Source organism: Pinus tabuliformis, chromosome 9, assembly GCF_031772625.1.
Source record: "Pinus tabuliformis cultivar Carrire ecotype Pingquan chromosome 9, CPIR1, whole genome shotgun sequence".
Lineage (NCBI taxonomy): Eukaryota > Viridiplantae > Streptophyta > Pinopsida > Pinales > Pinaceae > Pinus > Pinus tabuliformis.
In genome coordinates, this window is record NC_142307.1 from 1,582,481,299 (window position 1) to 1,582,625,477 (window position 144,179).

The 144,179-nt window shown below is 38.0% G+C and overlaps 1 protein-coding gene across 2 annotated transcripts; it reads left to right on the plus strand.

Moving 5' to 3' along the window:
* The first annotated feature begins 23,372 nt into the window (after window positions 1–23,372).
* Window positions 23,373–64,749, plus strand: LOC149154747 (uncharacterized). Of its 2 annotated transcripts, none has more exons than XR_016262917.1 (9): window positions 23,373–23,870; window positions 55,540–55,691; window positions 56,126–56,221; window positions 57,347–57,409; window positions 57,547–57,615; window positions 57,864–57,966; window positions 63,898–63,969; window positions 64,106–64,199; window positions 64,285–64,399. XR_016262917.1 is itself a non-coding variant. In XM_089440850.1 (9 exons), the coding sequence occupies exons 1-9, from the start codon at window positions 23,546–23,548 to the stop codon at window positions 64,441–64,443; spliced, it is 1,128 nt and encodes a 375-aa protein (XP_089296976.1). In that variant the 5' UTR covers window positions 23,374–23,545; the 3' UTR covers window positions 64,444–64,749. The 2 variants fall into 2 exon arrangements, 1 of the variants encoding a protein (XP_089296976.1); XM_089440850.1 differs by having other exon boundaries at window positions 23,374–23,870; window positions 64,111–64,199; window positions 64,285–64,749.
* Window positions 64,750–144,179: the final 79,430 nt, after the last annotated feature.

Consider the following 144,179-nt stretch of genomic DNA (forward strand, 5'->3'; position numbering starts at 1 on the left):
TTCTTAAAACCAAAGTGAAGGAATGGAAAATTCAGAAAAAACGATCAAATTGTGTTGAACTGAAGAAGATAGAAAAAGAACTAGCTGATATAGCAGATGCTATGACTTCCCATTCCATTCCATGGAGCACTTGAGCACGGATATGGGAACTTGGAAATAAGAAACAAAGTATTCTAAAGATTGAGGAGATCTCATGGCGGCTTAAAAGCCGAGCAACTTGGCTGATGGAGGGTGATAAGAACACAAAGTTCTTTCACCGATTTGCAAGCAAAAGAAGAGCTTCAAATTCTATTTGGCAAATCAAAAATGAAGAAGGAGATCTGCTATTCTCCCAAGAAGACATATCCAAAGAAGCTGTAAATCATTTTAAAAAAGCTTATAAACGAGAGACTAACAGGGAGATAAATGATATCTTATGGGGCATAGATCATTTTACAAGAATGTTCAATGATGAAGATAATGAAAGAATATTTGTTGTTGTAACGGAGGAGGAATTACTCTCTGTAATGAGATCATTCAAGAAGGACAAATGTCCCGGTCCAGATGGCTGGACCAAAGACATCTTCATCCATGTCTCTGATATTATGAAAAAAGACATCTTGGGGATGGTGGAAGAGACCAGAATCCAAGGGAGAATAAATCAAAATATTTCTTCCACCTATATAGCATTGATTCCGAAAATAAAGGACTCCTTTTCTTTTGCAGACTACAGGTCGATTTCTTTATGCAATGTCATCTATAAAATCATTTCTAAAATTATAGCTGAGAGAATCCAAGGCAGTTTATCAGTACATATCACAAAAGAACAGCATGGTTTCCTAAGTGGCAGAAACATTCTAGATGTTGTGGCCATAGCTCAGGAAGCTTTGAATTCTATGCAAACAAAAAATATTGGGGCTACTATTCTCAAAATTGATTTAAAATAAGCCTTCGATAGCCTAGACTGGAGCTACCTCAGATGTTTATTTATCAAAATTGGGTTGAATGACCTATGCACAAAATGGATCGTGGCGTGCGTGGAAGGAATCAATTACGCAATTCTCATTAATGGATTTCCTACAACTTTTTTTCGGGCTGAAAAGGGTCTCCGTCAAGGGTGCTCATTATCTCCAATTTTATTCATCTTGGCCATGGATATCCCCAGTCTTCACATCAAAAGAGCGGTTGCTGCCGAAAAAATTGGCCCCCTTTCCATCTCCAGAGGTAACTTTCTTACGCATAACTTCTTTGTGAATGACGTTCTTCTATTTGCTAGGCTTTGCAGACATACTTGGCAGATAATGCAAGAGATAATAAATTTATTTCAAAAGGCGACTGGCCTATACGTCAACGAAGGTAAATCCACTTTCCATTTTGGTAAGGTTAAAGAAGAGGAGATGGAATATATCACACAGCTATTTAACATTTAGGTTGTTTCCATAAAATAGGGGCTAAAATTTTTGGGGTATCATCTTAAACCCACGGGATATAATATTTTGGACTGGTCATGGATAACTGACAGATTTTATAAGAGAATATCAGGGTGGGAATTTAAATGCTTATCGCTTGCTGGCAGAATGATCTTAACACAATCGGTTCTTTCTCAAATCAGTGTATATTGGGCACATCTGTTTTACATTCCATCAGCTATAGTTAATAAATTGAACAACTTAATGGCAACCTTCATCTGGGGTGGAAACAAGGAAAAGAGAAAATTCCATCTTACTAAATTGGAAAACATCTCCCTCCAAAAGAAGATGGGAGGCTGGGGCATCATGAATCTGTGCCTCTTTGGCAGGGCTCTACTATGCAAATCATTGTGGCGGGCGGTTTTTGGAAAAAGCTTATGGAGTCAAGCTATTAAAATGAAATACCTTGGGAATAATGATATTTACTATTGGTACAGGAACAGTTTTAAATGGCCCTCTCAAGGTTCGGTGATCTGGAGAAGTTTTCAAAAGATTCTTCCTTTTTTCTGCAGGAACTTCATATGGAAATTTCAAACTGGTAACAACATCCTTATAGGTGTTGATGCCATCAAGGGAGTTGAAATGGAACCAATAATCACCCCATAGCTTTGTTATAGACATTTTTGTGCCTTGCATCATTGAGCATGAAATGTCAATAATCAAGGGATCTAAAGTCCCTAAACATGTTGTTCCTACCCCTAGAGGAACAAGGCCAGCAAACCACAGCAATTCACAAAAGTTCTCCACCTGAAAACACTCAAAAACAAGGCAATTCTGGATCATGTCAACTGCTCCACTGAGCATCTGCGCTGAATGTCAACTGCTCCACTGTCTACCTGCGTTGAATGTCAACTGCAAAGAAGGCTACCTGCGCTGAGCATAACTGGACAAGTGGCAGGCTCATTTCTTAAGGTGTCAATGCCCAGGAAGCTTCCAAAATGACACTTGGATCAAGGAATTCGACTGGTGATGAGTAAGAGGTTCCAAATCTCCAAGTGGAAGCAAGAACCTCCAAGTGGACTCAAGAACTGAAGTGGGAGAGGACACCAGTCAGATCTCAAGCTGACTCATCCTCTCTCCAAACATCTATATATGGATCTCTCCTCCATGAGATCCAGGGGGGCTGGAATTTGGTATTTGCAAAGAATTGCTGTTGGTTTTTGGCTAGAAACATTGGGTGTGTTATGCTTTGAAGGGAATTGAAGAAGGAATTCCATTCTGCTGGGAAGGAGATGCTGGGTTGGAGCCCTATGGGTTGTATCTCTTCCTGAATCCTGTTACTTTCAATAAAGCTATCTTGATTCTTCCCTATATGCTGGTGTATTTTGTATGATTGCATTAGTATATTTAATTTACTTCTAATCCTGAATCATTTATGAATATGTATATTTGCCTTTGTATTGTGTTCTTCTCTTGTTGCAAGTAGTTGTTCTCTTGTCACAGGTAGCTGTTCTCTTGTGATCTCGTGGGATTCAAGTAGCTGTTCTCTTGATCAAGCAAGGAGGCAAGTAGCTGTGGACACACAAAGAGAAGAGGATCTAGATCGAGGGACAACCGGAAGACAACGGTAAGTCTACCAATCTCTCCTCTTTCACATTTCATAAAGGAAGGAATCATAATAGCTGTATTCGTTTGTTGCTAAGGCGCTGTCACACCTTAGGTGGATAGGATCGTCCTAAATAGGCATTTTTCCCCACAACAAATTGGTGACTCCGCTGGGGAAGAACTTGTTTATTCATTTCATTTGTGTTTCCGTCATTTGTTTACTTCATAGACTTGACAGCAATTCTTGAACTGCATCTTTCCCGGATGCAAAGTAAAAGTTGCTGCTTTGATCCAGTATGTTGGACTTGTCTATGATCTAAACTAGATCCACAAATGATTTGATTGATCCTTGTGATAGTATTTAGTACCCTATCAAAGCATCCCTCTATTTATACATTGCTTGTGTTTCTGATTTGGCCTGAAACAGTTGATTTTTGAGCATTTTGTGACCCAGAAACCAAGAGAAACGAGAGTTTCTCCCTTTAGCGCAGGCACTGTGAAGGCAGTCTGCATTTCAATGCAGGTCCCGAAGGGGCTACCTGCACTGAATGTCAAACTGACAGTGTTGGACCTGCGCTGAACCAGTGTGGCCTTGAGCAGCTGGGGTTCTTTGTCCTTTGTTGCCCTGTTTTGATCTCTGTTTTTTGCAGCCTTTAACCAGCATAGGTACTAGCCTGATAAACCTTTTCTTTGCCTGAATTCCGCCCCATTTTTGTACAAAAAGATTGTGAATGTTTTTATGTGTTTGTGGCATCATTTACAGTCTTCCTTTGCATGAGTAAAGTAGTCTTTCTGTAGCCTCTCATTCAGATCTGATTGATCTTAGAAGAGAGTTCATTGGCTGTTTGTTCAGATTGATCATAGTTTTACTTTTGCTTATTGGTTTGAGTTTGTTCTTTTCAAAGTATCAAAAATGAGTCTTTATTTCGAAAATCGCAAAGTGATTGTAATCTCTTCTACCCTTGTTGATTTCGAAGAAAGAGAACTTGTTTATTTTGATCATTGTAAAAGCAAATTCAAAGTTGTGCAAAAAGCTTTCTTTGTAGGCATTTATACTAAGAAAGTTGAAAACAAACACCTGCATTGTGCATTTTGCATTTGATAAGTTTGCGTGTTGGATTTAGGGAAAGTGCATTAGAGTGTGCTGATTGCTCTTTGAGAAAAGATAGTCGCTCTCTTTTCCCTTAGTAGCTAGGATTTTCAAAGTTGAAAGATTGTAAAGCTTGCTTATCATCTTAGACTGCATTTAGGAATTTGCATCATACATCTCGTGGTGAACCTTGAAAGGCAAACTTTAAAAAGATCAACCTAAAATAAACTGAATGAACCTAACAACGCTTTGTAACATAACGCACAACATAGAGGTCTAGGCTAGAGACGTGTTCCGGCATCGTTAAACATAGTGACTGTCGATCTCGAAGAAGTTGGGTGATTCCTCTTGAGAGTCGGTGGCGCTAATACGGATTGTGCTCCCACGTACCGTCGCGTATATATTGGGAGATCCCTATAGGCATATATCTTTTATCCTTAGGAAGCCGTGTCGGCCGCCCTGCTGATCGCAATGCAGTGAACACAGCATTCACGAAGATCGACCACCCGTACCGTAAAACGTATTATGTGGTTTTGCGAAAAGTTTGGCACACCCTCTGCCTAGATCTCCAGAGCAGTTTCTTTTGGCCTTTTTCAGACTCTATAACAGAAAAAGTCCATCCGAGCATTTGTCACTTCGGGCTCGTTAAAACATCGAAGGAGACTAGAGTCATCTTTAGCTTTTTCTCGACTCTTTAAAACTGAAAAAGCAAGTTGTGTCTAAAAGCGTCGTTAACAATTTATTTTAAATGGAACAATCACCCTTTAATCCTGCGTTGATCTTTAGGTTGAAAAGATGGAGCACACCAACCAAGGAGTTCCCTTGGGTGGAAATCCTAGTCCCTTCTCCTCTTGGGGAGATGTTGGTGCGCCCCACATGGCCACATTGTCGTTTCTAGGACTGACAATTGGCCTACCAGTTTGGCTCTTTTCGACCAATGTCGTTCAGAATACCACCACTCCTAAACAGTCGAGTCAGCAGTTGGATCAGACAAGAGTTGCCTCCCAGCCTTCCACTTCATCTTCCTCCCCTCCTTCCTCTTCGCTTGACGGAACTGGTCGATCAAAAAATCGGGTTCCTAAGGAGAAGAAGGAGAAGAAGAAGAAAGAAAAGAAGAAGAAGGAGCCTAAGGCGACTGGGGGCAAACAAGTGTCATCTAACAAAAATCCACACACCGCACTCGTAAGGCCTAAATCGCCATGCGTCATATGCAGGGGAGACCACTTCCATAGAGATTGTCCCTATATCCCACGGATACTAAGAGACTGGTCCCCCCATTTGCACAATTCAGGAGCATCGACCTCTGATAGCCATGTCGACTGCTCACCGTCAACTAGTGGGAGTGAAGCTCCAGGACAGAATGGGAGAGTTAAATTGCCCTGCAGACTGTGTGAAGGCGATCACGCCATCCACCGTTGTCCCTTCTTAGACGAGGCAAAAAGAGTTATGGAAGATCGCCCGATTTTACGAGCGAATCTTCCTCCTGGATATCAAAGACTCCTGCCAAGTCCCTCACTAGTTGAGAATCCGACTGAGCCACTTAGATGGTCAGCCGAAGCACCTGTCATTGAAGAAGAACCGTCTGGATCCATGCCTGACGAAAGTCAAAAGGTTGATACGGCAGTTGACCCGGTTTTGCCTTCAGAGGCTCCATCTTCGAATGACACCATCACAGAGGAGAATACAGATGACACCGTCCAGGTTCTCTTCATCAGCACTGACTCTGATGATCAACGGGGAAATGCCACCATTCCTTTGTCGCAGGAAGGAAGTTCATCAGAGCGCTATCCGGCCGTATATTCGGTCCCACCACCAAGCAACCTGGTTGTATCCTTTGATTGGAACCAACTAGGCAGACCCCGGTTGCCAGCCAGTGTGCCATTCAGAATTATTTGTCAAATATACAGAATGGTAATGGCTGGCACTATCATTGATGAGGGGGCATCTGTGAGTATCCTTTCCTCTATTGCTTGGAAATCGCTTGGTTCGCCGGCGCTTTTACCTGAGATGAGAAATCTATCAGGTTTTGATAAAGGAACCAGTCGACCTTTAGGGATCCTCCCCAATGTGCCTATAACATTGAAAGGGAAGACCGTTCAAATGAACGTGATGGTCGTTCAAGGACCCTTGGATTATAACCTACTCCTTGGACGAGACTATATATATTGAATGGGAGTTGTAGTCTCCTCACTCTTTAGAGTAATGTGTTTTCCGCATGAAGGAAGAATGGTCAAGCTCGTGGACCAACTTTCGTTTCCCGGATCACACATCGCAAATAGTCATGTGCCATCCCTAAATGGTCTATTCATGCAAGAAGTGTCTCAACCCACGGTCCGTCCTCCTGATGAGCGCGAGTAATCCGGGAGGATATGACTGGAACCCAGGGGGCATGCATCCTGGCCTGCTTCGGCAGGGAAACTTTGGGTATAGGGTAGGTTTCCGCGGGAGAATATGACTAGTCCGTACCCCGTCCGTGGATGGAAGAGGGGTTGTTCTAGCATAAGATTCTTTTGTCAAAGTTACGTGTTTGGCACCAGTCATTCACCCTTGTCTATTTCGGTAGACATTGCCGAGGAACAGTTTTGTTTGAAAGATTAACGAGACAATCTTTGGGTGACCTGAAAGAGGTAAGCCTCTCTCGATTAAAACAAATGTTTTGGCGGAGGGTAAGTAGAGGTAACCTTGAAACTCTGTTTTATACCTGGGGTCATGCAAACCTTTTGGAGTGCAAGCAATGGGCGACTATTTATTTTTTAAATTTTTAGGTCCTCCCTTTAAACCTGTAGGTCTAACCCTTTAAACTCATAGGATTAGCCGTTTCCGAACTTGCATAAAGAAAGGAGAGTGAGCATAGCTTTGGTAAGGCGCAAGCTCTATAAAAAATGGGATCTTTCATGAGACACTCTTATCAAAAGACTGGGTAATCGAGCAGTTTTAGCATAAAGTTCATGCTCGTTAAAAAATAAACGCAAGATCCGAGTAGTTTTAAAGCGGTCTTCATGCTCGTTAAAAAATAAATATAAGCAGTGAGCAATGTTTCCTCCAGAGTTTAAGCTCATTTTTATCTAAAAAATGAACCTATTCCAGTAAATAACCATTGTGACCGTAAATTCATCAACCATAAAAACCTTGGTCGTGTTTGCACCTGCCACCTCCATCTTTCATTTGGCCGATCGTTCACCCCCATATGATTGTTTACCCATTTTGAGGAACAGCTGCGAAGAGTGATTTCACCTAGCCATCCTTGTGACATTGCCGTGATTGGAAAATTCCAACCTATACCTGGAATCAGTTGCTATCCCTTTTTATCACTCATTCCTCAAAAGACGAGTCTTCTTTAAGCTCTTTTCAACTGACTCGTAAAATATGAAAAGATTGTCGAGTTTTGGCCTTCCAGCTCGTTAAAAGGACAGGAAGAGCTATCCCTCCTCTAGATTTTAATCTTTTTGGACATGAGGGATTATTGCACAAAAAGGTCGAGCGCTTGTTTTATTCGGCTCGTTAAAGTTATCGAAAACTCATCCCTTCTGTATTGTTTTATACTTTTTCGGACTTAAGGGATTAGATGACGAAAAATGAATTTTGGAGTTAACTTTATGTGCCTTTTCAGACTCTCTAAAAATGAAAAGGACCGAGTTATCCTTGTCGTTAGACTCGTTAAAATTATTAAATAGCGACAAACTTGTCTTTAGACGAGAACGAGTTTCACTATCGCTAGGCTCGTTAGAACATAGCGATAGGCTTGCCCGAAGGGCAAGTTATAGAACAAGCATATGTTATCCTCCTCAAGCTTGACAAAAATAAAGAGGTACTAGTCAGCAATGACTGGGGAAAAATTGGGAAAAAATCAAGAAAACTTTGATGGTAGCAGGTCGCTCTTGAACATGACACTTTTCCTCCGTATCACATTCGGGTTGGGTTGTTTCATTCACCGGTCACATCACCATGGTCTTGCCATACCATCCATATTTGGGGTAATGCTACCAATCCATCGCATCAGTGTCGCCATATGTTCAAGAGAAGTCATCTAGAAAGAGTCAACCGGGTTCCATCCACTGCCATACATTATCCTTCATCCATTCATGACCGCCACCCTGAATCATATGTCACAGATTGTTTTCACCTCCATTAAAATCATTAGCTCCGTTCCGTGTCACTGATGTGGGATTCATTAAGGCCCTCCTTTGACGGATCTCTCCTTGTCGACATCAGCTCATTATCCAAGGAGTTGATCTAGGGACAACCCCTTTCAGTACTTTGAAGCTTGCATGCCTCAATGGCAAGTTTCTCACTTCCGGCGACAGGTATACATCAATGACCTTCGACCAGAAGATTTTGTGTGGTGTTCGACGGCAAGTCCTTTATTCACACCACGTGAATTGTACTGCAGTACCTTGAGGGTCATTATCATTATCGGTGATTCCTCTCGCGCTTGTTAACAGTTTACATCATCGACCGGTAATCAAGCGATGTCTTTCCATGTTCGACTTCAGCGCAATTCTCACATGGATCGACTTGTACTTAGAGTGAAGATCGAACGAGTTTGAAGACCCCGGATCTAGTTTCATCCATCCGGGCTGCGATATATATTCAGGAAAAATAAAGACATTTGACATGTACATCATTGCAGCAGATGATCATCCTATTCAAAGGATGATAATTTCACTAAAATTATCAGTCTACCATCAGACGATCGTCTGTTCTATGTACAAAAATGAATTTATAAAGCTGAGCATGGGAATGCCCGCCTCAGCTAGATCATGAAAGCAGTGTGAATCATAATGTATTGTATTGTATTTTATTACAGGTCTCCTCCCAGCAGATGGATGAACTTCGGACCCTCCTGGATAAAGCATTTCAGCCGATAAACGACCTCATACTTTAGGGGGCAACTGTTATAGACATTTTTGTGCCTTGCATCACTGAGCATGAAATGTCAATAATCAAGGGATCTAAAGTCCCTAAACATGTTGTTCCTACCCCTAGAGGAACAAGGCCAGCAAACCACAACAATTCACAAAAGTTCTCCACCTGAAAACACTAAAAAACAAGGCAATTATGGATCATGTCAACTGCTCCACTTGGCATCTGCGCTGAATGTCAACTGCTCCACTGTCTACCTGCGTTGAATGTCAACTGCAAAGAAGGCTACCTGCGCTGAGCGTAACTGGACAAGTGGCAGGCTCATTTCTCAAGGTGTCAATGCCCAGGAAGCTTCCAAAATGACACTTGGATCAAGGAATTCGACTGGTGATGAGTAAGAGGTTCCAAATCTCCAAGTGGAAGCAAGAACCTCCAAGTGGACTCAAGAACTGAAGTGGGAGAGGACACTAGTCAGATCTCAAGCTGACTCATCCTCTCTCCAAACATCTATATATGGATCTCTCCTCCATGAGATCCAGGGGGGCTGGAATTTGGTATTTGCAAAGAATTGCTGTTGGTTTGTGGCTAGAAACATTGGGTGTGTTATGCTTTGAAGGGAATTGAAGAAGGAATTCCATTCTGCTGGGAAGGAGATGCTGGGTTGGAGCCCTATGGGTTGTATCTCTTCCTGAATCCTGTTACTTTCAATAAAGCTATCTTGATTCTTCCCTATATGCTGGTGTATTTTGTATGATTGCATTAGTATATTTGATTTACTTCTAATCCTGAATCATTTATGAATATGTATATTTGCCTTTGTATTGTGTTCTTCTCTTGTTGCAAGTAGTTGTTCTCTTGTCACAGGTAGCTGTTCTCTTGTGATCTCGTGGGATTCAAGTAGCTGTTCTCTTGATCAAGCGAGGAGGCAAGTAGTTGTGGACACACAAAGAGAAGAGGATCTAGATCGAGGGACAACCGGAAGACAACGGTAAGTCTACCAATCTCTCCTCTTTCACATTTCATAAAGGAAGGAATCATAATAGTTGTATTCGTTTGTTGCTAAGGCGCTGTCACACCTTAGGTGGATAGGATCGTCCTAAATAGGCATTTTTCCCCACAACAAGCTTCTTTCGCTCCTCCACCGGAAAGGTCTTTTCTACTGGGCATAGGTAATAGAAGGATGGAAGAATGCCATTCCACAATGGAAAACATTCAGAGAACTGGGCCTAGAAGGAGAAATGGCTGCTCAATGGAATAGAATTATGTGCAATATGAGGAATGCAGGTTTTTACAAAACTGAGGACATAGACTGCATTGAATGGCAGGCTAAGAAAGGCAGGTCCCTTATATTAGTAAGAGACATATATCTCTCATTGATAGAACTGCAAAGAGGAACCTCCCGGAAAATCTTTCCACCCTCTCTATGGAAGGTAAGCTGCCCGCTAAAAATCATTATGTTTTCGTGGCTAGTATTTCATAATAAAAATCTCACTTGGACAAATTTACAGAAAAGGTGCTGGCAGGGACCAGCCATATGCATGATCTGTCTTGCCAACTTTGAAGATAACTTGCACATTTTTTTAAATTGCCCTCAATCTCAGTCTTTGTGGATGCAATTAGCTTCATATTTTGGCTTTCCTGGAATTTCACATCCTTCCATAACAAAAGCATATGAATGGTGGGGTTCACAAAAATCTATCTGGTGTCCCATTCCATTAATCGTTATCTGGTTCATATGGAAGTGGAGAAACAAAAGAATCTTCCAAAACAGCAAGGAGTCTTTTGGTCGTATTATGGATAAGGTTATTCCTTATTACTTCTCCATTCTACAAATCATGCCCCAACAGAAAAATCATCAGATGGCTGCCTCTGACGACCAGCAACTCTTCTTCCCAAGGGCTCACTTTGACGGTGCGGCAAAAGATGGCATTTGCGCTTGTGGTGTTTTCATTGGTATTTCAAATGATCTCCAATACTTCATATACTGGAATGGTGGCAAAGGGTCAAATAACAAGGCAGAGGCCATGGCCCTGCATGGTTTGCTTTTATTATGTACTTTCATGGATATTGGACCTATAAATGTATATGGTGACTCGAAAATAATCATAGAACATGTGAAAGGCAAACATGAAATTCAAAATGACAGCCTTACAGGTTGGCTAGACAAGATTGCATCTCTATGGAAGCCTATGACTTTCCCTATCTCACATATAAAGCACAATTAGAATGAGCAAGCAGATGTACTGTCAAAGAAAGGAATGTATTCTCCATTCGGTAAGTGGCACATGTGCATCACTATTGACCCCTGTACATATGTCATACAATCCTTCTCTATGCCCGACATATAAAGTCAACAATATCAGGTATGTTATAAGAGCCATATCTTTTGGAAATATCTCAGATCTACAGGTATTCTACATATACCGGATAGTTTTTTAAAATAGCTATGATGATATGAATATATGATATCCAAAAATTTTGTATATGTATAAATGAAAGATGAACTGTTGAAATGCGTAGAAAAGGATGCTATTTCCGGGACAAAAGCCCGCCATTTTTTGTAATCCAAAACTGTTTTTGAACATTATATAAATACTATACTGCTTTTTCTTCTGAAAAAAAAAAAAATAAAAAAAAAAATAAATAAATAAATAAAATTTGTTTTGATATGTAAAAACTCTTCTCCCACCCAATGAGCATTCCAAAAAAAACATGTCTCTATTACGAATGATTGAGCTAACTGCCAAATTCAAAAATAATGGTGTGCCCATATCCATAATGCTCGTCTACATTTCTTATTTAAAATAATAATTTTTTTGTGAAATAAATATTGAAATAAAAATGGTGAAGTTACTAGTGGTTTTTGAACTCCATGTTTATGAGAATCTATGGTATTTATGGGTCATATCAGTTCAACAATATGATTGAAATTTTACGATTGGTTTTGAAGTGATAAGAATAAATATTATTGTGCAAATTAATGTATATAGATGGTTAATTTATTTAACAAACTCTTACAATATCACTGATTTATAAATACGTATACTAATTTTAAAGTAAATTTTACGAGTTATATATCTAGTCCTAAAAAAAATAAAAAATAAAGATAAAGAAATAAATAATGCTTTAAGTAAAATATAATATTAACTCTTAAACAAGATAACTTGTCTATATATTAATTATAGAGTTTTAACTTATCCTTTAATATTTCATGATTTTAACTTTGAATTATATTTATATATTTATAAAATCTTGTAGTCGCAAAGAGGAGTTACATATTCTCCAATTATTACTTTTATGATTTGCTAATATATGTGATATATTTATAATAATTGTAATATTTTTTTTTATTATATGACCTTGTTTATATAACTCTTTTATTTACATTGAATTAAATAAATTTAATTGAAAAATACATACACATTTAGAGATTTAAAATAAATAAATAAATAAATAAATATATATATTGCCAAGGAAAAATAATAATTTTCTATTATAAAGAGAAAATTACATGTCGTAGATGCCTGTGCGGCATATGCCATATGTTGGGTCGTAGCCATAAAAAAGGAGTCTATACAAAATTTACCCAAACGGGGTATGTTGTGACTGTTCCTGTAGATGTTATATACAAATAAATATATACCATAGACTCAGGGAAAGAGCAAAAATATACTACAAAATAAGGGCCTATTGGCCTGCTGGTAGTGTTGATCTATGTACGACCAGTAGTATTGGAAATTCTCTTCACCCTGTTGTTCCTTTATGAGCCAAATCCCCCTGGGCTGGTCCGTGGCCGCCTTGGATAGCAGGTCGACAACCTAATTGCGCTCCCTGTAAATATGTTGACAAGAGATATATTCAAATTGATATATATATATATATATATATATATATATATATATATATATATATATATATATATATATATATCCACGAACTAGCCTAGGGGGATTTGGCTCATAAACGAACAATAGGGTGAAGAGCATTTCCAATACTATCAATGGTCGTGTGTATATATATATATATATATATATATATATATATATATATATATATATATTTATATTTGGAGATAATAAAATATGTCAAAGCATATTCATTTATGTTTGAATTACAAATAGTATCCATGATTTAAGTGTTTTAATATAATGATATGAATGTTACAAAAATTAAATAAAAGTGAAAAGAGATGATAGACATATTCAATTATGACCTAAATTTATGATGGCGTGAGAAAATCATTTGTAAAATCAATATTGCAATAGACATAAAAGTGTTTCTAGTCATATATCGTCTAGAGGAATTTAGTAACTTTCATATTATTTCAATGTATTATATATTCTTTTATGTTATCATCACTTAAGAATGATTGAGATTTGAAAGGGTGAGTGAGTTATGGTAGTGTAATTTGAAATAACCACTTGGTGTTGATCTATGACGTCAATTGATGGATAAAAATCAATACATTCAAGGTTATTTGTTAAACCCTGCTTCAATGACCAATTGTTTTTATGTCCTCTACGAAATCCTAAGATTCATAAAATGGACATAAATGATTTTAAAACATAGTATAAAGGCTGGGAAGGAGCAAATAATGCCCATAGAAGGGAGACATGACTAAAAAGGTATTATTTACATTAGTATTTAATTTAATTATTCGAATATATTAAACCAATTTATTAATTAACTTTAATATTAAATAAAATAAATAATTATAGTTACTAAAGAAAGTAATTCAGTGTTAATAAAGCATCAGAGCGTGACTGATAGGTACATTGCATTAGTAACCTAGCTAGTATCAAGAGAAAATTTGTAGGTTATGTAGAGCTCACACATGAAAGGACTTGGTAGGTACTTGGGGATCTGCTTAGTATTAATAATGCTCGTATACGAACATAGTAAAAGAAAAACTTATGCCTATCATTTTATATGTGTGTGAGTCGACTAAGAGTGGACAAGTCCTAAGTTGCATTAATAAGTCTCACGTGTCATACAAATAATTGAACAATTCAAAATGGTGAAGACGTAGAGAAATCGAGGTCGAGGAATATCATCACAAGGACCTCCTACAAATAACCCATTTCCATCGCCACAACTGGCTCTCATCTTGCGTTCCCTAGAAGCAATTAAAGAGACTTTAAGAGGGTGCCAAACAATTGAAGTGGAAGTGGAGTACCCTCCATCAGGGTTGGGCAATCTCGAGGGATTAGGAGACTCTGATAGAGGACCTCCAATCGAGGACATTACTAGGGAGCTCCAAAATATTAAGCTCCCAGAGTTTGTTGGAGGTCGTGCCAGCGAACGAGCAGAAGCCTGGTTAGAAGGAATGAGAAGGTGCTTCGCACTAAGAGATTATACTTCCAATTCAAAAGCTAAAATAACATATTCCAACTCAGAGATAGTGCTCTAAATTGGTGGGGTAACTTAGAGCGTCAACTACACCTCACTCTAGACACAGTTACCTGGGAGTTATTTGAGGAGAGATTCAGGAAAAAGTACCTACCAGTATATTATGAAGAACAACAGGTAGGAGCCTTCCATGCTTTGGTGCATGGAAATCGCACGGTAGAGGAATATGAGATTAGATTCATGGAATTGGTCAAGTATGTCTCCTACATGGACATTGATCAACGTCAAGCAGATCATTTCATTTATGGATTGAACCCTAAAATTAGGGCAATGGTGCAGATGTGGAAACCATCCTCAGTTGCAGAAGTTGTTGAACATGCCTGTTATGTTGAAGAGAAATTAGACTTAAAAGGTGGAAGCAAAACCATTTTTCCACAACAACCAAGGTTTATGGGGAAGGCCCCTCGTAACTTCTCTAGGGGAGGAAGTTTAAGGCCACCGCCACATGAAAATAGGGTTGTACCCAGAGCACCTAAAAGGGGGGATTTCAATGGTTACTAGCGTAGCTTCACTCGCAGCTTCAAGGACTCGTGCAAATCAAGGTCATACGTGAGGAGAAAAAAGTAGGGGTAGGGGTCCCAAGGGAAGGAACTCTTTCCAAAGAACTCCACAACATTCTGTTCAAAGTCTACCACACATCACTTGTTGGGGATGCGGGGGACCTCATTACCAACGCGACTGTCCTGAGTTACAAACTGGTAACAACCGTAGAGAAGGAAAATCACCAATGGGGAGAGCAAGTAGCCACCATCGAATCTATGCAGTAGTTGATAACCAACAAGTTGAAAACCAATATGTCGTGGTAGAAACCTCCGGTATGATAAACAAAGTAAAAGTTAAATTTTTGTTTGATTCTTGTGCTACATATAGTTTCATTTCACTAGTTACATTAGAAAAATGTGGGTTGGAAGCATATGAGCACAACGACTTTAAGCAAGTTGAGATGGCTTCTGGGAAAATCAAGCAGTAGGACCTAGTGTTAACTCATGTCAGGTGCACCTCAGGGTGTGTATAACTAAGTTGAAGGCATATGTCACAACATTGGGGACATACGATGTAATTATTGGAATGGACTGGCTAGAAGGTCATCGAGCTTTAATAGAATGTTTCAAAAAGAAGGTGATTTGTTTAGATGATGAAGGTAGGTCAATTAAGATTTTTGGTATCAAGAGAGGAGTGTCCCTATGATTCATATCCATGATGAAGGTAAAGCATTGTCTCCGACAAGGTTGCAAACTATATGTGGTTGAGGTTGTAAGTGACCAGAAAGGACCCTCCCTAGATCAACACCCAATTTTGTCAAAATTCAAGGATGTTTTTCCTAAGGAATTGTCTGTATGACCTCCTGTAAGGGAGATTGATTTCACAAATGACCTAAAACCTAGTGCAAAACCAATATCTAAGGCACCCTCTAGGATGAAAACTCCATAAATTTGTGAGTTGCAGATGCAGTTAAAAGAGATTTTAGACTTGGGATTTATCAAACCTAATATTTCACCTTGGGGTGCACCAGTGATTTTTGTCAAGAAGAAGGATGGTTCCTTAAGGATATGCATAGATCATAGGTACTTGAATAGAGCCGCAATAAAGAATAAGCACACGATACCTAGAACAGATGACCTATTTAATCAAATGAAGGGAGCAACGATTTTCTCAAAGATCGATCTACGATCTGGATACCAGCAATTGAGGATTAAGGAAGGCGACATCTCAAAAACCACATTTTGAACTCGGTTTGGGCACTAAGAGTTCACAGTTGTTCCATTTGGTTTGACCAATGCACCAACAATATTCATGAGCCTCGTGAATGGTGTGTTTAGGAAGTATTTGGACCAATTTGTGCAAGTATTTTTGGACAACATTCTTGTGTATTCCAAGAATGAAAAGGAGCATGAAGAGCACCTAAGGGTTGTATTAACTTGCTTAAGGGAAAATCAATTGTATGGAAAATTGTCAAAATGTTCCTTCTTTCAGAAGAAAATTCATTATCTTGGGCACATCATTTCAGGAGAAGGGATTTCAGTTGACCTGGAAAAGGTAAAGGCCATAATGGATTGGCCAGTACCGAAAAATGCTCATGAGGTGCATAGTTTTATGGGGCTAGCAAGTTATTATCGCAGGTTTGTGGAAGGGTTTTTGAGGATTGCAAAACCCATCACCACATTACAACGAAAATGGGTCAGGTATGAACGAACATATGAATGTGACACTGCATTCACTGAACTAAAGAGGTTACTAACTAGTGCACCGATCCTTCGAGTACCAGACATGGAAAAATACTTCACTATCTGCACCGATGCTTCGAAGCAAGGATTGGGAGCAGTATTGATGCAAGAAGGCGGAGTAATAGCTTACGCAACTAAAAAATTGAAGAAACATGAAGAGTTGTATGCTACCCATGACTTCGAGTTAGTAGCAGTGATGTTAGCTTTGAAAATGTGGACACTACCTTGTTGGGAGAAGCTTTGAGTTAAGAACAAATCATCAAATCCTAAAGCACCTCTTCACTCAAAGGGATTTGAAGGCTAGACAGAGGTGAATTCATGAGTAAGTATGATTTTGGGATCTCATACATTAAGGGAAAGGAGAATGTGGTGGCTGATGCACTAAGCAGGAGGCCACGAACCTTCTCCCTAGTACCCTTGAGGGTCAATTTGAGGGAACGTGTGTTGGAGAAAATCTTTGAAGATAGTTGGTATCTAAAGGTTATATCAACACTCTAGAGTGGGAAGCAGATAGAACCAAATTTTGAGGGATATGTCCTTGAACCAGATGGACTATTGAGATTTCAAGGGAGAATGTACATACCTAAGGAAGGAGGTATAAGAAGAACCATCCTCGAAGAGTCACATAGAACACTCTATTGTGCACATCTTGGAGTGAAGAAGATGTATGCAGACATGAAGAAACTCTTCTTTTGGGTAGGCATGAAGCATGACATAGTCCAGTTTGTCGCCAAATGTCTTGAATGTCAATGAGTGAAGGCTGATCATCGCCATCCGGTAGGACTCCTACAACCACATCACATCCCTGTGTCTAAATGGGAGGTAATTTCTACGGATTTTGTTGTGGATTTGCCACTCACTTTACAAAGGCACAATGTTATATTGGTTGTAGTTGATAAATTGACCAAAAGTGCCCATTTCATCCTAGTGAGAGACACTTACGATGTTACTGATGTGGCACGAGTTTTTATAAGTGAAGTTATTCGACTACATGGGTTACCCACAAAGATCATTTCTGATAGAGACTCTCGATTTACATCTAGGTTTTAGACAAGTTACAGTCAACACTAGGGACTCAATTGAACCTAAGCAGTGCATATCATCCAAAAACAAATGGGCAGACTGAAAGAGTAAATTAGGTTACAGAAGACATGCTTAGAATGTGCATCATGGATAATCAGACTCAGTGGGAAAGATACTTACCATTGGTAGAGTTTGCCTATAATAACAGTTACCATGGTTCAATCAGGATGGCTCCTTATCAAGCTTTATATGGGAGGCCATGTAGGACGCCATTGAGTTGGGAGAAGTTGGAGGACCGAGTAATAGTTGGGCCGGATTTAGTTTAAGAAATGGAGGAACAGGTAAGACAGATTTGAAAAAGGTTAAAGGAAGCACAAGATAGACAGAAGAGTTATGCCAATTCACATAGGACTAATCGAAATTATGAAGTAGGAGACGAAGTTTTAATTCGTATCCGACCCAAAAAAGCACCATTCGGTTTGGGAAAGGGACGAAGTTGTCACCTTGGTTTATAAGACCTTTTAGGATCAAGGAGAAGATTAAACCAGTTGCCTATCGTCTTGTACTGCCACCACATTTGCATAAAACTCATGATGTTTTTCATGTATCTATTTTACGACATTATGTTTCTGATGAATCTCACAAACTAGATTGAAGTGAATTGCATGGTCTTGAACGTGGGAACCATAATGGTCAAACCATTACGTATTGTATCGTAGAGTTCGACAGCTTAAACGTCGCATGGTGGACCAGGTTAAAGTTGAGTGGGACAAGTATAGCCTATAATCTGCTACTGGGAGGATGCAGAGACTATACACCGTGACTACCCCTCACTTTTTGAGCATCTGTGATGCCCATTTTGACTTAGATAGCTACATATGCTAAGGCTCTATTTGTAGTTCCATGTTATTTGTTTATGAATGTTATGCAATATTGATGCATTTAGTTGGATAACTGAAACTACTTATACAAATCATTAGATGGATTAGGTATTGTTGATTGAAATATTTGATGTATGACCTAATGTACAACTTACTTGGTTACGATTTATCTAGTGTATGACTTATCAGAGTTATTGTTGCTTCATGTATGGCTTAAGTGGATATGATTTATCTAATGAATGACTTAGCAAATTATGATTTATCTAATGTAAGATTTATTTCCGGTATGAAGTACAAAATTGACATGTGGATACTAGACTTAATAACACGATGTTTAAGGTCACTTATCTATATATATTTTGCCATTATATATCTGCATGAATGAGAACTAACCTGCAGATTGGAAAGAACTATATGATAACCAAGATCTACTCTTCCGATGGGCAATGTTGAGACATCCAATGAGGAATGGTACGATGTAGATTGTTCTATTACATTTTGTATCTACTTGATATGCACTCTTATGACATGGGTAAAATGTAAATGGCAGGTTACAAGACTACTTGACTAGATTATTCGATGACAAGTATCCAACCAACGTTGTAGTGTGGTCCATATTAGGGTGTTGACCCTAGTTGTGAGGAGGGGTGGAGGCATTTCCCACCGTGTAAACCTCCAAACCTAGAATCGTGGGAGAGTAGTGATGGACACGTTCCCCTGGACTTGTGATGACGATTGTCAGTTCCCTGTTGGGGAAGTTAGGTCGATATAGTCGGTGCTTATGCCATACTGTTTTTATCAGTGGTTAGATCGGTATAGCCTATGCCATAGTATATAGCAGCAAATGATGGATAGGGTGGGAGTGGAAGTATGTTAGGAAGGATAGGAGGATATAGATTAGTTGGAGACTCTTGATGAGAAGTGGTATCATTGCTTGACTTACTTAATTTGACTACTATAACTCTCTCTATTTTGTTATGCCTCATTGTCAAACTTCTTTCAAACTCCTTGTATCTTTTTCACTTGAACTTTTGGACGAAGTTTTCTGAAGGAGTGGTGTATGTAATGCCCTACTTGATCCTATCATGATAGTTTTTATTAATGTTTAATTAACCTGAAAATATTGACTTATAATTATTAAGAAATATTGGTATATACCTACATTTGTGAAACCGTAATTTTATTTTACTAATATGACTTTTATTACCGTTATTATTCATTTCCCAAGTTGTCTTCTCAAATTTATTTTGAATAAGATATGGTAAGAAAAGTCAAGGATACTGAAATGAAAGGAGAAGGGGTAGTCATGACATTAATGATAGGTGGTTGAGGTGGATGGGAAGAAGAGACATAAAAGGGGAAGGATGATGAGAGGAGAGGGGGGAGATCCTTGGTCTTGGTTTTGGTTTTGGAGGATTTTGTTTTGGGGGAGGAAAGTGGAGAAAGAGAAGGGAGAGACCAGAGAGATAAACGAGAGAATCCAAATTTGGATTTATTGAAGAGTGCTGGTTTAACTTGGACACACTGCCACTGGTTGGACTTGGGCTCGGAGGGCTAGGGAACCTGTGGAGGTTCCCTGGGCTAGAAAATCGTTCCTAGTTGGTTGGGAGGTAAATTTAGTCAGATAACCGAGAGGAGCATCCCAACATAGTCAACAGTATCTCAACTAAGCTATTGGAACATGTATTCTTCCATCTATTGATTACTTATGTAAATTGTTGCAATGAAATTCTTACTTGTTTAATATGTTGTAAATAAATTTTAATTGTATATTATCATCAAATAAATGTTGAGTTATAAATAAGCCATTTCCCTTCTTATTGTGTTTAAATTAGATAAATTTAGTTTTAGTTAGAGGTCCCTAGGTTGGATCCTCACTGATCTTGAGCAATAATTACACACTGTTGCAATCATATGCTGAGGAGCACAAAGCAGTGTTGATAGCAGTGCAAGAGGCAAAATGTAGAATCAACAAGAATGTAGTTTTCTCAGTAGACAGTGCAGAGACTAGTAGCAGTCAAATGCTCAGGAGACAATTGCAGCTCAGAGACAATTGATTCAGTATTTTGGATGCTTCTCAATTGCAGTTGTTGTAGTAGAAACAACAACAATGGGAGAAAGTATTGTTATAGCACATTCCTACAGGGGTTGGATTGGGGTTGTGCAAAACCCTTTTCTTGCTAAGAGGGAGTGTTGAAATTGTAGCAAGAAAAATACTCAATTTTGACTTATGCCTTAGTCAAATTGAGTAAATCGAATTTCCACATCAGCAGGACAACTTGGAGGCAGTTAACTTGTGTGACATGGCCTTGTCTACTAGTTTACTCAGTAAATTCGAGTTATAGGCTAGAAGTAGAGTTGTGCATGTAGTGATTGCTAAGATTTAGCAATCTAGTTGAGTTATTGTTAGTTGAATTTAGTTAATTGAGCTCTAGTTATTAGTTGAGTCAGTTGAAGGTCAGATGAGTAGTTATGACTATTGTTAACTCACCGATCTCTCAGTTAACTAGTCCATCAATTAAAAATAGACACAATCATGCATGGAATTCGAATTGCCTAGTTGAAGTGGAGGAAAATGCATGTTTGTATTTATATTTATATACAGTTGAGTGTACAATCTTTTGCATTGAACAGGGGATTAATTCCTCAAACTATTGCACAAGGAAATAGGGAATTCTCATATTTTTTAGGGCCTAATTCCTCCACGATTGCACAAGGAAATAGAAGGTTGGTTGAGGCTTGAATTGACTAAGTGTTGACCAGAGCACTTCAAGAAGCAGGAGAACAAGATTGCAGTGCAGGGTGTGCTTCTAAGTTGAAGCAAGACAATGTAATTGTTTCTCTTTTCATCTGAATTAATGCAAAGCAGTAGAGGGGTTTTTCCCAATTGGGTTCCCTTGTAAAATCATTGTGTTCTTGTGGTTTTGATGGTTGCATGTCATTACATGTGTTTCTAAATTGTGATTTTCATTTCATAGAACAGTAGAGGAAATTTGTAATCTCTTATTTTCAGTTTGAGTACATCGGTAGCAACAAATTTCTATTAATTTCTACATCTTTTACCACATGTTTCTATACCACATTATCCCCTCCTACTACAAAATATCAAATATAGAAAAAAATACCAGATGGTATAGAAATTGCTAGAAAGAGAAATTGGTCTCCATAAACTCAATCTCATTCCCATCATCAAATTCATACATCCTTATAAAGCCCATTAAGAGGGCGAGGGCGAGGGCTTCCTTGAGGAGGCGGTCAACTTTCATACGTAACTCACTCACAAAGAGAAATTAGAAATAAAGAAACCTGATCTAAAAGAGCCTTAGTAGATCAAATGTTGTGAGAAAATTAGTTGTCACTTATGTCTTGTAGTTAGCCTGATTAATAACCACTCTTGAATCCATGAAATCATATAACCTTGATATTTTTTTTTTTTTGGCCAATTTCAAAATTCTAAACACATTAGTATAATTATTATTAAAAATATTTTGTTCATAAAATATAAATTATTATCATTAATTAAAAATAATTAATATATTTTAAAAAAAAAATGTTTTTTGTTTTTTTAACAACGTGATGAATCGGTAACTCCCAGACCTAATCTAAGGGAGACCCATGATCAACCCTCATAGCTGCCACTATAACACCAAGAGTACATTCAACAATCTAAGGGAGACCCTGGATCAACCCTCGTAGTTGCCACTATAACACCAAGAGTACATCCAAGAATCTAAGGGAGAACCAGGATCAACCCTCGTAGCTGTCACTATAACACCAAGAGATTGTGGCAAGAGCCGAGACTCACGGATAATGGGAGTCTACTTCTTATGATTTTGGTAAGAGTCGAGACTCATGGATAAGAGGAGTCTACTCCTTGAACCGGTAACTCCCAAACCTAATCTAAGGGAGACCCAGGATCAATCCTCGTAGCTGCCACTATAACACCAAGAGTACATCCAACAATCTAAAGGAGACCCAGGATCAAACCTAATCTAAGGGAGGCCCATGATCAACCCTCATGGCTGCCACTATAACACCAAGAGTACATCCAACAATCTAAGGGAGATCCTGGATCAACCCTCGTAGTTGCCACTATAACACCAAGAGTACATCCAAGAATCTAAGGGAGACCCAGGATCAACCCTCGTAGCTGCCACTATAACACCAAGAGATTGTGGCGAGAGCCGAGACTCACGGATAAGGGGAGTCTACTTCTTATGATTTTGGTAAGAGCCAAAACTCACGGATAAGGGGAGTCTACTCCTTGAACTGGTAACTCCCAGACCTAATCTAAGGGAGACCCAGGATCAATCCTTGTCACTGCGACTATAACACCAAGAGTACATCCAAGAATCTAAGGGAGACCCAAGATCAACCCTCATAGTTGCCACTATAACACCAAGAGATTCTAAGGGAAACCCAGGATCAACCCTCATAGCTGCGACTATAACACCAAAAGTACATCCAACAATCTAAAGGAGACCCAAGATCAACCTTGCCAAGAGGCGAGACTCACAGATAAGGGGAGTCTACTCCTTGAACTGCACAACATAGCAAAGCACTATACTCAATGAGATTTGAACAATAACTTCACAAGTTTCACCCAACGAACCCAGTCATCAAACCACACACATCACTGTGTTTAAAAAAAAAAATGTTATCCAAAATTAAATTAAAATTCGGAAAGCCATGTGTGAAAATAGAGGAGTCTCTGCGTCTTAAAATATCAACGATATTCCCCTGGTATGAAAGTGGAAACAGCACAAGACTCCAAACCTGCACGCTGTTTTGGCATTCATTATCCGAGGTATTGACACATGTCGCCCACGGAGTGGGAGGACAGATTACGTAATACGGTCACCCTAATATCTTATCCCGTCCCAACCATTGAGAATACTGGATTAAATTCCCTACCTCTCAGTGACAACCACAAATTCCGGAGAGAGACAACGCCCGGCGGATCTGGTCGATCGGGACTCTCCGAATATGGATTTCCGACAGATGTACCGTCGCCGCTATGGTGATTACTAACCTGGAACAATCATTTTGCTCTGCAAACAGATGGCACTCGTGTTGTGTTCGAGCTTCTTCCCCAGAATTCGATCCCCTGACGTCACTCTGAGATGCCTGCGGGAATCAGTCCACGGAGTCAGTGGGAAACCCATTTCGGTTGCAAGCAAAAGCGGGAGAGGAAAATCAGTGAAATGGTTGATCAGAGCTTCGGTGCAAAGCGGGGCGGAGGAGGAGCAGAAGAGGCAGAATAGGACAGGTTTCAATGGTCAGGCAGCCATGGAGGTATCCACCTTCAATTCGGCGGACTACAATGAGTCGGGAGTTCAATTCTGGGAACACATGGGCGCCCTCGTTCGTCTAGGTTACGGAATAGGTAACCGTGCTTGAGTTTTTTATTTTCATATATATATATATATATATTATGGAATAGGTAACAGTGCTTGAGTTTTTATTTCATATATATACAGTCGTGGTTTATCTGTTATATGATTTTGGAGTTTTTTAACGAACTTGGGCAGAATTGGTTAGGTTGGGTTTTTATTTTCATATATATACAGTCGTGGTTTATCTGTTATATGATTTTAGAGTTTTTTAACGAACTTGGGCAGAATTGGTTAGGTTGGTAGGAATAAGTTGGAATTGAATTTTTCATAATCTCAGTTTTTTAAGGATTTTTCATAGTGTTGAATCCATATATTAAATTAAAAAAAAAAAATCCTGTTTAAATGTTCTAACCCAACTATAATTTTTTGAATCTGCTACACACTCACTCCTAACCAGATAGACCGGTAAAACTGTTTTTTTAAAAGGGAGATGCTCTAGACATTTGCAGAGAGGTCTTCTCCCTCATCTCAATCGGTCCAGAAAATAAAGACATGCCTATTTCTAATATATCTACTGCACATATATCCTGAATATTGGATCTACAGAAAATGTCAGAGTAAAAAATAGTCTGTTAAAATTGGCACCTGAGGCAATATGTTGTGCATTAGTGTCCGATTAAAGCTCCTATAACTCTTGCATCTCCCTTTCCAAAGCCTCGATGGAGTTATCCAAATGCTTCATTATTTTCACAAATGCGTCCTTGTATTCTTCCATCTTTTACCTCCCTTTGAGTAAGTATGGTTGAGGCTATCGGGCAGGTCCGGTAGCCAGTTGAAAAACAAATTTTGTACATTACTCTTATTTTTGACAATCTATTGAGGACGCCGTGATTCTCTTGTTCAGCTGCCTTATATACGTCTTTCATCTTTTGTCATCTTTCAAAGATTCATCAAACCATTTTATTTGGTATTATTTTTTTTTGACATTTTTCATTGATTGATTATATTTGTATGTACACTTTTGTAAATTTTAGCAGTGAAATCACTGTGTAGAGACAAGTCCCTTGTTTCACAAACAAGGAAGTCTCATACACCAATTTGGTGTCTAGCTTGATCATAGCCTTAAAATTAAATTATTATTATTATATAATTGAAGAATATCCATAACCCATAAGGAGATATAGGGAATGCCTAGAAAATATGAAAAATAAATATAATAATATGAGTTCTTTCAATAAACATGCATAACATCATACATATTACATTGTCACATTCATACAATAACTTGTCTATATATCATACATCATAAATCATGATTAAAATTTCGTTTAAGCCTGTGGGAGTTTTCCATAGTCTAACATTATGAAATATGATTTTTTGTTATTAAATGCATCGATTATTTAATACTGAACTCATTTATTATGATCCATCTCCTATGAGTAAAGTGTGATTGAGAAAATGAATCATAGAGTGTCACCCCCTTAGGACTTGCACTTGATAATCAATTTTTCTTATACTCAAGTTATTCACAATGACCATCTCCCATGAGCGAAGTGGGACTGAAACTAGTGAAATGAATTGCATAGCATCAATCATCACTTCTAAGACTTGCTCTTAGTAACCAGGTTTTCCCAAGGAGGCCACCCATCTCAATGTAGCTCTAACTCAAACATCATTAACCATGGAGTTTTTTCCATAATCACGCCTATTTAGCTTGCTACCTTATTTGCAAAGCAGTAGCAAATATTGTGCTTTCTGAATCATTCGTTTGGACCTCCCTTTTCTTTATTTAAGCATAAGCATGTTAGGGGTTTTCATAATCCAATGGCATGAAATACCATTATTCAAGATTAATTGTGTGAAGTGTTTAATATCAAGTCACTCACTATGACCCATCTCCCATGATTCCCATTTTCTCATTTGGTAACTAGGAACTCTTAGGAAGGTCACCCATCCTATCACAATGACCCATGCATTCCTAATGACTCCCTAGGAAGATCATAATACTCTAGGTAGTGTACACGACTCCCAAGGCAATCATGGATCCTAATATGGTTAGAGATCACCTATAAAGGTACATAGGTCCCAATGCAAGTACATAAATCTTAGGTCACAATGCAAGTACATAAATCTTAAGGCAAAACAAATCCCAATGTAACATAAATGATGAGTCATGTCCAAGTACAAGTGCCATTAGGTGGAGAAACATCAAGTGTCATCTTCTAACTTCACAATAACTCATAAAATTTATACCATTTGCCAAGTTTAACCATGATGGGGACAACATCAACCTCTACTACATGTGACAACTCCTAAGACAAGAAGTAGTCCTATATGTAAGGAGTAGGTGTTCTTGTGGACGAAGTTACCCCAAGGCAAGTAACTTCATGAGTCAACTTGCATAGCCACAGAAGGTTTGTTAAAGATATTCATTCACATGAGTGCTTTTAAAGATAAGGGAGCACTTCTAGCATATAGTTACCATTCCTCAACACTATTTTTTGTTGAAAATGTAACCAGTGCCGGTCTTCATAATGTAATAAAATGTAGTTTTTATCATTAATATATTTATTATTAATATTTTTATTTTTTGTCAAAACTTGTTTTTCATGCTTCTAGAGTTAATTGAGTAAAAAAAAAATATAACGAGTCAAAAGAAATGTATTTGAGTCAAGTCCCATTTGGAATTTTTGTAAGAAAAGGAAAAGGACTTTTTTATTTTGAGTTAAAGAGTCAACACAAGACCAAGTCGGCCCTCCTTGGACAAGTCGGCCTAAAAGGCAACTATTCGACCCTCCTGGACATGTATATATATGAGTCAACTCGACCTCTTGGAGACACATTCACTTATCAACACATCGCATCAATTTATGTGCAAAAGACAAGAAGATAAGACGACCGAAGTCAAAGGACATAGAAAAATTAAGTTTTCTATCATAATTCTGTTCACACCTGCAGGATTTCTGCGATTTTCTGAGGTTACTACCAAGCCGAAATTCGGCCTCCACTGCAGATTCAAATTTTGTGATTTTGACCAGATTTCAAAGAATTTGACCAGTGTTGACTTTTGTTGACTTTGACTTGATGGAGGTGACTTGGAGGAGGGCTGACTTGGGATTTTTGTGGTAGTCTTGGTCTTGGATATATCATTTTGATCTATTCTATAAGAGAAGGATTTTTGGGTTTTCCCCCTTGTGGGGTTTTGCCCTAGCGTGGTGCCTAATCTCTGGTGTTCTTGATCTCTTTGTGATATTTATGCTTTGAATTTTTGTATAATTGCTTGATGAAGAGAACATAAATTAATAAGAAGACAACTAACATTCACAAGTAATTATCAAAAAAGAGGAATCAAGCTTTAATCTATCCAAGACTTGGTTTCTCAACATGGTATCAGAGCTAAGGTGAGGAAGGAAGCTTGAAGATCACAATTTGTAGGAACTCTTGATTGAAGACATCTTTGTAGCAGCTATATCTTCTCTCTCTTTTTCAATGGAAAGGTACATGAAGGAAGGTATCAAGGCACTAAGGAGTCTCTTTGAATCCATCAAAGGATACATCACCAAATTCATCTCTAATCTATCTAAAGAAATCAAGGATGGAAGTCTTTACTCTGCACTTACAGGTTCATTTGAAGATGAAAGCACATGGCTAATCGATAGTGGAGCTTCAAGGCATATGATAGGTGAACATGGACATCTCAATACTCTATCTAAAGGAAGCTCTTCTCACAAAGTCGAACTTGGAGACAAAAATAGCTATTCAGTCAAAGGGATTGGATCTACCTGCATAGAGTTGGAATCCGGTTGGAACATTCATCTCAACAATACCCTCTATGTTTCAAGTTTGAAAAAGGATTTGCTTTCTATTTCTTGTTTAGAAGATAAAGGAGTCAGGGTAGCATTTATTGATGGCAAAGTAATTGTTTGGGCAAAGGGATCTAGTATAGAAAATGCAAGGACTATTGGGATTTGTGATGGGAGGTTGTATAGACTTCTAACTCCTCCTCAAGCTTTAGTACATTTGGACATCAATCCTTGTGAGTTGTGGCACATAAAGTATGGTCATCTCCATTACAAAATATTGCCATCCTTGAGTCAAATGGTTATTGGTATGCCTCAATTAAAGGAAGAACATGAAGGAGTTTGTAAAGGGTGTGCCCTTGGCAAAAATGTGAAGAAGCTCTTTCCTAGTAGTGACTCAAGATCCAAGGAAATTTTGGACCTAACCCACTTTGATGTTTGCGGACCAATGTTAGAAAAATCACTTGGTGGTCATCAATACTATGTAACATTTATTGATGATCATTCCAAAAAGACTTGGATATATTTCTTGAAGTCTAAAGATGAAGTATTCAAAAAATTTCAAGAGTTCAAGGTAGAAGTGGAGAATATGACAGAAAAGAAGATCAATACCTAAAGATTAGACAATGGAGGAGAATATACATCTAAAGGACTTGTGGCCTTTTGCAAGAAAGCTAGGATTAAGAGGAAGTTAATAGTCCCTTACAATCCTCAACAGAATGGTGGAGTCGAAAGGAAGAATCGACCCATTGAAGAATGTGTAAGAGCCATGCTATATGACCAAGACCTTCCCAAGTTCCTTTGGGGAGAAGCCTCTATGACAATAATGTACATTCAAAATAGAAGTCCTCACAAAATTCTAGACAACATGACCTCGAAAGAAGCATTTATTGGAAAGAAGCCTAATGTTGATCACCTTAGAATTTTTGGATGTCCTGTCTACATTCATATTCCCAAGGACAAAAGGAAGAAATTAGACCCTGCAAGTTTGAAAGGAATCTTCATTGGTTATATCACCTCATCCAAAGCATATAGAATCTACATCAAGGAAGAAACGACATATTGAAGTAAGTAAAGATGTCACATTTGATGAAAGTGTTGCATACAAGATGTCCAAGGATATCCCCATTGACTCCGATGAAGAAGAAGGACTCATCTCTCCCAATGAAGAGAATCTAGAGCAAGACAATCCTCCAGAACCTACAATTGATCATCATGAAGAACTAGAAGGACCAAGCGAACCTGTACATCCTGTCATCATTCTAGAAACTCGGAAAAGACCTGCTTGGTTAAGATCAACTCTACAAGAAGCCGAAGGACATGTAACAACAAAAGGAACATTCAGAGAAAGCAAGAGACCCAAGAGATATCCAGATTACGCAACATATATGACAAAACTCATTGAAGCAGAACCTACCACTTACAAAAAGGCAACTGAACATCAAGTATGGAAGAATGCAACGTTAGAAGAATACCAATCAGTAATGAAGAATGATGTTTGGGGAATTGTTCCTAGACTTAAGGACAAATCAGTTGTGACTTCCAAGTGGGTGTACAAAATCAAGCATGCAACTGATGGGAGTATTGAAAAATATAAGGAAAGATTTGTGGCTAGTGTTGGGTGTGTGTTATATTTTTTCCATGATTCGTTGCGTTGGGCGCAGCAAGGAGGTCACAGGGGGGGGTTGCGCCCTGAGAATTATTTTTTGGACCCTATATTAGGTGGGCAGACCTACCTATGGTTTTGTGCATGGGTTTTGCACATGGTTTTGGGCATGATGGTTTTCTGCCCATGGTATTTTGTAGATCCAGTCAAGGGAACTACGGTTATGTTCTAATCCAGGGTTAATGGATTGGGTTTTATGAATGCTTCGACATGTATATATATGCATTGTAACATTGAAAGGAGCATAATGAAAAAATCAATCTGGTAGTCCAAGTTTTGGAATCTAGGGGAAAATCTCTGTGTATATCTGTTTTATGTTTTATGTTCTCGCCATTGTTTATTTTCTGTTTTAGAAGTCGTATGCAGTAATTTCTGTACAGGGTTAAAACCTACAACTAGAGGATTCTCTCAACAAGAAGGAATTGATTATGAGGAAACTTTTGCTCCTAGAGCCAGGTATACAACTCTTACATCTCTCATCTCTATTGTAGCTACTATGGGATGGAACATACATCAAATGGACGTAAAGACAACTTTTCTGAATGGCACAATTGATGAAGAAGTTTACATTGAGCAACCTCAAGGATTTGAAGTGCATAGAAAAGAAACTCATGTTTGCAGGTTAAAGAAGGTTCTATATGGCTTAGAACAAGCCCCTGGAGCATGGTATGCCAGAATGGATGCTTATCTATTAAGACTTGGCTTCGTCAAATATATTGCAGATCCAAATCTCTATATCAAGGTGGTAAAGAATGAGCCTGTGATCATATTACTTTATGTGGATGACTTACTGATAACATGTATGGAGCATCGTATTCCTTAATGCAAGAAGGAACTAGTAGCTGAATTTGATATTAAAGGTCTTGGACTAATGCACTATTACCTGAGACTTGAAGGTTGGCAGAATCCTGGTGAGATTTATCTTGGTCAAGGAAAGTATGTGATCAAGATCCTACAAAAATTTGGAATGATGGATAGTAAACCTATGACAACACCTATGACCACCAATTTGAAGAAGCTGAGGAGTTCAAACTCAAGTTTTGTTGATCCAACATCTTATTGACAACTTATTGACTCTCTGATGTACCTCGTGAACACCTAGCTAGATATATGTTTTGCGGTTAATACTCTTAACCAGTTTCAAATGAAGCCTAGACATGATCATTGGATAACAACTAAACACATCTTAAGATATCTCTGTGGGACCATACATCATTGCTTGAGATACGTTGCAGGTAATGAGATTCAGTTATTGGGCTACACATATTTGGATTGGGCAGACAATGATGTAGATGGAAAAAGTAATACAAGTGGCTGTTTTTGTTTGGGATCCGCTATGCTTTCATGGATGAGCAGAAAACAAGACTCAGTTGCATTGAGTATTGTTGAAGTTGAATATATAGAAGCCAATGAAGTTAGTTGAGAAGCAGTTTGGCTCTGTAAGTTGCTTACAAATTTATTTGAAGGACCTTTGGACTCTACCATCATATGTTGTGACAACCAGAGCTGCATAAAGTTGACAGAGGACCCGATTTTCCATGCAAGGATGAAGCACATTAATATCAAATATCACTACATTCGAAGCATGGTGCAGGATGGGGTCGTGAAGCTACAATACATCTCCATTGACAAACAGGTAGAAAATATATTGACGAAGTCTCTTCCTAACAGGAAGCTTGAGTATTTGCAAGACAAGCTTGGGCTTGTGGATATCTCCTCCCTGGTTGAGAGGGAGTGAGGGTGGACACCGTATTCTCCATGTGTCATGTACTATGGCCAATACTAACAGCCGTAAGCCTAGTAAAGACACTGGTAGGGAGAATGGTGGATTGGATAAGCATTTGGGACTGATATTCTTTGAGGATTTGTACTTTGACCAGGACTAACCGCTGTAAGTCAAGTACATTAATCCAAGATAAGAATAGTCTTGAGGACCGACATTTCTTGGTGTCAAGTATTGTGACAGTGGATTAGGAAATGGTCCTGTGAGGACATACCTGGTGAACACCCAGGTGGGGTATGTGCCTAGAGAGGCGGTGGTGTCCAAATTTATGCCTCCCAACATTGTGCTCTGATCTAGTGGAGAGATAGAGCTTGTTAGTCAAGGCCTTGCTATTTTGACAATGCTGGCTATGATGATGTAAATCATCATTGATGCTTATCAATCCGGATCCTTTCTTATATGAATATTTCAACTTGAGAGTATTTATTGTGTCATTATGAATACCTCCCTAGTTAAAAGGGAGTGTTGAAAATGTATCTAGTGTCAGTCCTCATAATGTGATAAAATGTAATTTTTATCATTGATATTTATCATATTCATTATTATTATTTTTACTTTTGGTCAAAAGCATGTTCTTCATGATTCTAGAGACAATTGAGTAAAAAAATAATTATTATGATTCAAAAGAAATGTATTTGAGCCAAGTCCCATTTGGAATTTTTGTAAGAAAAATAAAAGGATTTTTATTTTGAGTGAAAGAGTCAACATAAGACCAACCTGGCCCTCCTTGGACAAGTCGGCCTAAAAGGAAACTATTCGACCCTCTTGTACATGTATATATATGAGTCAACTCGACCTCTTGGAGACACATTAACTTATCAACACATTTATGTGCAAAAGACAAGAAGATAAGACAATTGAAGTCAAAGGAGACAGAGCGAATTCAAAGGAGATAGAAAAATTAATTTTTCTACCCTAATTCTGTTCACATGTACGAGATTTCTGCGATTTTTTGAGGCTACTACAAGGCAGAAATTTGGCCTCCACTAAGATTAGAATTTCTGAGATTTTGATCATATTTCAAAGAATTTGACCAATGTTGACTTTTGTTGATTTCGACTTGTTGGAGGTGGCTTGGAGGAGGGTTGACTTGGGATTTTTGTGGTAGTATTGGTCTTGCTCTCGGGTCTTGGATATCTCATTTGATATGATTCTATAAGAGAAGGATATTTGGGTTTTCCCCCTTGTGGGGTTTCACCTTGGTTTGGAGCTTAATTTATGGTGTTCTTTCTCTGTTTCTGATCTTTATGCTTTGAAGTTTTGTATGACTGCTTGATGAAGAGAACATAAATTAATAAGAAGACAACTAACATTCACAAGTAATTATCAAGAAAGAGGAATCAAACTTTAATCTATCTAGCACTTGGTTTCTCAACATTTTTTACTACTACTTTTCTTGTCTTTTTCTTTATTTATTTGATTAGTGCCATCTTCTTTAGATATGCATTGTTAGGCATGGGACTTGGGGCATTGGCCTCATAGTGAAGTGGCATAGCTCAAGCTCGCTTGTTTGGCCTTTTAGTTTTTTTTGGCCTGTATCAACCTCAAGCATATAACTCTTAAGATGAGGCTGTCCTCATGGGATTATTAACTATGAATCTTTCTATGATGTATGACAAGACCACCATGAGCAAGAAAATGGATTCTGTGCAAGGAATAATGAGGAAGATGAAAATATTAAGTGTGATTAGGGCTATGTACACGCTACACCTTCCTAGGCCTATAGTAGTACAACTCAATACAAGAGTGAGAACATTTAACTAAAGAATGACTATAATCCACCATCGTACAACAAGGAAAATAATAACAATTTTGGGTGTTATGATACATTATTAGACTTAACCAATGTTCATCACAGTCATGGAAAATATATGGAACATTATCACTATACATGAGCAAGAGAAAATATATGATGGTGTTTCATACATCATGCCTCATAATCAAATTGTACAATATCATCATCATCGTGCCAAATCAACTAAATCATTCTATCGTCATCAAGAATTCATTAAAGGTGGGCATATCCAATGTCCAAAGAAGATCATCATAATTAGGGGTATTTTGACATCTACATTGGGCCTCCTAAGAAAAATAACAAAATAATAGTTAAAATAATAAAATAAGAGTTATGAATTTTTAAAGGAAAAGGAAGAAAACTACTTTTTTTATTCTATCTTTGCCCTATCTCCTTAGAGGCTTACTCAAATGTCAAGTGTATGCATCCATTGTTGACAATAGTAGCGAGAAAGATTCCTTGATTTGTGCCTTAATCAAAGGGACCTCAATGAGTTCTTCCTTAGCATGCTCAAATTCCTATTAGTTAGGAGCTAATTCCTATAAGATAGGAATCAATTCCTATAAGATAGGAATCAATTCCTACTAGTTAGGAGCTAATTCCTATAAGTTAGGACGAGTTCCTAATAATGAGGACGAGTTCCTAAAAATCAGGATGAGTTCGTGAATTTGTTTTACTCATGCGAATAGTTGGAGGCTTAGTTACGAGTTAGCTTTGGAAAAGGACAATTGACCAGTCTCAAAGGTTATTTGTGGCTAGGACGAGTTGCATGAGTCAGTTAGACTTAGCTAACTAGTCAATCACATGTTGGAGTTCCAAAAATAAACTTGACAAATTTAGATGGGTCTAAAAACTTATAAGGAGGATGGAGGCACATAATTGATCATTGTTTTGTGAGCATGAGTTGGTGAGACAAGGTAATAGAGAGCACGAGTTTGTGTGCAAAAGCTTGTGTGTGGGAAGGGCATACTAAGGAGAAACCTGTGTGTAGTTGATAGAGGAGAATTCCCTTGGGGTTTTTGCAAGGAAATAGGGAAGTAGGATCAGGGTTATGGCAAGGTGTTTCAGCTTAGGACAAGCTAGGAGAACAAGACTGTTTTTCTATTGAAACAAAGTTGTATTGTAAGAGATCCATTGCTCAAAATTCTATCAATAAAATTCTCAAACAAGCAGAGGGTTTTCCCAGTTGGGTTCCCTAAAAAATTGTTTTTTTCGATATTGCGTGAATGTGTTATTTTTGTTTCTATTTTGCTACAAAATAAGTAGGGAAATTTTGTGTCTTTATGAATAGTAACTAGTTTTCAGAATGATTCATTAAGCAGTTGCAGAATTTCAAGGAAATTCTACATGGTATCAGAGCAGAGATCAATATAAAGACCATCACCATCTATCAAGTGCATTCGATCAAGAGTAGGAGGGAAAGTTTGAGGTGCCACAACCCTAAGGAGCCAAGCCAAAGTGCGAAGAAGAGGACGAGGTTAGTTTTGTTTCCCTAGTTTTAGTCTACCTGTGTAGGAGCAAATGTTGGCTGAGCTTTTTTGTAAGTTTTGGGCATATTTCCTCTGTGTAGCAGGACACATAAGTTCTGTTTTTAAGAAGATGAACAAAGACCCTTGTGAGCAATGTATTGAAGGGCCATAAGGCCTAGTTTCTTGCAGGAAAGTGGGCCGCATACTCTAGTGGACCAACACAGGAGATGAGGGTCTGTATGAGGGGAATAACGTAGGTTTTGAGGACTATTTTGGAGGTCAAAAGTAGGCCATTCCTATAGCTGTTCACGAACCCCAAGGGGAGGGTCGAATCCTCAGAAAAGAGTGGTCAAAATTTGAGTTCTTTCAAGACAAAAGAATATGTCTTGAAGAGGTAAGGGATTGTCTTTCCAAGTTGATCGTTGCAAACTAATGGAGGGCTATCAATTAGGGAAATTGACAACAATTTATCTTATCCTAGTTCAGTCATCTAAACACTGTTAGAAGAATTGATATGTCAGAAATCTTTGATGCCCTAGTTGAGACTTATCTCCTATGCAAGAACAAATCCATAAGTCAGTCCCTATGTGGTCTAGATTAGAGAAGAAAAGAGGTTGAGACCTAGTTCAGATTGTGGAAAGAACAGTGGGTGTTGGCACTGTAGGTTGGGATGTCTTGAAGTGGAGGTTAGTGGGCATAATCAAGCAAACAATGGAGGTTTGTTCATAGGTGATGAACAGTAGTGCTTGACAACCCTTGATTAGTCAAGGTGTTGAGTATGTGTGGGCAGTTATGGAGGCTTGAGAAGAGTGAAAAAGGAGCTGATGTGTCAATTGAAAAGGCAGGTTTGCAAGCCCTAGGATTGTCATTCTTGGAGCAACTAAGAGACAATAAGAGGGCAATTTGGTGAAGCCCTAGTTCACTGAGTGCGGGGAGGCATCTCATTAGTAAGAGGGTAGTTTGAAAAAGACCCTAAGAACATGATCCTTTGGAGAAACAAAGGACATTGTTAGTGGGAAACTTGGAAGTCCCTAAGAGATGACGGATCTTGAAGGAGCAGGAGAGCAACTAGTGGGCAATTTGAGTAGCCTATGTTTAGTCTTCTCGGAGCAGCCAAGAGAGATTGACAATGGCAGATTCGATGGCTGGAGATGTAAACATTCTGAAGTAGCAGAAGTTGCAGTGATCAACAAAAGAGGAGGAAAAGATGTGTTCAGGAGCATCATTCCACATGACCTGGAACAAGAAGAGTTTCAACGACTTGAAGGAGAAGGACATGTAGTTTTAGATTGATCTAGGAGATGATGGTTAGTATGCAGCTAGAGGATTTGGTACTGTCAGTTTTCAGAGGGAGTCAGGTAATCCTCCTCATCTCAGAGATGTTCTCTATGTTTCAGGATTGAGGCAGAATCTTGTTTCGGTAGTTACCCTTGAGGAAAAGGGATATGATGTCATCTTCACTAGAGGTAAGACTTACCTCCAACACTTAGCTTTTAGATGTAAGAAGCAGATAGGTGTGAGAGTGAAGAATCTTTACAAGTTGTAGGTAGAGATAGGTGCAACCTTAAGCAACAAGGTAGGGAGAGCTCAGAGTAGAGAAGTGGTTGTTGAGCAAGAGCGGGATAAAGCTCTCAGGTTGGAGCCTCAGTCGGTATCTCAGTTTGAGTCTAAGCTAGTTGGTAGTTGGGCTGCCAGCAAGATGATGAGGAGCATAGTCCAAGGCGAGTGGAGGCACCCACTCAGTTAGAGACTCCGAGTATAGGGAGAGTTCGAGCCAAGTGGGCAGAGGATTTGGTTAAGTGGGATCAAAAGAGTTGAATCTTCCTGTATGACTTCTAGCTAGAGGAAGTAGTCGCAAAGGTACATAGGGTACATGGCACTTATGACTGAAGTGATGGACTCGCAAAACATGGTGGGAAAGATGTCTTCAGAGTAGGTTTCGTAGAAGAGAGCATGGAAGTCTTCTAGTTCAGACTCCAGAGGGAGTCGTTGCAGTAGCAGAGAACATGGTAGTGTTGGAGACAGATTTAGGTGGATGAGGTTCTTCTAGAAGCACCTTCCTCGCTAAGAGGGAGTGTTGAAAATAGTAGCAAGAAAGGTTCCTTGATTTTTGCCTTAATCAAAGGGACATTAACGAGTTCTTTCTTAGCATGCTCGAATTCCTATAAGTTAGGAATCAATTCCTATAAGTTAGGAGCCAATTCCTAAAAGTTAGGCCGAGTTCCTAAAAATCAAGACGTGTTCATGAAGCAGTTTTACTCATGCGAATAGATGGAGGCTCGGCTATTTGTCTCCTACTGCGAGTTAGCTTTGGAAAAGGACAAGTGACCAGTCTCAAAGGTTATTTGTGGCTAGGATGAGTTGCATGAGTCAATTAGACTCAGTTAACTAGTCAATCACATGTTGGAGTTCCAAAAATGAACTTACCAAATGTAGATGGGTCGAAAAGCTTATAAGGAGGATGAAGGCACATAATTGATCATTGTTTTGTGAGCACGAGTTGGTGGAGACAAGGCGATAGAGAGCACGAACTTGTGTGCAAAAGTTTGTGTGTGGGAAGGGTATACTAAGGAGAAACCTGTGCGTAGTTGATAGAGGAGAATTTCCTTGGGGGTTTGCGCAAGGAAATATGGAAGCAGGATCAAGGTTCTTGCAAGGTGTTTTAGCTTAGGACAAGTTGGGAGAACAAGGTTGTTTTTCTATTGAAACAAAGTTGTATTGTAAGAGATCTATTGCTCAAAATTCTATCAATAAAGTTCTCAAACAAGTAGAGGGTTTTCCCAGTTGGGTTCCCTTGAAAATTTGTGTTTCATGATATTGTGTGACTGTGTTATTTCTGTTCCTATTCTGCTGCAAAATAAATAGGGAAATTTTGTGTCTTTATGAATAGAAACTAGTTTTCAGAATTATTCATTAAGCAGTTGCAGAATTTCAAGGAAATTCTACATCCATTGGATGCAGAATTAAATTTCACACCCAAAGAGTACCCACTCTACATTCTTTTGAGTAGACCCACACCGAATTTCCCAAATTGAAAAAAAATTGACTTTTTAAGTGTGGGTCAACAAAGTATGTAGAGTGTTTTTTCATGTATTTTCAATTTTTTTTGGTGTGGTTCTACTTGAAAGTATGGAGATTGAGTACCCATGTATTTTCGATTTTTTTGATGTGGGTCTACCCAAAATTATGTAGAGTGGGTACTCTTTGGGTGTAGAATTCAGTTCCACATCCAATGGGTGCCTACACTTGATATTTGAGTAAACCTATAAGGAAAATTTTCTTTTCCTTATAAATCTTATTGGTTCTTTTAAAGTTTATTTTATTGGTACATTTTGTATTATGAAGCCCATTTTTTACCTCAAAATTCCCTTAATGGTAGCAAGATCTTTGACATATGAGTTATGGAAGGACCAATCTGAAGTACTCATGATCAAATGTGAAGTAGAACATCATGCAATCAGGAGAATGGTACCCATGCAAAAATCTTAGCATGCGATGAGAATCACATGGTTACCTCATACAATATGAGGGGTAACAATTGGCTCCAACTCAGGGACATGTGCTCTATGGATAAGAGTACGTGAAAACTCCAAAGTTTTAGTCATACTTGCGATCTACATCCACCCTTAAACTTGACATATGATCATCAGTAAAAATAAGTGATATGGCAATACAATCACCCTAGTCCACCCCAAAATAAAGATGAAACAAAATATGAACTAAAATGTTAATGCAAAGCAAGGAAAGAAAACACACATTGTAAGCTACTACTCAAAGGATCTTATTCATTCATATTCCTAAAAACTAATGTGGCACCAATTGCCACGACCAAAGTAGTACAACTTTAGAATTTGCTTATTCATGGGCAAAGGTAGCATTTCATCATCTAGGTGACTAGGATAGAAATAATTAGCACCTAGTACATTCTCAATCAGATAAGGTCCAAGCCACAAAGAATCAAACATTCCACGATTTCTTTGTTTTTCTCTTTTTCGATCCCACATGAGGACTAAATCTCCTTTCTTCAGTTCCCCCCTTGTGAACCTTCTATCAAAAATGCCCTTGACTTTACCTTGGCATTGGAAAAGCTAATAAAAGGCTTTCCTTTAGTTTTATCCAATTCCTCAAATTGTTGGTTCTTGCTTGCACTGCCACTCTTTCAGTCATGAAATGCTCTAACAACTAGTATATTGGGATTTTAAGTGAATTGGCAATGTAACTTCCATCCTGTATGCTAACTCAAATGGGCTTTTCCCTCTGGATTATTTCTTCGTAATATGACATGCCTATAAAGCATATTTTATTTTGCTATCCCAACTTTTCTTGTTATCTCCCACAATCTTCTTGATAATCACCATCAAGTTTTTGTTATTTGATTTTGCAAGGCCATTTCCATGTGGGTAATAGTTGGATGAGTGATATAATACAATGCCATAGTCAAGACAAAATGATGATAACTTTGTTGAACTAAAGGCTTTGGCATTTTCCATTGTGATCTTAATTGTGATACCAAATTTCATGATAATCCTATCCTCAAGGAACTCATTTACCTCACCATCAATTGCTCTCTTCGTGGGAATGAATTCAACCCACCTGATGAAGTAATCGATTGCTTTGAGAGATTTGAATCTATTATTTGAATTTTCTTTGAATTATCCAATGAAATTGAGACCCCATTGTTGGAAGGGTACCTGTTTGGTCTTTACTTACTAAGGTAAGTTAAGCTCTTAATTCCTTTATCGACCCAGGAAAGTACACTTAGAGGTGCTCACCTAAAATATATAGATCTAGAAGGATCTAAGGTTCTAATGACAGCCTAGTGAAATGAAATTAACAATGCTCTCTTATAAGAGGTCTTTCATTGTCTTTTCAATCGCTCAAGCATTAATCTAGATAAAACAAATCTTATGAAATTCTAATTGCCTAAATAACAAAAACAAAGTATTAATGACTGGTTAAAATCCTATCATTCCCTTACAAGAATATTGCTCAATAGAACTTTTCCCAATCATAATAATCCAAAGTAATTTCAATAACTAACTAAATCAAATAGTGAATAAGATGAGTAATGTTGCAAACCAATAACAGCTGAATCTTTTTACAAGAATCACTTATCAAACTGAAAATTGAATTCAACAATTACAATCTGAATCACTTGGAAATCAAACAAAAACTATCTTCAAAGTCAAAGCCAATAAGCAAATATGGAAATTGTATGACAACGTGTATATTTTTAAATTTTCAAGATCAGAATTGGTTGAATCCTTTTACAAGGTTCTTTTCACAACGAATGCAAGTCCTTTTCAATTGATAACTTTAATAACATGACCTTTACTACAGCACATAAAATAACTTCTAAGTTTCAAATTCGAATATGCAACTAGTAAAGAAACTTGAAACAAAGTGTATAGGCGTAGTGATGAGGGCCCTTCAACACTTCACAAGCACACTGAAAAACGATTCAGGAGAGTATAACTATTGGATCTGGAAGCATAAACTTGATAATGAAGTTTGTATTAAATCTGGAGATTAAAAATGCACAAACTGTACTTTCATATGTTCACAATCTAGCTCTAAAACATAGTCTTCTTCCATAGGTTATTTATCATGAATCCTATAACAAAAGAAGCTATTCCTCCTCCATATTATCCTAACAGAATTCTATTAATTACATCCAAGAAGGTCGAAATTGAATCAGTTCCTTCATTTATGCAAAAATTCTCAAAATAGAAATTATTCTCTTCACAAAATCTAGAAATCTTGCTGAAGTGGCTGGGTTTGACCAGCGTTGACCAGACACTTGTTTCCTTCAAAACCGAAAGTGGATAGGTGATCCACCATCCGTGTACATTTTACTTCATGCCCACAATCTTCAAATTCGCTCACCTGCTGTGCAACATGTCAAACAATGGAGCATTTACAGGAAGTCACAACTTCTTGTAATTTTATGAAAAATGTCATTTTTAACATAATAATTTCAAAAATTAATTTCAAGCTAAAAATAATGATAATGACATCATATCATTTAGTTTCTAAGGATTATAGTTGGAATATGAAGGTTAAATGGTAAAAAATGATAATCAAAAGAGGATTTTAAGTGGAATGGACAGTCATAATTTGATACCAACATTCCCCCAAACTCAGGATTTTGCATGCCCTCATGCAAATAAATTCTAACCTGTCAAATTCTGACTTCTGCCTCTGCCTCTGCTGCTTGAAGTAAAGCATTGATGTTCATTTGGGCTTCATACTCTGTCTTCAAGATTTGATACTTGGTTTTAATTACTTTCTTTTGCTTGTAAAGTTTGTAGGCCTTCCTACAAATTTGCATTTTATAGGTTGTGAGTTTCTTAACCTTCTTTTTCAATTTTTCATTTTCAAATTGAAACTTCTTGCTTTGTATTTTGAGTGTCTCATTTTCTCTTTTCACTACTCTTTCCAAAACCTCTGATTCCATAAGCTGCGGTTGTAACTTCTCAACTTTCCTTTCCAGTTTTCTTTTCTTTTTACCTGAGAATTTCTGTTCTTGTTGTTCTTTTTCCTTGTCTTTACTTTCCAATCATTGTATGTAGTCATACTGTGCCTGTTGTAGAATATCATCCTCCTCCACCGTTTTCCCTTTCTGATCTAACTTAGTCTTTCTAGACTTTCTTGTGTAAGTGGAGAAAATTTTATCCTGTTCAGCCCTTTCAGCCTCCTCCCTTACCATCCTTCTTGTTCTGATACATCTGCTGGATGGCGCAGAGTTATTTAGTCTGTACTCTGAAAAGTCTTCCTCTATAGCATCTACATCAATCAACAGTTATGCATGTTACTGCCCTTCCTTTAAATTCTGTTGTTCCTCTTGTGGATTCTATTTTTTTTCTTGCTCCTCATCTGCCATAAACTCATTAGTCACCATGAATTTCTTCCATGCCACACTTATTTTTTGTAGTTCAAATTCAACCAAGATTTTTACCAAACCAAAATGGTATAGGCTCCTATCTTGATTTTTTCTTTGTTTTTGTATGGTCTTAGACATTTTAGTCAAGCTTTGCAAAAGAAAATATGGTAAGCTTACCATCCTTCTTGTTCTGATACATCTGCTGGATGGCGCAGAGTTATTTAGTCTGTACTCTGAAAAGTCTTCCTCTATAGCATCTACATCAATCAACAGTTATGCATGTTACTGCCCTTCCTTTAAATTCTGTTGTTCCTCTTGTGGATTCTATTTTTTTTCTTGCTCCTCATCTGCCATAAACTCATTAGTCACCATGAATTTCTTCCATGTCACACTTATTTTTTGTAGTTCAAATTCAACCAAGATTTTTACCAAACCAAAATGGTATAGGCTCCTATCTTGATTTTTTCTTTGTTTTTGTATGGTCTTAGACATTTTAGTCAAGCTTTGCAAAAGAAAATATGGTAAGCTTATGATGCAGTCTCCTCTTAGATGCATTAACAATTTGATATGATAAAGAAATACAATGTTGTATCTTCCCTCACAGGTTATAAATTTTTGAATAACATAAACTATTTCATCCCATGGATGAATGAGCCAACTCCTTGGTATCCCTGATTTCCAGTCAACTGATGATACCCTTGTCCTGGATATGAAATGTGTCCATGTTTTCTCTTTGAACTGCTTGGTTTTAAAATACTTTTCTCCTTCTGGGCTTATACCTATTGCTTGAGCAATTGTGTCTTCTGAGACCCTAAAAGACAAGTTTCCTACAATAGCCCTCTCTCCATTGAATGAGGAGGCAAACTCCCTTGCTACTAGCTCATTATGCCCATTAAATTTTTCTAAGAATGTCAGCCATTGTTTTGCCCTAAAAATGTCTATGCAGTCCTTATGGTATTTGATAGGGTCAAATTGTTGTGGCTCTGTTCGGTTTTCCATGAGAGAAATGTTTTTATCTCTTGTTACCCTGTGTGTAAGAAGAATTTACAGTTGTAAAAAGAATTCTACCATAGTTTGTAGAAAATTACTGTATTTCTCTTATGCTGTAAAAACAAATTTCACCATAGTTACGATAAGAAACTACTTGAGCCTGAGTAAAATGCGTATCTCTTGTTTAATGGAGGACGCTGCCAATTTAATCGAAATATCCTTCAACCGGTTCTGTAGAGTCTCCCTTGTGCCGTGGCCCTTTTACTCGTATGTTGACATTGTTATTGTCAACATACTCGTAATGCTATACCCTTATGTATCTCAGTGAGGATTGCCCTTCAGAATGGTAAACAACCCTAATTCACAACATTTTCTACAGGTTTGAACTTCTACCTATACTCCGTGATGAATATAATACTTACTTCCTTTTTAACACGGTGGTTTCATTCTTACGACCTTCATTCATTACTTGCTTATGCAACGAATTCTCAGTCTCTTCACACAACATATACTTTACTGATAATTCTTTCAATGCCTTACACAAGGATTTTTAATGATGACGTACGGAGTCTTGGCAGCGGTCTTTGAATGATGAAATCGGGTATGGTGCAAGCCCTTTGTTGAAATTATGAGGAATACAGATCATTATGGCACCTACAGAGTATAAGAGCATCGGGTCATGATGATTTGCTGAACTAGCCGTTAATCCTTACTAATGCTCACATACCCTTTGTCTATCAAATATGTTTTATTTTCTAGATTTAAAAATCTTTAGGTTGAAAACCATAAAGATTTTAAATTCTTTGTCTTCATGCCCTAATCCCTTCTTCAAAATTCGGCTCTGTAGCCTACTAATTGATGACCTCCAATTTGCAGTCGGTGACTTAATTGGTTTTTAAGTATGCATGCTTAGTTTTGGTAGATTTGTTGATACTTATGAATGCAGGTTGATTGAAATATATGTACAGGATGAAAAGGTAGGCTTTAAGGATCAGGCTTTTAGGAATATATACAGGATAGAAGATAGGACTAATGTTCAGAAATAGGAAATAGGTTACAATTATAGGATATAGGTAGAAGAGTACGACTGACTCCTACAGGATATAAGAATGAACAATATAGGATACTCTGGGTATTTAGAAACTAAAATCAATAATCATCATAAACAATCATTTAAAAATTGAAGTTAATACAAGAAATTAAAAATATTAAATGACAATTCTTACAGTTTGGAGGCTGGCTTTTGTTGTTTGATATGTTCAGGCATAATTCAGAGCTGTGATGGTGTCCATTTGTCTCTTAAATGTAATCTCTTTCTTCTTAGGTGCAGTCCAGTCCAGTTTAGTTTATGTTATGAAGGAGTCTTCTTTGTAGATGCAATCTTCCTCTTCTTGGGTGTAGTCCTCTTCTTTGCAATTTTCTTCTTCTTAGGTGCAATCTTCCTCTGAACAGATCCCATTATGAAAATGTGCATAGAACAGGTCCCTTTCTGAGAAATTATATATGATGGGTCCCTTTCTGAGAATGAGAATTTGTATATAATAGGTCCCTTCTGAGAAATTCTATATAATAAATCCCTTTCTGAGATATGTTTTGAGTTTACAATCAAAGCCTTTTGGAAAACACTGGACAACAATCATTTTTTTTTAAGAATCCATTAGAATGTAAAGACAAATCTCTTCCTCTCCTGGAGATGAACTTAGGGAGACAGAAAAGCATGAACAAGTTCAGATTTCCTTCTCCCCAACTGATGATTTGACTTGTCCTCAAGTCATGTTTCTTTCAGAATCCTTTTATTTTGCAATTCAATCTAACCTAAAAAGGAATTCTTACAAGCCAATTTCTTGGTTTTCTCATAAGAATTCGTGTTTAGATTATGCCATCTCTGGTTTTCATATCTAAACATTATTTTGTTGTTGTTGTTGTTGTTTTTTTTTTTTTTTTTTTTTAATTGTTTTTTATTTTTTAATTTTATTGTAGAAAACAGAAACTGATTAAGGCTTGGATATTACAGCTGACTGCTATACTATATATACCAGTGTTGCACACATCGCGATCGGGATTTAATCGGCGCCGGGAAAAAAGCGGAAAAAATCGTTAAAATCGGGAAAAAATCAGAAAAAAGCGGGAAAAAATCGTTTGGCACAAAAATATTCATTTTTTTTCAATTTTTTTAATATCTAAACCATCTACAACATAAAATAAATACATTGACACATAAATATGAATATTTTTGTGCCAAACGATTTTTTCCCGCTTTTTTCCGATTTTTTCCCGATTTTTCCGATTTTTTCCCGATTTTAACGATTTTTTCCCGATTTTAACGATTTTTTCCTGCTTTTTTCCGATTTTTTCAAAAAATCGCGATTTTTTCAAAAAATCGCGATTTTTTCGATAAAAATCGTTATAAAAAAAAGTGGCGATTTTTATGTATAAAAATCGCGATTTGAATCGGCTAAATGAAAAAATCGCGCTTTTACGATAAAATCGCGATTTTAACAACACTGATCTATACCTCCTTTTGCTGTGATACTGTCCTTATGAAGTCTTCTTTACTGACGGGCTTATGATAGATCTTTAGCGTGTGTCCATTCACCATATATGTCTGTTCTTCTTGGTCAATTGAAGTTAGTTTGGCTGATCCATTCTCAAAGACTTCAATGATTTCATAAGGGCCCATCCAGTGGGTTGTAAATTTTGCTTTGTAATCTTTGAATTTTGAGTCGAAGAGTAATGCCCAGTCACCAACTTGAAATTCCTTCTTCTTGATTAACTTGTCATGCCACTGTCTTCTTTGTTGTTGTATCATTGTTGTCCTTTGCACTGCCTGTTGTCTCATCTCATCTAGCTGGTTCAATTGCATGATTCTTTCTTGTTGGACTTCAGAGAGATCTATTCCTAAGTCTGCAGCCAATTTATATGTATGTATTTGAAATTCTATTGGCAGCATGACCTCTTTGCCATACACTAGCTGATAGGGTGTAAACCCTGTTGTGTTTTTCCAAGTAATTCTATATGCTCAGAGTACTATTGAGCTTGTCTGCCCAATCCTTTTTGTTTGTTGCCACTGCTTTTGTCATTATCCCTTCTAGGGTTTTGTTTGTAAATTCCACTTGGCTATTGGCCCGCGGATGGTAGGGTGTGCTCAGTCTATGCTTGATTTGTACTTATTAGTAATTTCTTGAACCAGTGTTGATGTGAATCGAGTCCCTTGGTCAGTTACTATCTCTCTGGGTACTCCATATCTAACAAAGATTTCTTCAAAAAGGAAATTGATCACTGTTTGTTCAGTTGCCCTTGCAAGTGCCTTTGCTTTAACCCATTTAGTCACATAATCGGTACATACAAGAATGTACTTCTTACCTTTTGGATGGTGGATTGATGGGTCCAACAAAGTCGAGAGTCCATTTTTCAAATGGCTCTAGATGCACTTGTGGCTAAAGTGGCATTTCATCGGAGGTGGTTGGTCTGCCCATGTGTTGGTAGCTGTCACAACTTCTTACATACTTCTTTGAATCTTTGAAAATTGATGGCCAATAGTAGCCAAGGCTAAGAATTATGTGCTGTCCTCTTAGCTGCAAAATGGCCACCACAAGGTTGATCATGGCATGAGGTTAGTATATCAATAATTTCATCCTCTCTAATGCATCTTCTAATGATCATATCACAACAAGTATAAAACAAATCGCCATTAACCCATGAATATCTTGCGCTTTGTTTGATCAGCCTTTTCTTTTCCTTTGAACTGAAAGATGGTGGTACTTTTCCTGTGGACAAGTAGTTAGCTAAATCAACATACCATGGAGTTAACAATGAAATTGCAAACAAGTGTTCATCAGGAAATGAATCTTCAACTTGGACAGCTTCACTTGAATTTTGTAGTCTAGAAAGTAATCTGCTACCTGGTTCTCTTTCCCTGGTCTGTCTAGTATTGTGAGATTAAATTCCTGCAGTAAGAGTAACCACTTGGTGATCTTGCCATTAGTAATAGGTTTATTCATTAAGTATCTAATGGTGGAGTGGTCCGTGTGAATCAGGACTTCATACCCAGTTATATAATGACGAAATTTGTTCACCGCATGTATAATTGCAAGCATTTCCTTTTCCGTTACTGTATAGTTGAGTTCAATAGGAGTCAAATTTTTAGTGATAAAGTAAATGGCATAAGTTAAATCATCTTCTTTTTGCGCTAATGAAGCCCCCACTGCTGTGTCAGATGCATCAATTGAAATGTGAAAAGGTAAAGTCCAATTGGGTCGCCTTAAAACTGGAGCAGTGCTTAGTTTCTCTTTGAGTTTCTCGAAAGCATTTTGACAAGCCTCATTCCAATTGAAGGTTACCTCTTTTGCAAGAAGTTTAAATAAAGGCAATGCTATCCTGCTAAACTTTTCAATAAATCTCCTATAATAACTTGCATAACCAAGAAAGCTTTCTTACATCTTTTGGATTTGTTGGAATGGGCAATTCAACAATAATTTGTATTTTGTTTCGGTCTACCTTGATTCCCTCAAGAGAAATATGATGTCCTAAGACTATTCCCTCATTCATCATCATATAACATTTTTCATTGTTTAACGACAAGTTGGTTTCTATACATCGTTGTAAAACTTTCTCAAGATTTTGCAAAGAATTGTCAAAGGAATCACCATATACTGAAAAATCATCCCTATATACCTCAACACATTCGTGGACCAGATCAACAAAAATTGTTAATACTGCTCTCTGAAATGTTGCGGGTGCATTGCATAAGCCAAATGGTAGGACATTGTAAGCATACGTGCACTAGGGACAGGTAAATGTTGTTTTATCTTGGTCTTCTAAGGCTATGCTAATCTGATTGTAGCCACTAAAACCATTGAGAAAGGAAAATGGCATTTTTCCAACTAATGTATCCAAAACTTGGTCAATAAATGGCAGTGGAAAATAGTCTTTAAGGGTGGCCTTATTCAATTCTCGATAGTCAACACAGACTCGCCATTTACCGTTTTTCTTGGGAACTATTACTAATGGAGATACCCATTGGCTGTCAGAAATGGGGTAAATGAACTTCACTTTTAGTAACTTTTGCAATTCATCTCTTACAACCTCTTTGAGCATGGGGTTCATCCGTCTCTGTGGCTGCCTCACTGGTTGAATATTAGTGTCTATATAGATATGGTGAGTGCAAGTTTTTGGGTGAATTCCCTGCATGTCAGTGTAGTCCCAAGTGAATGCTTTTTGGTATTTGATGAGCAAGTCAAGCAATTTCCGTTCCTGAGATGTTTCTAGAAAGGCCCCAATGTTCAATGTTTTTCCTGGGCTGATTTCTATTGTCTTGCTTTGTGTTTGTAATGGAGTCGATTGGAAAGATTTCCTCAAATATTGCTCTCAGAGAGTACATAGTACAAGTTTCCTGAAAGCTTTGTGCCAACATGTGATCTGCTGCAGTGTATTGTGCATTTCTCAATTCTTCTGAAACATCAGGTTGGGTGATAAACATTTTTAATAAATCTTCATTGTTGTTCTTCTCAATATCATACATTTGATTGATGCTTAAAACAGAGTATATTTCTTCCTGATCATTGTACTTGTCATCTAGCCATAAGTTTTGTGTTACTGTTGGGGCTTGTGCTGATGGGTACAAGGTAAGTTGTTTTCTCTCCGTGCCTCTAGAAATGATCATGTTACTAGATCTACATCCAATGAATGCATCAGCAGTTGCCAACCATGGTCTGCCAAGTATGAGTGGATGTCCTCCTAAGTTTGATTTTGGCTGGAGTACTAAGAAATCAACTGGATACTCCCAGGAGTCCAGTGAAACAATTATATCTTCCAGTATCCCCTCAGGAATGACTTTAGAGCGATCTGCTAATTCCAAAACAATTGGGGTTGACTGTAAATTTGTCAGCTGCAAAGTTTTCATTGTGTCCAATGTCATAACATTTATTGCAGCTCCTAAATCAATCAGAGTGTTTGGAATTGAAATTTTGTTGATAATTGTTGTGACTCTAGGTATGCTCGGGTCAACATTTTTTTCCATGGAAATGACATTCGACATCAAGTCAGCTAAATTGCCAATGACATGTATTGTTTGTGGATCAAATCTTTTCTTTGCAGGCTTTTTGAGACAGAGCTCTTTTATGGCTTTGGTATAAATTGGAATATCCTTGATTGCCTGGAGTAATGGCATTTTGACATACACATTTCTCAATTCATCAAGAACATCAAATTGTGGCAATGGTGTGGGTAATTTTGGTTGAAGTAATCGTTCCGGAAATGGAGGTGGTTGTAGTGTTTTGATTTGTTGACCCTGTTCTAGATTGTTTTGTGTTGGGTCACTTTGTTTACTACGTGGTTGGTTTTCTTGTTCATCATTTTGATTCTCTTTTTGTGACTGTGTTTGAACAGGTGGAGGTTCTTTTTGCAGAGTTCGACTTGACCTTAGTTCAATGTTTTGTAGTGGTAGAGTTGGGTACAATGGTCCCTCATCTACGTTGTAAGCTGGTCTATCTATTCGGTTGTTTGGGTTAGCTATGGGTTGAGCTGGTAGCTGTGTGGGTCTAGGAGGTTGGTTGGATGGTAGTTGTAGCTGAGGTGAATTTATTTGTGGAGGAGCAGGTAAAGTTTGTTGAGGATTCTACTGTTGATAAGCTACTGGTTGTTGAGGGTATTGTTGTGGATATGGCTGAGAATATTGTGACTGATAGTGTTGGGGATATGGTTGAGCAAATGGTTGCTGATATTGCTGAGGTTGTTGTTGAGTAAATTGCCGAGGAAAAGAATATCCTTTCCATGTTGTGGGTATGTTTGCTGCTGTTAATTAAACCAATTTTGCCAAGGCATAGGAACATTCCAAGAATTTTGAACACACAAGTTATAATTTGCTGAATTTCGATTTTGATACATACATGGGGGTCTTGGCTGCCATGGCCTTCTAACTCGCATGAAATACATGTTCTCCATTTCTGCATTGGCTTCCAAATTGTAATTCTGCAAAATTTTTATCTTTGTGCAATCCTTAGTGTCATGATTTTTTGTACAAAACCCACAAATTTGCACATTATCTAAAGGACATTCTTTCAAAGCATGTTTTCGTTTGCATTTGGGACAAAAGATAGATAATTCTTGCTCTTGTTCATCTTGTCTTTTTTTTGTTTTCAAAGTGTCTATTTGGTTTTCCAAAGTACTTAGAAGGTCTATTTTGAAATCTTAAAATAGATTGCCTAGTTCAGCTATAGTAATATTTCCTGTAGCAGATTTTGTGATTTTTGATGTCATGGCTCTTTTTCCATTTCTTGCCTTACTTCTAGAGTACTTTTGACACAAGTCAACAATCTCCTCAAAAGGTAAATTAGAAATTCCCCCTTTACCCATGAGATTGAGGTCATCTAGATACTCATCCCGGATGCCTTTAAGAAAGATTGTTCGAATAAGATCAATAGACATGGTTCTATGTTTTGATTTTTGTAGATTATATGAGAATATTTCCAAGTATTCCTCTAAGGTCTCGTCTTCTTGTTGATTCATTCTAAAGATGTCATCTTTAGAATCTTTTGATCGACAATAAGGTTGATACTTCTTCAAAAAGATCTTTCTCATGTCATCCCAATCAGTGACTAAGTGTTCACCTAATCCCATGAACCACCTAAGTGCTGCTGCTTTTAAGGTAGCAGGAAAAAATCGAAGTCTATGTGCATCATCGGTATATCCATTGGTTCGGCATATTATGTCAAATTCGAACAAAAACAAGTCCGGGTTTTCAGATGCCATACCATAAAAGTTTGGTAATACAGATGGCAGTATATTCTTCATTTTAATTTCCTCGTCCATATACTCTCCTCTATTTTGAATTGGAAATTTAAATGTGGATTCCTCTGTGTCTGATTGATTTGTATTTCCTCCAAATAGATTATCATTTCCTTGTTTTTTTTCATTCTCCCTTTTCCTTCTCCTTTCTTCCATTTGTCTCTAATACCCTCTTAGTTGTTCAGGAGTAGGTCCTCTAGATCCTCCATCTTCAACCATTGTAATTTGTGATTTGTCTAAGGTTTCTATCTCTTCTTCTTGTTTTAGTTCTCGAGGGAAAATTTGTTCAAAGATAGGTTGTTGGATTTTTGTACAGATGGCGGTATATTCTTCATTTTAATTTCCTCGTCCATATACTCTCCTCTATTTTGAATTGGAAATTTAAATGTGGATTCCTCTGTGTCTGATTGATTTGGATTTCCTCCAAACAGATTATCATTTCCTTGTTTTTCTTCATTCTCCCTTTTCCTTCTCCTTTCTTCCATTTGTCTCTAATACCCTCATAGTTGTTTAGGAGTAGGTCCTCTAGATCCTCCATCTTCAACCATTGTAATTTGTGATTTGTCTAAGGTTGAAATCTCTTCTTCTTGTTTTAGTTCTTGAGGGAAAATTTGTTCAAAGATAGGTTGTTGGATTTTTGTTGTACTATCTTTTAATTTCCCTACTGTAGAAGTCTCAGGTATATATCTTTTCTTTGCCTGCTGAGCTAGTAGGATTTGTCTTTCAATGAGAGTAAGTCTTTGGCCTGATCTCTGTTTTTCCTCAAGTTTTTCCACAGTAACTTTTCCAATTGGTGTTGTGTACTCAATCTTTTCTAATGGTTCTGCTCTTAATGGTGGATTAGTTGTTGGTTGGGGGGATTTTGTGAATCTTCCTTTCTCATCCCTAAACCTAGACATAAATAAACATGACTGAAATTTAAATTTAAATCTATGTTTTTGTTGTTTTGTTGATTTTTAGTTTTTTTTTTTTGTTTGTTTAAATCTTTCTAGTTGCACCTCCCCGACAACAGTGCCAAAATGTTTGGTCTTTACTTACTAAGGTAAGTTAAGCTCTTAATTCCTTTATCAACCCGGGAAAGTACACTTAGAGGTGTTCAATCACTCAAGCATTAATCTAGATAAAACAAATCTTATGAAATTCTAATTGCCTAAATAACAAAAACAGAGTATTAATGACTGGTTAAAATCCTATCATTCCCTTACAAGAATATTGCTCAATAGAACTTTTCCCAATCATAACAATCCAAAGTAATTTCAATAACTAACTAAATCAAACAGTGAATAAGATGAGTAATGTTGCAAACGAATAACAATTGAATCTTTTTATAAGAATCGCTTATCAAACTGAAAATTGAATTTAACAATTACAATCTGAATCACTTGGAAATCAAACCAGAACTATCTTCAAAGTCAAAGCCAATAAGCAAATATGGAAATTGTATGACAACAAGTATATATATCAATTTTCAAGATCAGAATTGGTTGAATCGTTTTACAAGGTTTTTTTCACAACAAATGCAAGTCCTTTTCAATTGATAACTTTAATAACATGACCTTTACTACAACACATAAAATAATTTCGAACTTTCAAATTCGAATATGCAACTAGTAAGGAAACTTGAAAACAGAGTATACCAGCGTGGTGATGAGGGCCCTTCAACACTTCACAAGCACACTGAAAAACGATTCAGGAGAGTATGACTATTGGATCTGGAAGCATAAACTTGATAATGAAGTCTGTATTAAATCTGGAGATTAAAAATGCACAAATTGTACTTTCATATGTTCACAATCTAGCTCTAAAATAGTTATCTTCAATAGGTTATTTATCATGAATCCTATAACAAAAGAAGCTATTCCTCCTCCATATTATCCTAACAGAATTCTATTAATTACATCCAAGAAGGTCGAAATTGAATCAGTTCCTTCCTTTATGCAAAAATTATCAAAATAGAAATTATTCTCTTCACAAAATCTGGAAATCTTGCTGAAGTGGCTGGGTTTGACCAGCATTGACCGGACACTTGTTTCCTTCAAAACCGAAAGTGGATAGGTGATCCACCATCCGTGTACATTTTACTTCATGCCCACAATCTTCAAATTCGCTCACCTGCTGTGCAACATGTCAAACAATGGAGCATTTACAGGAAGTCACAACTTCTTGTAATTTTATGAAAAATGTCATTTTTAACATAATAATTTCAAAAATTAATTTCAAGCTAAAAATAATGATAATGACATCATATCATTTAGTTTCTAAGGATTATAGCTGGAATATGAAGGTTAAATGGTCAAAAATGATAATCAAAAGAGGATTTTAAGTGGAATGGACAGTCATAATTTGATACCAACAGTACTTCCACTATGTCAAGTTGTAAAAGTAAGGCTACAAGGTGTTGCTTTCTTGCAAACAATTGTCATCATTGGCAATATTTAACAAACTTATGGACATCTGCAAATATAGTTGGCCAATAATATCCCACCTTCAAGATTTTATGAGTTGTGGTTCAAGTTGTCTACCCTTAATGTTTTATGAGTTGTGGTTTGTGCCGCTTGATGTTTACTATAAAATCCTATATGTAATTCTTCCATTAATTTCTTGGCCTCTATATTGTCTACACATTTCAGAATAAGGCCATCATGTTAATTTTTAGATAACAATGGTATGTTCTATGCATAAGACAATTTACTTCAATGTTCCTTTAGCAGCCCAATGGAAGATTCCAATTATATCCAGTGGCAATCACATTAACTTATAAACGTTGACAGTGAATGCAGATAGAACATAAAATCATATGCATAAGACAAGCCAAGACAAGAGGACACAAGATGTGGCAGATGCCAAGGACAAACCCCAATGTGGGGAAACCCTTTGATCAAATCTTTTTATGATTCTTCAATAGTTCAGCACAGAGAGAGAGAGTACAAATACAAGCCCAAAACAGATCTGCCAAAGCATCAGTGAAATCAACCCTAACCAGAAAGTCAATGGTGGTCAAAACTGCCCCAAAACATCCTCCAAACAGCAGTCCAATTCGACCTTCAAATCAGCTCAAATTCTTCGGTCAAACCCAGTCAAAGGAGAGAGAAAGTCTGCTGTAATTTTCTGCGGTCAAAACAGAAGTCAACCTGAAGTCAACGCTGGTCAAACTGTCCCCAAACACCTCAATTTTTGTGCCAATAAATGCGGCCTCCTAAAATCGAACTTTTGGCACAAAATCGAGGTCAACACTGGTCAAATCACCCAAACTCAACACTGGTCAACTCACCCAAACTCAATGTTGGTCAATGCCTTGAAATTTGCGACCTGTTTCACTGAGAAAAAACTCGGCCTCCTGCCACACGTGCGAAGTAGAGAGAGAGAACTGCCACACGTGCGAAGAAGAAGAGATGCCTCCAATGCTGTACGACCCAATCAAGAGAGAGAAGAAGATGTGATGAGATGATGTCCAAATGAGGAAAAGGTCTCTCTTATTTATACACTTCGTTGAGGGTGAAGAGACACATCTATTGGGCTTCATAAGCCTACATTTGACTGGAGCCGACCTTGACAATTTGTCCATAAGAGAAATAAATTCATAATTCCATTTCTACTTGTCAGAATGAGATGATCTTTATATCAAAATTGTACCTCTCCAAAGAGGAATCCAATGCAATAATCATCTCCATCATATGAGCTGTCATAAGATGGAATTTGGCCCTAGTTGCCAGTTTTAACACATCAAGATTCTTCCAATGAAGGCCACCTTGAATCATAGAATATTTTGATGCTGTCAATCTCAGAGACCTTCTCTTATGACCTACAAGGTGGTTTGGACAAGTTAAGTTCTTTAGGTAATAAATTATGTCTGAGTACCACTTATGTCTTTCTAAACCTAAAATTGTAGCTACCATGTCAGGGGTTTCTATTTCTTCGATATCCAATGCTTTCTCATTCCCCTCAACTAACATCCTAGCAAGACCACCTTGCTTCACTAACTTAGTGGGTCTTATTTCCATATAATACTCTTGGATCCTAGATACCCATTTCCCTAGAATACCCAAACAATCATGTTGGGTGAGTAAATCCTTTATAGCAGCATGCGAGACATATGCAATAAATTTGGAGTATCCGATGTAAATCATAAAGCACTTCAATAAATGCACAAGGTCATAAGCTTGTTTTTCCACAATAGTATGTTTCAATTCCAAGTCCCTAAGTGACTTGCGCATGAATGCAATCGGCTATTCTAGATTTGCTTCATTCTTTTGCAACAAGACATCGGCTCTTGTTTATTCTGAAGTGAAAGAAAAGACTTGAATTCACATGGAGTAATTTGGGCATACAAGGACTAGTGCTAAAGCTATGGCATGTTTAAACATGTTAACGCTCTCACTGGTCCACTTGAATCCTTGGTCTTTCTTCAATATATTGGAGATTGGTTTAGTGATCTCAATAAAGTTAGGGATGAATCTCTTAATGAAATTGATCTTGTCAGAGAAAAATTGTACTCGTTTCTTATTTTTGGGCAAGGGAACTTGTTGGATATCTTCTATATGGGAGGGATCTATCTTGACCTCCTTTAGATATATCATGTCTGAGCAGTTTTCCTTCATCATCCTCAAAGACAGGTTTCTACGAGTTTAATGATATACCATGTCTCTTACATGCTTCAAACACCTTCCTCAAATGTTGCACATCGTCACCTGTTTCCTTGAAAAACAGTCAAATCATCACGATATATCTCTATGATCTTCTCAATCAAGTCTATAAATGTGAAATGCATGTCTCTCTAAAAGTTATAGACAGCATTCTTTAATCCAAAAAACACTCAAAGATATTTCTAGGTTCCCAGGGTGTCATAAATCCCATTTTTTCTCAATCTTCTTCTTTAACCAAGACTTAAATTATATCCAGAAAAGCCATCAAACATTGATAACATGCCTAACCCTGTTATTCTCTATAGCAGAGTCTCCATGTTGGGTAAGGGATAACTGTCTTTGAGGGACAACTAGTTGAGGTTTTGAAAGTCAATGCATAATAGGCTGGTGGGAGGCACAACTTTAGAAAGAAAAGGAGAAAGAAAAATAAAATTTGAGTTTTTTAATTATTGGCAGGGGTGCAGTGTGAGTGTAGGGGATGCTAAGACATCCCTTGTGGGTCAAGCTATGTCCTGGCATCCCCTTGTGTCAACGTTCCTAGGATGCCTTGTTTCTATAAGGGACAGCTTGAAGATGTTTCCAAGCAGGGACCAACCCAGGGATCTTTCTGAGCTGCTTTCTTGTCTCCAAACAATGGGGGTGCATCCCCTATATATGCAGTATTATTGTTACAGAGCATTGGATGGGATCTGACTCCTAAACAACTTAGTAATAGCTGTCTAGTGCATCATGTCTAAGCATTCAAATGGCAAGGACCGTGTTTTCCGGCACTGCCCTTCTTATTTTTCTTAGTATTGTTCTGACTGATATATGTCATTCTTCCCTTCTGAGAGAGAGAGACTTTAGAATTCTTTAATTCACTAAATCAGATGACTGAATCTATTGTATTTTGGGTGATTGTGCAGGTATGTATGGTGTCATGGTACTTGTGGGAAAGACCATATGCTATTTTACAGGAATTGACAGCTTTGGTGGATTCAATCTTTCTGTGGAATCTGTCCTGAATGGAATTGGTTTTGCAATTCCACCAATGATGGCTCTTCTTTTCATTTTGGATGTACGTGGTATTGACAATTTCTTGTTTAGCATTGTTAATGTTTCACTTCTAATTTATTCCTGCAGTGTCCCTGATGTTCACTCCTATTATTGGCTTAAATAGTTGGCTCCTGCTGCTTCTTTCGTCCTTTCATCCATGTTGTATATTGACAACTATCATAGAAGCACATGTTTTGGGGAAGAAATGATGTTAATGAGTGTTCTCCTAAACATAAAGATAAGAAGAGGATAGGCACAAAGAAAGGAGGAAGAAAACAATAAAAGCAGACTATTTGGATGAGATATATATTATAGTTAATGTCTGTAGCGAGAATTTTTTCTTTTCTTTTCTACATATCCTATTTTTTTTTTTCATTTTTTTTTTTAAATTCATGTATTATGATGGTCCACTATCAAACCAAAGAAGCTGATCTGGGAGGATTATTTTGCTGACAGGATGAAGTTGTGAAGTTTTCCCCTTATGCCAGGGCTATTAGAGATGTCGAAGATGAAGAACTAATGAACTTCTTTTTGGGGATGTCTCCATTCGAGGTAAATTTCCCTAGACTATAATAATCATTGAAAAATAAATGAGGCAGGTAAACTGTATGCGACTATTCACTGATCATTGAAAAATACTTAGTTGTCTATTCTTGTTAAAGTAGCCTGTGTTATCTGCATTGATTTCTGACTTATCTTTTTGGATCTGTAAGTTTTCTAGAATGATAAATTCATTATCGCTTTTCTTGGCCAGTCCACCTTTCCATTTTGAGTTCTAAGATGTTTATACTTGATTTTGAATAAAGTAATTGTGCATTTGTTCCAACTATTTTCAGATAAGAGTTTTTAAAGCAGTCTACTTTAAAGTTTGTGTCTAAGAATTGTGTTGATTATAAATAAAATCTTTAGTCTGGCTGTTGCAAGGCCCTACTGCCCTTGATATACTTGTTCATGCTAACAGCTTTTGATCATTCATTTTGCAAATGGTCTAGTTTTCAAAAGCATAGGAGTGCTAGAATGGCAGGGCATTTTATATGAAACTGGAGCCTTATGTTCCAAGAGTGCATTCGATGTTGTGTGGATTTTTGAAATGTTAATTTGTATTCCAGCAGAAGGTTGCTAGGGGCCAGCAGAAGAGTTTAGCAATGAAGTCTCATTTTTTTTAGTGCAGATGTTGAAAGCTATTATGACCATGACTGTTTTTCTTAAATACACCGAATTGCTTAGCAGGAGATACAGAGTAAATGCTATTAATAAAATCATTTCCACTATCTTCTTAAAAATCTTGGTGCATTCTCTTTCCACGTGTGCTTCAAAAAGTTGAAATCCAGTCAGCCATAAACCTCCAAGGAGTTGTTTGCATCCTTCAAGTTTATTTTTATCCTGATTGAGCTGCAATCTGTAAGTGTGTTTATTGGGCAGGCTTAGTCATATTACAGTTTGTTGCACCCATCATCCTTTGTGCCCATTCCGTATGGGATTGTATCAAACTAGAAATAGATAGGAGACAGTAACTTTACCAAAATAGAAAGAATGGAATCATACTAACTATGATTGATTTGCTTTGATGGTCAATAAATGCTATGGTGCAATCCTTGGAAATTTCTCTTGACTTGTCCATCGTGCTTTCTTTTCTGAAATACAACAAGCCTAATCTACACATTCTTGGTGTGGCAGTTTATGCTCATTGTAATTGCAAACTCAGTAGGGGAAGAGTTATTCTACCGTGTTGCCGTGCAGGTTAGATTATCCACTTGATCCCTACTCTGTCCTTTGTAGTATAGTTAGTTTGAATTTGATATCATGGACTTTTAATTCATAAATATTGATGGTATTTTCTTATCAGTATTAAATGTTACTAGTGCAATTATTTTCAGGGTGGGCTTGCTCATGTGTTTCTGAGTGATGCATGTCAGAGCAAGGATGCATATGGTGTTGTATCATTAGTAAGATTCACATTCAAACCCTTCAATCCCACATTTTTTTATTTCATTTGGCATTATTTTATTTTATTGCTTCCCTCGTATTGTTTCTATATGGGCTCATACCTCTTTTCATTGAGATGCAAGTAAGAGCATGCTGATATTCGGTTTATATTTGGCTGATATAGCATGCTGATATGCTATTCAAATATTGAAATTATATTTAATTATAACATTACAAGCATTTGCTGATGCTTTACGCGTCTGTGCAGACTGGAATTCTCCCATTTTTTGCCCCATTTGCCCAAGCATTTGCAGCCGTGATTACTGCTGCTCTTACTGGATCTATGTATTATGTGATTTCCTCTCCACAAGGTACAGGTGTACTCTACACATTTTGTAGGTTTAGTTCAACTAATCTTCAATACCCTCTGTTCGCAACATAATTTTATTTTATATAGCAAAAAGGAGTGCAAACAGTGTCCAGGCAAAGAAGAATTTCATCTTTGTTGGGGTCCATTCCTTGTGAACTTAGAAATTGTATTAATTTCCACAAATGACCAAAAAAGGTCAATGGGATCGTGAAGAATAATGTTTGAAAACAGCAAGATCCCTTTTTCCTAAACCCAGAAATTATATTATGGTAAATGACTATTATTAGTGTCACAAATGACCAAAATAGATCAGTGGGACACAGAAGAACAATTTTTGACTGGGAGTGCCTAGAGCATCTTCAAATTGGTCTAAAACGTAGGTGAAAGAAACAAAGAATAGACAACAAGATAGAAGGAACCCAAAAAGGTAAACTTGAATTCATAGGTTTAAATCTGGAGGAGAGTAGGGTATGTACATCTCCATTGACTAAGGAGTCAAATCATTGTGCAAAGAGGGTCACTTGTCCCACAAACAAAGGGTCTCCTACATCAGATTTGATGTCTGGCTAGGCCATGACCATAAAATTAGATAGATAGTATATATTAAAAGAAAATAAGTACCCCAGCAGCAATGCTGTGCCATAAAATATCCTCCTGAAAGTAGAAAAGACTATGAATGCCAAAGAAGATCAGTACTCTGGCGAGCAGCAGAATCAGAAGAGCCATGATCATCAACCACCACAAATGCCAATGCTGTGTTGAATATAATACTGAGAGGGGGGTGGGGGGGGGTGAATCAGTATTAGCAAATCAAACACTTTTCCATTTTCATATTCTGATTCATATACACTACTTCAGTTAAGTATATCCGCGTATATACGCGACTGTGTTAAAAGCAACTAGCGTACATCCAGTAAACTTTATGATTTAGTTAGTTCATCTTCAGTGAATGCATCAGAACATTATTAACCATATGAACAGTAAACAAAACAGATCATCACACATGAAGAGCACACATGAACACCATGATATAAGGTGAAAACCCAATGTGGATGAAAACCACCTGCTGCAATTTGTTTCTATCTTCCTTTAATAAGAAACTTCGTTTACAATGTATTGGTGCAGTCCTTTACCAGCGCGCAGGCTGCAACCTACAGAGGGCTACAACCTTCTTTCGTTCTCCAGCTTCTTCCCCCTTAGCTCTTGTACTAGCTGATATACTAGTACGTAGGTGCCGACCTACAGAAGGCTACAACTTTCTTTTCTTCCAGGGACCACGTTTCATCAATTTTCAGACTGGATCCATAAGTACAAAACAATCACTGCTGCAATACAATCATCAACTTATACTTGCATCATAAATCTCTAAATCACCCAATACTGAATCACTGAAACCCTGTCATCAAAAACATAGTTACCAAAACGCAGACCAGAGCCCAGAACTCTGTAACAACCACTAGAACCAACAGCAACCTGAAACACCAAATCTCATAATGCATACGCTACTTGACTATATCAAAACCGCGTGTATACGCGCTTTCACCAAAGACAACCCGCGTACAGATCTAAAGATAATTACTTATACCTTCGCTGTCATTTCCAACCTGAGCCAAGCATCACAAACCCATAACCAGCATACTAGATCTTCACCCTTCGTCAGACATGCATTCCTTGCTCATCCACTTTGCTTAATGATCTTCTCCTTATATAGGTTTAGGCTTCTGTCAATACCATGGTCCAAAACCATGTAGAAACAATACTAGGGATCAATACAAATACCACGGACCAATACCAAAATACCATGGACCAAATACCACAGACCAACACTTAATTTTCTAATATGTACGCGCCTTTCATTGCATGAAAGTGCGTGTATACGCATACGCGTCTTTGGAACGTCTAACCCGCTTGTATACGCGGTTTGGTCACGATGAACCTGCGTATATCTCTCTTGACCTGCTGTACTAAGATCTGTCCTCTGATTAAGTTGCCATCACCTGTATCAAACCTCTGAGTGAGTTGCCATCAAGGACAACACTTGTAACATAATGCCAACATGCTGAGCTTGATAATATCCTTTAGAGAGTGGCTTGGGACTTGGTTTTGCTATACTAGGGGGAGAAGTTGGGAACCCCTTGCTGTAGCTTTACTAACATTTAAGGTTGATGATTCCCTCAAGGAGGGGAGAAGCCTGGTGATGCGCATTTGTGTGTGAGATATGTGCTGAGAATGGGGAAGGGTAGCAATCCCTTTATGCAGGTTTTGGGGAATAGCAAGGAGTGGTCTCATGATTTTTTGTGCTTTTGTCATGATTTTTTGTGCTTGGGAGCATTGTCATGATTTTTCGTGCTTGGGAGAATTGTCATGATTTTTCGTGCTTGGGAGCATTGTTTCTTTTATCTATTATTGTTTGTTCTAGCTATGCCAATATCAGCAAGGAACTTAATACCTCTAATGTCTGAGAGGGGCTAGAAGGAGGTAATCGACTGAGTAGGCCCCTCAACTACCTATGAGGCTTGTTTTCTACAAGTGTCTTCCTTCTAAATGTATAGGGCCATGCATTTTTGGAATTGGTAACGAAAGAAGTTAGCAAGGGACTTACTGGTGTTTCTGTATCAGTAGTGAAATCTGTCGTGGATCTTATAATAAATGGGATACCCAAAAATGAAGTGCTCCCGCATCTCCACCTTCAGGAGGGAGCAAAGCCAACAAATCTTTCCCTTTTGTAAAATTTCGTGATCCGTCTCGACTTGTAATTGGTGTAAGCACACTCTCAGCTGACCAAGGGGAATCCTAATACCATGAGACAAGTGCTACTTGGACAAGCAATGAGACATTCGGCAATACACAAGAATTACTCAATGTAAAAAGCCAGCCTACAGTTGAGAGTCTGCAGGGGATGGAGGGCAATCCAAATGATTGGAATAAATGGTTGATAGGTATCCTATTGGATTGAGATAATCTCTCTTTGGAAGGAAGAAGGTTGGGGGTACATCTAAGGAGTAATATAAGGAGGGAGTCAAACATGTAAGTAGAGAGCCAAACAATAGAGAAGTCGACACACTAAAAAAATAAAGTTGCCTCAAAGTATCAACATTGCCTTCATCTAGGAAAGGCCAAGGAGGTGAACTCCTCAGAAGAATGATTGGTAAAATATGAATATCTCTTCTAACCCTAGGTAGAGTCACCAAGGGTTCGTAGCCGATGAAGGTAAGAAATAAATCTAAAGATTCTATCAAGATGAAGGAGGGAGTCAAACATGTAAGTAGAGAGCCAAACAATAGAGAAGTCGACACACTAAAAAAATAAAGTTGCCTCAAAGTATCAACATTGCCTTCATCTAGAAAAGGCCAAGGAGGTGAACTCCTCAGAAGAATGATTGGTAAAATATGAATATCTCTTCTAACCCTAGGTAGAGTCACCAAGGGTTCATAGCCGATGAAGGTAAGAAATAAATCTAAAGATTCTATCAAGATGAAGTGGATGGGTACCAAATTCAACTTGGATGATGTCAAGATCTCTTGAAATTGCATTTGAAGAAGGGTTACATTCACAGCTATGCAATCGATGAAACAAGTCAGCGTGTAAGGTATATTCTTTTTTTTTTGGTAGGTAAGCACCCACAGGGGATTTGAACCAGTGACCTATCGCAAGGAGTGCCTTAACAGTACACCCATTCACCGTCAATCCAAAGCCCCGTGGGCTACTTGTAAGGTCTATTTGATGAGGGAGTACTTATGCATTTACTAAGAGAATGTTCACGTCTTATTTATGTATCCTGTTTAAGGGGGTCAATGTATTTGTATTAGCTACTCAAATCCCTGTGTCCACATATCTTTGTGTCATGTGACTTAGCTGGTCGCTCTATATCAGGAGGACAAATTGGAATGAAATGATGTGGCTAGAGAAAAGTTAGCCGTCATATATGGCATTGAAGTCAGCCAAACCCTGGTCAAGGATCAGCTGGGCTGGGAATAAATCAGGGATTTTCTCTCTCAAGTGGATTCTGAGTGATAGCGGCCTTCCATGTGCGGAGATGATAGTGTTGCCTTGCATCTAGAAAGATTCACGTCTGTCTCCAATTCTGTGTCTCAATATCTCACTCTCCTGACCATTTAAGGTCAAAGTTTTAGGTGCCTGTCAATCCCTCGGGCTTATCTGTCTCCAATTCTGTGTCTCAATATCTCACTCTCCTGACCATTTAAGGTCAAAGTTTTAGGTGCCTGTCAATCCCTCGGGCTTATCATGCTCTGCCTTTGGGTTGCATGTGTTGGCTGAATTTAATGATGGGTAGACTTCCTGTATTCTTGACAAAGTAAGAAACAAGAGCCTGTATGGGGTACATTTCCACCGAGTCAGATGCCATGGGTCTCTAGAATGATGTGATTGTCCTCTCTGTGCCCAGGGGTGGCTGTAAAATTATCATGCATTATTTTCCTCCTATGATGGGAGAGCTTTTGTATAACGACTGCTACAGATAGCTAATCATGATAATTGACGAGGGAGGATAGAGAACCTCAGTATCTTTAAATGGTGAAAAGGAAGTGGTATCTACCCCCAATTCTATGATAGACAGGATATCTTCTGATATGACTTAAATGGAGAAGTCTTCAGCTCCTGTCTTATCTAGCAATGCGTTGTTCTCCCTCAATTCTAAGCTGATATGGGTGCACCTAAATGTTGTCTTTGTGGAATCTCAACCCATGTGAGATGCAAAGGTGCAAGTATACAGGGAGAACAATAATATTACTATCTACATGCAGAGTATGTCCAATACAAATCAGGTTTGTATGGGAACTCCTTGGAGGTATGATCGATGCAATGTGAACATAGAATTTCTTCTTTGATGGCAGCATTAATTTCACCCTTTGGTAAGAGGTTGAGATTCAGTGCATTAAGGAAAACAATCTGAATGGGTAAAGTTGATCAATGGAGATGCCTTGTATACACAAAAGAAAAGAACTCTGCACACCAATTTGCTGAATAGAGTGGGCTCTGGAATCCTCTCCTGGGTATTTGCTGGAGTTTGGATTTTGGACACATTGATGCTTCCTTACTGTATAATAACAGCACTGTGCTCATGAAATTTCAGTTGAAAGGAAGAATTCAAAGAAAATTACTTATTTTGGTTCTCTCCAGCCCTGTTGTAATGTCCCATAAACATTTTGACTCGGTCAAAATAAAATCTAAATAAAAATAAAAATAACCCTATGCAAAAATAAAAATAACTTCAAATGAAAATAATAAAAATAAAAATTCTACGTTATTATTATTATTTTTATTAACTTTTGTTCGGTAGTTAAGGTAAACTTGACTTAGTCAAGTTACTGGTGGTTGAGCTCTACATTTATGAGAACCCATGGTATCATGTGGAATATAGCCTATTTAAAGGGGGAATTAAACCAGCCTAGATCCATCTTAACTCTGGATCTACTAAGTGTCAAGAGGGATCAAATCTCTTGAGATGCAAACCTCTTTTAGAGTGAAAAGAAATTCAAGTGCCGAGAGGGATCAAATCTCTTGAGATGCAAACCTCTAACGGGAACAAATCTCTTGAGATGCAAACCTCTTTTAGAGTAAAAAGAGATTTGATCCCTCTCGGCACTTGGTAGATCTGGATTTAAGATGGATCTAGGCTTGATGGAAATTGCAATACGAGGGATCATAAATCATATGGGTGTTCAAAAGTTTAAAATGTCTAAGCCTAGACATATTCATGTAACCCTTCTTACAATATTATAAGAATCAAATAATCAATAACTTAAGCAACAGATCAGATATGATTTGAGGTTGGTTCATTTGTTTTCTCTCATTATATCTTACGAATCATCAATTATTGTACTGCTCATACCTTTTGTTTGGCTTTGAGCTTTGGTACACGTTAAGCTAAGATACATGCAAATACATGAAAAGATTTGCTTCTTGCATGCAGATCCCACTTATGTGGTTGCCCCAATCCCCCGTAGTCATCGTGCACGTGAAGATATGAAGAAATGCTTTGCAGGTTTGTTGTTGTGTAGTTGGTTTCATGAACATAGTTAAAATAGTTTCTAATCCCTGCAAATATCTGAGAAACGTAATGAATGGTGGGGCAGTCAGTTAATACTTGCTAATTTGTCACTGGGGGCATTGATATGTAGAATAGCCTGGTATGAGAGGAGGCAAATGAAGAAGATTTACTCGCCTCTGCTGGAATCACTTCTTGCACTATATTTGGGTTTTGAGTGGATTCAGGTATGTTTCTCAGTACAAACGTTGAATATGTTCTCATTGGTATGGACTAACATTTTCTCATATATTCTGGCTTCTGCTATTGCAGACTAATAACATACTTGCTCCTATCATCACACATACAATCTACTCTTCTGTAGTATTGGGACATGGTCTATGGCGGATCCATGATCATAGACAGAAACTGAGGCAGCGAATCAAGAGAGTCTCGCAAAAAGAGGATACGGGATCAAAGGTAGAACATTGAGAAATCAGTGCAATGCTTTGTGGACAATGCATGCAAATCGGTTGTCTAGGATCATTCCCCTCATCTTTACTTCAATATATATGGGCAGTGAGAAGGAGGGGAATATGGCTTCGATTGAAGTCCTATTGTGATATGTCCAGGGTGTTATGTGAACTATATTTATATGGATACTGTATAATAGTCACGTTGAGGCATGAAACACAGTGCTTCTAAAACACTGAAGCTTATGTAATTAGTACCGAGGGTAATTATAGAGAAATTGCAGCAAGAAAGTCACAATAGCTTAGTAGATTAGGTCTCTGTAAATATACAAGGGGTGCACTTCCTCTCGGCAATCGTCTATCGGTAGCCAATGGACCATATATATTTTGATGTCGTCTAGAGGTAGTCAAGTAAACAAAGTATAGCCAGTTTACACCCCACAAACCATTCTGGCTTGGAGGAAATGATCCCAAGAAGATAAACATTTTTCAGTCTTTGGGGTGCTCTTTAATAGATAACCTTGTATTTATACATTGTGATAGCAATTGGAAGAGTTTGTTACCTTTTGTCTTCATGCATAAAGAATGAGAAATGCTTCAATTTAAATTCCATAAAGAAATTTGAAAAATTGTCTTACAAGAAATAAAATTTGTTAAAGTCTATGGCCCATTTTTTGTTTTTCTTGGGAGCTTTTTGCTTAACATACTTCATTTTGAAGAGAAAAAGGGCTGTTTATGCGAATATGGCTAGATTGTCACAGTATTATATTTTAGTCTTTAGATGATGACAAAAAAAAATGCTGTATTTTAAGCCATATATTGACAAAAAGGAACCAAATTCTTACATCAAACCAAAAAATTCGGGGCAAGGGGGATTTTTTCTAACCACCCAAGAAAAAAAGGAAAAAAAACTAACTTGCCAAATTTTGATTTGTGGATATGTTTGGTTGAGTATAATTGCATCTTTGCTTCCTTTTTCTGAGAAGACAAGTATGCCCTTTATTTCTTAATTTAATAATCTTCAAAACAATTAGACATTGGCACCAACTTCGCAAGGAAAGGCTTAGGTTTCAATATTAGGGAGAATATGGTTCTTCTCTTGACTTGGATTCTGACAATGTCAAATCTTTATTGTAATCTATCGAGATCAATCTTCTCGCTTCATTGTTTCATCCAACCACATTTTGTTAGTGATTTGATGAGAAACAATCTTAGAATGAAGCAACCAGTGGCAATTCAATTTTCTATTAATAAAGCTTTTATATAAAGCTTAAACAGATCCTAGATTTAATCTGAGATATGAAAATTTTCCCATGGAATGTATTTAAACACAAATGATCAAAGACTTGCAAATGGATTGTACCCTTCACAACTTCATATAAACCAAATACTGGCCAGTATGGTGATTTATGCGTAGAGAATTCTACGGCCTTGATTAGCATCATGCTCCCCAAAATTATGTGACCTAAAATTCTGCTTGATATACATCGATTCAAAACGCCAAAAGGAAATATTTCATGTTTCTTGAAAAGACCAAAATTGGTGCTATAAGTAATTTTTGGTGTCATCGCATAGTTTATGTATTCAGACACAGATATTGCATGTATTTCTAACCCTTAATGCCATCAATGGCCCAGAGCATCCACCATTGACATTAATTGACAACCCTCCTATCAAGCAGGGCCTTTTGTGGCATTTCTTGCCTCCCAAAGGCTTGAAGTGGCCATATAATGACCGATCCTCAACCTGATATTCTGGTAACTGAACCAAAGGATTCACGAGTGTTGGTCAACCTTAGGGGAGGAGCTAATGAACAATGGTGCCACCAACAATGAAATGGGTACTCGAGGTCTTTCATGAGGAAACGACATGCCTGTTCATCAATCTCACATTACTATCAGTATAGATGAATTTAGGAGTGTTGGTTATACATGGAAGAGGAGCTAATGATCATGGTTTCAACAAAACCTCCAAGGGAATGTGCACCCGAGGTTTTTCACAAGGAAATGAGACGCCACATGATGAATCTCTCATTGGTATTTGTATGGATGAATATGTTGTTTTCTATGAAAAACTCTAATGACTCACATGACAACACACTACTCGGCCATTATGTGCGTAAGATTCCTCTGAACTTCAACACACTACTCGGCCATTATGTGCGTAAGATTCCTCTGAACTTCGTCATTAAGCCTTGAATTAAGGAGGTCTAGGAGACACATGGCTTGGGCTGTGCCATGATTCATAGCCGATTTCTTTTCTCTTTCCTTTAGAGAAGGAGCTCACTATAATGCCATTATTTCTCCATTATTTCTCAAGGCCCATGGATATGTGGTAACACCCTAGTCGTATGTCGGGAATGAATCTTTTATGCTAGACAACATTGCCAAACTTCATTGTTCTATGTGGGTTGAATTCCTTCATATATATATATATATATATTTTAATATTTAATTTGTAGTTTTAGGATTTTTTTGGGAAATCTTTGCATGCATCAACTTTGTAGGTCATGAATTATCCAAGTTTTTTTAACTATAGCAAAATTTATTTAGCTCTGGGTCATAAAGGTGGGTTTGTTTTAGGGCTAATTTTTCCAAAGATTTTAAAGGCTTTATGTACATTTAGGTTGGTGGTAAAGTGTTACCTCAACTTATGAAGTAAGTCGATCCGCTAAATATGTGTTTACATTGTTAAAGCCATGATCATAAGATTGGAGATTGACCCCTCGTGGTCAAAGTTGAGCAACTTTTATGAGCAATAATGTTCCTTAGGTTTCTGCGAAAAAAATCCTCAAATGATGGGGTAACCTTGGGCAATTACATGTGATTAGAAAGTCATCATAAGACATAAAGATGCTTCTTCACCTAAGGTTTTGATGACCAAACCTTTACGGGATTTGGGTTGATGCCATACAAATCCGTGGGTTCAATTATGCGAAAGGATATTCCTAGCTCATTAGGCACTTCCTCAAAGGGCAAAGGCATTGCCCTCGCTATTACACTTTTAGTCAGATATGAAGGCCAAAGAATATTTAGAAGGACCTCGATAAGTCTAATGTGATGGTTATCTTCATATCTCATGAATATCTAGTTGCAAAATATTGTTCGTGTTCTAAGTGGCACAGAGGATCATATGAAAATGGACTACCACACCTCCATTACATGATGAAGGTTATGTCCTAGAATGCTAGGGGTTTGATAGAGGCCTTTGGAAAATCCATGCCATGGAAAATACATAGCCCAATAGCTAATCTTGATATTCCTTGTTTATAAGAAGTAATAATTACATGTTTTAGGTTAACAACCATGAACTATTTATAGACGCATTCGCTTTTTTTAAATCTTTGAACATGTTGAAGGTGTTATATTTTTTGGTACCCTAGCTAGTGTGTCCAAGTCTTGGGTACACATGTGACAAAAGAAGGTACAAATGAAAGTATGGTAGATAATAGTGTTGCAAGGTAGGTGTTGGAACATGTTCATAGAAACTAGGACAATACTGAGAGTGGGGGTGAATTAGTATTATGAGAATTTTAAACTTTTCACAAAGTAAAGAATACTAGAAACATCAACAATTTCTTTAATAACAATTCAAATAAGCATAAACACAAGAAGCATATATGCAACACATAAAGGCTTCAATCTTCTCTTCAATTACTTCCACAAAGGAAAACTTCAACTTCCTTTTACAATGTTCTCTGGCATCTACCAAAAGGAAGCTACTACTCCTTACTTTATCAACTATTATTGAAATGAGCTACTACCCATGGTTTATTAGCTGCTATTGAAAGGAGCTACTACCATTGGTTTATCAGTTGCTACTGAAAGGAGCTACTACGCCTGGTTTATCAACTACTATTGAAAGGAGTTCTAACCCCTAATTGTTTACCAACCACTATTGGAAAGAGCTACAATCCATGATTTGCAAGCCGTCACTTGCTTGACCTCCTTGATTCATCTTTCATCTCATCTTCAAACTCAAATAATGAAGACCACACTAAAGAAATAATCTCTTCTCAATCACACACCCAATCACCACCAAAATCACCTTCAACAATCTTTGAACTCTGATAAACTCATCATCAACAACAACAACAACAACAAAAACCTTCTTGCTAATTCAATTATGCTTATAAATAATTTGAGCTAATATTTTTAGATTTCCAACTTTAGTTAAGTTCAACTCTTCACCATGCATGAATTCCCTAATTTTCAGTCATATTCCACTTCTGTAATGTCTTCTTAATGTGTTCAATTAGTCTTCAATCTTCGCTTTGCTGTCTTGATCTCAAAATATAAGTTAGTTTGCATATTTTCACAATTTTGGAAGTTTCACAGGGTTTAACGGAGAATTTATCTGAAGTTCCAAATCTAGCAAACTACCAGATCTGGCCAAAGCTGCCAAATATACCATTAAGTGCTAACTCGTTCATGCGCACTGCTAGTTTTGGTTGAATTGCCAACTATGGCACAAAATGGCCAAAAAGATGCCAACTCACTTATGCATTATATAAGCCTGAAGACCTAAAACCTTTAACATAGGAAACCTGCACATATAACCGTCTGTTGGGCCCCTTTGAACTATAGCCCTAAGGGCTTGACCACGTGCATCAACCTTTTGCACCCTTGGTCACCAAGCCTTCGCACATACCGGAGTGTTGGAGCATACCTTTAACCCCCAATTTTATTTCCGTGAAAATAAAACTTGGTTTTGCAATGGAAATCACTGGGGTCAATCCTCCAGGAATACTTGTCCTATGGGGACCTCTGTGTCGTACCTACAAACCATTTAGAAAATCATTGGGATGATCTGTCCTTACGACCTTGTCTCACTTTCTTTGTCACCCCATCTGTGCCAATGGGAAAATTGTCAAGGTTACATGTGCACCACTGTGTTTGCCACTTGTAATTCTTTGCCATGTGTCACTCGTTGATTGGTACCATGTGTGAATTGCTGACTAGTGCCATGTGTCACCCATTTTGGGCCACTTGGCTGCATGAAAACACCAAAAATGCATGCCACATGTCATCCTATGATAGGTCCATGTCATGCTGACATCATACGCCACTAGGGTTTCCACTTGTGCTTGTCAATTCTTCCCATCAATTAGGTCTTGCCACGCATCATCTGTGGATTGGTCCATGTTGTCAAATGTATACTCATCGGTACGACAAAAAGGGGGTCCAAAACTTTGTTTTTTTATTATTATTGATTTTACGTTATAAAATTTTTGGCTCGAGACATGAATTCCTTGTTGCAAACGAGGGAAACTTTCTCGTCTCCCCAGAACCATCTTCTCGACAATAAAACATGCAGTTCCTTTGGATCCCGCCGAGGAAAAGCCCACAGTGGTTACGTGTAGCGTGGGCCCTCTGTTCTTCCGTTGCGCTGTAAAAACACACTGTCCCTCTTAAGCTTGTTCATTGGTCCACCTGCGCACCCACGTGGCTACCTAACCACATGTATGTTGACTCAGTTGCGAGACCCATGGCCAAAAACACCAAAATTTTGACTTTTGTCCTTTGAACTTTGACCGAATATATCTTTTGATCCAGGAAGCCTTTTTCATACTTCAATATACCATTGGAAAGGTCGTTCTGAGCGTTATCCATCTATGTCATTTCTAAGTGCATCTAATTCGCTCTTCTGTGTCTCTGCTCTAAAAATCTTGCATACAACTGTTCTTGGCCAATCCATGACTTCCCTTGACATCCTCTAACATCAACACGATTGCCTTTTCCATCAATGAAAACTCATGTCTAACGTTCCCTGCCTTTGGCATTGATGGCAACACCAAAAACATTGAAAACAATCCCCAAAAAGAGTAATGGTATTTACCCTTTTTTTACTTCTCCCCCTTTGACATCAATGGCAACGAAAATAATATGCTCCCCCTGCAACCAATCTCCTCCTGTCTTGTTGATCTCGTGGATGTGGAAACTCCCTTTTAGATATGTTGAGTTTTAGTTAGTTTCCTTTCTCCCTCTTGGGGAAGATTTAGTGGAGGGAGGTATGACGAATTACTCCCAATATTTGCCTTAAGTACTCAAATTGATCTCTTGGGAGAGGTTTGGTGAATATATTAGCTACTTGCTCTATTGTAGGTACATATTCCAACTGAACAATCTGATTTGAAACTTGTTTTCATAGCAAATAGTACTTTATTGGAATATGCTTTGTCTTGGAGTGAAAAACAGGGTTCTTAGACATGCTAATTGCACTTGTGTTATCACAGATGATTGGAATTAGTTGATCATATATTACTTGCACATCTTGCAAAAGTTTGCTTCATCCATAATCGCTGAGTGTAACAAGAAGCTGTTGCTATATACTCCGCTTCAACAATAGAGAGAGAAATTGAAGCTTGCTTCTTGATCAACTATGAAACAAGAGATTCACCAAGAAAGAAAACACTACCACTAGTTCATTTTTGGTCATCTGCATCACTTGCCTAATCAACATCTGTAAAAACAGTTAGTGAAAAATATTTACCTCTGTGGTAGCGAAGTCCATAATCTGTTGTGGCTATTAGATATCTGAGAATCCTCTTGGCTGCTATGAGGCGACTTTGTCTAGGAGCTGCTTGAAATCTTCCAATAATACCGACTACTTCCATAATGTCTGGTCTAGAGGTTGCCAATAATAGATCTATATAAAGTTTGATCCACCTCTGATGATTCATTAGTACTATTGAGTTTGCAACTTGTAACCATTGGAGTGCTTACAAAAGAACATTTCTCCATTCCAAATTTCTTCACTACTTCCTTGAGATACTTGCTTTGTGAGATAAAAATTCGTTTTGAAGATTGTGCAATCTGCAAACCAAGGAAATAAGAAAGCTCTCCAAGCATAGACATCTCAAATTCAACCTTCATATCCACTGCAAACTGACAAGTTAGATGATCTAAATCACTTGCAAAAATAATATCATGAACATAGACAACCACACTAACAATTTTCCATCATTGGATTTCACATACAAATTACTGTCAGATGTGCCTCTTTTAAAACCACTTAAGAAAATAACTATCCAATTTGGAGTACCAAGCCCTTACGGTTTGCTCAAGACCATACAAGGCCCTTTTTAGCCTACAAACATAATTAGGTTTATTTGATCACTGAAAACCATCAAGTTTCTCAATATAGACTTCTTCTAGCAATTCTCCATTTAAAAAGGTAGAGTTGACATCCTTACGATATATCTTTAATTTCATGAAACTTGCAAAAAGCCAAGAACATGCAAATTTCTTCTGATTGTGCAACATGAGAAAAAGTCTCATGAAAATCTAAAAATTCAATTTGTGCATAACCCTTGTAAACTAACCTTGCTTTGTTCCTTAACACTTCATCACTTTCATTCAATTTTGTCCCTGAAGACCCACTTCGTGCTAATAACATTCTTATCTGCTGGTCTTGGAACAAGCTTCCTTTTGGTATTGTAACAAGGTTGGGTCTTTAGAATGTAAATCTATCATTAATATACTTATTGTATTTATTCTATTTTTGTCAAAGCATGTTCTTCATGCTTAGAGAGTAAAATTATGAGTCAAAAGAAAATTTATTTGAGTCATGTCCCATTTGGACATTTGTAAGATATATAATTTAAATTTTATTTGTGAGTCATAAGCTCACAAGATGATCAAATCGACCCTCCTTGGACAAGTCGGCCTAGTGGCACCTATTCGACCTTCCTGGACAACTATATATAAGAGTCAGTTCAACCTCTTGGAGAGCTCATTCATTCAACACACCATCAAGTATCTCTGCACCTAAACCAAAAAAAATAAGAAAGTTGAAGTCAAAGGAGAGAGGAGATAGTCAAAGCACTTGAAGAAAATCAAAGTTTTTACCCAACCACAACTCGTATGTGGAATTTTTATATGGAACATGGTCAAATTTCTAAGGTAATTGTAGGGCCAAAATTCAACCTCTACTGCAAGGCCAAAATTCCAAGTTTAACCAAATTTTGAGGAGGTTTGACCAACTTTGACTTTAACCATTGGAGGAGACTTGGAGGAGAGTTTGACTTGATATCTTTGTGGCAGTTTGGTCTTGGTCTTGGTCTTAGATATCTCCCATTTTGCTCTGATTCTATAAGAGAAGGATTGTTGGGTTTTCCCCTTGTGGGTTTTGCCCTAATTTCTGGTGTCCTTTGTCTCATTGTGATCTTTATGTTTTGAACATTTGTATAATTGCTTGATGAAGAAGATATAAGAAGTAATAAGAAGACATCTCATATTCACAAGTAATTATCAAGAAGATGAATCAAACATTAAACTACATTGCGCTTGATTCTCTAGCACTCCCAAGTATGGTTTTTCTCGATCTAATCAAGCTCTTCATTCATGGCTTTTAGCCAATTGTCATATTGATTGGCCTAAGAAAAATCCTTTGGTTCCATCATTGATAAAAAAGCTACATGTGCTTGTGTATGGGGGTTTATTAGGCTTCTTCTTGTCTGAACCCCTGTATTCAAGTCCCCAACAATTTGGTTAGCTGGGTGGTGTTTTTGCACATACCTTGAAAGATATTTGAATTGTGGACTGAGGGGTTCTTCAATGTCTTCATCAACCTTCTCGTCATTGTTTTCTGGATCATTGGAGGTGATATTCACTGGTTGTTTGTCTTCAAATTCAATGTGCTCATCAACTTTAACATTAATGCAATCAATTATTTTTCTTGTAGCATCTATAGCCTTTGCTATTTTGATAGTACCCAAGAAAAAACCTTCATCATTTCTTGCATCAAAATTACCAAGTTTTTCATCGTTCTTGTTGATATATCACTTCCTTTCAAATACGCTGAAATGCTTGACTGTAGCAGGTATGCCATACCATAGCTCATATGGGGTTTTGTCACTGTTCGGTTTGAAGTGTGCCCTACTTAAAATCACCACTTTTGTGTGAATGGCTTCAACCCAAAATCTTCGTGGTATACTTCTTTCTCCGATCAGGGCTTTAGCCAACTGCCAGATAGATCTGTTGGCTCTCTTTTCTACTCCATTCTGTTGTGGAGTACCTGCTATGGTAAACTACTTTTGATGCCCTGTTATTTGAAAAACTCATCAAACTCTTTGGAGGTAAACTCACCACCATTATCAAATATTATGCACTTTATTTTACAATTTGTCTCATTTTTAGCCATGGCCTTAAAGTTCTTGAACTTTTTAAATCGCTTTGATTTTTCTCTTAAAAATTCCACCATGTCATTATGCTAAAATCATCAATGATAAGCATGAAATATAGTTTACTTGAGGGTGTCTGAGTTCTTGAAGGACCACACAAGTTCATATGTACTAATGGCAATGGCTTAGTTGATGAGTTCTCCTTGGATTTGAATGGTACTTACACTTGTTTTCCAATCTGACAAGACTTGCAAATAGTGTTCTCTGGCTTAGACAACTTTGGTAGATCTCTAACAACATTCTTCTTGCCCAATTTGACAATCTAATTAAAGTTTAGATGTCCTAACCTTCGACGCCGTAGCCAACTTTCATCAATATTTGTCAAACAACACTTATGTGTCTTCTCTTTTAGAACATAGACATTACTGTGTGTTATAACAACTTAAGGTAATATCTTTGTCATGCCTGCATACTTGATTTGACAATTTTTAGATTTGAATAACATATCATAGCCTTGGTCACATATTTGAGACACATTGAGCAAATTTTGCTTCAAGCCATCAACAAACAATAGATCCTTGGTGTTACCTCTGCCATTAGCTAGGCTAACAATTCCTTTACTCAAAATCTTATCAGGTGCATTATTTCCAAAGGTTACATTGCCTTTGTTGACATGTTTCCATGACAAAAGATTTCTTTTGTTTCCCGAGATATGCTTGGAACAACCACTATCAACATACCACTGACTACCATAATTCTTAGCATATAACACCATATTACAGTCTTCTTCAATTTTCTTTTTCTTCCATACTTTGGGTTGTTGATATGTTTGATTGATTTCTAGATCAGGGCTTTTGTCTCTAAGTCTGTAATCAACTGCTTTGTACCCATAGTTTTGATAGATGTAACATTGAAACAAAATTTTCAATGGGGAAAATTGATTGCTATACCTGGGTTTGCTCATCCTTTTCCTAACAAATTGGTTATTAGGATGATAAATTATTCTTCATGTCCTAAGCTATCTAAATGATAGATTCACCCTACAATTTACTTCCTTGTGCCCATAGTTAGTACAAGTAAAGAAATAACCTGGAGATACATCCTGGTACCTGGAAGTAAAACAATTTTTGAAGATAGGTTGAGCTACTCTTTGAGGTAATTGAGCTTTTATGAGACTTGAACCTCTCTGTTGAGGAATTCAAATTGCCTCTCCCGCGCTATTAGTATTTTTCTGAGCCAAATTCAACTTGATTCTTTCATCTTGGAATGCCTAATTTGCATGAGATTTTCCTTCGCTGGTTGCTTTGTTCATAGCTTGAACAAAAGTGATAACTTTCTTACGTTTCACTTCAGTCGTTGAGCTTGACTTGACCTCAAATCCAAGACTTGTTCTATCATTAGAGACTCTCTATGCTTTAAGAAGTTCATTTAAAATTTTGTCCATTTTCCAATTTTTCATTAAAGCTCAACAAAGTTTTTTCCTTTTCAAGTTGTTTCCTCTGAGAAACATTTTCTCCTTCAAGCCTTTCACATGCTTGATTTTTCTCAATGAGCTGTTGATTCAAAGTTTCTTGGATCTTCTTGCCTTCTTCAATTTGTAGGAGTAGGGTTTCTATTGCTTCAACTTTATTCCTAAACAATAGTTCCTTTTGTGCTTTGTTTTTCTTTCTCAGCCTTTGAATTTCCTCTAGGGCGCTGATCAACTCTCCTTCTAAGTCAATTTCAACCTTTTCTCCATTAGAGTCAACAAATTCTACTTGCAGTGGCCATGAGCATAAATTATTTTGAGCTTTCATAGGCTTTGTGCTCATCTGAAAATTTATTGTCTTCACTTTCAGAGGAGCTAGAGTCTTGGATGTAGAAACTTTTCTTCTTAGAATTCTTCTTATCCTTTTGCATTTTTCTGAACTTCTCTCTGGGGTCATACTCATTCTTCTTCTTTCATTTACATTTAGAAGCACAATGACCTACTTTACCACAATTAAAGCACTTAAAATTTAGCTTACCTTTGTACTTGCTTGAGCCTCTCTCAAGCTTGCTCACGAACTTAGCGTCGTCTTCATCTGATTCAAAACATGAGTAATTATGTTCTGCCTTGGACTTCTTATCTTCTTTGAAGGCTGAATCCTTTGCTGTAGACTTGTCTTAGAAATCCGCATCTCATAGGAAATAAGAGTGGCAAGAAGCTACTCCAATGTGAAAGATTTGAGATTTGTCATCTCCTCAATGGATGAAACTTTAGGATTAAATATATTAGGGATATATCTCAACACCTTTTGGACTACTATTGGCTCTTTTATATCTTCATCAAGAGCTCTTATTATATTCACAACTTCATCCACTCTAAGAAAGTATTTAGCAATATCTTCATCATCATGCATGTTCAAAGACTCAAATTGCATTCTAAAACCTTGAATTTTGGCTTGTTTTACCTTGTTGTCATCTTCATAGAAATTGCTTATCTTGTCCCATATTGCTTTTGTAGTAGTGCAATCCATGACCTTGACTAATTTCGATTATGCTAGGCCAATGAGTAGAGCATTCATAGCCTTGGAATTGCATGAAAATCCCATCTTGTGATCTCTAGTAATCATGGTTGGAGGCTTTTGATATTCTTCTTCCACTATGTCCCATACATCAGCACCAAAAGATTTAATGTATGTTTTCATCCTTACTTTCCAAAACACAGTTTGTTCCATTGAGCATAGGTGCCCTATTGGTGAATCCTCATTCCTGGTTTTCCATAGTCGCTGATCTTTCTTCCAACTATTAAATTGGTCATGAAGTAACCAGAATTTGATACCAATTGTTAGAAACTAGGAAAATAATGAGAGGAGGGGTGAATTAGTATTGTGAGACTTTTAAAAGTTTCTTTCACAAAGTAAAGAATAGTAGAAACATCAACAATCTCTTTAATAACAATTCAAGTAAGCATCAACACAAGAAGTGTATATGCAACACATAAATGCTTCAATCTTCTCTTCAATTACTTCCACAAAGACAAACTTCAACTTTCTTTTACAACGTTCTCTGACATCTACCAAAAGGAAGCTAATGCTCCCTAATTTATCCGTTATTACTGAAATGAGCTACTACCCCTGGTTTATTAGCTGCTACTGAAAGGAGCTACTACCCTTGGTTTATCAACTGCTACTGAAAGGCGCTACTACCCTTGGTTTATCACCTACTATTGAAAGGAGTTATAATCCTTGATTATTTACCAAACACTACTGGAAAGAGCTACAACCCCTGATTTGCTAGCTGCCACTTGCTTGACCTCCTTGATTAATCTTTCATATAATTTTCAAACTCAAATCATGAAAGCCACACTAAACAAATAAATATCTTCTCAATCATACACTTGATCATCACCAAAATCACCTTCATCAATATTTGATCTCTGATCAACTCACCACCACCACCACCAACAACAACCTTCTTGCTAACTCAATTCAACGTATAAAGAATTTGAGCTGATCTTTTTAGACTCCAAACTTTAGTTAAGTTCAACCCTTCACCATGTGTGAATTCCTTAATTTTCAATCATATTCCAATTATGTAATGTCATATTGATGTGTTTAATTAGTCTTCAAATTATATTTGTTACGCTGTCTTGATCTCTATAAGTTAATGTGTTGATTTTCACAATTCTCAAATTTTCATAGGATTTAGTAGAGAATTTATTTGCAGTTCAAAATCTAGTGAACTGCCATATTTGGCAAAAAATGCCAAATATATCACCAAGTCTGTCCATGCCACCAAATAACTGCAAAATTATTCATGCGCATTGCTAGTTTTGGCTGAATTGCCAAATATGACACAAAATGGCCAAAGTTGCCAACTCGATTATGCATTGTATAAGCCAGAAGGCCTAAAACCTTTAACACAAGAAACCTTCACATATAACCACTTTCTAGACCCGTTTGCACTATAGCCCTAAGGGTTTAACCACGTGCATCAACCTTCTATGCCCTCGGTCGCCAAACCTTCACAAAGAATTGAGTGTTGGAGAGCACCTTTAGCCACCGAACTTACTTCCCTGGAAATAAAACTAGGTGCTACAAATGAATCACTGGGGTCAATCCTCCAAGATTACATGTCCTATGGGGACCTACGTGTTGTACCCATGAACCAATCAGAAAACCACTGGGATGATCTGTCCTTGCCACCGTGTCTTGCTAACTTCATGTCCCCACTTGTGCCAATGGGAAAATTGACGGGGTTATGTGTGTGCCACCATGTCCACCACTTGTACTTCTCTTCCATGTGTCACTTGTTGACTGGAGCCGTGTGTCTCCTATTTTCGACTCACTTGGCTACTTGAAAAGACCAATAATGCATGCCACATGTCATCTTATGCTAGGTCCACATCATGCTAATGTTATACCCCGCCAATGCTTCCACCTGTGCTCCTCATCAATTCTTCCCATTAATTAGGTCTCGCCACATGTCATCTGTTGATTGGCCATGCTATTAAATGTCCAGATCACCCGTGTGACAAAAGGGAGGTCTAGAACTTTGTTTTATTCGTTGATTTCACATTATAAAATTTTGGCCCAAAATAAGAATTCCTCATTGCAAATGACAAAAACTTTCTCGTCTTCCCGTCAATAAAACATGCAGTCCCTTTGGATTGCGTTGGGGAGAAACCACCCCGGGAAAAGCATGTCAAGGTTACATGTAGTGTGGGCCCTCCATTATTCTTTTGTATTGTTAAAACACATTGTCCCTCCTAAGCTTGTTCATTGGTCCACCTTCATGCCCATGTGACTGCCTTGCCACATGTATGTTAACTCCACTGTAACGGGACCCATGGCCAAAAACACCAAAATTTGACTTTTGTCCTTCGAACTTTGACCGGCCATATCTTTTGATCTAGGAAGCCTTTTTTCATACTTTAATATAATGTTGGAAAGATTTTTCTGATCACTATCCATATATATATAATTTTAAGTGCATATGATCTAGTCTTCTATACTGAAAATGGCTCCAAAATGGTCTTCAATATTGACAAAACACATTGAACACACTTTTTCAATGTATATTCATTTTTTTGTCAATGTGTCTTCTCAAAATTATGCATAATGAGTACTCGTTGAATGTGGAATTTAATTCCGCATCCAACGAGTGTCTACACTTAAAATTTGAGTAAACCTATAAGGAGATAAACAAAAAATATAATTTAGAAAAGTAGTTTTTCTTCTTTTCCCTCCAAAATATTTACATGTACCTCTTTTTAAATTTAAAGGATTTTGATCGGTTTACATAGTATGACATGGAAATTACATGAAAATTTCAAGGGCATTTTTAGGTTGAAATTTCTTCTAATGGGGTCTCTAGTGCAATTGAAATTAGTGAAATCAACCAACAAAGGAGTCTTCACTGAACTCCAATGTATCCCAAACTAAACTATACCTCAAATATACCGAATTATCCTTTTTGTTTTTTTCGATGGATGTCATGGGGTGTTTTGATATGTTAGGAAACAAGACCAATTTCAAAGGAAATGTGAAGATAGGTATGCATCAAATACAAACGGATACCAACTAACTAATGATACAAAGTGCCATCTACTTTGGGAATAGTATAAGTGGTAGCAAGTTTTACTCCATACTGGAAGGGAGAGGGGTCTAGTTTACAATCTTCCATGTGAAAGTGACAAACAAGGTCACATGCATACTTAGATTTAGAAAGGGAAATTCCTAGGTTTACAATAATTGGAGGCCATGAAAATAGTGCAAATGTTCTAAGTTTTCCATTTTCTTAAGGTTGGATTTTAGTTTATGGCCACTATTGATGAGTCTTATAATTTTATCAATGTAATGAACACGTATTATGAGATGGTTACCTACTTTTTTGGTATATACATTGGAGTCAAAATGATATCTATAAAAGTTAGTGTAAAGAAGAAAATGATCCATTTTAGCACACCATGTTCAAGGATTCTGATGAACACCATAGAAATAATTTTTTAAGGAAACAAACAAGGCTATAATAATTATGAATATAGCTAGAAGGTTGTTCCATGGAAAATTTTTCTTGAAAATCCCCATGTAAGAAGGGGGATTCAATATCCATTTGATGGACCTCCCATTTCTATGAAGCAACAAGGGCTAGAAGAAGGTGGGTGGAATTTATTTTAGCTACAAGGGAAAAGGCTTTAGTATAGTTAATCTCTTCCACTCAAGAAAGTCCTTTGTCAACTAATCAACCCTTGTGTCTTTTAATACTCCATCTAACACATACTTAGTTATATATGCCCATTTATATTTGATGAGTTTTCTTCCTTTTCAAACATGTATAAGTTCCCAAGTATCCTTCACCATGAAGGAACGATATTCTTCATTCATTCTTGCATCCTAATATGGACAGTCATAAGCTTTTGCAATTGTTGTTGGATCACTAGTATTTGAAATTTGTTGAGCCAAAAGCGAGGAAGCTTGTTGGAACTATCAATGTGTATGATGTTGATATGAAATATCATGGAAAGGTTACTAGCTACTTCTTGTGTTGTATGGACCCATTTAGGAAGTTGTGGTGCAAGTGCAGGTTCAAGTTCAATGGACCCAACTAGGGGAAGGTGATTAGGAAAAAGTTGATTTTCATCACCACTGTAATCATTTGAAGAAGAAACCATAGTCAGAGCACTAGGAGAAAAGTTAGGAATAGAATATGGAACAATAATAGAAAATGGATCACAAAATTCGAATATGGCACGAACATCAAATTAGGCTAGCCAGCCGAGAGGCATTCATCAAATTTAACATCTCTCCTAGTAATAATTTCATTCGAATGAGGTTGAAGATGTTAACAAATAGAACATAAAACAATGAATTGGTGGAAAAGGCTTAGACCATGTTCAACACTAGATTCATCCCATGAGATCAATTTATAATACATGGATGTAATCACCTTGTAAACTATGGAGTGTTGGCACACTAACACCTCATCAAGGATAAGGATTACAACTCATAACAAAGCATCTCAGACCTTGTGATTGTCTAAGAGATCACAATCTAGTATTCCCCCACCCAATCACAAGTCTAAATAATTATACCCTTAAGGAAACTTGAACGAGTGTGCGAACTAGTATCATATTCAATCTTACAATTTGAAACTTATAAACTAAGCTTCAACTAAGATATGCTTGAAAATTTATATTTATTGGATCATTGTAGTATTTGTCATATATATTAATTCTTTCAAAGTGAAAAAAGCGGAGGAATAAAATTATATAAGTAGATTTATTGGTGGGACCCGAATTGGAAAATTTGGCTATGAAATCTTCTAGGGGAATTTTGAGGCCTTAAATAACATATTTTGGGGTAAAACTTTCTCACGTAAGTGCTAGATCTAATGCCACTGCTATACACTCAAATACCTTTCCAACTGTGCAATAATCACATCAATCTAAGTTCATATGCAAAATTTATACCTCCAAGAAGTTGACGTAACATGATTGACCAATATGGCACAAAAGGATCCAAGTTAGTTCTATTTACACATGCATGTGGGGATAACCACATGGGGAATTTGAATAAAATCTAGAAAAGTTAAATTTGTAACTCTAGTTGAGTTGAAGGAGTCAAACTTGACCCCTAGTTGGCTATCGAGCTATGCTATAATGGGTCCACTAGGAGTAAAAGGGGTTCCATTCATTTCGATTGTATTTTGTTCCATAGTAGTGTTGAATTTTGTTGCTATGGTTGGCCTTCATAGTGTACAATTTGTACTTGTAAAATGTAACTATATTTTGTGACAAAAAGAAAAATTATATTTAGCATATTCTTCATGCCTGTAAAAGAAAAATTATTTATTGTTTTTTCAAAACAAAAATATGAAATGCATGTTATTCATAGCCTTTAAAAAATAAGAAAATTTAATTTCTAAAGAGTAAATTTTGTGTCCCCAAGATGACCAAGTCGACCCTCCAAGAGACATGTGACCTTGTTAAATTTCCATGAAACTCTACAACTACTTAGATGAATATATGAAAACTAAAATCTAGTTTACTTTCACCATGATATATAGTCTCTTAAAAATTCATAAGAAGTGGAATAAAAACATAGAGATAAAAACAAATGCAAAAATTGACACACTTATTTTCTCAGGAAACCCAACAGGGAAAACCTGCTTGCTTGATGTGGTATTTTATTAATTGTTCTTGAGCACTTGGATCTATTAAAAAGCAATCTGTCTCTTTGATAAAGTGTTCCGCTTCTCTCTCAAATATCATTTAATAAAATTGATCTTGGTTAGCCTTGATCCTACTTGATCCTAGCCCTTTAGCACACAATTTTTCCTCTATTGCCTCCTTGAATTTCTTTGCAAAACCTGCTCTCTTCTGCTTGATTTTTGTGTGCTAGAGGCTCCTTAATCCTTGCGCACTAGGTCCCTATTTCCCAGTGCACATGAGCCCCTATTATCTAACACAAGTTAGCTATTATTTTATAGGGAAAATCCCTATTTCCTTAAACACTTGGCAACCCTATTTCTTAGGACCCAACTCCTATTCTTTGTAACCCTATTTCTTAGGACTCAACTCCTATTCTTAGCAACCCTATTTCTTAGGAAACAATTCTTGCGCTCTCCACAATCAAGTATTTCTCACTAACTCGTGAGATTTATCTTGTCACATAGACCTTTGTGCACAAACCACGAATTTGTTGTGCCTTTGTCCTCCTCTTTATAGGCCTAATTCAAACATGCAAGAAGACCCAATTCAAATTTAGAACTCAATTTTTGATTGATGAGTTAACTAAGAGTGTTACTCTTTCTCTCTCCAACAAACACTATAATTATTAACTCATTCTTCCCTCAATCAAGATTGAAGGCTAACTCGCTCTAGTTGAATTGCTAACTGCCACCTCGTTCTATAGTAAAATTGATGAAGACTTCACTTAACTGAAACTCCAACTCTACGCGTGCTAATTTGATGATTATTCTAGTAAATTGGATATAAATCATCCTAATTGAAGTCTAACTTATGATATTGCACTCATACTGGGAGAAGGACAATTGGAGGTCTTTGTTGGCCAAGGCACAAGCCATAAGACCTTACTCGCTACATTTCAACACTCCCTATTAGCGAATAAGGTATATCTAGAAGAACCTCTTGCACCTGGATTTGTCTCCAACATTACCATGTTATCTGTTGCTGAAACTACTCCCTCTGAACTAGAAGACTTCCCTAATTCCTATTGCAAAATCCAATATGAAGAACTGTTCTTCCCAACCATGCTCTATGAGTCTATCACCTCGTTCATAAGTGCCATGTAACTAATGTATCTCAGTGGCTTCTTACTTTTCCTAAAGGTGGTATTGGGAGGTCCAAATCTCTTCTGATCCTCTCTAAACAACTCGTCTTCCCCCTTGGCTCAAACTCTCCCTGTACTGGTAGTCACTGAATAAGTGGTTGTCTCCACTCACCCCGAGCACTACTCCTCATCATCTGGCTGGTCAACCCAACTGCCAACTAGTTGAGACTCAAACAGAGATACTGGATAGGGCTCCATCTTGAGTAGCTTCTTCTCAATTACTTTAACCTACACTTGCTCTATGGAGTCCCTTAGAGATCTTCTCTCCTCAACCATCACTTTTGTACTCTCCACACTTCCTACCTTGCTGCTCAAGATTGTACTTGTCTCTACCTAGAAATTGTAGAGATTCTTCATCCTCAAATCTATTTTCTTCACACATCTAGAACCTAAGTGCTTGAGGTAAGCTTTAAATCTACTATAGATGACATCATAACCCTTGTCCTCAAGGATAACTACTGAAACAAGATTCTGCTTCAGGCCTGGAACATAAAGGACATCTCTAAGATGGAGAGGATGACCTAACTTCCTCTGAAAACTAACAGTACTGACTCCCCTAGTTTCATACTTGCCATCATCTCCTAGCTCCATCTAAAACGACGTGTCCTCATCTAGGCAGTTGAAATACTTCTTATCCCTGGTCATGTAGAAGGATTTTCTTTAATCAATATACCATACACTGTTGTCTACTGAGCTTTCCATGTAAGCTATTAATGATAAATATTTCTCGAACTCAACATAAAACACATCTACCTTCGTTGATGCAATTGCATTATCCTTACTAGACTCCTCCTTTCAATTAGGGAACTTAGTGGCATAGTGCCAAATCTCATGGCAATGGAAGCATTTGATCTTGCTAAGATCCTTCTTCTTCTTCTCACCCTTTTGACTAGACTCAACCTCTCCTTGGCTGATCTTTCCCTTGGCTTTGCTACCTTTGCTTTGCAATGTAAATTTCTCCTCATCCTTTGCTAGAGCTTCTCTACTATTTCTCGTTCCTCTTCGGATTTCTTATTGAACGCAGTCACTCTATAACCTTTTCCACCTAGGAATATTCTCTCTGCCACTTATTACATCCTGAAAACTATACCAAGATTTGTGAAGTACCAGAAACGATAAGACTCACAAGGTGATTGTATGCTATAGTCATGCCCACTCCACTTAGCTCATCTCGAACCTAAGTGAAGTTTGAAGATATGTGATGATGGGATCTCCTTTTCTCATTAAGATACTTCTTAGCTTCTCCTTGAGAGAAAGCTTCCTTGCATCATTGAAACCTTTATAGAGATTTAGGATGGATTTAAACATCTCACATGTTGTCTTCTTCTCATGGAGATGAGGGATAATATGATCTTTGATCCCCTCAAGAATGATCCTCCTCACCTTGGTGTCATTCTTGTTATGCTGGATCAACTATTGGGAAACTTGAGGCCGAGCTATTGCCTACTTCACATACTCGAACACCATTATCTTCTAACAACAATGATATCCACTCCTTCCATGAGCAGAACTTCGAGGCTCCCTCTAAACTATGATGTGACCTTAGTCCTTGGAATGCCATAATACTATCCAAAGAATTTCTTTGCTCTCCAAAATCTTATGCAAACCTTCTGCTTGATCTGCATTTTCCACTAACTTGTCAATCTGGTGCTAGTATTTATACTAATCTCTACTTTGAAACTGTGTTAAATTACCATGAAACTATGCAACTGCTTAGATGAATATTTGAAAACTGAAATCTAGTTTACTTTCACGAAGATACAAAGTCTCTTAACAATTCGTAAGTAGTGGGATAAAAACACAAATATAAAAAACATGTGCAAATTGACACACTTATTTTCTTAAGAAACCCAACACGGAAAACCCACTTGCTTGATGTGGCTATTTTATTGATTGTTCTTAAGCACTTGGATCTATTACAAATCAATCTGTCTCTTTGAGAAAGCATTCTTCTTCTCTCTCAAATATTAGTTGATACAATTGATCTTGGATGGCCTTGATCCTGCTTGATCTTGACCCTCTAACACACAATTGTTTCTTTATTGCCTCCTTGAGTTGCTTTTCAAAACTTGCTCTCTTTTGCTTGATCTTTATGAACTAGAGGCTCCTTAATCCTCACCCACTAGGCCCCTATTTCCTAGCGCATATGAGCCCTTATTCTCTAGCACAAATAAACTCCTATTTTATAGAGAAAATCCCCATTTCCTTGCGCGCTTGGCAGCCCTATTTCTTACGACCTAGATCCTTTGCTCTATGCACAACCAAATCCTATATCCTAGTGCACTTTTTTCTCCTATTTCTTAGGAAACAATTCATGAGCTCCCCAAATCAAGTCTCTCTCACAAACTCGTGAGCTTTATCTTGTCACACACACCTTTGTGCAAAAAACCATGAATTCTTTGTGCCTTCATCCTCCTCTTTATAGGTCCAATTCAAACATGTAAGAAGGCCAAGTTCAAATTTAGAATTCGAGTTGTGATTGAAGAGTTAACTGAGAGTGCTACTCTTTCTCTCTCGAATCAACACTGGAGTTCTTAAGTTGTTCTTCCTTCAGTCAAAACTAAAGGCTAACTTGCTCTAATTGAACTGCTAACTACTGCCTCGTTTTGTAGTCAAAATGATGAAGACTCCACTTAACTGAAGCTCCAACTCTATGCATGCTAACTTAATGATTATTCCAGTAAACTATAAATAACTCATCCTAATTGAAGTCTAATTCATGAGCTCACACTCATACTGGGAGAAGGACAATTCAGAGGTTGTCACTAGCTAAGGAACAAACCATAAGACCTTGTTCGCTACATTTTCAACAAGTCTACCCATGAGAGACACACATTCACATGATTGGGAGGCTATAAGTAGTCTATTCGTATCCCTTCATGGAACACATAGAATCATCTTATCATCTTTGTTTTATGCAAAGAAGTCTAGGACACTTGGAGGTAGAAACCCGAAACATATATCTCATCTTCTATACCTTGTTCTTATGGATTAAGGTAGCGGAGTTTTGTTCAGAAGTCTGAGGCATATTTTTTTGTGGAAAATACAAACTGTCTGCGTTACAAATTTCTATGGTAGATATGAAGTTCTGAGGTACTAATTCTTTGGAATCATCTGAATTCTAAGGATAATATAGAGGATGAATTTAAGCCCTCTTGAAGACCCATGATAGATCTTATTGCATACCTTTTTGTCGATAGAATTGAAGGGTATTTTGTCTTAGATTTTGGAGGTTTGTATTGGCACTTGATGAATGGTCATTTTGCTACTATGCTTGTCAGTTTGTCTATGAATTTGATGTATCTCTTGTTGAATTGAATAATTCTTTAATAAAAGGGTTGTTGGGTTTCCCCCTAAGGTAAAAATCTTGTGTCTCTCTTGTGCATTGTGATCTCTACTGCTTCATTGTTCTTATGGTTGAATTTTTGAATGTGTAATTACTTAATGATACATTGAAGTGCTAAATAATCATCTACATCATTGGAAGTAATTATCAAGTTTCAAAAAGAAGTGCTCATATATTTTACACTCCAGAAATAAACAAGTAGGATAGAACAACTTAAAAGTGGGAGTGAGATAGCATACTAGAGGGGGTTTTGTGTTTGTAGCAGCTTATTAGGCCTCAATTCTTAGGTAACTTCACAGAGAGCACCTTGTACTTGCATTATTTCCATTTCAGACAAAAGAGAGCAAAACAACCTCACCTTTGAGCCAAGCTTTCACTCATAAGGGTTTCCTAGAGCATATCTTGTGTTCATTGTGGTTTGTTAGGCCCCTATACTACTAGTGTAACCCCTATTGTTATTAGTACAACCCACTTATTATATTGATGTACCCATGTAGTGCCCATATTGATGCAGGAGCATCTAGCTCGCCATGACTGGGTGAAGTCTCGCCAGGTTGGAAGGTTGACAAGTATCTGGAATGTTTTCTTTATTTTCGAGTTTAGGAAGTCATAAGACAGATGGTCCGTTTATTTTATTTTAATTACTAAAAGATAAAGTTAAGTGTCGGTTAGGGTCATTATAAGTTTAATAGAAATAAAAGTCAGTTAGAAATTGATCTGCTAAATTAGGAAAGACAAAAAGAAACAAAATTGCCTATAAGCAGAACTTGTAAATAATAATTAAACAGTTGTCTAACAAACTATTTTCCATTCAACTGAATGTGAGGGACAATTCGAATTAACTGTAATTTCAACATATAAAAGAAGAGATATTACACCAAGGCAGGGTTCTGCAATTTCACAAATATGAAATAAGAGAAACAGATCTATTTTCTAATCGTTTATCTGTATACAAATATTGTCTGTCTGCTGAATGACAAAACTTTATTGCATAACGAATCAAAACTAACAGTGTTGACAACTAGAGGGAAGCCACGGTGAGGTTACAGTGTTTTTGTATTCTCAACAAATGAACAGACTATCAAGAAATTAACTGACTGTATAATTGCAAGCGGAATACGACGTGAAGGGACCCCGTTAACAGGAGTGTCACCATCAGAGGCCCAGGAATGAACAAAACCGCACATCAAATCAAAGAAGCAATCTATAGAGAAAGGTAATGCCTCAAGACCAAGAATTCCACGTAATTTCTGAGTAATGAAACCATAGCTCAACCAGTTCTCATTTAAGTCGACTCATATTTAATTACAATATATAATTGTTGACAAAACCCAAGTGCCGCGTCCAAGAATTGGACAAACCCTGGCCTAGGGTTTGGGAATAAAAACCCCAACGTTCCCATCGACAAACGACTGACGGAACAAGTGACCGAGACCAAGAATATACAGGGAATAGCAACAGCTCACGGCAACAACAACCGACCAGACAAAACTACAGAAAGTTAAGGAAGCTAGCGCGTGTTGACAAGCATTGGAGAACCAGAGCCTACCGGAGATTACGCTATCCTTTTGAGCATTAAAACCCGGAGAACCCACGAGCCCAGGTCGAACCATGACCTGCAAAAGCAACAACGCAACGTCACTATCTGAGCATTACCATTAAATCATCGAACCAGCTGCAAACCAAAAGAGTTTGGGTGCTAGTTACCTGCGCAAGTGGACCGAGAAGCCAAGAAGCAGAGCCTAGCCGAACAACTGAAATGGAGACCAGAGGAGAAACCCTGGTTAATACGAATCTCAATAGGGAAACTTAAATTGAAGCAAGGAGGAAGAGTATACCTGTTGGAAGTTGCCGAAACCTGGTGATTTGTTACCGGACAGCCGAGAGCGATGAAAAGCAACACAACCGAGCATAAAACAATTATTACAGGCATCCATTAACCATAGCAGAGTGACCAAACCAGAACAGAAGTAACAACACGACAAGAGTTGAATACAAGACCTGGTAAAGAACTCAAACTTCTTGACAATTTCAAGGTCAAGAACAGTCGAATGAAACCCGGAGACTTATCGTGGGTATTAACCAGCAAGCGAGCTAACATAAGTGAGAAGGTAATACTCCATTGAAGTTGGGCGAACCCATAACCAGTTGCAGAGAATTTACAGTCGTAGAAAAGGCAAGACCACATTCAAACCCTCACAGTAGTCGAACACCAGAACCGAACCCTCTCGAATGAATACAGGACCGGGATATTTTTCCCAAGAACGCACGGAGGAGCCAGGCCCGAGGCACATTGAGGGGAGTTAAATGTGGTAGTAATTGCCCGCAGCTACAAACCAATACACATCACCAAATTTGCACGTGACCACTGGAAAAGAACCACCATATTGTGAGTCCGGCGACCGCCGACTAAGCCCAAGTCACATAGATTTGCGGGACCGTGAGGTTGGGTTACATTAGACTGGTATCAGAGCGTTAAACTGACTGAGGATATGGAAGTAGGACGACAAGGTCATGGTGGAGGTGGCCGAGGTGTTCACAGATTGGCAGATTAAGGGTTAAGAGAGGAGGTCAGAATTCTTGCTGCCCATTTGGATGCAGTAGAAGCAGGTAGACCGAGAGATCCAGAGTTAGGCGATGCTAGTGAAGAGGAAGTAGAAGAGGCAGCAGATGGACCGAAAGGTGAATCCACGGAAGTGAGATTGCTGAGATCTATTTTATTAGCAAGCAGTAAACCTAAACCAGAACTCCCGACGTATGACGACAGCTTGTTTATTGAGGTTTTGCTAGATTGGATTAGCGAGATGGATAAGTACTTTGAGTGCGAGGAAGTCAGCGAAGATCGCAGAGTCAAGTTTGCGGCGACGAAACTGAAGGGACACGCAGCCCTATGGTGGGATAGTGTCCAAAATGAGAGGAGGAGATTGAATAAGGCACCGATCAAAACCTGGTCAAGAATGGTGGCCAAGTTAAAGGGAAGATTTTTGCCAAGGGATTATCAGATTGCATTGCACAGGCAGGTGCAGAATCTGAGACAGAAAGGACTGACGGTTAAAGAGTACACGAAGGAGTTCTATCGAGTGAATTTGCGGGCAGGATACACGGAGGATACAATAGAAAGAATAGCTAGGTATGTTAATGGGCTGAGGATGGACATTTTATATGAAATAAGTATTTTATCTCCGAATAATACCGAGGAGGCATATCAAAGCACAACAAAGGTTGAGGAGAAAATTAATAGAAGGCAGAATGCCTGGAGAGGACGAGGGGCCAACAGAGGAAAAGGCCAGTCCTATGGCAGGGGCCGAACTACTAACAGCAACGAGGAAGCTAGCAGTTCGAAAACTTCTGGAACAACAGATAGAGGAGACAGTGCGAGAGGCGGCAGATCGTCCCAGCGCGGCAGAGGAAATGGCCGAGGCAGGGGGGCTGGTTATCAGTGCTATAGGTGTCATAAGTGGGGGCACCACTCGTTTTAGTGTCCGGAAGCAGAACCAATTGGACAGCGGGGTGCGTATGTGGCGCAACCAGATGAAGCAGCAACACTCCCTCAGGAGGCGGAGAATGCTCCAGAGACGGGAGAAGCTTTGGTGCTGCATAAGGTGCTATTGAAACCAGTCAAGGAGAATACCGAACAGACACAACGTAAGGCTCTGTTCAGGACGATCTGTAAGTCACAAGGTAAGTGTTATAAACTAATAATTGACAGTGGAAGTGTAGAGCCTCTAACTTACACTTGATTATCCATCATTACCTACAACTTTTCTTCACTTATCCCTCTCTTTTGCTCTATTTTCCGCCCAGATCATTACATTTGATGTCTCTAAGCATAATTAGTTAACTTTGCTTATGTTTTACTGTTGGTTTAGATTTTTGACATATAAACAGGGTTTCCGCAGCTGTTCAGCAGTTCCGCAGCTGTTCAGCAATTCCGTAGCTGTTCAGAGATTCCGCAGCCTTTTTGTTGTTTGATATGCTCCAAGTGTCCTCTCAAGGAACGAGCCACATGGGCATGCTGGGTTGGATGTACACATGGATCGTATGCTATTGGTTGAGCCAAACCAGTCACGTATGCCCTTGGTCAACGCAGGTATTCCCTCGGTCAAACGGTCAAGTTCTGAACGGTGGCACGGGAGCCGTGAGCAGTTGGGACACGGAACTGTAGCTGGCACCTCTTCCATGCCACGAGGACAGCTAAAGACAGGATCCAAGCATATATTTGTCTCCCATGATGACCGTTTCCCTCAAAAGTGCACGGGGTTACCTACGTGTTTGCTGCACAAGTTAATTAGCTATGACTGCGTGTTGCTGCGTAGTTAATAGGTTAAGCTGTAGTTGCTTAGTTCACGCATAGAGTAGTTGCCTCTGTGCTTATAAATAAGCGTGTGCCAACGCTTGTAGATTAGCTTTTGGATTATTGTAATTGCTGCGCTGATTTTGTATAAAAACTCTGTTTCAAGAGGGCTGTTCCTACAGCACTTTTCACTGTATTTTTGACATGCTGTTTTTATAAAGGAAGATTGTTCTGTTCACCTTTTCGTAGCTGATCTTTCAATTTGGCTGCGTGGATGGAGTGCCCCCATCTGTGACAGCCCGTGTACATAGTGTTTGGTTTCATTTTCATACTTTCAACAATCTTTATTTCTTTTATCATGTATAATAGCATACCATTTGATTTCATGTCATTTCATTTCCAGCCTTTATTTTAAACTGATCAGTATTGTTCTTTTGCAGGTTTTTAACCCAGGATTGTTTTTGTCTTTATGTATTTGCTTTATATCTGATGGTATTTTCAGTTGACAGATTCAAAGTTGCTGCCTTTACTTTATTTTCATAGCTGATTTCTAGTTTAGTTTCTCAAAGTTGTCTGCTAACATATTGATGGTCTTTTTATCATAAATTGTTCATCTTTTAGAGATCAGAATACTAATAAATTACAGCTGGCTTTGAGTACTTTTTAGACTAATCTTTAACTACTTACTAATCGTGCTTTACATAGTACCATATGTTAGAAGCAGAGAGTTAGGAAGAGCTGAACATTATAACTAGTCTTTAAAGTAGATTTTTCTCATTTTTGATCACTTTTTAAACTCATCTCTAACTACTTCCTAATCGTGTTTTACATAGTACCATATGTTGGAAGCAGAGAGTTAGGAAGAGATAAATATTATCATTGGTTTTTAAAGTGATTTTATTACCTTTTATTTGCAGCAGCATGAATGGTGTCTAGTGCCATTAGAAAGTGGTTCTTTGCTTTCAGTTCATTTCAAGTTATTTATTTCTTTCAAGCTTTTTCTTTGCAGTTTAGAAGGTAGTTAGAAATCACCTGTAACACACACTCACTCATCTAGAAATCACCTTACACACACACTCACTCATCTGTTTATAAAAACTCCATTCCATCTTAGGAAGATAAATTGACCACAAACAGCATCCCCAAACGACAAAAAGATCTAAGTGGTTGCTTAAGTACATATAGTACACCTTCACTTCATCAGCTTACGAGCCCCGGGTTGACAATTAATAACATCAATTTAGAAAAACTAAATTGACTAAACATTTTGGCGCCGTTTCCGGGGAAGTGAAATTAAGTAGCCATATTCTTAGAAAAAAAAACATAAAAATTTTAAGGAAAGAAGTTGATAACCTATCAAAGTATGCTCTCCTCTTGCACTGCAAGGTGATCTGGAGGATCAGAAAAGAGAAAGTTATTGATTTGATAGTTTCTTGAGTATGCTCTCTTCTTGCACCTAGAGTGAACTGGAAGATCAGAAAAAGAACTATTAACTTGACTTGAAGAAAATAATAAAAAATGACATGCATAGAGCTAGAGATTCTAGGGGAAGGTTTTTAGCTAGAGCTTGAAGTTCAATTTTTACAAGTCCATCTGCTTCAAGGGATAGACAAGAGACACCTCCCTTATCTCCAACCGACACTCCTAGTCCTAGAATTCCTGGAATTCAAGAGCCAAGAGTTGACTCTCCTACACCTTCTATTGAATTTGAACCAGGAAGAGACTCTTCTCTTTCTCCTACAGAAAGACCAATTGTAATTGAGGAAGTGGAATCATCTGAAGAAGAAGGAGAAATCTCTTCTCATTCACCTTTTGTAGAGGAACCAGAAGATTTTGAAATCCCTAGGAGAACCATCATGGCAGAGGAAGAAGGAGGTGGTAGAGGTAGAGGTAGAGGAGGAGGAGGAAACAACAATAACAATAATGGAGGTAGAGGTCCCCTTGGAGGAGGAAATAGAGATGGGGATAATTCATTTGGGTTTCCCATTGTTAATGAGGATTCCCGAGCCACTATGAAAAACATATCACCATCTGTCCTCCCAAATTTCCATGGGTTAAGAACTAAGGACCCTGAAACATTTTTATTTGAGTTTGAAGTGGTGTGTCGAACTTATGACTACCTGGATGATTATCAGAAACTCAAATTGTTCCCTTCAACACTGAAGGATCAAGCCTTGAAATGGTTCATGGGGTTACTCACTCAATCCATTAGGTCTTGGGATGAAATGAAACAGACATTTTTGGATAGGTATTTGGACTATTGTATGCCTACTAATCACAAGGACGAGGTTTTTAAAATTATACAAAGAGAAGATGAGAGCTTAGACGATTTACTTGAAAGATTTCAATATAACTTGAAAAGAGCAAAAATGAGTAGCTTGGATGAAGAGACCTTAAAAGCCCTCTTATTAAAAGCCATTAGGGATGAATGGATAGATATCTTAAACATGATGGGGAAAGGGGATATTTCTCAACTTTCACTCAATGATATAGCAGAACTTTGTATCCATCTCTCAAGAGGCAAATCAAAAACTCAAAAAGGGCCTAGAGATCCTTCTCTCCTTAGAGCAAATAAATCTGCAACATGATCAGTGAGTAGGGCTGAAATCGGCAATATGCTTGATGAATTCAAAACTGACATCTTAGGGAGTCTTAGTGAACAACTAGATACCCTTAAGATTCACAATAAACAAAAAGCAGAAGATGAGGCTTTGGCCATTTTTTGCCCGAAATGTAGAAAGAAACATGCTTTAAGGGAATGTCCCTTGGACACACACGTTGTAGAAACATGTGTAATTTGCTCAGAAACTCATGAGACTAAGGATTGTCCTTCAATACCTGGCCTCAAAGCAGTCTTTCAAGAGGATCCAGATACACTTGAATCTCTCTGTTTTATTGCAAGGAGACCTTGGCAAGGACAACAGAATCAAGGGTTTAACAACTCTATGAATTCTCAATCTTAACCAAATTGGAATCCTTGGCAACAACCTTGGCCTCAACCTCAAAATGCTTTTCAAGCATGGATGCAAAATCCTTATGGGAGATTTGCTCAATTCTATCAATATCCTCCATCATTTCAAAATCAGCAGGCTCCACAACTTCCAAATCAAGGTCAACAACTATCATTGCCATACCCTCAACAACAGCAACCTCCTCCACAAAATCAAAATTCTCAACTATCGCTTCAATCCCAGTAGAAATCAAATCAACTTCCCTCTCAGCCATTACCAAATCCAAATAATAGGAACCCTCAAAATGCTTACATGATGGAAGGTCAACCATTTCCTACCTATATGGTTGTTCCTTTCAATGAAGTACAACTCAGATCAGGTAGAATCTTAGATCAACCTTCTACAAGTGTTCAACAACCAAGAATTTCTGAGGAAGAATCTCTCAAAGTCAATAAAGGTTCTGAAGTATCACTTCAAAACCAAAATATCCAAAAAGAAAAAGAAAAAGAATCAACCTCTACAACTCCCATAGTTGAGCAACCTACACCTTTAGCTACACCTCCTTTTCCTGAAAGATTACAAATTGACAAAGGAGTGGAAAAGCAAATATGGGTGCCTGACTATAGTTTCCTAGATGAATTGAAGAATGTCTGTATCAACATCCCCTTGTTACAAGCCATTAAGGAAATTCCCATTCTAGCAAAGACAATAAAGGAGTTGAGTTTGAAGAAAACAGGAAAAAGAACCAGAGATACTAAAAGGATACATCTAGTTGGAAAAATTGCAGACATAATGATGGGTAAGATTACCATGCAAAAATATGTGGACCCCGGTAGCCCTATTGTCAAAACTCATATTAATGGGGTTGAAATCCCAAATACTTTGATTGACTTAGGAGCCGCTATCAACATCATGAGTAGACAGACCATGGATCAGTTAAAGCTTCCTAACCTTCTCTTTACACCTACTTTACTACAACTTGCAGAGAGATCAATCATTAAACCTGATGGTGTATTGGAAGATATTCCAGTCTCCCTAGATTCTTGGGAATATCCAGTTGATTTTATGATTTTAACTCCCAAGAACAATCTAGGAGGACATCCTCTTATTTTAGGAAGACCTTGGCTGGCCATAGCTGATGCTTTCATAAGTTGTAGGTCTGGGGACATGTATATATCAGATGGTAATTCCACCAATAAATTCAACTGTATCCTCCAGCAAAGGCAATAACAGAAATCGGAGAAGATGAGTGGGTTGATGATGAGGATACTATTCAACCTGTTCTAACCATCTCTGAAATCAGTGAGGATAGTCAAATTCTAAATACATTAGAAAATTTTGAAATACCTTTAGAATATGACTCTACACAGTTTCAGTTAGATGCAGACATTGAATATCTCTCCTCTAGACAGATGTCTCTCTTCTCAATGGAAGAGTTTGGTAGTTCTACAGTTGAAATCCTTCCAGGAAAAACATTGAACATTAACAAAAACTTGGAAAGACCACAACAAGAAGAATTAACTAAACTATTGCAAAAACATTCCACTGCCTTTGCATGGGAATACACTGACATGAAAAGAATCGATCCTAAGACTTGTATTCATCACATCTATATTGAAGAAAACAGCAGACCTATTAGGCAACCACAAAGAAGGATGAATCCAAACCTTAGGGAAATCGTGAAAGAAGAACTCCAGAAATTGCTCAAGGTAAACTTCATTTACCCCATTTCAGATAGCCAATGGGTTTCTCCCTTGGTTATAGTGCCCAAAAAGAATGGTAAATGGAGAGTTTGCATTGATTATCGAGAATTGAACAAGGCAACCTTAAAGGATCATTTCCCTCTACCTTTTATTGATCAGGTACTAGACACTTTAGCAGGTAAAAAGTATTTCTCATTCTTGGATGGTTTTAGTGGGTATAATCAAATTCAGGTAGCACCTGAAGATCAAGACAAAACCACATTTACTTGTCCTTGGGGAACTTTTTCCTACCGAGTACTGCCTTTTGGATTGTGCAATGCACCCGCTACATTTCAAAGGGCTGTACTAGGAATCTTTTCAGATCTGATTCATGATTGTGTAGAGGTATACATGGACGATTTCACAGTTTATGGTAATACATTTGAAGAAACTTTGGAAAATTTGGAAAAAGTACTGATAAGATGTAAGGAAACAAATCTTTCTTTAAGTCATGAAAAGTGTTTTATGATGTTTACTGAAGGGATTGTTTTAGGACATCATATTTCAGGAGATGGGATTAAGGTTGATAGATCTAAAGTTGAAGTCATCTCTAAGTTACATGTTCCAAATTGCCAGAAAGATGTTAGAAGTTTTCTTGGGTTTACTGGATATTACAGAAGATTTATTGAAAACTTCACTAAGATAACATCTCCTCTTTTCAAATTACTTACCAAAGACTGTGAGTTCAAATGGGATCCTGAATGTCAATCTGCCTTTGAAGCTTTAAAGACTAGAATATCTGAAGCACCCATCTTAAGGGGGCCAAATTGGAAACTCCCTTTCCACATTTCTACTGATGCTTCAGATACAGCTCTAGGAGCTGTTTTGGGACAAAAGGATTTGATCCCTTATGCCATTTATTACACAAGTAAGAATTTGACTCCCACTGAGTTAAATTATACTGTTACAGAAAAAGAATTCTTAGCTGTGGTACATGCAATCAATAAGTTTAGACACTACATAACCGGCTATGAAACCTTTGTCCATACTGATCACTCTGCCATAAGATATTTAATGAATAAACCTGTTACTAATGGTAGAGTTACAAGATGGCTCTTACTCTTACAAGAATTCAACATTACTGTGTTAGATAGACCTGGAAAACAAAACACAGTAGCTGATTTCTTGTCTAGAATCCAAAACACTAATGAGGATTCTCCAGTAGAAGATAAGTTTCCAGATGAATACTTGTTTGCAGTAACTACCAAGACTCCTTGGTATGCAGATATGGCTAATTATCTAGTTACAGGGAAGCTTCCTCTACACTTATTTCCTAATGAGAAAAGGAAAATCATTCAGGAGAGTTCACATTATTCTTGGATTTCTAATGAATTGTTCAAAACAGGACCAGATTGTATAATCAGAAGGTGTGTTCGGGAAGATGAAATGCCTGACATCCTTAAGGCATGTCATGATGAACCATGCGGCGGGCACTTTGCTGACAAGAGGACAACCTATAAAATCCTTTCTCTAGGATATTATTGGCCTTCTCTCTTTAAAGATGCAAAGCAGTATGTTAGAAGGTGTGACAGCTGCCAAAGAGTTGGGAGACCAACTCCTTCAAATGAAATGCCACTACAACCTCAGGTATGCATCGAACCCTTTGAGAAATGGGCTCTAGATTTCGTTGGACCAATTAATCCACCATCAAAGCAAAAGAAGTATATACTGGTTTGTACTGATTATGTTACTAAGTGGGTAGAAGCCAAGGCATTGCCTTTTGCCACTGAAAATTCAGTTGTTCAATTTCTTTTTGAGGATATTTTCACTCGTTTTGGTGTCCCAAGGGAAATTGTAACAGATCAGGGCAGCCAATTTACATCTAAATTGATGGAGAAGCTGATGGAGGAATATAAGATCAAGCACAGAACATCTACTCCCTACCATCCGCAATCCAATGGCCAAGTGGAATCTACCAATACAGTTCTTGAAGGCATTATCACCAAGACTGTTCATCTTCATAGAAGAGATTGGGCGGAAAGGCTTCCTGAAGCCTTATGGGCCTATCGAACCACATGGAGGAACACAACAGGACATTCTCCCTATGAACTTGTTTATGGGAAGGAAGTCCTGCTCCCCATTGAGTTCCAAATCAAGACCTTCAAGATGGCAGTCCAATTGGGAATGAGCCTCTCAGAAGCCCAAAAACACAGAATGGACCAGCTAAATGAGCTAGATGAAATAAGACAAGATGCAATTCTAAGGACCGATCTAGTTCAGCACCAAATATCTAAATGGCATGATCGTCATATCAAAGAAAGAAAGTTTCAGAAAGGAGATTGGGCTCTATTGTTTGATTCAAAGTTTAAGGACTTCAAAGGAAAATTTCAAACTCATTGGCTTGGGCCATATGAGGTTGATGAAGTCTTTAGTAATGGAGCAGTTCGAGTGAAAACTATTGATGAATTTCATACTCCTCTTATTGTGAATGGCCATAGATTGAAAGTCTACCAGAGGCCACTCTCAAAAGAGGAATTTGTCAAGTTGTTTAAAGAAGATTCTGCAATCAGGTTGGTGGAGAAGGATTCTTCTCCTCCATCAGCCTAATCTTTGGTTTTTAAAAAAAAGAAAAAAAAAAGAAAAAAAAAAGAAAAAAAAAGAAAAAATAATAAATGTATAAGCCTAAAAACCAATCTCTAATTGGCAGTCTTATGCAGAAAACCTGAGGTGAAAATCAGGGTCACCTGACACCTCATGTTTTCCAAAAAAAAAAAATCTCTCTCTCTTCCATCTCATTTCGCCATTCCATTCACTTCATTCACCATCTTATTCACTCAACCACTCTCACTCCATCTCATTTCTTTCCATTCATCCATCCATTACATTCCATTCCATCAATAAAGTCATTGTCAGATTTATTTTTACAGCTAAAGTTGTTTTGTGCAGTCAGAAGGGTATTTCTGCAGTTTCTGCAGCTGAGGAGCAATTCCGCAGCCAATATCCCAATTCCGCAGCCAATACACTTCCTGTACCTGCATAAAAAAACACAGTCTATTTAAAGAAGGAATCTGCAGTCCAAAGGTCATCAGCAAAAATTGAAAGGTCATGTAGCAGCAACAAATAATGAAAGGGTAATGTCAGATCAGCAAAAAGAATCAAAACACGGACACCTAAGGTATGATCTAACTTCTAAACCTATGGTTAAACATTTTGCATAGTTTACGGGTTGTGTTTTTTGCCATTCAATGTAATGATTGCCAATCCTCTCCATTACTCGACCAAAATCCCCGTATCTCTCAATCTTAACAGCCACCATTCATCACGATTTAAAATCCCACACACGGCTGCGTTTCCATTCAAATTTTTGTACCTAAGTGACGTAGACAATTGTACTACGACTCTCTGCGTTATGATTCCGCAGCCAAATGTACACTCATGACCGAAGTTGAAGGACTTAACCGTTTCTTCCCATCATTCATAACCCTCCTACGCATGTATTATCTCATTCACGCAGTTGTTCACTTCCGCATTTTCCTTGCTTTCCACTGCTCTGTCTTATTCACCACTCTGTCAGCGTAACCATACTCTGTTTCGTTTCTCTCCTCTGCTAAACTTTGACCACTGTTGTGAATGTATTACGGCTGTTGTGTTGAAGCCGTAAGTCTACTGTGTGGAAACCACTGTTGAAGCCGTAAAGCTGTTGAGTTAAAGCCACTGTTGAAACCGTATAACCCTTTCTCAAAGAGTATTAAAACAGAGCCAGAGAATCGATGGGTAAACTTCTGAGGGCAGAGCCAGAGGGCTCCAAATTTCTGGAAGGATATCCCCAAGTCAAAGACCCTTTGCAAAAGGCAAATTGGCTCCAGTGCATTCAAAAATTCAAGGGTTATCATAAAGAGGTCACAAATACTTTTGCACGTTCTTTCAAAGAGAAAGACAACCAAGTGGAGATAGGAGATCTGAAATTCACAGTCACCGAGAGCAGTTTGGCACATGCCACTTCACTTCCACAAACTGGAGAGAGATGGTTCAAAAACCGATCAGTACAAGACCAGCAATGGAAGAAAATTCTGAAGAATCCAGGTATGGACACTAGCATATTTACAAAAGGAATCCCTGTTAATCTTGTTAAAGAAGAATGGACAACTCTGCTTCTACTAGTACAAAAATTCTTTACATGTGAGGGAAGGTTTGGAGTTCTATATGTTTATCATGCCAAAATTATGATGCATTTCTTAGGAGAGCGTGACATTAACCTTCCATACTTTTTACTCTCAAGCCTTAGAAAAATGTGCTCAATAGTCCAAAGAAATCCAAGAAACATTGAGCCACATTTATACCATCATGGGCTTGTCAAAATACTAGTTGAAGAACAATTAAAGGCCAAAAAGGATACCCGGGAAAGATTCCTTGTGAGAAACCACTTTGAAGAGGCAGGAGAAGCCTCAGTGCCTAGAAAGAGTAGAAGGAAAAGAGAAGAGGTTACCCCTGAAACTGCTGTCCAAGAAGAAATTGTCCAGGACCTTGTTGAAGAAGAAAATGTTGTCTATCATTCTGAACATGAAATTGACCCTGAACCTGTTGTAGACATTTATCAAAAAGCCCAAGGAATAATTACAGAGACCCTGCAAGAAATTGTACAAGAAGCTGCTCAAAAGAAAAAGGAGAGTAGGAAGAAACAAAAGAAAGATAAAGGAAAAGCCATAGCCCAAGAAACCTACCTTACTCCTGAGAATTCTAGTGAAGAGGACACTCAGCCATTGGCACATAGGTTGGCCCAACTTCATGAGGCTGCCCTTTCCAAGAAGATGCAAAAACAAAAACAGAAGCAACAAAAAGAAAAACAGAGCATCACCGCCGTGAGAAGGAGCAGCGGGTTACAAAGAAAAATGGGGGCCACAGAGAAGAAAGAGTCATTCTTTATTGGCTTGAGCACACCTCAAAAGGTTGCTACAAGACTTGACTTTGAGAAAAGCTCTCCACATGTTGAGCAGGTTGAGACTAGTCCTCCACGTGAGGAAAATCCTTTTGAGCATGAGCTTGAATTTGAACATGAACCTGAAATTGAGCATGAGCCTAGTCCAAAGAGGTCACTAGAGATTGACCCAGACCAGCAAAGAGTATACAACTACTTGGAAACATTAGAACAAGCTGTTGCTGGTCCAAGCACTGTTCTACCTCTTGAACAGCAAGTTCAATCACTGAAGCAAGAAGTATTTGAGCTAGAGGTACTAAATCGCCACATCAAACAAGAAAATGAAAGACTGAAGGAACAGAGCAATGTGGACAAGATGGTCCAAGATAACACCATGCTTCATATGGGCCTTTGGCAAAAGGAAAACAAAAAGCTCAAGAAGAAATGCAGAAAGTTAAACAGAGCTTTGATCAATTTAAAATTCAGATGTTTGATGAAAAGACCAAGAGTCAATGTGGCCACACAGAGGAAGAAGAGAAGACTAGATGTCTTAGCAGAGGCATCTCAGTAGGTGGACTAAACAATGTTTTCGTTGCATGAGGACATGCAACACCCTCGTAGTGGGGGTATGTAGAGCCTCTAACTTACACTTGATTATCCATCATTACCTACAGCTTTTCTTCACTTATCCCTCTCTTTTGCTCTATTTTCCGCCCAGATCATTACATTTGATGTCTCTAAGCATAATTAGTTAACTTTGCTTATGTTTTACTGTTGGTTTAGATTTTTGACATATAAACAGAGTTTCCGCAGTTGTTCAGCAGTTCCGCAGCTTTTCAACAATTCCGCAGCTGTTCAGAGATTCCGCAGCCTTTTTGTTGTTTGATATGCTCCACGTGTCCTCTCAAGGAATGAGCCACATGGGCATGCTGGGTTGGATGTACACATGGATCGTATGCTATTGGTTGAGCCAAACCAGTCACGTATGCCCTTGGCCAACGTAGGTATTCCCTCGGTCAAACGGTCAAGTTCTGAACGGTGGCACGGGAGCCGTGAGCAGTTGAGACACGAAACTGTAGCTGGCACCTCTTCCATGCCACGAGGACAGCTAAAGACATGATCCAAGCATAGATTTGTCTCCCATGATGACCGTTTCCCTCAAAAGTGCACGGGGTTACCTACGTGTTTGCTGCACAAGTTAATTAGTTATGACTGCGTGTTGCTGCGTAGTTAATAGGTTAAGCTGTAGTTTCTTAGTTCACGCAGAGAGTAGTTGCCTCTGTGCTTATAAATAAGCGTGTGCCAACGCTTGTAGATTAGCTTTTGGATTATTGTAATTGCTGCGCTGATTTTGTATAAAAACTCTGTTTCAAGAGGGCTGTTCCTACATCGCTTTTCACTGTATTTTTGACATGCTGTTTTTATAAAGGAAGACTGTTCTGTTCACCTTTTCGTAGCTGATCTTTCAAGTTGGCTGCGTGGATGGAGGGCCCCCATCTGTGACAGCCCGTGTACATAGTGTTTGGTTTCATTTTCATACTTTCAGCAATCTTTATTTCTTTTATCATGTATAATAGCATACCATTTGATTTCATGTCATTTCATTTCCAGCCTTTATTTTAAACTGATTAGTATTGTTCTTTTGCAAGTTTTTAACCCGGGATTGTTTTTGTCTTTATGTATTTGCTTTATATCTGATTGTATTTTTAGTTGATAGATTCAAAGTTGCTGCCTTTATTTTATTTTCATAGCTGATTTCTAGTTTAGTTTCTCAAAGTTGTCTGCTAACATATTGATGGTCTCTTTATCATAAATTGTTCATCTTTTAGAGATCAGAATACTAATAAATTACAGCTGGCTTTGAGTACTTTTTATACTAATCTTTAACTACTTTCTAATCGTGCTTTACATAGTACCATATGTTAGAAGTAGAGAGTTAGGAAGAGCTGAACATTATAACTAGTCTTTAAAGTAGATTTTTCTCATTTTTGATCACTTTTTAAACTCATCTCTAACTACTTCCTAATTGTGTTTTACATAGTACCATATGTTGGAAGCAGAGAGTTAGGAAGAGATACACATTATCATTGGTTTTTAAAGTGATTTTCTTACCTTTTATTTGCAGCAACATGAATGGTGTCTAGTGCCATTAGAAAGTGGTTCTTTGCTTTCAGTTCATTTCAAGTTATTTATTTCTTTCAAGCTTTTTCTTTGCAGTTTAGAAGGTAGTTAGAAATCACCTGTAACACACACTCACTCATCTAGAAATCACCTTACACACGCACTTACTCATCTGTTTATAAAAACTCCATTCCATCTTAGGAAGATAAATTGACCACAAACAACACCCCCAAACGACAAAAAGATCTAAGAGGTTGCTTAAGTACATATAGTACACCTTCACTTCATCAGCTTACGAGCCCCGGGTTTACAATTAATAACATCAATTTAGAAACACTAAATTGACTAAACAGGAAGTACTGACAATTTAGTGTCCACGGAAATGGTGGAAAAGTTGGAATTGAAATGCTCAAAGCATCCCAATCCGTATAGAGTTTCATGGTTGCAAAAGGGCCATCAATTGCTGGTGGATGAACATAGCGAAGTTGAGTTTTAGATAGGCAAATACAAGGAAAAGGTTGTCTGTGACATCATGCTAACGAATGTCTGTCACATATTGTTGGGCAGACCTTGGAAATTTGATAGGAAAGTGACCCATGATGGAGTGACGAACTGTTACAAATTCATGAAGGATGGAATCAAGCATACACTTGTCCCTATCAAAGAAGAAGAAGGAGCACCTGAGACAAGTGAAACCAGAGCATTGCTGGTGAGTGGGAAACAGTTTGTAAAACAGGTGGAGGACAGTAAGATAGGTTATGCGGTAGTAAGGAAAGCCAGGACAGTCCTGCTACATACAGAAATATTGGATTTGCCCATAGAGATTCAACAAATGTTGGAGGAGTTTGCAGACATAGTTGTAGACGACTTGCCAGACAAGTTACCCCCCAAGCGAAGCATTAGTCATCACATTGACTTCATACTCGGAGCCAGGTTGCCGAATAAAGCGGCATACCAAATGAGCCCCAAGGATAATGAAGAAATCATGAAGCAGGTACATGAGCTGTTGGACAAGGGTTTGATAAGGGAGAGCTTAAGCCCTTGTGCTGTTCCAACGATTCTCGCTCCTAAGAAGGGAGGAGGGTGGCGGATGTGCACCGATTCAAGGGCCATCAATAAAATCACCATCCGGTACAGATTTCATTGCCACGGATGGATGATATGATGGACTGTTTAAGTGGGGCAGCTTATTTTTCGAAGATAGATTTAAAAAGCGGGTACCATCAGATTCAGATACGAGAGGGTGATGAATGGAAGACAACCTTTAAGATGAATGAGGGGCTATATGAATGGCTGGTTATGCCATTTGGGCTAAGCAATGCACCCAGTACGTTCATGAGGTTAATGAATGAGATGCTGAAGGAGTATATTGGGAAGTTCGTAATTGTTTACTTGGATGACATCCTTATTTTTAGCAGGACAAGAGAAGAACACCTACAACATGTGCGTAAGGTACTGGAAAAATTGCAGCAGAACAAACTGTTGATAAAATTAAAGAAAGGTACTTTTCTGCAAAAGCAATTAATCTATTTGGGGTTTGTGGTAGCAGAAAATGAACTGAAGATGGATTCGGAGAAAGTGGCAGCAATAGTAAATTGGCCATCTCCGAAAAGTCTGTTCGAGGTACGTAACTTTCACGGATTGGCAAGTTTTTATAGGAAGTTTATCAAGAATTTCAGCGAAATTTGTGCACCCATGCTAGATACCATCAAAAAGGCCAGCCAGCCTTTTCAGTGGACAGAAGCAGCAGAGCGAAGTTTCCAGTTGTTGAAGAAGAAGATTACTGAGAGGCCGATCTTGAGGCTACCAGATTTCCAGAAGTTGTTTTAGGTTCGCTGTGACGCTAGCGGGACAGCAATCGGGGCTGTGCTCAGTCAAGAAGACAAGCCTATGGCATTCTTCAGCGAGAAGCTGAACGAGAGTAGGCAGAAATACTCTTCATATGATAAAGAGTTTTATGCTATTGTACAGGCATTAAAGCACTGGAGGCATTATTTATTGGGAAATGAATTTGTGTTGTTCTCGGATAATTCTGCATTACAGTATGTAATGCAGCAACACAAACTTAACCACAAACACGCCAAATGGGTAGAGTATTTACAGAGTTTCAATTTCGTACTAAAGCACATTAGCGGGCAAGCAAATAAGGTCGCAGACACGTTGAGTAGGAAAGCTCTACTTCTGCAGGAAAGCACTGTACAGGTGCTGGGTTTTGAGCACTTACAGGATCTATACCAAACAGATACAGATTTTAAGGAGGCCTATGAGGCGTGCCAGAACCCTTTAGTGAGAGACAATAGTCCTTGGTTGGACTACAATCTGCAGGAAAAATTGTTGTTTAAGGGAGGACAACTATGCATACCTGACTGCTCGATGAGGGAGAATATTATTCGCGAGAAGCATAGCGGAGGTTTGGCTGGACATTTCGGCATGAATAAGACCCTCGAGCAGCTTAGTCACTTTTATTTTTGGCCAAAGATGCGGCGAGATGTACAACGATTTGTGGCCAAATGCAAAGTGTGCCAATTGGCAAAGGGGCAGAGCCAGAACACGGGATTATATGCACCGTTACCTGTTCCAAGCAGACCATGGGATTCAGTTAGTTTGGATTTCGTTTTAGGTCTGCCAAAGACACAACGAGGATATGATTCCGTAATGGTAGTGGTGGACAGGTTTTCAAAAATGGCACATTTTATACCTTGTCGAAAAACCAGTGACGCCACCCACGTGGCACACTTATTTTTCAATGAAATTGTCAGGTTACATGGATTACCTAAATCTATCCTTTCGGATAGGGACGTGAAGTTCATGGGACACTTTTGGCATACCTTATGGAAGAAAATGGACACACAGCTAAACTACAGTTCTACATATCATCCGCAAACCGACGGGCAGACAGAAGTTGTGAACAGGAGTTTGGGAAACCTGTTACGCAGTTTAGTCGGGGAGAATTCACGGATGTGGGACCGGGTGCTAGCACAGGCAGAGTTCGCCTATAACGACTCGCCTAACCACAGCACAGGTTTCAGTCCCTTTCAGATCCTGTATGGCATGCATCCACGCGGAGTGCACGAACTGCGGGACCTTGGATTACAGGAAAGGTGAAGTGCAGACGGGGAAGATTTCGCTAACGCGATGAGGGATTTGCATGAACAGGTAAAGATGAAGTTACAGGACAGCAACATAAAGTACAAACAACATGCAGACTTAAAGAGAAGGGAAGCACAATTTGACGTGGGGGACGAAGTCCTCGCGCATTTACGCAAAGAGCGTTTCCCCAAAGGTACGTACAATAAATTAAAATATAAAAAGATAGGTCCCTGTAAGATTCTGCGAAAATTTTCAGCGAATGCCTACGAGATACAGCTACCGCCCGGAATAGGCATTTCACCTATCTTCAACGTAGCAGACCTGTTTCCGTACACGGCTGACCCAGAGAGAAAGGAAGAAGATGGAACCACGCAACCTACGCGGCGTACCCAGGAAGACGAGGAAACTTGGAAGAGACAGATGCCTTACGTTCAACCTCCCGAGATCGAAAGCATTCTCGACACTCAGGTGGTTAAACGAACTCGGCGGAAAGAGTATATGCAGTACCTGGTCAAGTGGAAGAACCGTCCCATCGAGGACAGTTCATGGCTTGACGCCAGGCAGATTGAACAGACAGGAACTTCCGTTGAGAAGCTCATGGACTGGAGCCATGATTTCTTTTTGCCCCGGGAGCCTGATGCAGGAGCATCTAGCTCGCCATGACCGGGTGAAGTCTCGCCAGGTTGGAAGGTTGACAAGTATCTGGAATGTTTTCTTTTATTTTCGAGTTTAGGAAGTCATAAGACAGATAGTCCGTTTATTTTATTTTAATTACTAAAAGATAAAGTTAAGTGTCGGTTAGGGTCATTATAAGTTTAATAGAAATAAAAGTCAGTTAGAAATTGATCTGTTAAATTAGGAAAGACAAAAAGAAACAAAATTGTCTACAAGCAGAACTTGTAAATAATAATTAAACAGTTGTTTAACAAACTATTTTCCGTTCAACTGACCGTGAGGGACAGTTCGAATTAACTGTAATTTCAACATATAAAAGAAGAGATGTAACACCAAGGCAGGGTTCTGCAATTTCACAAATATGAAATAAGAGAAACAGATCTATTTTCTAATCATTTATCTGTATACAAATATTGTCTGTCTGCTGAATAACAAAACTTTCTTTCTTGCATAACGAATCAAAACTAACAGTGTTGACAACCAGAGGGAAGCCACGGTGAGGTTACAATGTTTTTGTATTCTCAACAAATGAACAGACTATCAAGAAATTAACTGACTGTATAATTGCAAGCGGAATACGATGTGAAGGGACCCCGTTAACAGGAGTGTCACCATCAGAGGCCCGGGAACGAACAGAACCGCACATCAAATCAAAGAAGCAATCTACAGAGAAAGGTAATGCCTCAAGACCAAGAATTCCACGTAATTTCTGAGTAATGAAACCATAGCTCAACCAGTTCTCATTTAAGTTGACTCATATTTAATTACAATATATAATTTTTGACAAAACCCAAGTGCCGCGTCCAAGAATTGGACAAACCTTGGCCTAGGGTTTGGGAATAAAAACCCCAACGTTCCCATCGACAAACGACTGACGGAACAAGTGACCGAGATCAAGAATATACAGGGAATAGCAACAGCTCATGTAAACAACAACCGACCAGACAAAACTACAAAAAGTTAAGGAAGCTAGCGCGTGTTGACAAGCATTGGAGAACCAGAGCCTACTTGAGATTACACTAACCTTTTGAGCATTAAAACCCGGAGAAATCACGAGCCTAGGGCGAACCATGACCTGCAAAAGCAACAACGCAACGTCACTGTCTGAGCATTACCATTAAATCATCGAAACAACTGCAAACCAAAAGAGTTTGGGTGCTAGTTACCTGCGCAAGTGGACCGAGAAGCCGAGAAGCAGAGCCTAGCCGAACAACTGAAACAGAGACCAAAGGAGCAACCCTGGTTAATACGAATCTCAATAGGGAAACTTAAATTGAAGCAAGGAGGAAGAGTATACCTGTTGGAAGTTGCCGAAACCTGGTGATTTGTTACCGGACAATCGTTAGCGATGAAAAGCAACACAACCGAGCATAAAACAGTTATTACAGGCATCCATTAACCATAACAGAGTGACCAAACCAGAACAGAAGTAACAACACGACAACGGTGTCAACACGACAAGAGTTGAATACAGGACCTGGTAAAGAACTCAAACTTCTTGACAATCTCAAGGTAAAGAACAGTCGAATGAAACCCGGAGACTTACCGTGGGCGTTAACCAGCAAGCGAGCTAACAGAAGCGAGAAGGTATTACTCCATTGAAGTTGGGCGAACCCATAACCAGTTGCAGAGAATTTACAGTCGTAGAAAAGGCAAGACCACATTCAAACCCTCACAACAGTCGAACACCAGAACCGAACCCTCTCGAATGAATACAGGACTGAGATATTTTTCCTAAGAATGCGCGGAGGAGCCAGGCCCGAGGCACATTGAGTGGAGTTAAATGCGGCAGTAATTGCCCGCAACTACAAACCAATACACATCACCAACTTTTCACGTGACCACCGGAAAAGAACCACCATATTGTGAGTCCGGCGACCGCCGACTAAGCCCAAGTAGAGTTGCGGGACCGTGAGGTTGGGTTACATCACATATTGTTACTATTGTTCCACATAGAAGCCCACTATTGTTATTATTGTGCCCTGACATTATTATTGTTATGTCGGCTCTGATTATATTATGACCCCTTAGACTCCTACATATAGAAAGGAGGTCTTTTCATTTGTATCATCCAAGAATTGTTCATTTGTGTAATGTAAAGGAGGTTGCCCCCTCGAAGAGGCTGAATTATAAGGCGTTGATCTATCTTTTCTATCTTTTCTTGAGCTGGTTTCATAACATTTGGTATTAGAGCTTTGGATTCTAGGGTTTCGTTGCTCTAAACAGGTCATCATGGCATTTTCGCTATAACTTTTTTTCTGCGAAGTTTCAGAATCTTAAAAAAAATCCATTTGAGGAGAAATCGCGCTGAATATTGGGTTCGAATTTCAGAGCTTTTCGCGCTATATTTGCAGAGATATGATTTGCGGAAGCTAGTCTTTTTTGCAGACTCCTGAATTACATTCCAAACAGGTGACCCGGGGAAAATCATTATAACTTTCTCTCTAAGCATTGGATTGAAATTTCGTAAGAAGGTATAGAAAGAGGACGGACTGTAGTTTCTTGTATATATTTTTTAGAGCCAAAGGTCGAAACAATGACACGTGGCACTTCAGACAAGTTCACTCTTTTGGAAAGGTCTATAATCAGGTCATCTTGGGAGATTGTGCATAACTATTTCTTGGAGAATCCAATTTGGATCAGACTGGTGGCATTGAAAAGAGGACATAGAGGGATACTACAGATTGCGATTTCAGAACTTAAAGATCCAAAAGTATAGAGTTACAGTCGTTTCAAGATCGAGCTCCTGAAATCAAGAAAAAGCAAGATGAGGAAGTTTGATGGCAAGGATCCGGTAAATTGGATACTTCAGATGGAGCAATATTTTGATCTACATGGTGTACCACTGTTACAAAAGGTATGCATTGCATCTTCATATTTAGAACCGGATCAATTTTTATGGTATGAAGGTCTTTGTTCTCGTAAACAACTTGTTACATGGTCAATTTTCACGGAGGAAATGATAACACATTATGAGGATACAAAGAGCAACACCTTCTTTAGAGCAACACCACAACAATTGGAAAGAGTCAAAGGGATTTATGATATAGTGGAAAGCAAAATTATGGAAACCAGGAAGCATACCCCTCACAGCTATAAAGATGGAAGTGTTGTTTCTCCCAACCTTCCACAACCTACAAGGGTTACACCACAACAATTGGAAGAAAAAAGAGAAAAAGGGCTTTGTTACAATTGTGATAGCAAATGCACTAAAGTCATAAGTGTGTTGAGAAGAAATTATTTTACATAGAATATGAAGAGGAGGAAGAAAAGGATCAAGAAACATAAAAAGAAGAGGATATATGCCAGGACCCCACTCCAGAGAAAGAAGAAATGAATCAGACCATATCTTGTGAAGCATTGGCAAGAATTACCACTCCTCAAACTCTCAAGATAGAAGGACATATCAAGAAGAAAAAGGTGCAAGAAGTGAAAGATCACATCGAGAAAGAAGAAATGAATCCAACCATATCTTGTAATTCATTGGTCGAAATTACCACTCCTCAAACTATTAACATAAAAGGACATATCAAGAAGACAAATGTTCAAGAAGTGAAAGATCACATTGAACATCAAGAAATGAATCCAACCATATCTTGTAAAGGGTTGGAAGAAATTACCACTCCTCAAACTCTAGAGATAGAAGGACATATCAAGAAGAAAAAGGTTCAAGCAAGGAAAGATCACATCGAGCATCAACAATAAGTTCTCCAAATTTTAAAGGATAACACAACTTCGGTGCAAAATCAATGAAGCAACAGGTAGATCAACACCGTAGTGAAAAATGTTTTGATGTAGGTGATTGGGTATTTTTATTGCTACATCTCAAGCAAGCTATTTATGAGAAGGAAATGTTGGCAATACTACATGCACTTAAAAAATGGCGACCTTACCGAATGGGAAGACTCTTCAAGGATGAGGATGTGGAAGCATTGTTTTGTGCTATTTCTATTATCCAACCAGATTGGATAAACGAAGCAAGGGATGAATGGAAGAAGGATGAAGAAGTATGGCCACTTATTCAAAAGTTGCAAAAGATCCCAATTCAAACAATATTGCCAGAAATTGAAGAGGAAGGAAAAATCATATTGGAACCTGGAGCAGTCACAGAAACAAGAACCTGAAAGCGACGAAATCGATCAATTTTAGAGTATCTCATCAAGTGGAAGAACTTACCTACTGAAGATTCCACATTGGAGGACAAGAATTTTATACAGAAGCATCAAGAACTACTCAAGCATTGAGGACAATGCTTTTTGGAGGAGAGGGGCATGTTAGGCCCCTATACTACTAGTGTAACCCCTATTGCTATTAGTACAACCCACTTATTATATTGATGTACCCATGTAGTGCCCATATTGTTACTATTGTGCCACATAGAAGCCCACTATTGTTATCATTGTGCCCTTACATTATTATTGTTATGTCGGCACTGATTATGTTATGACCCTTTAGACTCCTATATATAGAAAGGAGGTGTTTTCATTTGTATCATCCAAGAATTGTTCATTTGTGTAATGTAAAGGAGGTTGCCCCCTCGAAGAGGCTGAATTCTAAGGCGTTGATCTATCTTTTCTTGAGCTGGTTTCATAACATGGTTGATTTGTGATTGTATTTTTATTGTTCTCTATTTTCCATATTTTATCTTTTACATGCATAAGCATAAACCAGTAATTAATAAATCTAGAATATGAGGAAATTAACCCTCATAGTATAAATTTTAGTGTATTTTTATCATATATGTTGTAACGAATTGTATAGTGGAATATACACAACAATTTACAGATTAAAAAACCACCGATATGGATCTTCAATGGTTCATATAAAATGAACTTTGAAAGAGATTATAAATTTCTAGAGACTCAAATTTCCATGTCTAAGCATTCCATAATTACTTGACAATTTAATCATTTGGCAAATAATTTTGCTAGAAGAAAATCGATTGCAACAAACAGACCTTGTTTGTATTGAATATATAATTATTTTTGTAATAAAAAAGATTGATTAGCAGAATGAATAAGAATCATGATATAATAAATCCTCTTGATGGTTTACTTATAACATTGACTGGTCAAAAGTGTATTGTTTGCGTATTGTTGAGAGTGGAAACTTTAACACCTTATTGTTTATAGTGTTTTCCTTGTCGATTAAACTCCATGAATCATTGTTCAAGGTTTGTAATATAAGTTCCCAATTGCATCAACCATTCCACACCTAGCACTATATGCATCTCTTAAAGTAGTAGAGCATAGAGTTCTATTTTTAATTGTAGGTCTTGTATCTAAATTGAAACCTTATGACATTTCTCTACTTGTTCGACTTGTTGTCCATTAGCGACCGTCACGATGAGGCCTTGGTGGGGCACACTAAAAGGTTTAGTTACTTAGAAAAACCAATGTCTATACACTTGTGAGTATTTCCAAAATCTATGAGTATTGTGAAATTTCTATATTTTATGACTCCTTTAAGCTTCAAGGTCTAAGGTTGTGGTTTCCCTATCAAGGTTATTAGTGAAATTGTAGAGTTGCTTTCTTTTCTTTTTAAATAGTAGATCCTTTATGCTTTGAGATGTGGTGGAATGTATTTTGTAATCAAAGGTTATAGTTGGCCTTTTGGAGTAATTATATTTCTATATTTCTAAACACATGAGATTGAAGCTAGTGATGCATTCTATGGTGTATTGTCATGGTCTAGATCTATGTTGTATGCTATCATGATTTCATCATCTAGATTTCATACTTATACTTGTCTTCCATCCATAATTTTATATTAGCGTAAGGACATGACTTCACATCTATGTCTTAGTGTCCAATTTTTCCCACACTTTTCTTTTTTGTCCTTCTCTTTGATTCATGTCTAGATGTGGATAAGTCCCTTTATTCTTCGTAAGTACATAATTTCTTATTTTTGCATATGTGTCTTGGTGACAATTTATAACCACAATATCTACATTTTTTTATTGCTTTGTTATCTGAGTTTTGTTGCTAGTTTTCATCTTCTCTCGTGAGTGATGACTTATTGAACTTGTTCTTTTGTTGAATTAATTTCGTTGTATGTCTAGCTTCCTCAGTTTTTTTAGGGATTCATAGCTTTATTTCACTACATATGTAATATTTGATTCCACATATGTACATTTTTAGAAATTGCTCATCTCTGAACCTATTTTGTTTAGTTGCCAAAAATTCCCATTCATGTGTATAATCATTTATGTTTACTCTTTGTTTAAGATGTACACACTTTTTATACACATCATCGTCTTATTCATCATGAAACCTGGTTAATAAGGAACTTGTGAAGATTTTCCAATGAAAAGAATGAATATCACATTTTTTGTCCACCATAAGAACCAATCAGAAGTGTCCCCCTCTAAATTGCTGGAAGTTTTCATTATTTTTTCTCTTTCACCTAATGGGGTCTAATTCAAAAATATCTTCCATTTTGTTGACCCACATGATTGCTCCCCTATGGTTCCTTCCATCATACTTTAGTACTTCCTTCGTAATTTATTGATGATTTCTATATGGAATTCTTGTGCAATGCTTATTGCCTCAAAAGATTACTGTAGGTGCTTCTTGATGGTCCCTTTCACTTATATGTTGTTATTGTGGAATTGATGTTGGTTTCTAGTAGGTTAAGGGTTTTGCAATAATGCATCTACCCTCTCGGTTAGCTAGTCAATTCTTTTGTCTTGGAAGTTAAGTATCCTTGTTGCTTCATACTCATCATCATTTTTCATTCTTAATGTGTTTTTCCATTGATTCTCAGAATCCTTTATCAATTTGTCAAATTTGCCTCAATTTTTTTTATTAATTTATTAATTTTTTTCATTAACAATTTTCGTCCCTCTGCCGACTTTGTTTGTTCTTTTTCAATATTTCTAAAGCAATATCTTGCTCTGTTGACCTCATCTCTATATCGATTTACTTTGGCTTGTAATTCATCGTTGCTAACAAGCTAACAATCTTGAGGTTGGCCTTCATGGCAGACCCCACTTCTTCTCTATTTTTTAATTTAATTTAATTATTATTATTAAAAAACTTATAATAAAGTTTTATTAAACTTTATAATAGAGTTAACTTTATAAAGGTTATGAAATTTATTAAGGTTAAATTTATAAATGTTTTATACAATAAACTTTATAATAAGGTGATTTTTTTTTTTTTTCTAATTTTAATTTTAATTTTATTATATATATATATATATATATATATATATTTTTGAAAAGTGGGTTGTGTTTGTATGGCTTTGTAGGAATTGATGAAACCAAAAAATATATGGGGGGAGTGTGACCGTGCGTAGTCAACGACATTAAGATGGACAAGTTTGGTAAGCTGACAATGATGGGTGTAAGAAGACAATGGTGGTGGAAGGTGGCGCCTGGTGGCATCGTACAATTTGGATGTGACATGACTCATATGGAAATGGTAGTGGATACATGTGGGATGGGACATGAAACAACACAACGATTGGTGACAAATTGATAACGATGTATGAGGGCGATTGGGTACAAACCCCAGTAGTGAATTGACAACGAAACGTATAGACAAAAATTAGTACAACGAATGAATGATGATGGTAAGATTATTGATGCAGGATGAATGTATGGCTCATATTTGTGGTTAATGCATGACTATACCTCGCTATCTGAAATACCAATGTAACAAACATGAGCTATTTGTATTGAAGAAAGAATTAATTTTATAATAAAAATGTATTGATTAATAGAATGAATAAGCCTTCATGATACAGTAAACCCTCGTGATGGTTTACTTATAGCATTGACTAGTCATGAGGTGAAAGGGTATATGCATGATTTGTAAACTTTTGTAGATATTCCACTAGACAATTCATTGCAACAAATCTAATAAAATTATACTTAAACATATAAAATATATAGTATGAGGGTTTATTTCTCTTTATATTTCTGGATCTGTAAATTGTTATTTATTGCGTATGCATGAAAATTATAATTATGCTAAAAATATAGAACAAAAAATAAACCCTCACAAACTGCAATTGACACAAGATATATCATGGGAAACCCTTTCGATAGAAAACACAGCTGGAAGGTGAGATTGCTCTTCTGTCTTTCTCTGAATGGAAAATGGATGCAAGTACAAAGAAGTAAGGCTTGTGGCTCATGGGCTACTAAAATGAACAAATCCTCTCTGTGTGATCTCTCCCTATCCCTCTTGGAAACTCTACTAGTCTATGAAACAAATGCACTTGAATAGAATGGAAACCCTTTTCTTCCTAGTGGTTTGGTTATAACATACACCGATAACCTACTAGTGGTTAGGTTTGACTCCTTGAACTCCTAACTAGAGTTACAACATTGACTCTTTTAGATTTATCTTCATCATGTCACATGGCTAACCCCTTTTCCACGAGTAATGGGGGCTGGTTTGGCATCCTATCAAATTATGGTGGTCAAAATAGGAAGGTCAACCTCTGAGCGACATAACTTTTGGATACAGACTCCGATTGAGGTAATTTTTGCACTTTTTGAAAGGCCTATGTGTGTAGAATAGAAAAAATAGGTGCCACACTAAAGCAACAAAGTTTTACCACCCAAAAAAGTTTTTTAATGCCTTAAACTTCTCGAGGATGGTTTATAGGCCCTACTTTTCCAAATTGGGTCCCACTACTGAAAATGGTCTTGTGAGCTTATTCTTCCACTTTTTCCACTTTGAAAGCATCAACATGGATGATAAACAATATAATGATCCAATCTGGATCACACCTCCCAATTTTGGGAAGATTTTGGTCCTAAAAAGCTTCTACTGATTGAGCTGAGGAAAATTTTCCTGCACCTTCTCTGGGGTATACGAGATAAAATTTTAAGGATGAAATTTTATTTTAAAGTGTAGAAACCTAGTAAAATATTACTAGTACCTAATATCCAAATTAAAAATGTTTGGCGATATATTTGTAAACATATTAATTTTTTTAATGATTTTATATCGTCTCTATAAAATTTTGATGAATTTTAAGTTAAAATATTTTGTCCAATAAAATTCAGGTGAATCAATTTTAGAAAAAATGGACATTAGCGAATCTTTTTTTAGTGAAAAACATGGACAATTAACCCTTTAATGAAATTTATCTCGTCGAATGTTTCTTGGGGTATATTATTTAACTTTTCCTAGAAGCTATTCAACCCAATTTGCTAAAGTTCATGCTTCCCCTGTCTTGTAGTTATAGACCTATTTTGCAAGATTGTATTCTCTGTCAGCTTTTCTTGAGCATCTAGTGTCAAATCCTCTATAGATGCCAGGGCCTTCTTCTCTTCTTGACCTATTATGGAAGGCTCATAGAGTTTCATATCCTCTATATTCACCACTAAGTAAATGCACATGTATGGGGCTAGACTAAGTCTATAGGTAATATCTCCCACCTTTTCTAGCATATCAAAGGGACCATACCATAGAGCCTTGATTTTCTTAATAGAACCTTGTATCCTCTCCTTGTTCAACTATAACCATACTTTGTCTCACACCTTGAATGAATTCTCTATTCTATGTTGATCATGCATGGCCTTCTATTTTTCTTGTAACTTATTCAGTGTCTCTTGTACTTGTCATGGATTTTCTTGATCTTCTCCACAATTTTTCTTCCCTCGAGGCATCCCCTATAAGATCCTCCCTCACTCCTCCTTGGTTGCCCATATGCAATATCCAAAGGTGAAAGTGGAAAATATCCAAAACAAGTGTCAAATGGGGACTTACCAATAGAAGTGTGGACTGCTCTGTTATAAGTCTGATGTACATATAACATATTTTCATCCCAACTCTTCTGATGCTTCTGATTGTAACCCCACAAAAGCTGCACCAAATTCCTGTTGACTACTTCCGTTTGTCCATCTATTTGAGGGTGGAATTTTTGAAAATGGTTATTATTGATGTCAAAGGCTATCCAAATGAAATACAAATTTATGTAGTCAAATAACACATTTCGAGACCTTTCTACTGATATATGGCATGCCTTCTAGAAATATTGTTTGTGGATTTTTGATGCCCTACTTGGATACCCTATCTTTGAATGCATTTTTACTCCATTATCTAGGTCAAATGGTAGTATAATATATATGGTTGGGGGCTTATTTCGATACCTTTCCAATGTTACATGTCACTTCCTATAAATCCTCATAGTTGAGAGAATTGATTTTTTGAATATTCATTAAATACTATGCCAAGTTAGCTTAGCTAGTGCACAAGTTAGCTTAGCTAATGGGGAAGTTAGCCTTGCTTTTGGGGTTCAAACACACTATATATAGGTGTTATGTGGAGGAACCTAAGATTCACTCACTCAATCCAATTTGGGTTTGTATAAGCAAGCGAGGGAGAAATTATGAGGTTCATGCCTCATGAACTGGTGAAGTGATGACAAGTTGGAGGGGTTTTCTGTAGGAAGGTTTTTTGGCACTCTTTGGGAAGGTTTTTGGTCTTAGTTAGAAAGAAAGTTTCAGATCTATTCTAGACGCCAAGTTTTAACCTTGTTGAAGGCCAAAACTTAGTCTTGTTGAGGCTGAGTTTCATGTCTATTATGTGGGATGAATTATGGTGTTTGAAGGTTGAGTCCTAGAGTTTTGAAGGAAAAATCCATGTCTAGTTTGAAAGATGGGTTGTAGTGTTTTGAAGGCTGATTTCAAATCTAGTTTATAGCCAAAGTTGTAGTCCTATTATAGACCAAGTTCTGGTTTGATCTTTCAGGTGGTCGAGCTTTGTTGGAGAACTGTTGCAGGGATCTTTGGAGTGCGAGTATGGTTGGATAAGGCAATGTTAAGGGAGATGCTAGCTAAAGGAATTGTGATTTTAAGGTGATGATATGGAAGAAACCTATTGTGGATAGAGTTGAATTAAGAATGGGGCTATCATGGACAATTTTTGTGAGAGGTCTATCCGCTGCATAATGTGAGTGTTTAGTGAAAAGGTTGATAGACTGCAAGAAGCAGACCTTCAAGGCTGTCAAATTTTTTTTTAGCAAAGTGTATTGAAAATCCCTATGTAGCAGAAAGAAATCTATAGTGCTGAGTACAAGATTCTAGGTAGGCGCACCTTATATTTGAACATATAATAAGCCTAAGCATTCATAGTTTAACATTGAATATCAAAAGTTGAGGAAGTTGAAATGCCAAATGGGAATGCTTGTTTTTGATCAAATACAAAAAATTGACATGTAGGAGATCAAGTCTAAAGAGCCAAGTCAAGAAGCCTAGTTGAAGAGAATAAATTTAAGGTGTACAAGTCAAGTAGTGGTGATCAAGGATGAAGGTGAAAACCTGAGGGTTGTATCGTTAGATGATAATTGAATGAAGAATTTGTTAAGGATTAGAAGTTATTCATGATATGAAGGAGCAACTTGAATATGTAGGTTGGTGCCAATAATTTGTTGTGTTTGTGCTCAACTTTGGGGGATTGATTCTTCCCATAGGTTAGTGCCTACAGTTTCTGAGTTGGTGTTAAGCTAGGGTAATGAAATATCTCATAGGTTTGTTCCTACAAAATTTTTAGGTTTATGCTTACTTTGTAAAAGGATGTTTACAAAATATTTACAACGAAAAATTATATAAGTGTTTCTTATGTAGAGATTTGTGTTTCATGATTTATGTGCATCAAATGTTTTAAAAGATAAAAACAGTTGAAAATAATGAAATATTGATTCACCCCCCCCCTCATTATTTCCAACAATTGGTATCCGAGCCATTACCCTCATACACATTGTAATAGCCGGAGGTATACCTTAGAAACACAGATGGTAAATTCAAGAAGGACCCCGAAAGAAGTCTCCTGCATAGCCATAGATATATAATTTTTTAAAGAACATGAAAATAATAAGAAGAGCTAGTCAGATCTAGAAGAAGTTTACACTATTCATTTTGAGGCAGAATTTATTGTTATTCAAGAAAAAACAGTCAAGCTTAGAAAAGAAAATATAAGGCTTAAAGAGAATTTGCAAATGCTTGAAGAGAAGAGTCATAACATTGATGAAACTAAAGCTGTCCTCTTGAAATATCAAGCAAAGGAAGCATAAAAGATAGAAGAAATGTTGTCAAGTTAGCCGAAGGAAATGGTTGAGGATTATGAGAAGCTAGAAGTAGAAGTTGATAATAATTTGAAAGAGCATGAGCAAAAATTTGAAGAAGTCATCTTCTTGAAAATTGATCTAGAAGAAGCTAAGAGAACAAAAGAGGCGATGAAAATAAATATGAAGGAAAAATGTGACAAGCTTGAAGTAGAAATTGTGTCATTAAGGAATGGAGTAGGAAAACTCAAGGAGAAATTGAAAGTTCTCAAATGTTGGATGATATTATTAGTATTCAAAGATCACCATATGAAAAAACAGGTCTTGGTTATGTGGGAGAGATTTCATACAAAGAAGATGCAAGCCTTAGGTCACTAGAAAATAAGATTAAGGAAAATCCTGAAAGTCATGCTAATATTCTTCAAAACCCCAATGAAAATGGAAGATAGGGAAGAAATTAGGATGAGTTTGGAAGAACTACAACACCTAGAGGCTATACAAGTAGCAATGAATTAAGAGACAATGATTAGAAAAGAATTGAATATTATCCAAATAAGAACAACTTCAAAAGAGGTGTTTCATCAAGATAATCCTTCTCATCTAGATATCAAACTATATTTCTTGGTCATTTTCTTTTTCATGCTCAAAATTTGGACATAAAGAAAGTAATTATAGAGCCTATGATAGGGATGATTATAGAGGGCCTTATCATACCTCTAGAGAAAAAATTGCAAGCAATCAAATTGGATGGTCCAATGGCTATAAAAGTAGAAATCATAATTCATTTTCCCTCTTATTCAAGTACAATATATAATGTTGCAAATTCTACAATTATGGGCATATAACACATGAGTGTAGAAGCAACATGAGATGGTCTCATAAACAAATCAAGGAGAATATATCTTTACCAAGCATAAAGAAAAATACATTAAGGTGTGGAGAAGAAAACAAGAAGAGCCCAAGATGGGTATGTATGCTCAAGACATAGGTCGTTGTGGATGGTGACTTATAGTCGAAGCACTAGATCAATGCAATGCACAGGTCCTAGCTTTTGCTTCCATGAAAGAATCAAGATCCACCTCATCAATGGAATAAACGAGTGGAAAATTTCTATATACAAAGGATGATTGAAGAGCGTGCCCAAAGCCCATGAGATTTTTCCAAAAGGAGAAGAAGAGAGGCAACATCTAGCCAGAGAAGAGGAGTGTCATGAGAGACTTGTGGATTGGAGCCCTCTCTAAACACAAGGGAAACATTGGACACATATGAGTTTGTGTCTAAAAATTTGGAGGTTACAGTCTCAAAGGGTTTCAAGAATCATGAAACTTAGGTACTTGTCTTGGATATTCCAGAGATTATTTTGGAATGCATTAGTAGAGACGAGGAAAATATAGCAATAACACAAGAGGTTTTTAAGAGATTTTTTGAGAATCCATTAAGCAAATTACATGTTTCAACCCATGTTTCTATATTGTTGACCATCCATTATGTTTACAAATGGGTTTTGAAGGAACTGACAAGCTAGGTTGTTTACTCAAATGAGGAATGCACATTCAAAAAGGATATAGCTATTGCACTTATTCATTATGAACTAATTAACCTTACATAATATACCATGCATCTTGTTAAACTTGTGGATGGAGGACCTAATTTTGTGGAAATCAAATATGCTATCTTTCTTGTTCAAACTTGTGTTATTCAAGAACCCGAGGTTAGTATATATGAGCCTTGCAAACTTATTGAATCTCTGGGAAAGGTGCTACAAAGGCTAGGCTCTCCTGAGTCCTTGCAACAATTAATGAAATTTGTAAGAAAAGTTTCATGAAATTTAGTTGGTCAAAATACATATTCAATTAGGAAATAGGAGATAAATATACAATCTAGAGATAAGAAGGTTATTCTCGGTCGACTTGGGGAAAATAGGCATGATAACAAACTAACCAGCTGAGATGGTGTATAAGAAATCCTAGGGGTTTCCATGATCAGGTTGGATGCCTTTTTGAAGACTAGGATTGTATTTATGATCCTTTTAGAGTGAATGAAAAAACATATGTTATTTACATATCACAGTGACAACAATCTGGGATGTTAAAAGGAGATGATATTTCTGACCATTTCTTCTGTGTCTTAATGGAAATTTATGTCCAACATTGTTTAACCTTTGAAATATCAATGCTTGTTTCTCTCCACTCCCATCCCAACAAATGACACATGGCCTTTCCTTTACATTAATTGATATGTATTTGAAAATCATGGTTTTGTTGGTTAAATATTGTGTAGTGGACCCAAGAATGAGTAAATTCAATCTTCTAAATGAGGTGCTTGTAGTAACTACGCATTTCATTCAAAGGAATACAAAAGATAAAAAAAATTGCGTCCCATCCTAGAATTTATTTATGAGCTTTTTGAATTGGATCATGGATTCTAACTCCCCTAATCTTGCACTTGATGCCAAGAATTTTCAAGTACTCAATGCATTTGAAAATGCTTTCCATTCTCCACAACCATTGAGAGTACATGGTTGGAGTTGTGCTTGGCTAGAATAAAGAGGAAGAGTATGAGGATTTGTATGAAGAAGAACCTATGATTCATGATTTTGAAGAACCAATTGAGCCAGATGGCCATGAGGATGAGTTACAAGGAAAACATGATAACAATGTGCATCAAACGTTTCCCTTTGAGTAGGAACTTTTAGTGGTTACAGATTATGGTGAACATGAAGTCCATGAGAATGAGGCTTCAAATACCTAGAAGGAGGGCTTCACAAATGAGGAATAAGGTTCAAATAAATTTAAAAAATCCATGATCAAATAACCTATTGTTCAAAAGACCTCTTGATCCAGGTGGATATTGGTGGCCACCTGCCAAGTCCACCTGGACCCCCACCATTGTTTCTCTCAGCATTTTCAGTTTCCTTAATTGTAGCACAACTTACTATTTTTAGCAGTTTTTCGGGTCCTGAACTTCTGCAGCCGTTTTGAGGCCCTAAAAGACGTTTTTTTTGGGAAATCTGGGGGCAACATGGGTCCATGGACTGATGTTTCCCTTCCCAAAGTGGTAGTGCTTGGATAGATCTTTCTAACGAGCTATTTTACGCGTCAAATGGAGATCGTATGCCAAAGTTACGACCCCGAGAAGTTGATGTACCAATTTACCCAAACGGGGCCCACAGTTTGGCGTTTCATCTCCTAGGGTTAGGTTTTGGAATGTGAAGGGTTTTCCATTGTTTCTCAACAATAAATAGGCCTTTGAGCCTCATTGCAACACAGTTCAGAGGCATGTAGCCACCACATCTCTTCTCAGAGATAAGCTACCATTGCCCTAGCTGGTTTATTTCCGTTTCTGGTTGTAAGCATATTTCAGTATTTTCCATTAATGAAATGAAGTATTATTTCCACTGCATCTTTGTGTATATGGTTATCTCTGTAATTTGTTGCGTTCCTGTTTAAAGCCGGATCAGTGGTATCAGAGCGGTCTGCTTTTTCTTTGTTTTTCTTTGCATGTCCCCAACAAGGTCGGGATATAAGGAGTTAGGGCTTGAACTGGTTGAACCTTTGCAAGACCAGCCTCGCAAATCCCGACGACCTCCCATGGCGGATGAGAAGAAAGACGAGGGGGCAGGAGATCCCATCAAAATCTTGCTTGAAGAATCCCTCGAGCGACAACGGAACGCGATGATGGACAACTTTTCCCAGATCCTTCAGCGGCTACCCAAAAGCGACGCATCGACTTCCAGCAGCTACTTTGGAAATGCCACGCCCTTTAAGGTACAAGTTAATTTTGAAATCCCCATATTCGAGGGTCAGATAGACACAGATGCCATAGATAAATGGTTAAATCTGCTAGAGGGTTATTTTTCTGTTCATGAATTTTCGAGTCGGGAAAAGATTGTTTTTGCTCTTCTCAAAGCAGCCCCCCACGTCAAGGACTGGTGGGAAACCTACTTCGAGCAGAAGGATGAAAGTATTGGCTCACTATTTTCAGCCGCACCCACCTGGAATTCATTCCGGGATGCCATTAAGGAGCAGTACTACCCTGTCGGAAGCTATGAGGATGAATACATAAAGTGGACCACTCTGCGGCAGGGAAGGGACCAAGACGTGCCAGAGTTCACCAATCTTTTCCATACCCTTCGCACAAATTTGGGTATCAAGGATTCAGAGCAACATTTGATACTCAAATATCGTGGCTGCCTACACAAGTACATCCAGGAAGAAATACAATTCCTGAACATCTCCTCGCTCGGCGCAACATACCGATATGCCGTCAAGGTCGAGCAGAAGTTTAAACAAAAGAAGCGAGACTTTGGATCTGCGAATCCAAAGCAGGGGAAAGGTGCCCCTAAACCACAGAACAAAGGACAAAGCCAAGGCGGGACAACCCAAGACAACCCGCCGAAGCTGCAAGCAAAGAACAGCGCCGCGAAGCCGAGAAAAGGACACTGGAAAATGGTGTGAGTTCCATAAGAGCTCCACTCACAACACAAGTGAGTGTCGAGCCAAGCAGTCACTCGTGGCTGAGCTAAAGGTTTCAGAATCAGATGCATGTTCCGACTCCGAGTCAGAACCCGATAAGGGGAATGAAAAAGGGAAGCAGATCATTGATGCGGATCCCAACGCCACTGTTGATACCGCCAAGATCCAGAAAAATGAACCCGAAGATCCAGAGCAGGAGGAGCGTCTCTTCCACTCCCAGATGTGGGTAAAGGGCTCCCCGATACAGTTCATTGTTGATAGCAGGAGTCAAAAGAACCTCATTTCGGCAGAGGTCGTGAAGTGGTTGGGCTTATCGACCACAACACATCCACAACCATACACCATTGGGTGGCTTCACCAAGGACGAGATCTTCGCGTGAGCCAGCAGTGTCACCTTCCATACAACATCAAGCCCTTCACGGATGAGGTATTGTGTGACATTGCTCCCCTTGAAGTTTGTGATGTATTATTAGGACAACCATACTTGTGGAAGCAACATGCTGTGTATGAATCAAGGCCTCGTGCTGTTATTATTACATTGGGAAATAAGTTGTACAGGATACCAGAGGTAGCACCACCTACCGCCATCTCTTTGATTATTGCAAAACAATGCAGTAAGATCATTTCCAAAACCAGGAAATTTGTTTTCCTGATGATATGCCCTCAAGGAAAGAAGAAGACGGTGGTCGCGACCGCTAGACAGGGTCCCTCTACACGACAACTACAGATGGACAAGGTTGTGGAGGAGTACGAGGACATCTTCACCTCCCCTGCAGGGGTTCCTCTGCACTGTCAGGTCAAGCACTCCATCGATTTGACCCCAGGTGCGCCGCTACCTAATGGACCAATTTATTGGCGCTCCGTTCTGGAGAACAATGAAATCAAGAGGCAGATTCAGGAGCTCCTGCAGAAAGGTCACATCAGTCTTAGTTCATCGCCTTGTGGGAGCCCGATTGTGTTGGTACAAAAGAAGGATGGGACGTGGAGACTCTGTATTGACTATCGGGCACTGAACAAGATCACTGTCCGTAATAGGTACCCGATCCCACAGATTGATGACCTCCTGGACCAACTAAAGGGGGTGAAATATTTCAGCAAGATCGATCTGAAGTCAGGATATCACCAGGTACCAATCGAACCCTATGATGTGTGGAAGACTGCCTTCAAATCCAAGGAGGGCCTTTTCGAATGGTTGGTTATGCCTCTCGGATTGACGAATGCTCTTGCAACCTTCATGAGGCTAATGGATGACATCTTGCGGCCATTCACCAACTCCTTTGTAGTAGTATACTTGGATGACATTCTGATCTTCAGCCAAAGTTGGGAAGAGCACCTCCACCACATCCGACAGGTTCTCCAAACACTGCGACAACACAAGCTATGTGCCAATTTGGAGAAATGCACTTTTGGCATGACCCAGGTTCAGTATCTGGGATACATCATTGATGAACAAGGGGTGCATGTCAATCCAGCCAAGATCCAAGTCATTCGGGATTGGCCATCTCCAACCACTCTAATAGAGCTCCGCAGCTTTCTAGGTCTTGCCAACTTCTACCGCAGGTTCGTGTTGGGGTTTTCTCATATTACTTAGCCCTTGAGTCAAGTCACCAAGGGAGGGGCGAAAGCAAAATTCTTTTGGTCTGAATCTCAACAGAAGGCATTCATGGAATTGAAGGATCGCCTCTGCACGACACCAGTGCTCGCGTTACCAGATTTACAACAACCATTTGAGGTTGAGACATATGCCTTTGACTATGCTATTGGATCAGTCCTTACTCAACATGGACATCCAGTGGCATATCACAGTAAAACACTTTCAGACATAGTCCGGAAGTACCCCACTTATGATAAAGAGATGTATTCCATTGTCCAGGCCTGCCGACAATGGAAGCATTACATTTTGGGGAAGGAAACGGTCATCCACACAGACCACCGACCCCTGCAGTTCATACAGACCCAAGGGAAATTGCAGAATGATCGCCATCAGAAGTGGTCTACATACCTGCAACAGTTCCACTTGAATATCAAGTATAAGAAGGGCAGCACCAATAATGTTGCAGATTGCCTCAGTCAACCACCGATCATGGTGTTAACCACCGTGCTCAACTCTTGTGGGCACGAGACTTCTGATTGGCCACTTCTCTACAAAAGCGACCCATAATTCGGCCACACATACCAGACACTCTTGGAGGGTCGACATGTTCCAGATTTTCACCTCCAGGATGCCCTGTTATGCCACCTGGGTCACCTTTGTGTTCCTTCAAGCGAGCATGCCAATATGTTTTGGGAAGCACACTACAGTCGGGCTGCTGGGCATTTCGGGGTCGAGAAAACAGTGGCAGTACTGCAAAATTATTTCTATTGGCCGAATCTTCGACAGGATGTTGGGAAGTACATCAGATCATGTACTGCCTGTGCCATTGCCAAACCGACCATTAAGAAGCACGACCTCTATACCCCGTTTCCTACCCCTAGTCGACCTTGGGAATCCATCTCCATGGATTACATGTCAGGCCTTCCTTCCACTAAGCATGGAAATGACTGCGTTTTTGTGGTCGTCGACAGGTTCTCGAAGATGGCCATTATGGCGGCCTGCAAGAAGAATATCACAGCAAAAGCCACTGCTAAACTCTTCTTTGAACGAGTGTGGGTGCACTTTTGGATCCCACAGTCTATCATCTCAGATCGGGACAGTCGGTTTCTCAGCACATTTTGGTCCAGTCTCTGGTCAATGCTGGACACCAAACTCACGAATTCCACAACCTTCCATCCTCAAACTGATGGCCAGACAGAGGTTGTCAATAGGATGATTGTGCACATTCTGCGCATGTATAACTCAAAGCATCCACGCACATGGGACGAGAGCCTCCCCTATGTTCAGCACAGCTACAACCGAGCTCTTCACAGCTCCACTGGCCATAGCCCTTTTCAGGTGGGTTTGGGATTCCAGCCACTATGCCCCATTGATGTGGCCATGCCACTTGCAGCTACTCACATAAATTCAGCTCATGTCTAGTCCGAAATAGATAAGGCCACCAGCTTCATTGAGCGCATCCAACATATTCACCAGCAGGTCCATGACATTCTTGAGAAATCAAATGCCAAGTACAAGCAGCGACATGATCAACATCAGGTGCCACACAAGTTTTAGGTGGGCGACAAAGTCTGGTTGCATGTGCAAAAGGAACGCCTTACTGGAGCCTATCGAAAATTGAGACCACTCCGATATGGTCCTTACACCATTACTAAGGCTATGGGAGACAATGTATTTGAGCTCAGCATTCCCCCATTCCTTGGCCTGCACCCAGTGTTCAATGTGGACCACCTTCGGCCATACTTTCCACCATTGCTAGACACATCCGACATTACAGAACAACTCAAACCCACAGAATTAAATCCAGATTGCATGGAACAAGCTGCAACTGATCGGATCATGGAGACACAGATCAAGAACACTCGCCAACAGAATATCCAACTGTATCGAGTTGTCAAAGCAGGCCAACTCCTTCAATAGGGCAAGTTGCTCACCAAGGAACAAGTTCAGCAAAAGTTTCCTCATCTCATGGAGGAACTCAACGCAATGGGGACCATTGCTTCCTAAGGGGGGAGGAATGATCCAGGTGGATATAGTGGCCACCTGCCAAGTCCACCTGGACCCCCACCATTGTTTCTCTCAACATTTTCAGTTTCCTTAATTGTAGCACAACTTACTATTTTTAGCAGTTTTTCGGGTCCTGAACTTCTGGAACCGTTTTGAGGCCCTAAACGACGTTTTTTGGGAAATCTGGGGGCAACATAGGTCTATGGACTGATGTTGCCCTTCCCAAAGTGGTAGTGCTCAGATAGATCTTTCTAACAAGCTATTGTACGCATCAAACGAAGATTGTATGCCAAAGTTACGACCCCGAGAAGTTGATGTACCAATTTACCCAAACGGGGCCCACAGTTTGGCATTTCATCTCCTAGGGTTAGGTTTTGGAATGTGAAGGGTTTTCCATTGTTTCTCAACAATAAATAGGCCTTTGAGCCTCATTGTAACACAGTTCAGAGGCATGTAGCCACCACATCTCTTCTCAGAGATAAGCTACCATCGCCCTAGCTGGTTTATTTCCGTTTCTGGTTGTAAGCATATTTCAGTATTTTCCATTAATGAAATGAAGTATTATTTCCGCTGCATCTTTGTGTATATTGTTATCTCTGTAATTTGTTGCGTTCCTGTTTAAATCCGGATCACCTCTATGGAGACTCCTAGCTTAGTCTCAGTGGAGTTAGGCCTAACCAGTCTTGATGACACTTTGGAATACATATAACGGTTGAATAGATGGAGCAAAAATATATTAGAGGTGATATATATATATATATATATATATATATATATATATATCTATATCTATATATATATATATATATATATATATATATATATATATATATATATATATGGTGTTCTAATCTATGGAGAAAGACGTCTGTATTTGACATTTATTGTCACTATGAAGGTAAATATTGGAGCAAAAACTTAGGGGGGGAACCCTCAGTGATAGAAAAAGAGGAATATCTACTAGGAAGTGTTGAATAATGTAGAAAAAATAATAACCCTTTCCTATTGATGTCAAAGGGGGAGTGAATGCAGATGGGGGAAGCAATTGTTGGAAGAAGTAGATACCAAAGTATTTCCATCAATAACAAAGGGGGATATTGTTGAAAATGGTTGTTATTGATGTCAAAGGCTCTCCAAATGAAAGAGAAATGTATATAGTCAAATATTTTATTTTTCTACCTTTCCAATGATATATTGTATGCCTTCCAGAAATATTGTTTTTGGATTTTTGATGCCCCATTTAGATACCCTATATTTGAATGCATTTTTTCTCCAATTATCTAGCTCAAGTGAGAGCATAATATATATGGTTGGAAAGCTTACTCCGAGACCTTTACAAAGGTATATGGAACTCCCTCTAACTACTCATGATTGAGGAGAAATGGTTTTTTGAATATTCTTTATACAATCTTCCAAGTCAGCTTAGCGATACACAAGTTGGTAAGTCGACCCTGATTTTGGGGGTCAAACACTCTATATGTAGGAGTTATGAGGAGGAACCTAGGACTGACTTTCTCAAGCCAATTTGGTTTTGTCTAAGCAAGAAAAGGACCAGTTCTCAGCCTCATACCTCATGAACCAAGTGAATTGAAGTTGAGTTGGAGAGGTTTTCTGTGGGAGAGATTTTTAACACATTTTTGGAAGGGTTTTTGGCACTCTTTAGGAATATTTTTGGCTCTAGTTATAAGGAAAGCTTTGGAGATGTTATAGAGGCTGAGTTTTAGCCCTATTAAAGGTTGTACCTTAGTCCTATTGAGGTTGAGTTTCAAGTTTGTTATGGGGTTGAAATTCTGTTATTTGAAGGTCGAGTCCTGGAGTTTTGAGGTTGAATTCAATTATAGTTTGAAGGCTAGTTTCTAGTGTTTTGAAGGCCAAGTTCAAGTCCATTTTGTGGCCAAATTTGCAGTCCTTTTATAGACAAGGTTCCATTCGAATATTTTAGGTGTCCGAGCTTTTTTGGAGAACTATTACAAGGATATTTGGAGGTTGAGTCTTGTTGGATAAGGAAATGTTAAGGGAGATGTTAGCTGAATTAGTTGTGATGTTAAGGTGATGATACGACTGAGCCATATGGACATAGGTGCAGTAAGAATATGGCTATTGTGGACAATTCTTTTGATATACCTGTGGGCTACATAAGGTGAGTGTTTAGTGCAAAGGTTGATAAGCCACAAGAAATAGATGTTCAAGGCTGTAAAGTCGTGTTTGGTTCCAAGTGTGTTCAAAATTTCTATGTAGCAAAAATAAATCTATAGTTCTTAGTACAAGCTACTAGGTGGGAAGATATTCTCTTTTAACATATAAAAAGCGTAAATAGTTACAACTGAATAATGAACAACAATATTTGAGGAAGTTGAAGTGCTAGATGTGAATACCTCTTTTTGATCAAATACAAAGAAATAACATGTAGGAGATAAAGTCTAAAGAGCCAATGAAGAAGCCTAGTTGAAGAGAAGAATGTTAAAGTGTATAGGTCAAGTGGATGTGATCAAGCTTGAAGGTGAAAAATTGAGGGTTGGATGGTTAGATGAAAAATCACTGAAGAATTTGTTGAGGACTAGAATTATTAATGATATATCCAAGGAACAACATTAAGACGTAGGATGGTTCCTATAGTCTTATGTGTTGGTGCTCAACTGGGGGGGATTGGTGTCTCTTGTAGGTTGGTGCTTAGCTAGAAGAATGAAATCTCCTATAGGTTGGTGCTTACAACATTTTTAATTTTGTTCTTACTTTGTACAAGGATATTTACAAAGAAAAAAAGTACGAGCGTTTCCTGTAAATATCTATGTTTCATGATTTATGCGCATCAAATGTTTTAAAAGATAAAAATAGTTAAAAAGAATGAAATACTGATTCACCCCCCTCTCATTTTTTCCAATAGGAATGTTGTAGATCTCCTCAACTTTGTGTCCATCTTCTCCCACAAGGTACTCCATAATGCACTGAGAAATCTTGTGTCCCTATCTAAAACAATGCTCCTCGGTATCCCAAAGTGCACCCAAACTTGTCCAAAGAACAAGTTTGCTACTTATTTCCCATTGATGGTCTTTTTACAGGGCATCATAACACACATCTTGTTGCACCAATCAGCCACCCAAACAAGTAGTCATGTCCATTCCTGGTTATTGGTAAACCTCCCACAAAGTCCATGGAAATGCTTTCCCAAGGACGAGTGGGTACAGGTAAGGGATGATATATACCTTGTTTCCTGTTACTAGGATTTCTAGTACAACAAAGTATGCATATTATTATGAACCTAGATACCTAGTTTTACATCTTGGGCCAATACACATACCATTTCAATTTGGCCATCATCTTCCCTACGCCAAAGTGTCATGCAACCTTGGAGGTGTGAGCCTCTCTAATCATTTGCAATAACTTACTTTTAGGAACATATAACTTATCCAACCTGTAGAATAGCCCATCCTAGAGATGGTAATCAACTATGTTGTCACCATCGTGCACATGAATGTGGCTCTGCAACTATTGAAACACCTCCTTGAAGTCCTCATCCTTTGAATACGCCTCTCCATATGCATCATGGGTGAATGGACAAAGTTCCAAAAATTGTGATATTTGATGTGGGTGGCCTTGAAAGCATGTTGGCCAACTAGTTTGTGGTGCCCTTTTTATACTTGATCAGTAAATGAGACTATTGTAGAAATCCCATCCACTTGTAATGCTTGATTTGTTGTAACTTACTATGGACTTGCAAGTACTATAGTGGTTGGTGATCTATATGGATTACTATCTCCTTTCCCAACTTCACAAGTCAAGTGGGAGTGGGGCATAAAGCTCCTTGTTGTAGGCAAGGTAGTTAATATTTTTCCCAATTATTACTTTAAAATGGTAACATATAGAAATTCCTCCCTGCATCATGACCACTCCCATAGAATACCCACTATCATCTGTCTCCATGTCAAAGGGTTGTTGCAAGTTTGGTAATCCCAAAATTGGTGCTTGACCGATCTTCTTCTTTATCTCCTCAAAGGCCCTCTGTTAGCCCATTCCATACTAGAAAATCTTTCCACTTACTGCTATGGTGTGTAGTGGTACTGCTACTATTGAGAATGCAACTATGAATTTCCTCTGGTACTATGTTGCCCCTAATGAAACTCCTAACCTCAAAAACATTAATAGGCACCAAAAATTTCATGATGGCCTCCATCTTGGAAGGATCTATATTTAGCTGTCCTCCACATATCACATACCCCAAATACACCAAATAATATTGTGAAAATTCACACTTCTTGATATTTTCTAGCAATTGATGCTTTTTAAATTTTTCTAGCACCTACATCAAATGTGAGATGCGCTCTTCCCAGGTAGCATTATATACTAGTATATCATCCAAATATACAATATCAAATGAATCTATAAAATGGCACAATATATCATTCATTAATCTCATAAATGTAGATGATGCATTGCATAGTCCATTGGTATGACTAACCACTTATACAAACCTTGCCTAGTTTTGAAGGTGATCTTCCAGGTATCTTCTTCTCTGATACAAACTTGGTGATACCAATATTTTAAGTCTAGCTTGGTGAATTCTTTTCTTGTTGCAATTGATCTAGTAGATCATCTATTTTGGGTAGTAGGTACTTGTTCTTAATCGTAATTTTCTTCAACGCCCTATAATCTATACACATTCACCAAGTACCATCCTTCTTTACAATAATGGTGATTGATGACTCACATGGTGATGTACTTGGTTGAATGACACCCTGTTCTTGTAGTTGCTACAACTATTTCATCACCTCACTGGCTTCTATAACATACTGTGTGTACAACCTAATGTTTGGGAATGGGGACTCTGGAAATAGTTGGATCTCGTGCTCCACTTCCCTCTTGGGTGGTATCCCTTTAGGATCCTGGTACACATACCTATATGCCTATAGAAAATATTCTAGTTGTTGTTTCTATTTATTAGTACACCCCTCCAGGGACACCTTTTCTCTCTGACCCTTCTACATACCAATTTTCTCTTAAAAATTCTAATGTACTTTTTGTTAGAACTGATCAAGTTTTTGGCTTGGTTGGAACTTACCAACAAATTTTTCAACATGTCTTTGTGCACCTTGACGATGAATGATTTTGGGTCCTTGATGAGGCAGTACTAGTTGGATATTCACATGAATATTTCCTTCCACATATACATATAGGGGCCTCTAAACACCACTCCACATACATAAAGGGTAACTACATCTAGTTCTACTTCATCAATTCAATTAACATTGATAACAAATTTGATTTTTCACTATTTTGTTATCTTTATTTCTGCATCCTTATTTACACATGCTAATGGATATGGGATTGGATGATCACAAACTTCCAATCCCAATTTTTTGACTGACTCTATCGCAAAGAGATTTTCTTGTGATCTTGAGTCAAATAGCATATCAATCTTGGCCTTTTTAACCTGTATATTTATATGGAAGAGTCTGGTCTTTTCATTCCCTTCTTGCTACTAAAGTATACTTAGATTCACTTCCTTCTGCATTGATGTACATACAATATTCTCATCCACATTAAAGCTTCTTTCAATCTGGTTGCTCGAATCAATGACCATGCAATTCTTCTTATTATTATCTTTCTTTTTGTTCTTTAGGTTAAGATATGGATGCAACTTCCAACACTTGTCCATTATATGACCATTAACGTTACAGTGGTTGTAATGGTTGCTAGGATCTTTTCACTAGGGTGTTGTGGCTGCCACATTTTTATCTTTTCCCCCTTTCCACTTATTCTTCCCATCCTTAGAAATATTATGGTTCTCCTTTTGCTTTGATCCACTTGATTTCCCTTTAATTATGCCTATGTTCTCTAGGTACTGTGCATGTACAAAATCCTTGTGTATCAATATGGGCTTGAACAACATCACTTAATTTCACAAATGGTTGTGTAGACTCGTGTAGACTCCCTAGATAATTGAGTAGTACATTTAGGTCCTTTGGGGAGATACCCAACCGTATGACCATCTTTCTAAATTTTGTGGTGTACTCCTATACACTTTTCCCCTGCTTATGCTTGAAGTAGTGCCACCCTATCCAATGGTCCTCTACATACCCGGTAGGGAAAAATTGTGACTTTATGATGGTTTTAAATTCCTCCCACTTAGTCACTAAAATATCTCCCTCCAATCTCAAGATATTTGTGGGGCTTTCCCACCAAGTCAGGGTATGGCCCTTTAATTTCAATCGCACAAACACATTTTCTATTCTTCCTCTATACGATGAACACTGAAATAAAATTATAATTATTGCAACCAATGATTTAGCTTTACGGTGTCGATATCACCTTGATATGGCTTGATATCAACCTTCACTTCCCTTTTGAACAAGGACTATGAATGATTCATGTCACTCGAACTAGGTTGATCTTTTTTCAGTTTCTTCTTCAACTCCTCCTCTGTTTCTCCGAATCTCCCATACGATTGAACCTCTGCATTAGAACACTAATATTATTTGAAATTCCCGAGCTTATTGGTTAGGGACGCCATGAGGAGATTCATGTTACAATTTATATTTGCAACTTGTACTTCTAGTAGTGAAAACTTCTCCTTCGCAGAATCAGGAGGGTTATTCATATTTTCGTCAGCCATGACTAGTGTTTTATGAATTTTGGCTTAGAAAATCTAGATCCCCTACAAATGGCCATAATATAATCACATAAACTTTCTCTGATACAAATATGATCCATAAATTATCGTGGATATTCTACTAGGCAGTTCGACACAACAAATATGATAAAATTAAACTTAAAAATATGAAATCTATACTATGAGGGTTTATTTCTCTTTTGGATTTATGGATCTGTAAATTGTTGTTTATTGCTTATGTGTGAAAATTTAATTATATAGAAAATAGATAACAACGAAATAAAAAGTCACAAACCATAATTGACACAAGATATATCATGGGAAACCATTTCAAGAGAAAACACAGCTTGAAAATGACTTTTCTCTATTCTCTTTCTTTGAGTAGAAAATGGATGCAAGTACAATGAAGTAAGGCCTATTCCCATGGGATAATAAAATGCAAAAATCCTCTATGTGCTATCTCCCTATCCCTGTGCTCTTTTATGGAACAAATGCACTTGAAAATAATGGAACCCTTTTTTCTCCTAGTGGCCCAATTATAACACAACTCGATAGCCTACTAGTGGTAAGGCTTGACTCCTTAAACTCTTAACTAGAGTTACAAAATTGAATCTTCTAGAATCCTCTTCATCATGATTATGTTTCTATCCCATTTTCCATAATTAATGGGGGCTGACATGGCATCCTCTCGAATTATGGTGGCCAATTAGGAAGGTCAACTTCTGAGTGGCATAAATTTTGCATACATAATCTAATTGAGGAAATTATTTCATTGTTGGAAATGTATCTGTGCATAGAATAGGATAAAAGTGTGCAAACCTAAAGTATCAAATCCCCCTGCCGCCCAACCTTAAAAAAAAAACCACTATTTAATGCCTCAAATTGCTCAATGAAGGTTTCAGACCCTAATTTGCCAAACTGGGTCCTGCTTGTGAAAACGGTCCTATGAGTTGATTCCTCCTCATTTTCCACTCTAAAAGAATTAAGATGGATCATAAACAATATAATGATCCAATTCATATCAATGCTCCTTGAATTTTCATTTGATTAATTAATTATTATTTGTACTTACAATTATGTTTATAACATTGACATCCTTTGCTAATTGGTGAACAAATAGGATTCATCAATCTATTATCAATGAAAAAATAGAATCACCATATCACTTTCTAAATTTAGACATAATTTGGTGTTGAATAACATTCCTATGAATAGTTCAGTAGTTAGATTATTAAGGAGACTAATTGCCATGCTAGAATCCCCAAATGTTGATTTTATTTTGCCTAACGAGAATTCAAAATTTGAAGTTTAACTATCATCATTGATATCTCCCCTTATTAGTGCAAGAAAAGCATGTTGTTGAAAGGATCCAAGCTTAATATTTTGGATTCTTTTATTATTCAATGGTTCATTGCTATATCTAGTGGATTTTCGTTGAAGGATTTGGTAGATAAGGCTCTCAATGAGACTTATTTTCTCCTATTCAAGGAAGATATATTTTCTCCATTTGAAAAGCAATTTAAATATCTTTTCCCACTTTTCAAATTTACCATAATGTGAGGAAATTATGAGGAATTCACCAAGATAAAAAAACGCAATTTCCAAAAGTGTGATAAGATTTTATTTTCTAGAAACCAAAGGGAATATCTCCATGTCATGCCGTCACGAGGTCACCACATTGTTTAAAGAGTGCATCCCAAATAGAACCCCAATACCATCGAATTTACTCCAATGATGACTTATTGCACTTACGACAATATGAAAAAACTTGAGTTGGAAATGGTTGATGAAGCAATGAGAAATGAATCAACACCTTTTGATTTCAACGTAGGTCACATGGATCCCTAGAGAGCTAAGGGTACTAGGTTAATTTACAATCTAGGAATCAATGAATATGTCAAATTTATATGTAGTCTTATGTATTCTCAAGAAACCATTATGTTTATAACTTGTACAAATGTTAGTTGTCCTACTTAAAGAGGAAAACCTAGGAATCTCAATTACCCCTAATTTTTTGTTGTTTTTTATTATAGATGCTCTTTTACTGTGTCGATAAGATTTATAAAAATTTCCACCATTATTGGCCTTAACATTTGATCTTGCATGGGAATTATGATTGCTCCAAGAGGGGTAGAAGTCACAATGGAACTGCAAATGTGAAGTTTACCAAGAGAGAGAAGTTTACACAATATCTCCATGCACAATTCCTATACATCATTTGCATCAAGGAGGTCACATGAGGGTGGAGTGCCCCCCACCCCCTTCCTCCCCCCACCAATGACTAAAAAAAAAAGAAAAAATGGGTGGTTTATGCATCCTTTTTTGGCAATTTTTGGCATGAGGTTTTCACTTTGAGAGGTTTTGTGGTGCATGGTGGTTTAACTGATGGTTTTGATATTCTAGTTAAATAAATATGGTTGTATTATATTCTAGGATTAATGGATCAGTGGTTTATGGATGCCGAAAGCTATAAATAATCTATTATACCATTGTAAATAATAATATACTTAAAGATATTTCTAGTTCTTGTAGTATTGAGATTCAAGGGTAAAATATTCGTGTTAAATGTGTGTGCCATTATGAATTTTCTATTTTTATTAATATGTTTGCAGTAATTAATTGTACATGATTAAAACCTACATTTGGTATAAAAATAGTGTGACTTCAAGGGGATGTCTTTATGGCTAAGGGTCTTATCTCGAGCCAGTGGAAAACTTTGCTATAGTGGGAGATCTACAATATCAATTCTTATGGTGAAAAGAAATGATGAGCAGTTCAAAGATAGATATCAAGAAATTCAATGGGAAAATATATAAGTTGTGGAAGATCATAATGGAAGATATTTTATTGGACATACATCAATGGACCATTGTGGATCTAGGTACTAAATCAACTGGAATGTTGACATAATATTGGACCAAGTTGGATTGGAAGGAAAAGAGCACAATATGGTTGTGTCTCTCAAATTTCGTATTACTAAATTTTTCAAGAAAAACTATAATGAAGGAATTGTGGAACAATTTAGAGGTTTTGTATTAGTCTAAGTGTCAGATGAACAATTTTTTCCTACAAAAGAAGCTAAATAATCTAAGGATGAAGGATAAAGATTACAAAGCATATGAACACCTTCAATACTATTGTAAATCAATTATTATCCATTAATATTAAGGTTTTAGATGAAAATAAGTGTATCATGTTGTTGTGTTTTCTACCAGACTTGTGGGATAGCCTGGTTGTTTCCATATGTTGTAATGCAACTACTTTACGTTTTATGAAATAGTGGCATCCTTGTTTTGAAAGGAGATGAGATAAAAAAACATGGAAAGTCAGAACACAAATGCCTTATATGTAAGAGAATGCTCCCATGATGGAAATAAAAATAAGTCCTCAATGTGGGAGATCTAAATTAAGATAAAGATTTAAATATCTAAGAAAACTCGTAAATGAATGTTGGAGATGTGGAAAAGAAAGGCATTACAAGAAACACTATAGATCTAGAAGTGTTGTGAAAGGGAGGGGATTTGATGATGCTCCTTCTACAAAAGAAAAAAATCCTCAGAGGAAGGAGGGGATGTGTACTTGGCTTATTCAAGCACAAAAGTCATGAGGCATGACTGGTCAAATCAATTTCATATTTTCATATGATTCCTCACAAGGGGTGTTTTTGCAAGTAGAAATTTGTGATGGAGGTGATGTTTTCCTAGGAGATGAATTGATAACTAAAGTCAAAGGATGAGGAAATTCAAGTTGAAGCTCATGGATGAAAGGATTAGAACACTCGTTGTTCAAAACATCTAAGGATTGGCCAGAAATTTAATTCATGTAAGAAATATGTGTGATGCAATTTTAAAAACAATGTTTGAAAATGAAACCCACTGGATGGTTCAAGGAGCAATGGTGTTGCTAAGGGGAGTTTGGATTGGAAATATGTATAATTTGATATGAAAAACTATTAGTGATAAGTGCAATAGTTCCATTTTTCCTAAGAGTGAAATTGAAGAAGGAAAAACTCCTATAGTGTCTGGAGAAAATACTATGTTGTGTCATCAAAGAATGGGACATACTAGAGAGAAGGACCCGAATGGGCATGGGCATGGTTGAAAGTATGTTTCTTGATTTTTGTAACTATGGTCAGTCTTCATGATATATATTTGAGTCATTAATGTATTTGTAAAGCATATTTTAAATGCTAAGAGTCAAAAGAAAAATATTTTGTGTCAAGTCCCATTTGGACTTTCAAAAGAAAGAAATTTGAAAATTTGAAATTGGAGCTTTTGGTTCCAAAAGTTAATGATGACCTCCTCTTAGTCAGTCGGCCCTCAAAGATGTTCAGGTAAGTTCCAAGTAAGGACACACCATTTGGATCATTGAAACATTATAAATAAGAGACAATTCGGCCTTCCTCAAGGCACAGTTCAATTACACTCAAAATAAGTTCAGAATCCCAAGGCTTTGATTAGGGCTTTTGTCATTTTTTTTAGATCTATTGAGAAATTTTGTCCAAGAATTTACTCTCCTATAATATTTTCGCTTGAAATTAAAATATCTGATGTCAAGGTTAATTGAACTACTTCAAGTCCAAACAAGTCTTCCTTATGTCAAAAGAATCAAAGTTCAAAACTGTAGGTTTTAACCCCGTACAGAAATTACTTGCATACGAATTCTAAAACACAGAAAATAAACAATGCGAGAGCATAACACATAAAAACACATGCACAAATATTTCCCCTGGATCCCAAAACCGGGACTACCAGCTTGTTTTTTCATTATATTCCTTTCAAAGTTACAATACATATTTATACATGCCGAAGCATCCAATACCATGGACCGAAAACCATCGCGTCCAAAACCATGGACCGAAAACCATCGCATCCAAAACCATGTGCGAGAATCATGCACAAAACCATAGGTAGGTCCGCCCAACCTAAGAGTGAATAGAGACTACGGGAAATGTGCGACACCATTGCTCAACATACCCGTCGAATGTGTAAGCGAACAACTCACAGGCAATGTCGTCCGAAGGGAGTTCATTCCTTTCATAGAAGCCTAAGAAGGAAACTTTGTGTCTGAAAAACGTTGTTCCGCCTTCAACCTCGTACTTGATATGTGACAAGTCATCTATGACATCCTCCGACACTTCGAAGTCATGTGCATGAGAAAAACATGCCAGAGTTGAGATTGTAATGTAAGTCATGGATGGTGTGCAAAGATTCAAAACAGAATTTGAGGGATCAACTTGTCATTTGGACCTCCTTCTAGTGCCAGAAATGTTGACAGTACTGGACCCACCAACATGTTAAGGGATCTCTCCGCTAAGAAGTCCCAACTAGACCTTAGACCGTTTGGAGTAGGAGTCCCAACAATGTGTAGTAAAGTAATGCCTTGATTGCGGTAGCACACAGAGGCAAGTGTGATAACTTTGTTGAAAGAAAGTGTGTGACATTGCAGTGAGTCAAGTGAGATGCATGGGGGTTCTAACACACGGAGTGGAAAAGGAAGTGTGTCCCTTAGAAGCCTGTAATAGTACGTAGCTTGAAAGGAACACATGAGCATAATGACATCACAAGTTGGAAAGCGGAATACTCCACAAACCAAAGTGACAGGTGAAACCAACAACACGTCTGCAACAAGATTCATACAATTGCATACAAAATAATTCATACACAAATGCGTAAGTTAAATAACATACATTGGTAAAGCAACCCAAATAGTCAAAATACAATAACAACATATGCATGAAAACATGATGGCTCTGTTATACATTATTAAGTGAAAGTTCCATCCATACATACACCATTGACAACCAATAGCCCCAATAGTGGAACATTATAGTCAACACCGCCTGATCCTCCAAATAGATGTACTTGCCCTATGCTGTGGAGAATCCAAGGCTCGTCACAATACTCTCCAAGACTTCTCTAAGTAATGCCTAGCCAAAAGCTTGGCTCCCAAAAGCCTGTACTATGAGTTATGAGGTTGTATATATAGCAAAGGGTGGGGTGACCCTTGACATTCCCCTTTGACTCTTGGAATACCCTCATGACTCTTCACATTACGTAGTGATTGTTCACATTCCACTAGTGACACTTGGAATTTCACTTACAACATATTTACAATAATATAATTTCCACATATACCCATGTGGGACAAAATAAGCTTGAGTCAGCCTAACAAGACAAACATCATCACTAAGGGTCTTGTGGAAAGACAAACTCGATAACCTCCTTGTGGTGGTGTTTGGTGACGAACTGATACCAAAATTGGTACTACACTATTGTGTCTCCATACTGTTTGGTGATGTCTTTATCGAAGCAGACTCTTGCCTCCATAGCTTTCGGCTATATGGTTCTGAAACTTCTTTCCAACTCATCGTGAAGCATGCGCAGTACTGTCCTGAGTGTGGCTTGAACACCGATGTACTTCTACACGTTCTCTGCACTCAACTACAATTCATCACTAGTGGCTTTGAACATCAACTGCTCTATGTACCTGTCAACCTCCAACATGACTTGGTTATTCCTCATGGGTTGAGTGAGGGTTCCAATTGAAGGGATCATGTGTGTCCTCACTATGACATTGAGACTCCTGAAAAATCGTGCATAGGAAGCCTCAATGCTCATGATAAGTGGAGGGAGCTACTCATAGTTCTGCGTCAACATCCGAATCCGTGCTTTGTCTAAATCTACGTGCGGCTTCATCATCTTGTGCAAGTAAAGCGGTGCCCCCTTGTACCTCATTGTACATTCCTGTACATGCACAATAGCAACATGGATGTATTTGAGAGTTAGGGCTGTCTTCGCACACTGCTTCTAAAAACCGTATATATGGACAACTACCTTGTGCATGGTGATAAATCTGCTATACAATGTCTGCATGGTGGTCTCCAGAGTTGATATTTTAGCAAGTGTTGATTTCTTCATTTATGCCATAGCAGATCCTGCGGATTGCTCTGTTCTCTTCCTAATCTTTTGCAAGTCCTTTGCCATCGGATCATTCTCTGCTATCAATAACTTGACCATTGAACTTTTGGCTTCTTCATAAGCCTCAGAAACCTCAACCATGGCAGCTAGATTTCTTCTAACATATGATACACTCACCCTTTCCTCTGAGTGGACGGTGATGTGCGATCATCCGAGAGATGCTTTCTTCATGCTTGTACAATCCTTTGTTGTGACTCATCAAATGACAGATTGTACATGTCCATCAATGGATCATATCCAAGGAGGAAAATGTCTCCTTGCTTGCTCGGGACTGGTTGTGATTCTGGATGTGGCAGAGACTGTGGTGCGACCTCGAATGCGCTCAACATGAGATCTGTGTCTTGGTCCTGTGGCTCCTATTCCGTCTCCATGTTCGTGTTGAAAATGGCAACAAGAAATGCTAAAAATAGAAGTGCTAAAAATAACACTGCTATAAATAGGAATCCAGGTACCAGTGCTGGACTAAGCAACAAGGAATGAAAACTGGAAGTGCTAAAAATAACATTGCTATTTTTAATAGTTCAGGATAGATTCCTATTTTAGTTAGTCCCTGAACTAAAATAGTGAAGTAAAATTCGAATTTGATCTTAGCAGTTGTTTGTAAAATAATTAATTAACTCATATTGAGTTAATTAGTTAAGGAAAATCAAACATGAAGTCCATGTGGGGACATGCAACAATTTCTCCATTAATTGAGGAATTTATCCATCAATTAAAGAGATAAGGATGAGTTGTAATATTGAGTTGTAATGAGTTGGCTCAGTTAATTGAGTCAAGTCTAGTTAGATTAATTCAAACAGTTTGTTGAATTAATTGTGAGTTCAGTTAGTTAATGCTTGCATGCATGTAACTGTTGCACTTCAAATAACTAAATATTATCTCATAAATAACTCATGCATGTCAGTTTAGACAAAGACCCAGTTGAGATCAGAGGAGGGACATTGTACTATCAGTTGGATGGATTTTTCCTATAAAGGAAACTCATCTATGCAGAAGGATTTATCTCCTTCAAGAATGTGCAGTTACTACTGGGCCAAGTGAGTAGTGTGAGGTGGGAATTCACATGTGTGGAAGCATTGGACCCCAAGAAAAACTGCGCAAGGAAATAGGAGGTTTGGAGGGTAGAGGAGAAGGTTGTGAGAGCCTTTGACTGTCTATGAGCAACATTGTTTGATTGCAGAGAGAGTAGGATAGCTTGAGAGCTGATTCTTTTTATAACTTGAACAAGATTTCCACTTGTATGATAATACAGATATTGGGGTTTTAGGATGAGGCTTTCCCTGGGTTATTTCATCTGTGTTATGTTTGATTGATTTCTTATTCTCAGTTATATGTGTTCTCTTGATCTTTCTCAATTCGATTAAGCTTCCGCAAAGTGTTGTAGAAGTAGATCTTGTATTATGTTTTAGTATACTGCATAATCTGTTGATCTACAGTGGGAATTTCTACACGGTATCGGAGCAAAGGTGATCAAGGCGAAGAACAGTATACAAGAAGGAGAAGTTCGAAGTTTGTGGTTCCTGAATATAGAAATCGAATTCTTATCACATCTCAATTTCACCTATGGCGTTTAGTGGTTTAAGACTCAAGTATGCCCTTGATGGCAGCTCGAATTATATAGCCTAGAAGGATCGAATTGGAGGCAGTATTAGAGGATAACTGTCTAAAGGACTTCATTGATCAAGAAGTCTCCAAGCTAACTGATGCTACTCAACTGGCGGAATGGAAGAAATGTATGGCTAGAGCAAGGAGAATCCTCCTGGAGGGAGTTCGAGACCACATTGTCTCGAGCCTCCATGGGAAGGAGACACCATTTTTGATGTTGAAAACATTGACAGATCTATATCAGAATAGCAGCGATCAGAGGAAGCTGGCACTAAAAGACAAGATTCGTAAGATCAAGTGTGAAAAGGGTGACAAGATTTCTACATATCTGAACAAGCTCACCACTTGCAGGGATGAGCTTGGAAGTGTAGGGATCATGACCGTTGATGATGACATAGTGAGTCTTGCACTCCTTGGTCTTCCTAAAAGCTGGCATAGCTACCAAGACTTGGTTAATGGAAGAGAAAAACTGCTAGATTGGGAACGACTTTGGTCGGATCTAATGCAGGAGGAAATAAGATGAAGCACCAGAGATGGATCTTCTTCATCTAAGGAGGATGAAGAAAATTGTGCCTTAGCGAGTAAGGCAAAGAAAGGGAAGGAGAAGGATTTTCATTCCAAATCCAGTTCTTCCCATGGTGGGAAGAAGTTTGATGAATCGAAAGTGCGATGCTTTCGTTGTCATGAAGTGGGCCATTTTGCTACAAATTTTCCACTGAGGAAATCGAAGAATGGATCCGTGGAAGGATCAGAAGGTGAGGCACTGGCCTCACAGTACGAGTTGGATTTCACACTTTTCGCATGCATGGTTTCATCCATGGTGGGAAGTGGTTGGTTTCTTGACAGTGGAGCTTCTTTCCACATGACCGACGACAAGAGTTTGTTCAGTACCTTGGAGGAGAAGGATATCCAGATGCGGATCGCGATGGGTAATGATGAAAAGTATAGTGTCTCACGTATAGACACAGTTGTTTTTCAGAGGGAGCATGGAGCTTGCATTACCTTGACCGATGTCAAGTATGTACCAGGACTGAATTTTTTTTTGGTGTCGACCGCAATGCTGGATGACAGAGGCTATGATGTAGTCTTCAGTAAGGGAGAGGTTTTCCTTCGACACATCACCACGAGATATGTGAAGCAGATCGGTTCACGGGTCAAGAACATTTATGCTCTTGAGGTTCAAGATGCATGCAAAGCCTTGAAGAACAAGGCAACTGATGGAGACTTGGTGGTTGAGAGGGAGAGTACATTACCTCTCAACATGCAGCCACGGGAGAAGTCTCAGACGATTATGGAGGAGCCACGATTGGTGAAGCAGCTTCAGGAGGTTGTGGAGTAGCCACAACTAGGGAAGTCGAGAGGAGATAGAGTGGAGGCATCCACTCATGCAGAGACCTCCAATAGGGGGAAATTTCGAGCCAAGTGGGCAGAGGGATCACATGCATGCAAACCTCCTAGTCGGAGGTGGGGCGATGTGGAGTGACAGTCCCAAGAAGGTTGGAATAGGGGCAGGATCCTTGAGGTACCCAACCTCTTTGATTCGACTTTGCTACAGGAGCCCCGATGAGGAGTAGCAGGACTGGCTGAGTCAGTAGAGGCAGATGAGGATGTAGCAGTAGAGAGAGCTATAGTGCAGGAGTCCCAAGATTGTGTAAAGCTAGCAGTCTACAACAATGCGAAAGGTACAGGAGTGTTGCACCAGTGCAGGATGGCACAGAGGGGTGTGCAATTGTGCGAGATGCATGGAGATGTTGCAATAGCTCAAAGGTAAGAGAGGGAGCACTTTTCAGCGGCAGAGGGAGCTTCAACATCAGAGTATGTTTCTACCCCAACAGAGAGGTCAGTTGGGAGTTTCTTTTGTTTCTAGAGTTGCTGGAGCGTCCACACTTGGGAGAAGTGTTCCATGCAGAACATTCCAAAGGTTCAGGATCAGGTTCGAGTTGAAGCCTTTCTTGTTGAGAGGGAGTGTTGAAAATGGCAACAAGAAATGCTAAAAATAGAAGTGCTAAAAATAGCAGTTCAGGAACCAGTGCTGGACTAAGCAACAAGGAATGAAAAATGGAAGTGCTAAAAATAGTAGTTCGGGATAGATTCCTATTTTAGTTAGTCCCTGAACTAAAATAGTGAATTAAAATTCGAATTTTATCTTAGCAGCTGTTTGTAAAATAATTAATTAATTCATCTTGAGTTAATTAGTTAAGGAAAATCAAACATGAAGTCTGTGGGGACATGCAACAGTTTCTCCATTAATTGAGGAATTTATCCATCAGTTAAAGAGATAAGGATGAGTTGTAATTAGTTGGCTTAGTTAACTGAGTCAAGTCCAATTAGATTAATTTAAACAGTTTGTTGAATTAATTGTGAGTTCAGTTAATTAATGCTTGCATGCATGTAACTGTTGCACTTCAGATAACTGAATATTCTCTCATAAATAACTCATGCATTTCAGTTCAGACAGAGACCCAGTTGAGATCAGAGGAGGGACATTGTACTATCAGTTGGATGGATTTTTCCTATAAAGGAAACTCATCTATGCAGAAGGATTTATGTCCTTCAAGATTGCGTAGGTACTACTGGGCCAAGTGAGCAGTGTGAGGTGGGAATTCACATGTGTGGAAGCACTGGACCCCAAGAAAAACTGCACAAGGAAATAGGAGGCTTGGAGGGCAGAGGAGAAGGTTGTGAGAGCCTTTGATTGTCTATGAGCAACATTGTTTGATTGCAGAGAGAGCAGGATAGCTTGAGAGCTGATTCTTTTTGTAACTTGAACAATATTTCCACTTGTATGATAATACAAAGATTGGGGTTTTAGGCTGAGGCTTTCCCCAGGTTATTTCTTCTGTGTTATGTGTGATTGATTTCTCATTCTTAGTTATATGTGTTCTCTTGATCTTGCTCAATTCGATTAAGCTTCCGCAAAGTGTTGTAGAAGTAGATCTTACATTATG

Bases quoted from the DNA above. Each gene is read 5' to 3' on its own strand.
- LOC149154747 (XM_089440850.1), top strand. From the start codon at position 23,546: ATGGCACTCGTGTTGTGTTCGAGCTTCTTCCCCAGAATTCGATCCCCT. The intron at 57,616-57,863 runs GTAAGATTCACA...GCGTCTGTGCAG, and splicing joins CATATGGTGTTGTATCATTA to ACTGGAATTCTCCCATTTTT. The intron at 57,967-63,897 runs GTACAGGTGTAC...TCTTGCATGCAG, and splicing joins TGTGATTTCCTCTCCACAAG to ATCCCACTTATGTGGTTGCC.